This window comes from Desmodus rotundus, chromosome 8 (genome assembly GCF_022682495.2).
Source record: "Desmodus rotundus isolate HL8 chromosome 8, HLdesRot8A.1, whole genome shotgun sequence".
NCBI lineage: Eukaryota > Metazoa > Chordata > Mammalia > Chiroptera > Phyllostomidae > Desmodus > Desmodus rotundus.
In genome coordinates this window covers 69,785,443-69,929,621 of record NC_071394.1, presented here as the reverse complement: position 1 = coordinate 69,929,621, position 144,179 = coordinate 69,785,443, and the positions used below count along the sequence as shown (strand labels likewise).

Genomic DNA, 144,179 nt, shown 5'->3' with positions numbered 1-144,179 from the left:
TGGCTAGCTGGCTGGGTGATAACAATGGGCTTGGTGTTTGGTTGGTTGCCAAATTCAAACTGATGGGATAACTAGGCAACATACTGTAACTTACTATTTTGACTCCCTGACTATTGTGACTGGCTAATTTAGTGTGGCTGGTGGCTAATTCAGACTGACTGGGTGACTATGACCTCCTAATCAGTAGTCTGAAGTGATCTTGACCAAAGTAGTTGGCTGGGGAAGTAACTGTCTCTTTCAGACTGACCAGATGACTGGATGTTGGACTGTGACAACAGAGCCTTGATTGACTACCTTTATTGTACATCTGACTGAGATTCACTGACTGGCTAGCTGGTGTTTCTTTGTGCCTGTGACTGACCAGGCTACAAACTGTGGCTACCTGTGACTGTAACTGACTGTTCGACAGACAGAAATTGACTGTGCCGAAATGACTGGTCTGGCTGGGTGTACTGACTACCTGCCCTTGTCATTGAAAATGACTGTCTAGCGGCCTTGATTGCTGTACACTGCCTGAGATCAACTAGACTGCCTGATGACCCCATGGCTGACTGGCTGACTGGCTGACTGGGTGACTGTGGTAATATAACTGAGTCTGGCTGTGAGACAATGTCCTGCCAACTGACTGACTTGAATGTGGTGACTTCTGACTGATTTTGATTGGCTGTTGGTTGACAGAAGACTACTAGGTGGCAGGCTGGCTGTTTTAGATGGGCTGACTGATCCTGCCTTGACTGATTGACCAACTGACTGATTGGACAGAAGGAGATTGACTGGGTGGTAGGAGACCAGCTGACCATGGCTGTGCCTCTCACTGTGAGTGGCCATGTCTGACCGTGCAGCCCTGACTGTATATCTCAGAGTGACTGTGAGATAATGCCTGGCTGGCTGGCTGGCTTACTGGCTGACTGCAGCTGTGACTTGTGCTGTGAATGGCCCTGCCTCACAGTGTGGCCCTGATTGTGTTTTGGAGTCTGACTTTGACACAATGACAGACTTTCTGGCTAACTGCCCCTGGGTCAACCTAGGAACATATTCCTTACCTATCCAAGAAGTACTGGAGTCCCTCCTGGGACTTAGAGCAGCCTGAGGGAACAGAGCAGCCTCTGTCAAGCAGCTGGGTGAGGAGAAAGGGGCAGAGCAATCAAAGTGAGAGCAGCAATGGGCCCAGCCTGTGCAGGGTGGGAAGCTCCTCACTTCACCCTTGCACAGGCCGAGGCTGACACACGTTCTCTGAGCTGTGTTTTTGGCTCAAGTCTTATAACTGCTTTTTGGGGGCTGAGGGTGAGGGAGAGAAGCAAGGAAAACCTATAAAAATATTGAGCCGATAACTCACCAATAGGACTCGAGTTATAGGAGCTTGGTGTGGGGAAGGGGTGGGGCTGCTGACTGCTGGTTATGGGGTTTGGATTAGGGCCAAACTGCTGCCCTAGAGAATTCAGGCCTTGTAATACTGGGCTGGAGAAACCTTAGGAAGGAGCAATGTACCTGTCAAGCCCACCTGTGTTACCTCTGCCGTTTCATAGCTGAGGAAGCAGAGCTCCACGTCCCTCAGGAACCAGGGCATTTCCCCAAACCCAGCCCTCCTAGGGCCACCTCAACAGACCACAGGAGAATAGTGAACTTCACCCTCTTTTACTCTGCACAAAGGCATCATGCAGCAGGTTTTCAAGGGTAGCACTGATAACTTTTGGCTTCTCTAAGCCACAGTGTCCTCATCTGTTACACAGAGGCCACTTGGCAGAACTCATACTGGGTTCACAGATGTGTTTGTAACATACTGAACATATGGTTTCCTTACCCACAAATGGGAGTGATATTGATAACAGCTCTTACTCTGTAAGTTTGTCAAGAGAGGAAAAAAACCCAATACTTTAGCTTGGTGCTTGGCATCCAGTAAACAACCAAGAAATGTAAATTTTCATGATTATTAATACTCATCTCATGGGGAATATATTAGGATTGATTAAGGTCTTTGATGAAATTGTACTTGGGAAGCCATGAACTTCACCCCCCAAAAGTGGTGGGAAGCAGCTTCACAGCCTGGCGATGACTCCATCACTGAGCCTGGCTAGGCCCTCCCCAGCTACCCTGAAATGCCACCAGTCCCCAAAGGCTCCTACAGACTCTCTGGAGGGTATTAGGTGCTCCAAACACCACAGCCACTGGGTTCTGGCCCCCAGGAACAGGGAAGCAACAATAGGAGAAAATTCTCTGGGGTTTCTTTGGGAAGAGCGAGAGCTCAGTTGTCATGAGTAGACCCTGGTGGGGCAGAGGCCTCCTCCCGGAAGGCCCACGGTCTCAGACCCTCCAGGGACAATAGAAAAGGCCAGGATGTCCTCTGAGTCAGGGTGGGCAGAGGGGTGGAATTTCCCCAGTTGTCTGAGAACCTGAGGGTGAGCCCAAAATGAATCCCTCCCAATCTAACAGTGCTGCCCTGTTCCCAAGGGGCTGTGAGAATATGAGGTCATTTGACCTTCACAGCCACCAATAGCTGTGAATAATAACAAACCAGATACTGAAGCACCCCCAAGTTCACAGCCAAGAAAAAGAAGGTTGCCTCCTGATTTATTCCTCATTAATTCCTTTATGAGGCTTAAGACTTTAGACTCAGGAATGAGGGAGACTTACATTGAAATCACATCTCAGCTGGTTCCTAGGTCTGTGACCTTGGGCCAGTGATTTCTCCCCTCTTGAGTCTCAGTTTTCGCACTGTAAATGGATGACAACTATAGCACAAATATCACAGGATCATGGTGAGGATTTGACAAAATACTCAATAAGAGCTCAAAAAATGTAAGGCTTAGAGAGCTGAAAGTGTGTCCCTTCTGCCCCACAACTGCTTCCTCCTCTGTGAACTGGTATAAGGAACTTCCCCAGGGTCATCATAGGAGTTCATGAGAATTTGGCCTAGTTGCTGCCACCTTGCACAACTCCAGAAGGTGATACTCACATCCTACTTGATTAGTCACTACCTCAGCCCTTCTTCATAGTGTCTCTGTCTGGCACACAATAAGGGCTCAATAAATAGGAGCCATCTGTCTTACTCTTGGAGGTGAAAGCAAAGAACAAAACTAGCATTTAAATACCAAGGGTGTGCTAAGGTCTAAATTTAGGTGTGGTGAGAATGCAGAAGTGGGGCCTCCACTTGGTGGAGGAATAGTGGAGAAATGAAGAAGGAATGGAAGGGGTCAGAGACATAAAGGGCTAAGCCAAGGGACTTTTGGGGGTTGGCTGAGTCCTGGCAGACCTCATCAGCTAGGGGTTTCTGGCACAGGGGATTGCCTGTGCAAAGACCTGGAAGCTAGAGAGAGGGGAGAATGTGGAGTGCCTGGACCTGCTTGGAGGCTGGAGATAAAGTGCCAGTGGAACAAGGCAAGAAGAGGTGCCCTCAACCTGTGGTTGGGGTAGGATGGGGGAGAGTGCTCATGCCTGGCTTCCCTGGAGGCCAGGGAAGTGGTCCTTTCAGCTTTGGTCAGGTTCTCTGGTGTCTCTGAGTGGCTCTTCTGCCTGGGGCAGGGCTTCTTGGCCACCCTTACCCCACCACTAAGTCTACAGGGCCACAGGCAGAATCTATCACTGCCCCATTTTACAAATAAGCTACTTATTACATTAGTTTCCTATTACTGCTGTTAAAAATTAGCACATATTTAATAGCTTAAGACAACACAAATGTATTCTCTTACAGTTCTGGAGGTCTGAGGTCTAAAGTCAAGGACTCATCAGGTCTGTACTCCTTCTGAAGTCTGCAGCACAGAAGCTGGCTCCTTGTCTTTTCCACTTCCTAGATGGCAGTTCTGTTCCTTGGTTTGTGGTCCCTCCGTGTTTCACTTCAACCTCTTGCGTCCATTTTCACATTGCCTTCTGTTCCTTGAACCTCCTGCCTCCCTCTTAATAAGGACCCTGTGATTACATTGGACTGACCAGGATAATTTCCCCATCTCAAGAGCCTTAAACTAATCACACCTTAAATCACATCCTGCCTCAGGTCCTTTGTACTTGCTTTTTTCATTGCTTGGAATGCTCGCAGATATCCATAAGGCTTATTCTTTCACCTTTTTCAAGGGTCTGCTCAAATAAAACCTCTCACCCACATGTTGGTACTCCTCATCCCTCTGATTCTACTTTACTTTTCCCCATTTCACTCATCGCCAATTGCTATATTAGAGATACACGTATTTGTTTATAGTCTGTCTCCTCCAGCTAGAGTGTAAACTGCGCAAAGACTAGGATTTTGTCCATTTTGTCACTATGGTGTTCTAAACACCTACAAAGACAAGTGAACAAATGGGGCAACTAAAGTTCAGAGAGGTAGAGTGATTTGCTCAATGTCTCACAACTAGTAAGTGGCAAAGCTGGGTATGTGAACCCAGGCATATCTGATTCCCGTACCTTAATGGTTTGGTTCAATGATATCTGTCAGACTCTTAAAATGCGCTTATACGGGTACCAGGCATTTTGGCCTTGCCCTCTGCCTTCTCCTGGTTGATGAGGGAGTGACTGTGGTCAGCTGTGTGACTCACCCTGAGAAGTAACCAGAGGAATAAAAGTAGTTTCTTTTGGCCCAGCACATTAGATTTCACCACAGATTGAGGGCACTGTCAGAGCAGGAAACATGGCTGTTTCACTTGGCACTGAAAAATCAGTGCCAGACAAACACCTGGCATGTAGTAATGCTCATGAAATCCTTGTTGACAAATGAATGAAAGGCTCTCATTTGATGGCACAGAGAAGACCTGCTACGTATCTATGTGTATATCTATGTACCCATCCATCCATTCCTTTTTTTTTTAAGTATTTTACTTATTTATTTTTAGAGAGGGGAAAGGAGGGAGAAAGAGAGGGAGAGAAACATCAATCTGTGGTTGCCTCTTGCACACCCCCTACTATGGACCTGGCATGCAACCCAGACGTGTGCCATGACTGGGAATTGAACCTGTAACCCTTTGGTTCACAGGCTGGCACTCAGTCCACTGAGCCACACCAGTCAGTACCCATCCAAACATTTCTTCTCTCTCTCCTTCTCTCTCTGGGCTTTGGGGACTACCTATTTTCTGCCTGAGGTCCTGGACATATTCCCTGCTTTTCTGTGCATCCCACTCACCCCTGCCTCTCTGGGTTTCATAACAGGGTCCCACTCAGGAGGAAGCCCCTCACCCTCCCCTGAAATACTTGCTCTCAGATGTCACTGCGCATAACAATGACCCCAAGAACATGGTGGTGAAAAAGACTCCACATTTGCCTCCTTGCCTCCCAGCCTGAACCATACCTTCAGGATTGGCCAGAAGGTGAAGGCAAATGTGCTCCCTCATATCACCCACATTTCTGTACTTACCTGCCCCTTCCCCAACCAGGATTTTCAAGAAAAACAGACATTTCGCCTTCTGTACAATTTCCTTCCTACCAAGCTGCTGGAAAGAGAAGTGTATAAATGTCCCACATTAGAAAAGGGGGGCTAGGGAGTCAACGGAAAGATATAAACAAGGATTAATTAAATCAATATGTAGCCCTGAGGGGCAGCATAATGGTCCTGCATCAGCAAAGATATTTCCCAAAGGGGTAAAAGGATGACAGGGGGGTTAGTTGGGCTGGCCATGGTGACTGATGGGTCATTAAAGAAAAGGGAACAAGATTTGCAGAAGGAATGTTGGCCTAAGAGGAGGCCCTAACTGATGTCACTGCAGCCTTCATTCAGTTCCACACACAAGCATTTCAATCAGCAACTGGGACCAGCACTTGGTTAGCTCTACTATGTTTTAAAGCCTTTGTTTTACAAACACGATTATCTTGGCTCCATGTAACAATAGAGCTGCCACCAGTGTGTGTCCACTGCTTATCCATCACCTACCACAAGCTAGGGCTCTGTGCACACTTTATCTCCATTAATGCTCAGAAATTTTATGTTTCTGTGAGTTAAGGCATGCCCACTCCACAGATGAGAAAACTGAGGCTTGGAGAGATTAAGTCATTTGCTCAGGGCCACAGTACTCTTCTCATTTCCATTTTGTTACCCTACAACAGGACACAGTGAACCACCACCTATTGCCCTAGGCCAATCCAGCTGCTGCCAGTTTTTATAAAGTTTTATTGGAACACAGTCACACCTAGTTGCTTACAACTAGGCTGCTTTTGTGTTATATAATGGCAGAGCTGATTAGTCACAACAAAGACTGTATGGCCTCCAAAGCCAAAAATATTTACTATCTAGATTTTTATAGAGAAAGTTGCCAACCCCTGTCCTGTAATCTTCTCTGCCTGTTCCCCAAAAGGATCCTTTAAAAAGCTAACTCAAGTCAAGACACCACATTTAAAATCTCTTGAATAAAATCTATATTTCTTCCCATAGCCCACAGGGCCAGCAGGACTTCGTACTTACTAACCTCTCCCACATTTACCCCCATTGACTACATTCCTACACGCCGGACCTTTTTCACTTATCTAATGTGCTGGGCTCTTTCTAACCTCAGAACCTTTCCTTTCCCCTGTTCCAGAACTTGCTGATCCCATGTCTGAAATGCTTTTCCCCAGCTTTAAACTTAGCTCAAATACCATTTTCTCTGACAGGTCTTCCCTGTTTTTCTATTCCCATACCCAGTCTATTTCCTTTTAGCAGTGATAATAGTTTGTCATTGTTTATCTGTAGTTGACTTTTAATCTCTCTTTTGCCCTACGCTACAACCCCCACAAGGGCAGGGACTGTCACTGTGTTGCTCAACGCTATAGCCCCTGTCTGGCAAATGGTGAGGAGTCTATAAATATTTGCTGAGTGATAGGCTGTTGGCATCCAGGCCTATGGGCCTCCCAAGCCACATTCCTCATATAGACACTCCTGTCCCATCTCCCTTCCCACAGCATTCAGAAAGCAATATTCATAAAAGTCTGCAGAGCAACAAGACAACTCCATAGAGGTGGCAACCAGGCTCCTAACTTCAGGGAATTTCCCAGAGGTCAAATCCTCCCTGCTCATTCCCTTTCCTTCTTCTTCAGAAATGGCAGCCAGAGAGGGAAGCCCTCAGGTTGGCTGCCTTGGGAGCAGCCCCTTCCTCAAGAAGGAGCCTGCTGCTCCTTGCTCAGGCCCCATCAAATGTCCCCCAAGATTCCTATCCTCCAAGAGGCTTTTGGACACAGCCTAGGCTTTCCTGGAGAACATGACACTGATGGACTGGAGTTGGTGCTTAACAAGATCCAGACCCAGGTGAGGTGGGTTGAATAGTAGCTACAAAAAATATACACCGTCCAAGGACTAACCCTTGGAACCTGTGAATGTGACTGTTTTGAAAAACGGTTTTTGCAGATGTAATTAAGTTAAAGACCTCACGATGGAATAATTTTGGGTTATCCTAAGTCCTAAATCCAAAGGACGAGTGTCCTTTTAAGACACAGAAGAGAAGACATAGAGAAGAAGGCCACATGGAGACAGAGGCAGAGAATGGAGTGATGTGGCCACAGGCCCCAACATGCCTGGAACTATGGTAGAAGCTGAAAGAAGCATGGAAGGCTTTGCCTTAGGGCCACAGGGCCAGCAGGGAGTCTGGCCCTTCCTACACCCTAATTTCAGCTGTATAGCCCCACAGAACTGTGAGAAAATATATTTCTGTAGCTGCAAGACACTCAGTTTGTAGTAAATTGTTACAACAGCCACAGAAAACTAATATACCTGAGAAGGGTAGGCTCTTTTCTTGCTTCAGCCCATAAAAGACATGCTTTTGAGATAACAGAATTTTCTACTGGGAGAGACACGAGGGCAGAGTCAGCTGGCATTTCCTAAATCCTGACTGCTGTTTCCACTTCCACACACCACTCTACCTGCTTCCTCTTAATATTTCTCTTTCAACTGACCTACCTTTATCCTGCTCAAATGTATTTGAGAGTGAACTTTATCTAGAGTGGCAAGAACCAGCACTACTTGCAATTCACTTGATCCACTGTGACTCACTTATGCAGCCAACAAAACACTCGAGAATACCGACTCTGTCCTGGGCACTAGTCAAGGCTCTGGAAATACAGTCAGGAGAAAGCAGATAGGGATCCCTGTCCTTCTGAGTCTGGCATTCTCATGTGGAAGGGGCTGGAGGATAGTTGACCAAATCAATACAAAGCTGTTAGGATTAAAAATGTCCATTTCAATGTCCTCTAAAATTGCCTGTTACCAGCAGGGCAGTGGGATGGAGGCAGAGACCAGGGTTGGAATTTTGGGGTGCCAGTGTCTGGCTCTGAGAGCCTCAGTCTTCCCTCCACCAAAGCAGAAGGAATTCCCAGTCTCCTCAATCCCCTGCCTCTGAGAGCCTTGGTGCTGAGAGAGAGGGAACTCCCCCACAGGGGCACAGCTGGGGCTGGTCTGTGGGGCTGGGATAGAGGACATTTCCAAGGTGCTGAGCCCTCCAGGTACAGAGGGAGGATAGGGAGGGGAGGAGAAAGAAGAGGGAGGTCCTAAGAGAGAAAGTACAGCTGCCAGAGCTCAAAGCCCATGCCAACCTCATCTTCCTGTGGCTGACAGGAAAGGGGTGTCCTGTGGCTTATGGGATCTGTTGGCAAACAAATTGTGAAGCTGAACACTCACCCAGGGAGGACAGGAAGCCTGCTCCTGAATCATTTGGCTACACTAAACATCGGTTATTCATTAAGTATCTACAATTTGCCAAACCCAGGCGACCTGTTTTTTATGGTTTAGCAGCACAACAGTCATCAAGGTAAGTATTTCCAGTTTACAGATAAGGAGACTGAGGCTAAAAAAGGCTGCACAGCTCTAAGTGCCAAGAACAGGATTTGAACCTAGGGCTGATCTTAGCCATCTCACTCTACCACCTTTAGCTTTGTTTCTGAATTAGTAAAAAAGTGGTTTTGGTTGCAAGGAACAAATACCCAATTCAAACTGACTTAAGCCTACCTCCATCCCCAAAAAGAATTTATTGTAAATTTCAGGGCTTTCAGGCTCCGCTGGACCCAGATGTGAAACAGCATTCTCACAACTCTGTCTCACCTTGGGCCCCGTTTTCGTCAGTGTCAGCTTTATTTTATGGTACCAGACATCAAAAAAAAAAGTCACTTGTGGCTTCCACTCCACTTCACAAAATCACTGGAAACATGACCCTCTGTTCTAATAGTTCTACCACAAGTCCTGGGTATCATTTTCATTATCCTAGCTTGGGTCACATGATCAGCCCCCAACCAATAATTTGGTCAAGCGGATGTAGTATTCCCATTGGCTAGAAATGGATCAGGTGTCTACTGCTGAAGCGTGCAGGTGAGCACAGCAATCTCAACCCCCAAGTTACAGGGACTGAGAACGAGGTAAGGTGATTCATAAAAAGAAAATGGAAATCATTTACTAGCAGAATGGACTCTTGGCAAGCAGAATCTACTACAGCCTCTCTGTTTCTTCCTTCAGTCTTTGTAAATTTCCTTTGGAAAATCTCCAACCTGATCATCATGGGAAGAAGAGGCAAAGCTCTCACTCAGGGCAGCTAGGCTAGATGGCCTTGGGTAAGACACGTAGTAGAGTGAATTGTAGAGGAAGTGGATTGTACATCTCCCTACGGAGATGGTATGTTGGCCACTTGGCTACTTTTGGACAGCAGCAAGGGAGTGAGAGTGTATGCAAGCAGAGGTTTTCAGTGTGTTTGCTCCTTTTATTTATCATTATCCTCTGGGTAACCACTGGTTCTAGAATGAAGACATATATGAAACATACCTGATCATAGACCCAAAGCCTAAAGCAGACCTACCCCAGATGACCCACAAACCCAAGAGCAAGACACATAAATGGTTGGGTTTTTTGTTTTTGTTTTTGTTTTTAAGATTTTATTTATTTATTTTTAGAGAGAGGGAAAGTGTAGGAGAAAAAGAGGGAGATAAACATCAATGTGTGGTTGCCTCTCACATGCCCCCTACTGGGGACCTGGCCCGCAACTCAGGCATGTGCCCTGACTGGGAATCAAACCAGTGACCTTTTGGTTTGCGGCCCATGCTCAATCCACTGAGCTATACCAGCCAGGGCTAAATGGTTGTGTTAAGTGCCTGAGATTTGGGGGAAGTTGTTTGTCATTTGGCAAAATCTGACTATTCCACCTTGAAAGTTTTGGAGGTTTTATGTTGAGGAAGACTACTATTCTTTGAAGTAAACAGTCTTCAGTGAGTTAGTACTCTGAGCTGTAGCCAGTCTATATTTTGCCAAAATGGTCTGGTAACCCAGAAAGATGTAGCCACCATATTTTAACACAACAGCCATATTTCAACTCCCTAAAAGTCTTCACAGCCAGGAGTTTGGCATCTTTTTTGCATGCAATTGTCCTTACCCTTCATCTAGGGTCTCTCGGGGTCTTTACCAACTGTGTGGCCTTGGGCAAGTTATTTGCACTCTTACACATAGTTTCCTTACCTGCAAAAGGGAATAATACCAATCATTGGCTTTTGGGGGAATGAGTCAAGAGAATATAAAAACAGTGAACTAGCTCAATAAATGTTAGCTTTATATTTACTCATTTTTTTAAATTAGTGAAGAAGTACAGACTTATTTTAATGTTCAGTCTGCTCTTCTGTGCCTTGGGAACATAATGCAATAAAGTATGTGTCACAGTAAAGAAGCCCCACGATGCCTGAATCTGGGAGAGGAGGAATCTGACACATCAGCAAGGCAGGTTTTTACCTTCTTTCTTGTTTTTTGCTTTAGTTACTTGAAATCACACAGCCAATTTATTTATTTTGATTGTTCATTACACAAATAAAACAAAGATGTGCGAACAGTGACAGCATTTGCTACAATTTTAACACATGAGAAAGAACCAGGGCTGGAAGAAGTCACAATTCTATTAAATGAGAAAACATTGAATTCCCACACTTCATTTCCATTGGAATTTAATTGACTGTCAGTTGAGATTTTAATGCAAGTAGATAAACCATCCCCTAGTCCCGCCTTCCTCAGGCTCTGCGTTTGCTGCTTGCTCTCCCCAGATGAGCAATGAGGACCTGGGAGTACAATAGTGATCCTTGTTAAATGGTAGCATCAGGGTACTAACTAAATTGATGCTCACGGTGCCGGGCACTGTGTGACATCCTGCTGTGCAGAACCACATTTCCACAGTTTATTTCAGATGAGGAAACTGAGACTTGGAGATTTCAAATGATGTGCCCACATCCAACATCTAGTGAGGAGCAAATTCAGAACTTGAACTCAGATGTGATGACAAAGCTTGTGCCCCAAGATCCTATTTTAGGCTTCATCTCATGGTCCTGGGTACTGCCAATGTCTGGGGATGCTTGGTCAAGGAGAGGCATCACAGTCTGGTGAGGGGCCCCAGAAAGAAGCTCAGCATGGGGCCTTTCTTCTCCTCACCTACATACTTGGCTCAGTAGTTTCCAGAGTCCCAAGCAAGAACAGCACTAGTGAAAGTACATGCAGACCTCCATGTGCTGTTCCAGATGAGAATGGCCTGGGTCTTGGCACCCCTCAGTTTCCCCAGGGAGCTGGTAGAACACTGCTGGCCTAGCTCAACCTTGAGGCTCCACCCAGCTTCAATATTCTGTGACTCTTGAATTTTGATAATTGCCTCCCAGACAAGTTTTTCTTCCCAAACATGTTAATCAAGAACTTTGGTGAGAAAAACTCAATTGAAACCAAATTAATCAAAAAGGGGAATGTGCGAGCAGAGGCCCTTAAATTCCACTTTGATGTTTTGAAAGCTGGCACTCCTTGCTGAAAGTTTCCTTGAATGGTTTTTCACAGCCCCCAGAGTGTGAATGCTTCCATTAGCCTGGAAGTCCCTGCCTTACCTGAACCCTGGTTCTGTCTCCAGCCACATCCTATGCCTTGCTCTCCTTCCTTGGGGCCTTTGCACATGCTGTGACTTCCACCTGGAATATTCTTCCTCAAACTCTCTGTATTCAGCTCATTCTCATCACTCAGGCTTCAGCTCAAATGTCACTTCAGGGAGGCCTTTCTTGTCCACCCCAAACTGTCCCCTTTGCCTCATCCAGCCTTGTTTCCTTATCATTGTCTGGAACACTCTCATCAGCATGCTCCTGTGGTTGCTGTCTTTCTCCCCACAGAGTGCCCCTCACACGAGTGCTTTGCATTGTCTGCTACAGTGTTTTTGACATTGAACACTGCTCACCATGTACATGTGCTCAGAAATACTTGTCAAATGAAGGGGTAAATGACTGACAGTCACTCTGCCTCAAAGTCAACATCACTTTTGCAGATTCCCATGGGCTGTCCTGGATCTCTTTATGCCCCACTCTAACCTGATTGCCTCAGTGCCACACTGTCCATGTCACCCTATGCAACACTCAGAGGAATCCCAGCTGCCTTTCTGTGGGCCACAGGCTCTTCACAGTCTGTCCCCTGGAGCCTGTCTTTTGCCTTCTTAGCTCTCTTTCTTCCCTGGCCCCCCTGCCACCAGCTTTGTAGAGCATTTCTCATAGCTGGTTCACACACTTCTGCTGTGGCTTCCTCCACTTCACCTTACACTCTTCAGGGTAGAGACTTCACCTGGCACACTGAGCCCCAGCCCTGTTCCCAGCATTTAGTAATGCTTCTTACATATTGGCAAATGAATAGATAAATAAATATAGTTGAATACTTACTATATGCCAGATATTAAGCTAAAATTGAAAATATGTTATTGCATTTTCTCAGCCATCTTGCAAAGTAGGCACTATTATGTTTGATTGATTGAACACATGAATGACTAAATGGATGAATGAACTTAAGTGCAGGCAGAGCCACAGTCCAAAAGCATACAGAGGCCAGGAGGAATGTAATTAGTGGGAGACACCCAATGTAAGGCACTAGTGAGTGGAAGGAACCATGGCATGTTATAGGTTGAACTGTGTTCCCTCAAAATTCGTATGTTGAAGTCTTAACCCTCAGTACCTCAGAATGTAACCTTATTAGGAGACAGAGTCTTTGCAGACGGTTACATTAAGAGAAGGTCCTTAGGGTGGGCCCTAATCCAATATGACTGCTGTCCTTTAAAAAATTGGAAATTTGGACACAGAGGGAAGCTGATGTGAGGAGACACAGGGAGAAAATGGTTTTTTACAAGCCTGGAAGAGTCAGGCCTGGAACAGATCCTTCCCTTGCAGCCCCTAAGGAGAAATCCTGTTACCTCCTTGATCTTGGACTTCTGGTCCCCAGAACTGTAAGACCATATGTTTCTTTTAAGCCACTCAGTCTATGACACTTCCTTATGGCAGTCTTAGCAAACTAATACAGCATCCAAAGGCATTCATATTCCAAAATATTTTTCAACCCCAGTAAGCCAAATAAGATTCATCTAGAGGCCACATTCTGGCCAAGGGGGCACAGGTGGCAACCTGCACCTTACCAGGTTCCCAGAGCATGTTCTGTCCATCATGCTCTGTGGGAAGCCATGGTCAAACAGATTAAATGGGAATTCAATTATGGTTTGGAGACAAGTTCATGAGGTCACAGATTCAATGAGGCAGGGACTGGAGTCAGGGCCTCTGTGATGCTTGTGCCCCAGGCTCCAGAATCTTTCTCCACACAGAGCCTATTTGTCAAGGAAGAATTTAAAAGAAGAGATAGATTGAATCAGTTTAGACATGGCTGTCAACTAATACCCTTAGCATTTAGTAACCAGTACTCTGTAAAGCCCACTGGAACTACTGTTTATGAGTATCTATTAATCATTAAAGTTGAACCTATTTTTCCCACTCCATTTAGTTAAGAAATTTCACGTTACACAGGAAGGTTAATTACAAACTAACTTCCAAGAACCCTTTGTTGGAAGCTTCTGTTTCATTTTCTCCAAGAGAAAGGAATCCTCAAACTCCTATTTGGGAATGCAGACTTGGGCTGGTTTAGCAAATTTGTTTCCTCATTCTACAAGCCCCAGACAGGGTAAACCTCTGAGCTGGCCTGATGGAGTTGGGATTAACCAGAAATCACTTGAAGCCATCTCAAACTATTTAAAATGTAGGTTGTGCTAGTTTTTCCCTGTAGAATGAAGACCACCATCTTTTCAACATGGTTGTAAAAGTAAAAGGGTCTCTAGTTCTGGCACAATGAGAGACAATATTCCAGTGGCTACACCTATAAGGTCTGTTTGGTCCCGACTGTGGGGAAGGTAAATGATCTACCATCTGGTGGATAATACACACCACATGGCATTGCTCAGCCTCAAGGAAGCCTGGGAGGCCTCATTTTTGTAGTGATAACTAGAATGGCATGGTACAGAGCAGGCCCCAGTCCCATAGATAAGACCCTCCCCATCATTAGCTGCTTGCCATGGCCCATCACAGTCTTCCCAGGACTCACTTCTCCCAAGCCATGCTGGGAAATGTCCTTGTAGAAGATGGAGGCAATACTGGTTTTTATCTGCTTCCTCTGGCTCTTCAACCACATGTGATTCCTTATGGTCTCACCAGATTGTCATTATGGTACCCAGCCCCTGGGCATAATGGTTGGGCCAAGCATAGGATTATAACCCTCTGGGTCAGGAATGGGCACATGATCCTAAATCCCTGGGACTTATAGCTAGTGTGTGAAGATAGTCTTCCTCTTAGAAAAAAATTTTTAAAATTCTGTTCTATAGGGATATACACCCAACTTTTAGGAATGAACTTTCTTGCCCAATGAAGTGTTTCTGGCTGCAACTGGATAACAAAATAAATGATGATGATGATGATGATGATGATGATAGCTAAATACTTATATAGTATTTAGTGTTCTAAGCACTATTCTAAGCCCATCGCATATATTACCTCACTGAATCCCCACAACTCTCCTCTTACCACCATCGCCATTTCATATAGACTAGGCAACTGAGGCACAGAAAGGTTAAACAACTTGCCAAAGTTCCCATGATGAGCAAGACTGAAATCCAGGCAGCCTGGCTCCAGAGTCTTTCCTCTTAATCACTTTCATACAGTGAACAAGAGAAGGATGGAGAGGTGTCATCAATTAAGCCTCTGGATGCAGCCTAAAGTGAATTTCCCAGTAACTGGGTTTCCCAGTAACACAAGCCAATTCATTCCCTTTGCTTAAGCTGCTTTATTGTGTTTATCTCTTGCAACCAAAGGAGTCCTGCTTAATCCGTCCCTCCAATATATTCTTCCTGGGTAGAAAACAGGCAAAAAGCACCTTAGTGTTTCTTGTAGTCTATTGAACACAGCTCTGCCTATGAACATAAAATCCCTTCCCGTGGTTCTATTATTAATTTTATTCCACAAACTATGAAACTGAGTCCCGAAGATGTTGTCATTCAACATCCCCTCTTCATGTTGTCATTCAATAGTCCCCTCAGGTCTGCCTGACCCATTGTCTATGACCTTGACTACATTAAAATCTTCAGTGTCATTATATTGATATGAAATACATTCCCCAACTACTTCCAAAACTAATATAACAGCTTTTTGTAGACATGCAGATGCCAGGATATCAGTATTTTTTTAACAACAGATTTATATATAATTCACATAGCATACAATTCAACCCTTTAAAGGATACAATTCAATGATTTTGAGTATATTCACAGAGTTGTATAAGCATCACCAAAATAATCTGCAGAGAACATTTTTATTACCACTCCCTGAAAGAAAACCCTGTATCAGTTGTTCTCCATTTCTCTCCAACACTCTCCCCAGTCCTAGGCTACCATTAATCTACTTTCTGTGTCTAGAGATTTGCCAATTATGGACATTTTATATCAATAGAATCATACAATGTAATAGAGTTAAGGCTTCCACATATGAAACCTGGGAGACACAATTCAATCCATGACACTTAATATTCTTTGTTCATCTAGGAAATTGTTTAGACTTTGAGCATGTTGAATGGGGTACATCTGGGGAGCATGCACCATGTGTTAAAGCATCCTGTTGTAAAGCCAGGACTGAGAGTGAAGAGCTGGGCTAACCATGGACATTGTTCAACATACCCTTCTTAGGAGTCCTGTGTTTGGATCATCACAGGCAACTCCCTGTCAAGAACCACAACTATGGACCAGATCCACACAAAGATCTTCTAGAGCAGAAACAAAGAAATGTGTAACTAACATTACATCTCCCTCCTATCCAAAACTTCAGACCGCAAAAATCCCCAACTATAGTAACATTTCTCAATTTTCAGTTTACAGGTGTCTAACTGACTAGAAGCAAAGAGGTGACTGGGAACATGAAGTTGTGTTCAACTGCAGCCTGGCTCTTCTTTAGTACCAAGTGCATGCATATGGCTGGCTTCACTTTTCTTCCAATTCTAACAATGCAGCAAGAATGAAAAACCAGGTTTTTGTATTCAGAGTCTCTCCTTGGATATGGGTAGGAAGGGATGTGGGTAGTGCAATGGAGAGAGCTAGGTTATATTTAATTCTTTCTGGTTCTTGGTCAATATTCTAATAAAATGATATGGTAGACTGATTAACGCTCAAAATATGTGTTACCCTCCCTGTGGCACCTATCCTGTAGGAAAGTTATACAGCCCTTTCCCCTGTGATCATGTGATTTTTTTTAGCTTATCACGTGTGAACAGACAAAACACATGCCTTCTCTAAGCAGAAGTTCAAATAACCCCAGCACAGTTTGCTATCCTTTCTGCCTCAAGACGGACCATAGTATTCCATAGTGAGGCTGCTCCATCAATGTGGCTTCCAGAGTAAATATGACTTAAAGAAGAGCTGTAAAAGACTTGTAGCATGGGTGACAAACCAACATTTGTAGTTGTAAGCTTTGGAGATTTAAGGTCATTTCTTATGGTAGCAAAACATAGCCTGAGCTGATTGAGCTGAGGATTCTTCAGAAGCTGCCCAATAGCTCCCCATTAACTCACGTGGCCACCATATTCTCTGAATAGTATAGATTTTTTCTTTTCAGAAATGATGTAATTTACAAGAACTGAAGAGAGAGCCATGCCAAAATTATCCAGATCCCTCTTAGCCTGCAGTGGCACTTCAGTTTGGGATCATGGAACCATTCTAGAATCCAATGAAACCTCTGCACACTGAGCCCAATAAATATGTATAATCGCAATGAAAGACACACATTTTGTAAATCATTTCAAGCAATTCACCTCACAGATCCTCTGAAGCCCATTCATCAACCCTTGATTTAAGTTATAACTTCGATCTTTCTTCAAAATTTCCCAGTAGCAGAAACTAAGTTGGAGAGTTGAAACTTGATGTAGCACGTAGAAATCTTTCAACTTCCAGCCAAGATGGCGGCTTAGGTAGATACACTTTGTCTCCTTGCACAACCAAAAGAAGGACAACAACAAATGAACACAATGACAACAACAACCAGAACTGCCAGAATCAAACTGTATGGAACTCCAACAACTGAGGAATTAAGGAAGAAACATTCATTCAGACTGGTAGGAGGGATGGAGATGGGCAGATGGGACAAAGAGGACACGTGGCAAGGCAGCAGCTGGTGGGCTGGGTGGTCTTGCATTTGCATGCAGATAAACTGGGAGGAACAACTGGGGCTTGAGAATGACCATGAAACCCAGGATTCCAGTGTGGGAAAATAAAGCCTCAAAACCGCTGGCTGTAAAAATCTGTGGGGGTTTCAGCAGTGAGAGAAACTCCCAGGCTCACAGAAGAGTTCATTGGAGAGACCCACAGGATCCTAGAATGTACACAAACCCACCCACCCACCCACCCAGGAATCAGCACCATAAGGGCCCAGTTTGTTTGTGGGTAGTGGAGGAAGTGACTGAAAGCTGGAAGAGAGCTGAGCAAATGTCATTATTCCCTCTCGGACCCCTACCCCACATACGGTGCCACAATACAGCAACATGTGTTGCCCCACCTTGGCAAATACCTAAGATTCTGTCCCTTACACCATAACAGGTGGGCTGAGACAAACAAATATGCCCCAAATGAAAGAACAGATAAAAATTCAAAAAATAGAACTAAGTGATGAGGAAATAGGCAACCTATCAGATGCACAGTTCAAAACACTGGTCATCAGGATGCTCACAGAAATGGTTGAGTATGGTCGTGAGATAGAGGAAAAAGTGAAGGCTATGAAAAGTGAAATAAAGAAAAATATACAGGGAACTAACAGCGAAGGGAAGGAAACTGGGCCTCAAATCAACAATTTGGAGCAGAAGGAAGAAATAAACATTCAACCAGAACACAATGAAGAAACAAGAATTCAAAAAATGAGGAGAGGCTTAGGAACCTTCGGGACAACTTTAAACGTTCCAAGATCCGAATCACAGGGGTGCCAGAAAGGAGAAGAAGAAGAGCAAGAAACTGATAACTTCTTTGAACAGATTATGAAGAAAAACTTCCCCACTCTGGCGAAGGAAATAGACATGCAAGTCCAGGATGCTCAGAGGGTCCCAAAGAAGTTGGGCCCAAAGAAGCACACACCAAGGCACATCATAATTACATTATTCAAGATTAAAGATAAAGACAGAATCTTAAAAGCAGCAAGAGAAAAGGAGACAGTTACCTACAAAGGAGTTCCCATAAGACTATCATCTGATTTCTCAAAAGAAGGGGTTTCCCAGGTGAGGTCAAGTTAAAGTTCATCATCACCAAGCCCTTATTATATGAAATGTTAAAAGAACTTATCTAAGAAAAAGAAGATGATCAAAACTCTGAACAGTAAAATGACAAACTCACAAGTATCAACAACCAAACCTAAAAAAACAAAAACAAAAACAAACTAAGCAAACAACTAGAACAGGAACAGAAACACAGAAATGGAGATCCCATGGAGGGTTATCAGTGGGGAAGAGGAAGGGAGAGATTGGGGGCAAAGGTACAGGGAATAAGAAGCATAAATAGTAGGTACAAAATAGACAGGGGGAGGTTAAGAATAGCATAAGAAATGTAAAAGCCAAAGAACTTATTTTTATGTACAACCCATCAACATGAACTAAGGGGGTTGGGGAATGCTGGTTGGGAAGGGAGGGGGTGCAGGGTTGCAGGGAATAAAAGGGAGAATAAATGGGACAACTGTAATAGCATAATCAATAAAATACATTTTTTAAAAAAGAAATCTTCCACTAGAGGACAGGACCCTATAACTCAGTTCTAGGTCATCACAATATTTAGCACAAAGTAGGCAATCAAGAAAAGTATGTTGGATTAAACACAACCTCCATTTTGGGAGGTATTTCTTGACTAACATTGTCAGTCAAGATCACCCAACTATTAAGTGACAACTGGATCTGTACCCTAAATCTACTGACTTTAGACCTGGTGTTGTCCATAGGTCCAAGCTACTCAAACTTGGGTTACATGCTACTGCTTGGGAAACATGGCATATTTTTCTGGGATATCAGTTTTGCTAGGAATTTTTTTTTAATCATCAGCAAATAACAGAAAAAACAAAAATAATAGTGTGTGATGGTTAATCAACCTGCCTGGGCTAAGGGACACTGAGACAGCTAGTTAAACATTATTTCTGGGTGTGTTTATGAAAGTGTCTCTGGAAGAGATTAGCATTTGAATTAGTAGACTTAAGTCAAGAACATCTGCCCTCACCAGTGTTGAGGGCCCCAACAGAACAAAAAGGTGGAGGAAGGATGACTTCCCTCTCTATGTGTCTCAGCTGAGACATCCATCTTCTCATGCTCTCAGACATCAGCATTTCTGGTTCTCAAGTTATAGACTCAATGAAATTTATATCATCAGATCCCAGATTCTCAGGCCTTCACACTCAGACTGAATGAACCATTGTCCTTCTTGAGTCTCCAGCTTGAAGATGGCAGATCGTGGGACTTCTCAGACTCCATAATTACATGAGCCAATTTCTATAATCCCTCCCTCCCCTTTTCCTCCCCAACTCAGTATGTACCTTTCATCCTTAAGGTTACATCATACTCCAAGATGACTGACAGAAGTCAGTCAGCCATCATGTTCAAGTTCCAAGATGAAAGCTTGAGGAATCAGGCAAAGAAAAAAAGTCCTGTCTTCCTCCCATCATCAAGGACATTTCCTAGAAGTGATATGACAGACACTTCAGCTTGCTTGCCATTGGCTAGAATGTAGTCACATGGCCAGACTCAGCTTCAATGGAGTCTGGGGAATGTTGTCTTATCCCAGAAGGGAATCTGCCCTGCTAACAATTGGAATTCCATTACTAAAAAAGAAGGAAAGAATAGAAATTGGGTGGCAATAAAGAGTCTTTACCCGATAATTGGGAGAGGTTATTGTTCTTATATTCAAATACAGCCACTTCTAATCAGACAGACCTGATTTTCAGTCTGGCTGTGCACTGGGCAAGGGCTGTCTGGACGTAAAGCCAGTCGTGTTTGTGCACAGTCCAGGGTGCCTGTTCAGTGGGAGGTCAGCTCAGACTCTCACTTCGAGGATGGACTCCTTGTGGGCAAAGACTTAAGGGTGGGCAGTAGTGAAGGTAGATGTACTGACATCTGATAATGAAGAGAAAGGCAGCCCACAACCCAGGCAAGTGCCCTGGCCAGGAATCAAACTGGCAACCTTTTTGATGCCTAACCAAGTGAGCCATGCTGGTCTTCCTGAGACTGAACCAGAGCTGGCATTCCTGAGGGGATTGGCCTTATGTGGTTGGAGAGGGGAACTAAAAACAGAAGGAGGCTAAGGACAAGCTTTCCCATTCAGGAGTATGTGTGGGAGGGTGGCTGGCTCTGTCTGCCAACTCCTGGGGACTAGAAGATGTGCCTAGCAGGTCCTTGGAACCCATGCCTTGTTAAATATATATTTAGCCCTCCCCAAACTAGGCTCAATGTGACTGGGGGGTGGGCAGAAAAGTAAACTGGCTACCCCAAACTTTTTAACTGAAGTACCCATCAAGGCAGAAGAGTATTTGAGGTCTTGCATTTTATATCTAAAATCCATATTGAGGTTGTATTTCCCCACACTCCATGCTCCTATTATACTTTTCTTTTAGCTACTCCTATGTTCCAGGTATCATGCTACCTCCCTCACCTCCAGGGAGACATACAGCTTTTCCCAGGGTGACGGCACTGCTGGCTCCCAACCCTCTACACAACCCCAGCAACAGACTCCTCAGCAGCCTGGAGTAGGTAGGGGGTGGGGGACTTTGGAAGGTGCTGAAGTGCACATGCACCACCAAGAGGCTGCCAGTGCCTCACCTGCTTTCAGGAAGAAGGGTTTCTGGTTTTTGGGGAGTCAAGAAGGACATACCCCAGAGGAGTGTGACTGACGTGAGAGTGGGTTGGAGAGCTCTGCTGACAGCCGGAGCATGTGGTCACAGCTCCCCAGAACTGATGAAAGAGCACAGCGCCCTCATGGCACCAGGCCACGGCCATGCTGTTGGCATGAAGACAGCCGGGCATATCTTCTTGTTTGCAATTATAATGCCAGACCTTCTCTATTTTGTGGTGGGGTTTCCATTTTATGGTTCTGAGTAATCTTGTATCTGTAACCAAATAGGCACCTGAGAGTGAAATGAACTACCCCTTTGCAGAGCTACTGTGGTTCCCAGTGTGGCCTACACAATGGGAACTGGCAGGTGTGTGGGAGAGACACCCCAGCTACCCAGGGTGTGGCAGGGAACTACCATTTTGTGGGTGTCTACCAGGAGTCAGGAATTCATCGGCTCAGCAAATCCTTATGACCACCTCTCCATTCATTCCACAGGGAAAAAAACCTGAGATTCAGAGAGACTCAATAATTTTCACATGGTCACAGAGATGCAGTTAGTACCTACTATGTCTTACCTACAATCTTTTTACTCACTCTTTTCCCCAGTTATATTAGTTTGTAGAATGTAGGTCAAATTAGTTTTAAAAACACCATGTTAAAGGAAGTTAAGTGGCTTTTTTTCCCCTGCAGAACTTCTCAAAGCCTTTGCTATGACTAAAACTCTAAGAGGACTTGTATGTTAAACAGTATTTACCAAACTTATTTGGAATCTGGCCTAAATGGTGTTCCAAGGAACATATTTTGGACAAGCTACCTTTTCAACTCCATGAAAACTGAAAGCCAACACTGTGGATTAGGCAGCCCTGGTTCATTTCTGATTCCTCCACTTACTACCTGGGTAAACTTGGGCAAACTCCTTAACCTCGCCATGCTGGATTCCTCATCTGTAAAATAGGCAGGCAGTGGTTCCCTCATCGAGGCCCCTTCCAGCCACTGAGGGCTGTCAGTGCTCACCTCCTTCACAGAGCATGAGGAAATGGTAGTGCATTCCAGGGGTCAGAAATACTTTTTACTTAAGGTGCCAGATAACAAATATTTTAGGCTCTGGGGGGCCACACAGTCTCTTTTGCAAGGACCCCCCTCTGCTGTAGTAGTGGAAAGCAGCCATAAACAATAGATGAACAAGCGGGATGTGGCTGTGTGCCAATAAAACTTCACTTATAGATGCTGAAATTTGAATTTCATATAATTTTCACCTGTCACAAATATTAACTTTTTTTCAAACACGTAAAAATGCAAAGACCATTCTTACCTTATGAGCTATAGGGATGGTTTGGCTGCAGTTTGCCCCACCCCTGCCCCAGCTGTATTCAGTACTATAACTGAGGATTAAATGAGTTAATACTCTTGAAGAACGTGAAAGTGTCCATGAAGTGTGCCATTTTTTGCTAAATACATTTTGCTATGATGCCCCACCATGTTGAGAAGAACTGGTTTAGAATCAGAATGCAATGAGGAGCTGTCATCAGGCTGGGAACATAAAAGGAGGTCCTACAGTGAAGCGTTGTTCCCACCAACCCCAATCACATGTCTCCATTCCCACTTCATTCAGACTCATTTGGGCAAATGTTCCCACTTGGATTACCAGCTTCTACAGAAAAGTGGGGAGCTTGGCCAGGTACCCACCAAAGTGGTCCTCACCTTTTGCCAGCCACATGGGGAAACTGGCCCATCTGTCCACCACAACACGATTGACAGCACGATTGTTATCTGCTGATTGCTCAAGATGAACGGGAGACTCGTAATTCTCCCTCTTATTATCCCATTTGTTTGCTGCCTTGTGTGCCTAGTCAGGATGATCTCTGCAAGCAGGAGTCTCCTGGAACTTTACAGTAGAATTTATTAGAGGGTCTTGCCTCCCGGGCATACCTCAAACTTCATGTATTTTCCACTCCAGAAGATTATTGCAATCCCAGCCTATGAGATTACTGTCGGCTTGTCCAAACGGGTACAAATTCCTTTAAAAGTGAAGAGGCAATGAATACAACTTATATATCTGCCTTGCCCCCCCATACACAGAGCTCTGCGCATTCTGAGGCTGCTGCAATGGCTGAATTACTCACAATGATACAATAGTTCTCATCTAGAATTGACTCATCATGAGCATATTTATGGCTCGTCTAGTGGTTTGCAGCTCAAACTTTTCTGTTAGGAGTTTGTGCCATTTATGCCTGAATGAAAAAATCCCATCCTGAGTACTATTGGGGTGATCATTTCTTAAGTTATATAAACGTGTAACCACTAGGCTGTACACCCGAAACTAATATATTGTATGTCAACTGTAATTGAAAATTGAAAAATTAACTTTTAAAATCCCATTCTATGTTTAATGAATATTTGTTTTTTACAGTTGTCCCAATTATTTTCCCCTTTGCCCCCCTCCACCCAGCCCACCCCCTTTCCATAGTCAATCCCAACCCCATTGTCCATGTCCATGGGTCCTGCATGTATGTTCCTTGACTAATCCCTTCACCTTCTTTCAAGCAGTCACCCCTCCCTCCTTCCCTCTTTCCACTGTCAGTCTATTCCATTAATCTACGCCTTTGGTTCTATTTTGCTCATTAGTTTATTTTGTTCATTAGATTCCTCTTATAAGTGAGATCATGTGGAATACTGTGCAGCAGGAAGAAGGAATTTGTATCTTTTGTGACAGCATGGATGGAACTGGAGAGTATCAAAATCCCATTCTCAATGAATAAGAAACTCCTGTGTGTGTGTTCACGTATATATGTGTAATACAGCAACTAACGTTTACTAAGTTCCTACTGCGTGGTGGTGCCCAAGTACTCTGTAGATCTATTCTCCCACTGACTCTAAACTTCTTCTCTTTTAATAACAACAGGACAGTAAACATTTAAACAATCAAATTTTAATGAATAGCCATATTCATTGTTGACACTACTTGTAGACACAGAAACACCATGCAGCTGTCAAAAATGCCACCGCGCTTTATTTACATGTGGCCTTTCCACCAAATGCTCCTTCCTCTGGGTCAAGAAAATAAATAAGTAAATAAATCTTAAAAACAAGATAAAACAATTACAAAATAAATCCTTCTCATTCATTGCTGGTGTTGACATCTGTGAAGCATTAGAACAAATGTTCAGAAAAAAATCTTGCTCTCCATTATTAAAAACACTGTAAAATACAAGCAACCACTGGAGCACTGGCCCATGGCCCCTTGGAGCAGAGAACAGGGCACTAGAGGGTGTTTCAGAGATGAGAAAATAAGCCTACGGAGGCTGACTTCCCTAAGGTCTCCTAACCAGGTGGGGGTGTAGTCTCACTGGTTCACTCCAAAGGTATATATGCTGTTGTTTCTAGGAATCCCTTTGGTGTTGTGTCTTGTTATTTGACAGTCCTCAAGGTTGACCAAACTGTTGTAACTGCTCGGGTGGGTTCCTGTCTGGCCTACACGGCTGGCCGGCCTGTGGTCTCGCATTTAAGGCTCAATACTGGACTCTTGATCCGGTCCACTTTTGAACATGGAGCTGAGCCTTTTGAAGAGTTGAGTGTTGGATAGTGATTTCTCTTATTTCCTGACTCCTGCAAGCCTCTCTCAGTCAGCCTTTCTCTTGGAATTGCTACAGTTCCAGGGAGTGCTGCACAATTGAAGAGTTGATTAAAAACTGCCTTGTAAGGTTCCCAGATGCTTTGGGTGAGTTTTTCAAAGGCAGGAATGACAAATGAGTTCTTTACAGGAACAGGGGTCGTGATGCACATACAGACGTTTTGAAGATTCAGAGTCTGAATTCAGCTGAGAGTACTGTGATTGACTAGTGATGTCTGGCACAAGCCTAAGGAGAGGATAATAGTGCAGAGTGGCATGACTTTTTTTGCCAGGTGTAGGTTAAAAGAACCTGCAGGAGTGGGCGACGTTCACGCTGTGCCCTCCTCTCCACAAACGCTTCCTGTTGGCCATTTTTAGCACTGCACTGGATGCATAACTGGGACTCTAGCAATGCCTGAGGCCCCTCACCCTCAGCCTGGTGGTTTCACTCTGGAGAGAAGGCAGGTTTACCACACAGATCTTAACACATGGAATCTACTTTCAGTGTAGGGTCTGAGCCTCACCCCATCTTTCCAGGCTTTTCTTACAACCTTTTCTATAAACACTAGAGCCTTCAGTGGCTCCTTTCTATTGTACGAAACAGCCCAGGCTGCTGGGAAGATTGTCCCTTCTTGACAGATGCTGTCAGGAAGCCAGATTAGATCTAGCTTCTTTTGATTGGCAAACAGGATCTTGATCAAGAATTTTTAATCCTAACACAAGGATGGCTCTGAACCTTTAATGTTTCTGAGTAGCTCTTTAGACCTGCTGGGAGGCCAGGGATGAGATAGACCAAAGGACTCCCTGACATCTCTCATCTTTTCTTTGTTGCCTCAGGCAGATGCTGAAAGCAGAGTGTACGCTTGGACACTGTCTTACCCTTTGACCAAGGTTAAATCAGCAAGAGCTCCCGACCACAAAGGTGTCACACCTAGCCATGGTATTCCTCAGCAGGGGTCTGAACATGTGGTATCTACAATGGCCTTTGCCTTTGCCCAGCCTTTGCCTCCCTTCTCATCCTTACAATTGGAAAAACCCACCCTCTTCCTAAAAGGCTTGCACTTCCATTGTAGGGACCAACACCTTGATGCATGCCTCTAGCTAGTGTGGGAGGCAGCTTCTATCCTCCTCAGATGGTGAGCAGTGCGACCAGCAGCAGGGACCCTCATGGAGGACTCCTCAGGTACCATCACTTTGTGTGTATCCACAATGGGAAGTGGTAAACACCAGACACCATCTGATCCCTGCCCTTCAACCCTTCCACGTCCCCCGAAGAGTTCTGAGGAGCCAGACTTAGGTTGTGACTTGGTCCTGGAAAACAATGCCAAGGAGAATGGAGTTTGCCAAGTTTTCTTTTACCAGGACAAACCAATTTTCCAATTAGGATCCTGTACCATTTATATAATCTCTTCCTTTCAGTGTTAGTTCAACTGCTGACCCAGGACAAAGAAGAGTAACTTCGGATGGATCCTGAAGTTTTTAAGTGGTTTCTGTATTTTTTGGAAGCAGCAGCAGTTTCCCAGCAGGCTTCCAGGTTTGACACTGCTTTTCTTTACATCGAGTCACAAATTTACCTAACTGCAGTTGGCCAGAAACAGGTTGCCTTCCAAGGATTTTGTTTCACACGTTTGTTTAATTACCCACTGAGCCATCACCTCCATTCCCTTATTTAGTTCCCTGCTGCCTATTTCAAAGGATGCCCTCAAACACATTAATTCACTTTTTCAAAATTTGGCCATTCTTGTGTTCAGCTGTATTTCGTGCTGCTGCCATGTAATGAGATATGCAAACCAACTTTAGTGTTTAATAAACAACTCAAGTTTTTAGCCTCCTATTCACACTGAGAATATTTTGTAAGTTAAAAAATTTTGAGTTCAAAAAGTATTTCCCTAGAGGCTACACACACAAAAATAAGATTTCAATGTAAATTTTACTATTTTATTTGTGAAAAAACTACAAGCAGAATTCATAAATAGACATTTCTATTTAAAGCAAGAAAATAATAAAGTGGCTTCTAATAACATAGTCGTGCACATGCCAGTAACAGGAATATATTAACATCTTTTATTTGCTAGACAAAGAGCAGTGTCCAATATAAATTTCCCCAAAACATTAAGACCTGTGAATTTCTGACCAGTTCACAAAACCACCAACTGACACTTTAGCATGAAGAAAAAAAAACAAACCTAAGACTGTCAGCTCTAAGGACGTTACAGAGCAGAAACTTCCAAAGCGTTATACAAGCTGTCTTTCTGGGCAAATGAAAAATATAGCTCGTATAATACATTAACAAAAATTCACAAGATTATGTTTTGACATACTTAACAAGCATTCTCTATTTGTCTCCAACAAACAAAAAGCTAAGGAAATAATGTAACCATCTTTACACAGTAAATTAAGGTTACAAGTCATACACAAGAACAGAACTGCTTGCGCATTAAAAACTGTTCAGCTCCATTGTCATACTCTAAATGTTGGCTCTTAAACCATTTTCGGTTACATACAAGCAAAGGTTATTATATATTCAGCAATTAATAAATTTTCAATAATTTAAGATATGGTTGCTTAAAAAAGTAGACTGAGAATGGTCTTGATAAGGCAGGTGAAACATCTTAGTGGAACTAAACTCACAGAAGCTTCTGCCAATGTTTTAAAATAACTACACTGAAACTGAAAGGTTTGGATTAAAATGTTGTGTGTCAAGGTGTTTTTCTTTTTTTCTGTCACTGCATGACTCAAACAGAGCATGTCAGGTAACTGTGTGCGCATCCGTGAGCGATAGTGTGGTGTTAAAACAAATGGAAACTTGCAAGTGTAACACTGTGCTTTTGTTTTTGTTTTTATAACCTGCTTACTGTGCCACTGAATACCAAGTATTTCTGGCCCTCTTTTAATATATATTTTTCTAATCTACACTGGTGTTTTTACACACTGCCTACTAGGTGTAGGACAAAATGCAAATGCAGTATATTACATGAATTCCATTTCCAGAATAGACACCAGAATTGATGGGGGATAGCAACAATTTCAGAAATTAAAAGCCTGAAGTACCTACCACCTCACTACCTCAACAGAATACACTATGGCAGCTAAAAGACTGGCCCAATAACATCTGATTGCCAAAAAAAGTTCCGATGTCAGCTGCAGTTTCTATCAAAATGGCAATTTCATCCCACCTGTTCTAAAGCAATTCTCCCTTCCTTCACCCTTCCCTATTCTTTAATTTTATCATGGAGGCAAAACCCAAACCCAAGACATTGGCAACGAATTAGCAGCCTATGAGTAGCTGGTTAATTAGCTTTTTCCACTAATCTAGGGGTCCAATCACTTTACATGAAACTAATTTTGAAAAAGTCACAGCATTTCTGAACAAAGTGCTTACTAACACATATTGGTTCAAAAAGCAGTGCAAAAAGTATGAATTTGGTGACATTTTTTTCTTTTCAAAAAGTTAAGAAACTTAGCAATTCCTTACATCTCTGGAAAATAAATATGGCTGATTAATTTACCCTCCCTGAGACCCTTAATAAAAGGAATATTGAAACTTTAGAAGGAATGTCTTTGCAATATCCCACTAATATTAAAACGTGGATTTAAAATTCATAGTCAAATCACTATGTATTATATATTCTGATGCTTACAGAAAGCATCTGATTTCCTTTGGTTCATTAATAAATACTTGAAAAATGTATTTAAGATAATAAGTATAGCTTGCATGCCACATACAAGCATTATTTTAAAAAGAGGGGAACATTGTCCATGCATTTTAGAGTAGGACCACAGCAACAAATGGCACTGCTTTATAACCTTTGACTTTGAGAACAGAATTTAAATTATGGTACAATGGTGACTACAGAAGAGTTTTAATGTAAATGTGAAAGGAACCTTTCCTGTTGGCTACTCAAATAAAGCTGTTAATTTTTTTAACTTGTTGCCTCCAGACAGAAGTTACTTCTATACTTAAGCAAACCAGGTTTTCCATACCAAAATGTGGTGCTTCCTTACAAATCGGCTGCCCTTTTATGAGTCCCTAAAGTATGATCAAATAAGGAAGGTGACATCAAATTCCCATGCCTGAAAATGACTCTGAAGTCTATAAACTCTGGATGTGAATAGTAACAGTTAAATAGAAGGGAGACTCTAAATCCAAACAGAGCAAACATTTTAAACATGTGGGGTGTGGAATCATTAGTGGTCTTTGTTCTCTGTGTGTGTTTTGCAATACAGTGAAAAATAAACTTTAAGACAGTCTACGCGAGCTATCTTTATGTCAAGGAAGAAAAGAACCCAGGTTCTCAGGAAGTATGAGCTCTCCCTCCAATTCTGGCTGCTAGCACTTCAAACATTGACCACTTGAGCTTCTTCCCATAGCAGAGAATTTAGTAATGTCTGGACTGAATGTATGGATGATAACCATTTTTCATAAGTAAAACAAATAAGAGTAGATTTTTAAGAAAGAAAAACATGCTCACAACTGAATTGGTAGGGTAAGGGAAAGGGAAAGGAGGGGACATGAGGCAAACAAACTTCAATTCCAAAACCACCAATGCAATGTCACGTGCGAAGTGGAAATAGGGATTTGCTTCTTGTATGGACCAAAAATATAGTTTAGATAGTTTTAATCCTAAAACTAAGAGACAATTTATGGATTTACCCCAGACATGAGTACGGGGTCTGGAAAAATGGATGGAATTCGAGTTACCGAATACCATATTTTTATGAGTGCTTATGTAAGAACAGCAATTTGTTAACACATAACCGTAAATTTACTTGAATACTTGGCATTCTGGAGCTAGCTGAGTTCCTTCTGAATGATAAAACCTCCCAACAAACCACCTGTGATTTGTCAGTTATTCCATCGCAAATGCAGGCTATCTGGAGCAGTCTTCAATTTGAGATCACACTGTTTAAAAATATATATTTTCATATTGTCCAGTATTCTTTAGACAGATGAGAGAGTCAAGTTCCCACGCGGGTTGGAACACACTTCAGGTAAGACTGATTTTAATTTAGTTTCAGCTCTTTTGTAGAAGGGACTGTCCCAGATCTGTAACTGTTCAATGTTGTATTCACTTCACAGTGTATCAAGCACCAGCGTTGCCATGGATTGGTTTCAAATAACCCTTTATATATATTTTTATATTTATATATATAGTTATATCAAAACTGATAGTACATAGTATAACTGGAAGAAAGAACTAAACTTAGAAGGATATGCTGAAAGGATGGAGTTTGTGAACACAATAAATAAAAGTCCCCCCTAACCCCCGCCCCCCCCCCAAAACAAAAAAAAGTTGTAATGTACATGGAAAATTGTGCACAGCAGTTTTTTTTTTGTTTTTTTTTTATAAAAAGTAGATTCAGAAGCACATCCAATTATAAATGATTGTTAGGAAAAATCATATAAAACAATGGAATACAGAAAAGTGTCAAGAGTAATTGTCAGGGTGCGAAATTCCTTGGTGGCCAAATGCCCATGGCAAGCAGAAATTATCCTGGCAGCATCACTAACAGGTCGATGTCCACAGAAGATTCTCCAGGGGTGCAAGCAGCATGGGCAGGTGGAGGATTTGAATTTCATACCCTGATCCATAGTTTTCATAATTCCATGTGCAATGTCAGAAAGATTCATCATTTACTGCTGACATGTCGCCCTTTGGAGTGGAGGAGCGGGAGGAGCCTTTGTCTGTGCTCTCCGACCCCGAGCTGCTCTGGTTCTGTTGTTCTGACCCTGCACTGGAGGTCACTGTGGATGAGGATGTGGAGGAAGAGCGAGTCTTTTCCTTAAAGTCTGTGATAATGACGGTGACGTTGCCCACAGTTACTGCCAACTGCTGTGCAGTGCTCCTGTCCACGTTTTTCAGTCGGGGCCTGAAAGCAATACCACAGAGGAATAGCCAATTATATAAGCTATGGACTAAAAATGATTTCTGGCAGATATTATTAATACACAGATTTCATGACACTGTGGCAACGAATCTAAATTGTCACCACATATGCCAAAGCTTTAACACAAAATCTCCTGCAATCTTAGCAATAACAGAAAACACCTGCAGTTAAGCAAAGCCTTGGACGACTCCAAAATTATCATCAGTTGATCTGTCTCCTGTTTTGACCACAGTGATATAAAGTTGTGTGTGTGCGCGTGTGTGTATGAAGTTAATAGTCTCATACTCTATCCCTTCTTAGCCTACAAACCCACAAGGACAAAACCATCTGAGTTCTTGATTATGAATAAGCAAATCAGAGCAGCACTTCAGTATTTTATTCTAGTTTCAAATACCTTGAGGAGTGATTCGATTCACTGGTCTTTGTTGTAGCATTTGCAGACTGTATACTGTTTGCTTCGCTAGGAGGATCTTTCAGAATATCGGACTTTGGTCTAAAGAGGGGGAGGTACCAAGAGAGGCATTTAAACATACCTTTGATTCATCTGCAAAATCATATACTGTGCTGAGTTACCCAGGAACTTACTTTGTTTTCTTGTTGGCATTTTTCTTGGTAACACTGGGGCTAATTTCCTTATCCTTCTCAGGTTTCTCTTTGTCTTGCTTCTCCACCTTCTCCTTCTTCTCCTTCTTTGGAGGTGGAGGGGTGGCGTACTGTTGTGCCACTTGCTGTGCCACCAGCTGAGAGTTGATTCGAGGTTTTCTAAAACATTCAAGGAAAGACATATCCTTATTTGTTTTATGAATGTATCTCGTTTTTATTTTTGTCTCTTAATTTCTTAGATATTTTATTACTTTCTGTCACCTCCAAACTCAATTATACGGTGCTATTTCTACATTACTGCTTCTACGTAGCAAGGATGAGTCCATAAAACTTTTCCTCTCTCAAATTCACTTTCTGTACGACTGCCTTTAATGACATACACACATGCTCACACAAAAACAGTAAAAATGCCTTTCAGCCAACATAAAAAAAAGGACACTTTTCTAAGAGTGCTGAGGACACTACTTCTTTTGAGCTGTCAAGATTACACAGACTGACAGCTTTCAAATACTCCTGCCGCAGAGGGTTACTCTCATTTTATTAAATGGATACTGGTAATCCCTTGAGAAGAAGATAAAATCAGAAGTGTGACGATATTCACTCCTCAATCTAATTATTCCAACTTGGTCTGCTCCCCTCCAGCTCTGTGACTGGTTTGGAGAACACACATAGAGCAATAAAAGGTAACTGTGGTTCATACTAGCTCCCAAAGGGATGAAGACTGAAAGTCAATATAAAGAATCTTAGACAATACATTCATTGTGTTATCAATCATTATGTCCCCACCCACCTCCAACTGACACTGGCTCTTAACACTATCGTTTACAAATTTTAACTGGTGCTAAACACTTCTTACAATGCATGATCATTACGATTCAAAGGGGAAAGGAAGAAAAAATACCCTATCTGCTGTTTCTATATAATATTAATTTTCAAAAACAGTCACATCTAGATCAACATGTACAGCATCATAAGCTCTCCAAGTACAAGGTGGGGAAACCAACACCCAAATGGATCCATTCATGAGGTGAAACTGACTGGCTGTCACAATGTAAGGACCCCCTTCAGGCACGCCCTAGAACTCCCTTTCCTTTTCCCAGGATGGAGGACTACACAAAATGAAAAAGAAACCGAGGAAAAACAAAACAAAAACAAAGCTTCCATCTTAAGTAATTCTGGCATTTTTTGGGAAAGAAGACAGAGTTGTTAGATACATGATCCGCTGATCCATTAAGTTAAGCACTGTTACTGGGTTATTGGAGCACCTCTTGGGGGCAGGATGCTTACTCCACAACCACATGAAGGTGAGCTGAAGTGTGGAAGGCACTGGATTTGTTCTGAGTGTTTCAGTACTGGTTCGGTGGTAGTGTGGCTTTGCCAGAGAACATACCAACAAAGGTGCAATCTCAGAGCAAGCTTCCCACTGGCCTCCATCAACACACGCCTTGGTCACGGGGTGCCACACCATGAACGCCAGTCAGGTACACCTCAGCCTGGATCACAAATGGCCTCACTTGTCACTGAGCAAGGGATTCAAACACAGATGTGAAGTATCCCTAGAGAGAAAGGGAGGAATGTACTTACTCTAAAGCCTGGTCCCCAAATGTGCACAGGATCCCACATGAAAAGTAACTTTCTGTTTTTACAGTTTCTAAACAAAGGCAGCAGTAGCCATCTAACACATTCTACTCCTTCAAAGAAAAGTATTGGGTTGGCCAAAAAGTCCATTATGTTTTTTCCACATGATGGCTCTTGCAGTGCTTAGTTTGTCTTTTAACTTCATTTGAAATAATTTTATTAGATTGTATTGCGACAGCTGTCGTGTCAGCATGCATTAAAAAAACCCATCAAAATTGGTGAATTTTTGTGCAGCCATTTTAAGATATGCAACATTTTTGGTATATGATGCTTTATTATTTCAAGAAAGGTCAAAATGCAACTGAAACACAAAAAAGAAAGATTTGTGCAGTGTATGGAGAAGGTGCTGTGACCGATTGACCATGTTAAAAGTGGTTTGCAAGGTTTCTTTGTACTACTAACATTTTGGCCAAATTAATTCTTTCCTGTGGGGCTGTCTTATGCATTGGGAGATCTTTAGCAGCAACCCAGGCCTGTACCCACTAGAAGCCAATAGCAGGTAACAGCCAACATACTCAAAATGTCCAAATTAATGAAGTTATTGGTGAAAATGTGTCTCATTTTACGGGAAAAAGTCACAGACTTTTTTGTCAACCCAATATAACTAAGTTAATATTCACAAAAAAGATTAATTGCCACTAGGAACATTTCACAAGCACTTGCTGGGGACATAACAGATGAGCTGTCTGCAGGGATTACCAAACGGTTTACTAAAACTCAGCCAGGGTTAACACAGTGAATCAACCATTGTAACTACAAAAAAACTACACCTTGATGGAGAGTTTCAATGAAACCAGACGTGTATTTTCCTTCAAGGAAACCCAACACAAAAACAAGAGCACAGATGGACATCAGTCTAAGAGTATCTTCAACAGACACAGTCACAGGCATTCCAAGTGCCTGCCCCAGAAAACTCCCAGCTTAATCAAAGGCTCATCCAATCAGTTAAGAGGAGCTTGTCTGACTCTAGGACATACATTTATGATGTCACTCACCTCGTTACACTAAATAGCCAATCAAATAACTATATACTCCTCAATGGCAAGACTGCCGTCTCAATCATCTTTGTCAATAAATTCATCTATTGGATAAATAAAAAACAAACAAACACTGCAGAGAAAGACAAAGTAGGGTGAGGATTGAGAAGAGGGGCCCAAGGCGGTCAAGAATAGCTGCCAGCTTTTAGAAGAACAGGCCTAATAGGACCAGGGTTGTAAAAATGATGGAAGTAAAGACTCCAGAGGAATAACAGAGAGAAAACAGGAAGCCTTCTTTGAGAATTGTGGTTTGAGGTAAAACATGGTCCTAGCTACTACTGGAAGGGTTTGAGGGGATTTCTATATGGGAACGGGAGACAAATTGTGTTGTACACTGAAAGAGGGAGAAAAATCAAAGGTTGACAAGAGATAGGCGTTAACGCATTGGACAAAGGAGATAAAGAACACACTCAGCAAAGTCTTGGGAAAGAAATGGGGACACTTTTTTTCTGAGACAGGAGAGGGATGCTAGGTAAAAGGAGGTTGTAGGCAGAATATGGAAATGAGAAATCAGAGAAGAGATTCAGAAACCATAGACATTAGAAATGGTGCCTGGTTTGGTGAACAGGAGGCACTAACGGCAGACAGGAGAGCTGGTGATGAGCAGAGAGAAAAGAAAGTTACCGGTAACTCACAAATTGCCCTTAATGGCACGAGTGTGGCATGCCTTACAGAAGCTCTCAGCTAGCCAGACATCATGCTTATCCAGAATGGATTATTCTCTAACGAGGCCAGTTTGCCAAGGCTATGGGAATACTGTGGACAACAGGTGAGTCACCCATCTGCATGTTTCTGCTACTGGCATTCTCTAACACTCCAGCAAATATTATCCTCAGAATTCTTTGGCACATGCATCACACAATCCAGTATCTGTAGCACAGTATCTACATGTACAAAAGATAGAATGAGCTATAATTCTTAATATGTAGCATGTATGCACAACTGCATGCATGGTTTCATGTGCTAAGAAAATGAATTTGACTAGAATGGTTAGGTATTCCTCTCCTCTAATGGTCAACCAAAGCAAAATTTCACAAATGAAAAGGACCCAAGGTTACTGTTACGAAAAAATATGGGGTGTTTGCTAAATCCACCTGTGTTGTCAAAATTATTGCTGTGTTCTAAACGTGGTCCTAAGTAACAAACAACCTAACTCAGTCTTTCTCCATAAACAAACCTCAACAACAGATGAGCACTTATTACTTTAATTATTACAGCTGCTTTTTCATATTTATTCCCTCAGGGTCAGGGAATGCAGATGAGGTAGGAAAATATACCTAGTTAATTTTGAAAAGGCACACAGTGTTTCTGAACAAAGAGCATACCAACACTTATTGGTTCAAAAAGCAGTGCAAACCTCTTGGAAGGGGCAGGTAAAGAAAACTAGAAGGGCCTCCAGTGTGACCTCCCATGAGATCTCTTGTTCTTGCAAAGAAGGTGCAACCGTGTCCAAACTGTTCTGGCAGCTCTTGCCATCTGTTCCCTCCTTATTTCTAGGCTAATACACTCTTGACCATGTGACAGAATGGAAATGGCCTATCTCCAGTAATAGAGCTACACACACTTCACTCCCATTAGCCCCCAGACTAGACGTGACAAACTGCACCTAAGTCGGAGAAGTAGAGCTGACTCACAGGCGGCATGGGCCAGGCGTGCCTCCTCTAGAGGAGGAATTTTTATCGCCATTTTAAATATTAAGAAGACAGAGAAGCAGAAAGATTAAGAAACTTAAGTGGTTGAGCTGGGATTTTTAACCCAGATCCACCTAGACTCTCCATGGCCTTCTCTTATGAAGATAACAGCAAATGAGCCTCTCCACCTCCAAAGAGCCCAGACTTGTTTTTATGCATGTTTGTGCATATAGAGGGGAGAGGGTAAGTAAGGGTTATGTGACTCAAGCACAGGGTACTAGGGATGAAAAACCTAGGTCAATCCCAGGCTACACTTTAGTTAGACACCACCTGAGAGCCCCATTATCCTCATTAGTCTCACCACCTTTACTGTGGCAAGAAGAAGACTACTGGGGTATCCTTAAGGGAAGATAAAAGGGCAGGAAGGAGCCGGCAAGAATGTTTTCCACTGCCTTTGGAACAACTCCCTGTAAGGAATGAACCCTTATCATGATATTTAAAACTGCTTATCAGTGAGAAATACTTCCCACTGATTTAGGTTGCTCAATGAAGTCTTCTAAGTGACACACAACAAACTGGAAATAGCATGTTTAATAGGAAGAAATTTCAACATGTTGTATAAATTCAATTTTTTGATATGGAGCTAAGAGCCTGGATTCTCCAAAATTACCTAAGTTTCTCAACTAACACACCTTAAATAAGCAATTAACAGACTCAGATACAGAGACCAATTTGACGGTTGTCAGTTTGGAGGGAGGTTGGGGGACTGGATGAAAAAGGTGAAGGGACTAAGCAGCACAAACTGGCAGTTACAAAAGAGTCATGGGAATGTGAAGTACATCATGGAAATATACTCAATAATGTTGTAATAACTATGGTGCAAGGTGGGGTACTAGACTACTGTGGTGATCACGTCCTGAGATATATAAAATGTCCAACTGCTATGTTGTATACCTGACACTAATATAATGTTGTATGTTGACTGTAATTGAAAAATAAAAGAGTATTTTTATGGAAAAAATTGTCTTCTTAAAATTATTTTATAGACCTATTGCTAGTTTAGTAGCATTTACAAAGGGAAATCTGTTGTGAAATTGTAATAATAGACACCATCAGGAAAACATGTTTATTTATTCGCATTTAAACGGCTAATATTTCAGAAAAATCTATTCCATAAAAAGAAAAGTAAATCTTTATCGGGGGACACCTTAACTTTTAAAAAAGAAAAATTTTCAGAGTTTGAGCATACATAAATGAATGAACACAAGGGAGATCACAAAACAGTACCTTTTGGGATTGTTTTGATATGTGTACTCGTGCCACTTTGGGGAAGATAGGCAAACCGTATTTTTTTAAAGAGACATTTCTCCCATATACCCTTTGCCTTTTTTACTTGTGCACTCAGGGGAACCTGAGATCTTACCACTGGTTTCTCATGTGCTTCTCTGTCCCTCAGCTACCACAACAGCAACATGGCAAAGACATGTCCTTGTGATCCAGGCAACAAAGAGCTGGAGGCATCTCTGACAAATCCTATCTTTTCCTTGATTATGTCCAGCTCCTCTTAAATTACCATTTGTGCATTTTGCCCACTTACAGAATTCTATCTGGTATTTCACTTTTCAATTAAAATACTCCAAAGGCCCTGAAATCAGACAATTCATCCATCAAAAACAAAAGGGGGGGGGGAGGAGGTACTCGACAACTTACAAAATGTCTTCAAGTCAGCTTCCATTGCCCTGGAGTTCTTTGGACATTGCCTTCACAATTCCCCAACCCCTACCTTGGCAATCTGTTAGTTGAAGAATTAGCAACTGCAAGGTTTTAAGAACTCTGCGAATGCCTTTTCCACTCAGCTCACTCTTATCAGAAGCCTGATTCTTTAGGATAGATCACATTATGGTACTGTAATCACAAGGAGCCTCTCCATGATTCATTTTCCTGTCCCTACACTCAAAAGGTCATTCTATACATGGCATTGGGCTGGCTAAGACAGATTTTTACCCCGCCCAACAATGACTGAATTTTTTCCATTACTGATGCCCCAAACATCTATACCAGCTTGGAACAAAGCAAAGTACTCTGTTCATGCCCATTATTCAGTAACACCTGCTGACTAAATACATTTGCAAATTACTCGATGCTTGCGTTTATCTCTAAGGCAATGTAAGTGTGAAGTATCAGAGTTTGTCTATCCCAACAATACCCACCACTAATCACGAATGGCTCCTGGCTTTTATGACTAATTCAGAAAAGAGGCCCACAAGAATTTGTTTTCTGTTCATTTTACCCACCACACTCAACTCATTCTATTTTTTAAATACCAACAATAACTTAGAGGATAAAATGCTGTGAGCAAAACACAGAAGTTAAAGAGTTCTAACTCCAACATTAATAAACATGAAACCTTACATCAGATAGGTATGAGATTATTGGGATGATCACTTAGTAAGTTAACATAATATCTGATTGCAGGAGTGTATACCTGAAACTAATAATATTGTATTGTCAACTGTAACTGAAAAATAGAAAATGACATAAAAAAATCACACACAAATAACCACGACACCTTAAAACATAATATGACTTCAAAAAAATCTAGAAATATATAAAACATACTTAAACAGGCTACTAAAAGGGCTCTTTACCCTCCATCTGTAGTTTTTGTTAAATGACTAATGTGCCATTTTATCCTCAACAATTCTAAAAGATAAGTTAGGCAGCCACTAAAAAAAGAGAGGGTTAACAATCAGACCAAAGAGAATCAGAATCCCTGGGCTGTTATCAGTCTGATATTCTTTCAGCTACACCGTACTAGGCTGAGAGATTTTTAAGAAAAGGGTTTTAAGCCCTTAACATTTTCTGTACCTTTTTCATATCTGCTGTGGCATTACTAAGAATCACCAATCCAATGTATCCTAGTCCAATGAAGAATAAGTAATAGATGAGGAAATATGGTAGATCATTTGGGTTACAAGTAAATTCCCAGAGAGTTTTGGTAAGTGCTTTCTTTGTCATTATTTTAAAGGACTGATAATCTTTACAGAAATCTGCTCAGCTATGGGAAGACAAAACCACGTAACAGCTCCAACCTAATTCTTCCCTGATGGCAGGGACATAAGACCTCACACTAGTTGTTAGTCCCTGGTGTAGGCCTATGACAGACCTGCTGGCTTTGCTCCTGAAAGATCAGTACTCATGGCCAGGAGCTGCTTCTGCCACAGTGTCTGGCCACGCCACACCAGGGTTATAAGGACTCTATGTGACTTTGTGACCCTCAGTGAAGACAACCATCACCATATAATGGATAATTTAGAAAGTCAGTTGTGACTGGAGGAAGATGGTGGGGAGATAGGTGGGAGTAGAGTCCACTTCCCCCTGCACCTAACTGACCTACTGAGGAACAAAGCGAACAGCCAACAGCACCCCAGTGTTGATGAAGATAGGAGACCAAAATGTATAGAGGACACTGAAAAAATAGATGGTAAGGGGATTGCTTCAGGACAAAAAGGTCCCTGGGACCAGAGCGGGGACCAGGGTGACTGCAGTCCCAGGCTCAGTGCCTGCCGGGCCTGCCACAGGACTCCTGGGAGAGAGCGGGGTTAACAAGTTTTGAGCAGCACCGAGAGAGAGACCTGGTGGCTTAAAGTTGCAGGAAGGGGAATAAGGACAAAATGGTAAACCCACAGACACTGTGCGCGTAGGCTGGGGAAGAGTTGAGTTAGGCCGTGTAGGGCCCTGACCTGGACAGTCCCCGGTCTAGCCGGAGAGTTGGGCTGGAGGCTGGCTGAGTGCTGGTCTGACCTGAAAAGAGCTAAACTAAGCCCCCTGAGTCTGCTGCAGCGAAATAGACCAGCAAAACTGGCTTGGCCAGTTTGAAGCCATCAGGAGGCTTTTTTTTTTTTTTTTTAAAGTAATTCTTTATTAGTATTATTTTTTAAATTATTTTTTTCTTTTAACGCCTTCTTCCTCTCTTTTCTTCTTTCTTGTTCTATTCCTTCTCTCTTTCCCTTTATATCTCTTCTTCCTTCCTTCTTAATCTCCAGTAGTGAGACAATAAAACCTGAAACTGTGAAAAGACCAGAATTGGACTCAAAGAGGGGGCATCCCAACAGCTGAGACAGTGAAACAAATTTCATTTTGCTACTCCAGAGAACTAGTATATTCGTATTATTATTTTTTTCATTATTCTTACATCACTCATTTTCTTAATATTTCTCTTCTATGTTTAGTCTTCTTCACTTGACTGGTTAATTTGCATGGTTTGACTGGTTTCCCCTTGTTCGCTCTTTCATAGTGTATTCTCAATTAACTGTCTTCACTTCACTTGTGTTCCTTTAGCACACTACTGTAGGACCTATACTCCCTATTCTAGTTATCCAGATCACATAGATTGTCATATGATTGTTGCTCCATTACTATTGTAAATAACAGCTGTTCCATACATTTGTAAATACCACACAGAACCCCTCCCAGATCTCAGCCCACTTCACTGTTTCCTGAACTTTATTACTGGTATGGTTAAATCTATTCTCTCAAACTTTACACCTATTTTCTACCCTTTATTCTCACTTTACCTCATAATCTGATCTCCTACAAGCTCACAGCTTTCTAGATCCAACTCACAATCCACAACCCGCCCCTCCCCGGGCAACAAGAGTCTCATCTTCTTTCCACCCTTTCTAAAAAGTGGCTAGGTGGGTGAATTATCACGGTTAACACTATCCATATCCAAAAGATCTCCTATCTCTTCTCTAAGGGCTGGTACTTTAAATATCATAGAATACACTACTGCTGTCTTAAACCATTTTGCCTTCCCCCTCTAACCTATCACAAAAGAGAGTAGGTAGAAGCTGTGAAGACCAGGATACCTCCTGGAAGAGGAAACCCACCAACAAAGGATCCACCAACACCTAAGAACAGAAGAAGGTGAAGGAAGGGGTGGAAGCCACACTAACTCAACCCAGGACCTATAGGGAAATACAACGGAATAGTGAAGAAATTACTCAGAACAAACAACTGAACAAGAGCAAGAGAAAAGCCTCAAAACCTTGTATACATGAAGAACCACCTTCAACAGAACCTGCCCACAGATAACCAGCTGGTGGGAAAGACCCACCAAAGAAAGACCCAACAAGAACCAAAAACCAAAGACATACACAGAGCCAACAGAAACCACAACGCAAGATCAATAAGATCAGGAGATCAAGGAGACTGTACACAAAATCTCACAGGTATTCTACCACAGAAGTTTAAGCCAAAAACTCAGGGGGTCAGAACAGAGCAACTTAAGAAGCAGAGGCTAACAGAAAGAGTCTCACAAACAACGGGAAGACAAAGAAACAATCCACAAATTAAAGGAAAGGAGGAAGTCTCAGAAACAATGATAAATGAAAAAAGAGGCAAGTCAACTATCAAATGGAGTTCAAAGCATTGGTTATAAAGAAGCTTAATGAGCTCACAGAGAATTACCAAAAACTACAGGGAAACTACAATGAACTCACTGCAAACTATATCAACATGAAAAAGGAAATAGAAACTATCAACAAGGGCCAAGAGGAAATACAGAATACAATTTCTGAACTGAAGAACACAGCAGAAGGAATCAAAAGCAGGCAGAGGATCAGATCAGTGAGATGGAAGACAAGGTAGAAAAAACACCCATAATGAGCAAGAAAAGGAAAAGAGGCTCAGAAAGAATGAAGAGGGATTAAGGGAAATGCAGGACAACATGAAATGTAACAATATCCGTATAATAGGAATACCACAAGGAGAAGAAGAAGAGCAAGGGATAGAAAACCTCTTTGAAAAAGGAATGATGGAAAATTTCCCTAATCTGAGGAGAGAAAAAGTCACCCAAATCCAGGAAACACAGAGTCCCAATCAAGAGGAACCCAAACAGGCCCCCTCCAAGACACAACATAATTAAAACGGCAAATTTCCAAGATAGAAAGAGAATATTAAAGAGAGCAAGGGAGAAACAGGAAGTAACATACAAGGGAGCCCTGATAAGGTTAGCAGCTGACTTCTCAATGGAAATGCTCCAAGCCAGAAGAAAATGGCGAAAAATATTCCAAGTAACGAGATCCAGAGGCATGCAACCAAGACTACTTTTTATCCAGTAAGGCTCTCAATCAAGACAGAAGGCCAAATAAAAAGTTTTCCAGACAACAGAAGTCTAAAAGAATATACCTCCACCAAACCAGTTCTGCAAGAAATGCTAAATGGACTGCTTTATGGAAAGGAAGGAAAAGAGAGAGAGAGACACACACACACAGCGGAACACACGTATGAAAAAATGGCAATGAATAAGTACCTATCAGTTAATAACCTCAAATGTAAATGGATTAAATGCTCCAATCAAAGACATAGAATAGCTGAATGGATAAGAAAGCATGACCCACACATACGCTGTCTACAAGAGACAGGACAAAAGACCTACACAGACTGAAAGTGAAGGGTGGGAAACAAATATTCCAAGCTAACAGACAGGAAAAAAAAAGCTGGGGTAGCAATACTCATATCAGACAAAATAGACTTCAGAAAAAGGGCCATAAAGAGAGACCCAGAAGGTCACTTCATAATACTCAAAGGAATAATCCACCAAGAGGACATAAACACTGTAAATATATATGCACCCAACATAGGAGCACCCAAATACATAAAGAAAATTTTGGAGGACTTCAAGAAAAATATTGACAGCAATACAATTATAGTAGGGGATTTTAATACCCCACTGTCAAAGAAGAACAGATCTTCCAAACAAAATATCAACAAAGATATTGTGGCATCGAACAATGCAATGCCCTAGATGAAATGGACTTAACTGATATATATAGAGCCTTTCATCTCAAAGAAAAATGCACATTCTTTTCAAATGCACATGAAATATTTTCAAAGATACACCACATGATAGGACACAAAGCAAGCCTCAACAAATTCAAGAAAATTGAAATCATATCAAGCATTTTCTCTGAACAAAAAGGACTGAAACTAGAAACAAACCTCAAGGAAAAAACCCCAAACACTCAAAAACATGGAGACTGAATAGCCTGCTATTAAACATTGACTGGGTGAAGAATGAGGTTAGGAAAGAAATCAAAAAGTTTCTGGAAACAAATGAAAATGAACTCACAACAACCCAAAACCTATGGCACATGGCAAAGGCAGTCCTGAGAGGGAAGTTCATAGCGATACAGGCCTACCTAAAAAGAATAGAAACATTTCAAATAAACAACCTAATCCTACACCTACAAGAACTAGAGGAACAACAAAGACAACCCAGAGCAAGTACAAGGTAGGAAATAACCAAGATCAGAGCAGAATTAAATGACATAGAGACTAAAAGCACAATTTTAAGGATCAATGAATCCAGGAACTGGTTCTTTGAAAAGATAAACAAAATCGACAAGCCTTTAAGCAGGTTCATCAAGAAAAAAAAAGAGAGAGGACCCAAATAAACACAATTAGAAATGAAAGAGGAGAGACTACAACTGACACCACCAAAATACAAAGGATTGTAAGAAAGTACTACGAAGAATTATATGCCAAGAAATATGAAAACGTAGATCAAATGGACAAATTTCTAGAAAAATATAACCTTCCAAAACTCAATGAAGAAGCAGCAGAAAGCCTAAACAGACCAATAACACCTGATGAAATTGAAACAGTAATCAACAACCCTGCCATACACAAAAGCCCTGGACCAGACAGTTTCACATGAGAATTCTACAGAGCATTTAAAGTAGAGCTAATCCCTATCCTTCACAGACTATTCAAAAAATTCCATGAAGATGGAAGACTCCCAAACTCTTTTTATGAAGCCAGCATTATCCTAATCCCAAAACCAGATAAAGACATAACAAAGAAAGAAAACTTCAGGCCAATATTGCTGATGAACATAGATGCTAAAATCCTCAACAAAATATTAGCAAACCGCATTGAGCAATACATTAAAAACATTGTACAGCATGATCAAGTGGGATTCATTCCAGGGATGCAAGGATGGTATAATATTCGCAAATCAATAAATGTAATACACCACATAAACAAAAGCAAAGACAAAAATCACATGATGTTATCAATAGATGCAGAAAGAGCATTTTATAAGGTCCAGCACCCATTTATGATAAAAACACTCACCAAAGTGGGAATAAAGGGAGCATTCCTCAACATAATAAGCGCCATATATGAGAGACCCACAGCCAACACCATACTCAATGGACAAAAACTTAGAGCTTTCCCACTAAGATCAGGAACAAGACAAGGATGCCCTCTCTCACTACTCCTATTTAACATAGTATTGAAGTTCTGGCCACAGCAATTAGACAAGAAAAAGAAATAAAAGGCATCCAAATTGGAAAGGAGGAAACAAAACTGTCACTGTTTGCACATGACATGATAGTGTACACAGAAAATCCTAGAGACTGCACCAAAAAACTACTTGACCTAATAAATGAATTTGGCAAAACAGCTGGATACAAAGTCAATACTCAGAAATCAAAGGCATTCCTGTACACCAACAATGAAACAACAGAAACAAAAATCAGGAAAAAAATCCCATTTGATATAGCAACAAGAAAAATAAAGTACCTAGGAATAAACCTAGCCAAGGAGGTAAAAGACCTGTACTCAGAAAACTACACAACATTGAAGAAAGAAATTAAGGAAGACACAAACAAATGGAAGCATGTACCATGCTCATGGATTGGAAGAATTAACATCAAAATGGCCTTGCCACCCAAAGCAATTTATAGGTTGAATGCAATCCCTATTGAAGTACCCATGACATATTTCACAGATATAGAACAAACATTTCAGAAATTCATATGGAACCATAAACGATCCCGAAAAGCTGCAGCAATTTTGAGAAAGAAGAACAAAGCAGGAGGGATCACAATACCTGATATCAAAGTGTATTACAAGGTCACTGTAATCAAAACAGCCTGATATTGGCATAAAAACAGACACATGGACCAATGGAAAAGATTTGAAAGGCAGAAATAAACCGAAGGCTCTATGGTCAATTAATATTTGACAAAGGGGGAAGAAGCATACAATGGAGCAAAAATAGCCTCTTCAACAAATGGTGTTGGGAGATCTGGACAGCTACGTGCAAAAAAATGAAAATCACCTACTTACACCACACACAAAAATAAATTCAAAGTAGATAAAAGACTTAAATATGACACCGTAAAATTCCTTCAGGAGAACATAGGCAGGAAAATCTCAGATGTTCCATGCAGCAATATTTTTGCTGATATGTCCCTTAGAGCAAGGGACATAAAGGAAAGAATAAACAAATGGGACCTCATCAAAATAAAAAGCTTCTGCATGGCTAAAGAAAACAGCATTAAAATACAAAGAGAACCAACAATTTGGGAAAACATATTTGCCAATGATACCTCAGACAAGGGCCTGATCTCCAAAATATATAAAGAACTGACACGACTCTACTCCAGGAAGACAAAAAACCCAATTAAAAAATGGGCAAAGGACTTGAACAGACACTTCTCCAAGGAAGACATACAGAGGGCCCAGAGACATAGGAAAAGATGCTCAGCATCACTAGCATCAGAGAGATGCAAATTAAAACCACAATGAGGTCCCATCTCACACCAGTCAGAGTGGCCAACATAAACAAATCCACAAACAAATATTGGAGAGGATGCGGAGAAAAGGGAACCCTAGTACATTGTTGGTCCAGTGGAAACACTGGTGAGGCAGACTGGTTAGGCCACTGTGGAAAACAGTATGGAATTTCCTCATAAAACTAAAAATGGAACTGCTGTTTGACCCAGCTATTCCACTGCTGGGATTATACCCTACGAGCCCTGAAACACCAATCCAAAAGAACCTATGCACCCCAAAGTTCATAGCAGCACAATTTACAATAGCCAAGTACTGGCACCAACCTAAATGCCCATCAGCAAATGAGTGGATAAAAAAAAACTATGGTACATTTACACAATGGAATTCTACCCAGCAGAGAGAAAATAGCAGCTTATACAGTTTGCGACAGTATGGATGGAACTGGGAAGCTTTATGCTAAATGAAATAAGCCAGGCTGTGAGGGACAAATACCATATGATCTCAGGACATCACATGGATGTGTTTTAGTGGGGATGGGGAAGGGAGGGATGGGGGGGAGGTACAGGGAATAAGAAGTATAATTGGTAGGAATAAAATAAATGGGAAGAGGTTAAAAATGGTATAGGAAACAGAGAATTCAAAGAACTTATACGTATAGCCCATGGACATGAACGAAGGGGGGGAAGTAATGGAGAGTTGGGGGGTGCAGGGCAGAGGGGGGAGAAGGGCAAAAATTGGGAAAATTGTAATAGTACAATCAATAAAATATACTTAAACACACAGCACACACACACACCCTTCCCCACAATCAAGTCATCCCTTTTCTCCCACATATCTTTCCTCCTGTCATCTTCACAAATGATAGGGAGGGTATGGACTTTGAGTTAGGACAGCCTTTGGACTTTTATCCAGGCTCTGCTACTAAACTCAGGTAAGTTACTTGAAATGGGAACGGGGCAACACCTAATTTAACAGGTTGAAGTCAAGATTAAATTAGGTAAAGTTTACTTAACTCTTGTCATAGTATGTGTACATAAAATGTGTAGATGTTCAATAAAGTAAGTTCTCTTAAAAATAACACACACACTTCAAAACACGTTTCCAGCTCTGGATGCATACACCACCCTTTCTCAGCCACTAGGAAGTAAAGATTTTTAAGTACAAGAGGCTGGTAAGTCTTCCTTCAGGAAATGGTTCTAAAGACAGAAATCCTTCACATTAGCTTCCTGAAGGTAACCATGCTGTGTAGCAGCAATAACAGCACTAAAGATCCTCACGGACATAACTGCCAATTTTTCTGCATATTTTGGGTGACAGAATTTTGGTTTTGCAGATATTCCTTTTAAAAGAGGATGCCTTTAAAAGACCACCAGACTTCAACTGTACCATATACATGGCACTATACACACACTCACCAGATACAACTGGCTCCAACAGAACATAGCATTCTTAATTTAATAAATAGCACAATCTGAAATGTTCTACTCTAGATTCAAAATTATTTTTGAATACTCAAATGTCTCTTATGCCCTGAAATCACACTTACTTAACATATAATTGAGCACCACTAAGTGTAGGAACTGAAACTTTTCTGCAACTCAGGAACACATATTCATTAAGTAAAAGGAGCTACAAGTGGTTTATATTTTTGAAAGCAAAACATTGATTTTTATAAGCCAACTTGGCAGCAACAGATATCTTAGTACAGTGGTTCTCAAGAGAATAGTTCAGAGACTCAAAGGGTCCTCAACACCCATTCAGGAGGGGTCTACAAGGCCACACCTGCTTCCATAATAATTCTAAGACATTACTAGGCTTTTATTTTCCAAAGACTACATGATACATGACATCACTGCTCTGACAGCTAATAAAATTTATGTTTGTATATTCTTGTGTTTTAAACATTTCTCAGTTTTAATTTCTAGTATGGGACGTATTTATAGATACAACTGACATAAGCAAAAGTTTCTTGGGGTCCACAATAATTTCAAAAGAGTGTAAGGGATCCTCTGACCAAAAGCTTGAGAACTGCTAGCCTAGGTAATGCCAAGTATTTTACTGTGCAAGTTTGCTTCATCACAGGAAGAGACTTTCTTTAGAAGACTTAAATTCTTTCTCAGAAAAACTAAAAGGAAACATGAAAAGCAGCTTCACCTTCAACTGCAGGTTAAGAAAACATTCTGGGGGGAAAAAACCTTTTCAAACTTAGGAAGCACTAGAATAACTTTCAAGAAGTGGGCTTAAGGTATTTCAACCACAAACTATAGATCTTGCTTCCTTCCATTTATTGTGGTCATTCAAAGTGTCCCATAATAAATGTGCCCTTTATATCTCCCACAGCTTTTCCACAAAACCAAGCCCACTGAAAAAGAACAAACAACTCTGACCAAATCCTCGGGAAGCAAAAGACCGATGGTAAGGATTTATCTGAGTAGTGTTGTATTTTAGGGTCACTGTCTATCACCCCTACATCTTCATTGTCCATTTTCCTTCTAGTCCAGGAACTAAACACCTTCCTCCACAATGTCCTATCTGGTCATTTTTCATCTTCCCTCTAGTTATCTTACATGATACTACTGAAGTCATAGGTCCAAAAAGGAAAGTTTAACGCTTATTTCTCTGATTGAAACCTTTGCCACCACCTATGGCTTACAGAAGTAAATCTTAACTTCCTAGCTTGATCTAATAGGGATCCTCACAATTTAGTTCCACCATTCCTCACCAGCTCACCTTTCCTCCACTCACCACCCCAAGTTGCTTCTGAGTTCTAGCTCAAGCCACAACAAGACTTTATCTTTTCAAAAGATACTTTACCACTCACTTATCTGCTGATCCCTAAGCTTACTTCACCTGCAGAACCCACACCTACTTTAAAACCCAGCTCAAATGCCACCATTTTCCCAATTTTTCCTGCCAAATAACAGCTTGTGGCCAAATCTGAGGGGCTTCCCATACCACACTGACATAATTCTGCTACTTAAATGTTCCACATTATAATATCACCCTGTTTATCTGTCTCTCCCCACTCAATTATGAACATCTCTGAAGCAGTACTGACCCTTTAAATTTTATGCTATACTTCCCACACTTGCTTCAAAATAACTGCTTGTTTCCTGACAGTAGCTCACTTGATGCTGGCTGCAAGCATGTATGTCCTCTGTATAAGGTGGTGCAAGACAGCAGGTGCTGCATCAGCATGTCACATCACATTACATTATAATGCAGTACTTAACAGTCTCTCTGGGCCTCAGAGTGAGGGACTTTGTGTAACTCATCTTTTTGTCCACCATTCCCCAGCAAAAAGGCTAGGACATAAAAGGGTATCTATGAATATATCTAACACAAAGACAGAAAAGCTCCCAGTTTAAAAGAGGGGAAAGAAAGTAAAGATTCACAGGTAATAGAACACTTCCTGTAAGGAGGCACTGTGTTGAATGTTCTACATTCTCATAACTTTTTGAAGTTATTGAAGGAACCAAAGTCTAAAGGTCCAACAGTGAAAAGAAAGCTCAAGCAAGTGGAGTTTAACCCAAGTCTATGCTCTTTGCACTAATCCACACTGCCCACCCAATGAATCTTAAGAAGGGAAATGAACTGAAGCCAATGAAAGCATGGAAAACAGAAGCTGCAGCAAATGAGGACTAAAAACAGGTCTCTGAACCTGCCAGTTAAGGTGTGTTTCTCTTCTGTTCCTTCACTAGATTACACATACACCCATTACTCACCTACTTCTGCTACTACCTGAAATATCCCAACTACTTCAACATATCCCAGCTACACTCACAACCATATGGGTATGAAAAAAGCAGGCTTTGACCTTCAGCTCCACAGTGCCTTTTTTTTTTTTTTAACCAGCTAGGTCCAAGGATCTAGGACAAAATTCTTCAGAAGTCTAAGTGCTTCAGACATGCTCTTGGTCTTTTTGTTTCCCCAAAGTAAAAAAAGATCTATGGGTAGGAACAACCGACTTCTCAAAGCTTACTTTACCCTAGAAAAACCACATTGCCGCAAGAGTAAGTACTGTAGCATCAAGTGGGAGTCTCACACTATCAGCAAGCTCTCCAATTACAAAGATATACCTAAATCCTAAGTTTATACAAAGGGATATTTAGATAAATTGGGATCGTGGCATAGCACATACGTGCAAACATCTGCCATCTGCCATCGGTCCAATACCGTAAGTTTTCAAGTCGGTATCCCACTCAATTAAGTATCTATCTGCCTTTGGTATCCAACTAAGCCAATTTGCATGCCTTGTAATACATCTGCAACAAGGTAACGATCTTATTATGTTCCATAAATGACTTTGTAATGTCTTTGAAAAGGACTTTTTTCTCTTAAACTAAGTTGCTAGAAGTTTACTTTCTTCAAAGATTTCTTGAAAGTTTGACTCACTAACTTGCAAAGATAAAACAGATTTCTCTAATGCTCTTTTAGAATTCTGAAAATAAATTTTAAACATTTAATTTTAACTACAATAATTTCAGAGTTCCTTTATACCCCCTCGCCCAGTTTCTAATGTTAACATCTCATATAAACATAGCATAATTATCAAAACCAGAAAATTAACACTGGTTTAGTTTACAATACTGTTAACACTTTAAAAAAAAAACTCTCACCAGTTTCCCTATGAATGTCCTGTTTCAGCATAGTGTCTAGGCTCCCACATCACAATCTGTTCTCATTTTTTGTTTCCTGTCTACAATCGCTCCTCAGTCTGTCTTTAATAGCCCTGACACTTAAAAAAAAAATTCTCACCTGAGGACATGCTTAGAGAGGGTAAGGGATGGGGGGCAGGAGGGGGCCAACAGGGAGAGGGGGGAAAGGGAAGGAGAGAGGGAGGGAGAGGGAGAGAGGGAGAGAGATTGATTCATTTGTTGACTCTTGTTGGTGCCTCAATGGGGGACCAAACCCACAATCTAGGCATATGCCCTGACTGGGAATCGAACCCGCAACCTTACAGTTCACAGGACAGTACTCCAACCAACTAAATCAACCTAGCCACACCGGCCAGGGTATATCTGATGTTTTCTTATGGTCAGAATGAGGTTACACATTTTAACAATAACACAGCGAAGATATATGTCCTCCTAAGTATTTTTCACAAACCACATTATCACAAGAGTTAAGTGCTGTGGCATCAAGTGGGATATGATTATCAAGAGGTTCATGATGTTTCTATATCTTATTACTGGTGATGTTAACCATGATCACTTGGCCATGGTGGTGTCTGTCAGGTTTCATTTTAAAGTTACTATTCCTTAAATAAACATCTCAGAAGAGATATTTTGAGACTACGTGTATAAATATACTGTTTTCCCTCAAATGTCCACTCACTAACTTTAGCATCCAAATGTGCATTCTACAAAAATTACTGCTGTTTTGGGGGGGGGGGGGGGTTGGCCTAATGGCAATTTTCTAGTTCCTTCTTTCCATCTCCATTAGCTATTTGAAAATTCTTGTGTTAAGAGCAGCCTCTCCTATTTATTTACTCATACAAGTACTTGTATGTATAAATTCATGATTACTTTACCCTGTAAGTTAACACCCAGTGCTACTGAAATCAGTATGTCAGACCAGAGATTATTGGAGAACAGGGGAAGACCTCAGTCCAGAGGAACCCCAATCTGGCACAAGAGGCTGTTCCCCCTCCTGCCAGGAGAAGGCAGAGGGGAGGGGAGAGCTGCCCATGCAGCAGATTGAAGCTGCATGCCTTCTGCAAAGAAAGGAGCCATTGGAGCAGAAAATTTGCTGGAGGCAAACTGTAAACAAAAGCAACTCCCCCTTACTAATAAACATGGTGGCTGGAAGAGGAGAAAGGCAAATTTAGCCAACACTGGCCCTTACTGGTTGAAAAGCTGGAATTCCCCCTGGCTCCTGGAGCACATGGAATTCTGGGAGAGGACTTTTAAAAGCAGATGGGTAGAGACTCCCTATCTTGGCTTCTTGGGCTCTTGCTCTGCCCTGCAGGGGAGCACGGACAGGGATGCTCGTGGGACCAGCAGATGCTGGGCCCACATGGGGCTTAGGCCCGGCACAACTGGAAGCCAGCTCCCAGGAGGCGGGGTTCCATGCTGGGATACATGCCTCACTGGGCTTCAGCCTTTGAGATGCTACTACCCAGTGAAGCATGGCACATGGGTTCTGGACAGCGACCAAGCTGCTGCTGCAAGACAATGGCGACTCTGAAACCTACAAATGCATACCCCAGAGAGGATGAAGACCTGTCTGCATAGCTGGATTAAGCTCCAGAAGGACAGATAAACAATAATGGGGAACTTCTGGGTGTGGCTTTGGTTAGTGATCTTTTTGGGAGTAAGACAGATTCCGTGTCTTCCAGTAGAGAAGTGTTCCTTCAGAGCAGGAATGCTCCCAGGCCCCTCAAATTGGAAATCCTGTCAATAAAAACCTATTTCCTTCCACACAAATCTTAGTGTTATGTGTATACATGGCAACAAGTGGCCAGACCCCATGCTGCCTGGTTATACTACCATTATTTATTTTGTGGCTCAAGTTTCTCCACTGGAGCTGCCAACAGGAGCTCTTCCTTCAGGTTGAGGGCTTTTAATAGGCCCCAATCCTTTTTTCAGCCCTTAGAATTGAGAAGTTTTCAGGAACAAATAATGTTCTTCAGGCTATTTTACATTCCTAAGCACTGTACTAAAAGAAAGCCATTATAGACCAGCTATAAAAGGAATAAAATACTCTTAACTTGTAAGTTGTGCAGTGATAAATCCTTATATCCTATCCCAATTAGCTTTATATTCCAGACAGCATAATCAGTAACAAAAGCTGGGTGGTGTCTAAGAAAGTGGGAGCTCTGGATCTCACAAGGAGTACATTTTTTTCAGAATGTATTCACTAACCTAATGCCTCAAGAGAAAACTGCTGTGTTCTGAAGACATACTTGATCCTCACATTTTGCAATCAGAGGTAAAAATTCCAGGAGGAATGCTGAAAGATGTCAGTTACACAAAGTGGTCTTAGAATATAATATGTATTTTTCTGGTATTCTGAGGAAGGAAAGAAAAGATTTCAAACTCTGTTAACAATCTGGAGGTATTTTGCCCAGGAGAAAGAGTACCAGAGTGGAAGCATGTTCCAAAAAAGATTACAGCCCACAGTGGGGGAAAGAAAGAAACTTTCCTTCTGACTTTAGCCGTCTCCACATCTCTAAAAGAAACTAAAGGCTAGCAGTACCTCTAAAATCACTCACTGCTTGCTTACAAGCTGCAGGCTCTCCTCCATCCACACACACAAATGAACGAAGAGTGCTAGAAAGAGTAACAAATGAGCGCTGAGGTTTGCTGACTTGGCCAATTTTTGTACAGGATAAATTTTAATGAGGTACAATTTACAGAAAACCAAATGCATGTAGTTTTAAGAGTACAGTTTACATTTTGACACATGTATACAGCACTGTAATCACAATACCCAATCAAGGTTCCTTTGTGTCCCTATTCCCAGCTTCAGAAGGCCACCAATTTGTTTTGCCAATATGTATTAAATTACACTTTCCCTGGAGTTCCACATAAATGTAATTATATGGCATATGATCTTCATTTGTATATGATTACTTTCACTGAGCAAAATATTTCTGAGATTCATCTGTGTTGTTGTGTATTTTATTTACCCACTCCCCTACTGATGGACATTTGGGCTGTTTCCAGTTTTTGGCCATCGTGAATAAAGCTATTTTGAACATTCATGTAAGTCTTTGTGTGGATATGTTTTCATTTCTCTTGTCTAAAATACCTATGGCAAGTGTATATTTAACTTTAAAAGAAACTGCCAAACTCGTGATTGTACCATCTAACTTTCCTCCAGCCAAGTGTGGGATTTCCAACCATTCCACATCCTCAACAACACTTGGTAGGGTCAGTGTTTTTTATTTTGAGCCATTCCAGTGGGTATATAGTACAATCTCAATGTGTTATTTTAACTTGCAATTCCCCAATGAACAATGATGTTGATGAGCCAACTTTTTGCTGATGACTTTTACAGTATTTGTGTAGATCAACAACCTTGCCAATATGGTAACTATCAAAACTGGGTGATGGGAAGGGAGACTATTATCTCTACTTTAGTGTTTAAATTGTGTCCATTTCAAAAAGTTAAAAATACATAAACCAGAAGTCAAACCCAGGTAGTGTCTCAATGCCTTAACTGAGGTACAAGGACTCAGGAGGAAGAGAATGAAAGTAAAAAGACAATTACTTGTCTAATCCAGACACAATAATGCAATAAGGCTTTTCAGACTCTGATCTAAACAGCTTTTCAAAAACTTACTATCAACTAACTTTTAAAAATTACCCAACTGACCTGAATGATCAAGGTTTTAAAAGGTCAGTATGTAAAAGTGACAAACTGGAAAGGATAGCTGGAGGGCTATGTAGCACTACGGATGAGAGAATGAAAATCTGAAGGGGTTTAGCAAACTCTAATGAATTTGAGATCCGACTACTGGTTTATAGAGGATAGCAATATTTATGGAGATAATCTGCTTGCTGTATTTCTTTATCTGACTTTAACTGGTCTTGTGAAGAGTGACAGGTGTTAAGAAAGCGAAATTTTAGCCCTAGTTCTTATCAATTTGCAGAATGACTTAGAACAAAGAACCAGCTTCAGCTTCACTTGTCCCAACTGTTAAAAGTGAGAGAATACCTGTCCTACATATCTCTCAATATGGTTGAGGATAAAATGCTAAATAGCTGAACTAGCCAAATAAACACTTGGGGGACAAAGTCTAAAAGAGTCATTTTTGGTTTTCACATTCACACATATATTCATAAAGTGAACTCAAGTTTTAAAAACTTTCATTTTAGTAGAAACAAGAGTATTTTTCCAAGCTTTATACCAATATATGTCTCAGAGGGTTGATGGATACTACATAAATACTCTAAGAAAAAAATGACAAGCATTAATTGGCATCCTGTATTTATTGAGCATCACTGGTGATTCATGACTGAATTTCCCAAAAAAGTACATCTGGCCAGAGCCAAATAGATTTTATAAATTATTTTTAAAAAATGGTATTCCATGTTCCTCATATTACTGAATACTACGTGGACAACAGTTTGGCCTTCTGATTCATTCCTTTAGTCTGCTTTCCCAGTGAGATTCCCTGGAGAAGTATGCAGGGCTGCTCCAGCCCTCTCTAGCCATGCCATTGGCTTTATGGTATGGACTAATGACACTGTCCTATAGTCAAGCCATTTGTTACCCTAGGAGCTGCCCATTGTTCCTGCTGTTAATGTAAGAGCCATCCACACCCCAAATCAGCCCTCATTATGAGAGACTGAAATGTACTTAAAGTAATATGCTAGAATTGAGAATGTAACTGTTTCAAAAGTAAATTACAATGCATTCAATTCCTGACCACTAATTCAGCATCTCCTCCAAGTGTCCCTAAAAAAACTGTTCTTGTAATTGAGTTATTACTGTATTAAACCAATCAATCATAAAAAACACATTTAAAACTGCCTCCTACACTTGACTGTTCTTAATAAACAAGCTACAGTCTTGTTATCGCAATATGTATGCACATCCCAAACTTAAATCCAGTAAGGAAAACTTCAAGAAGACACCGATATCAGTAACTGTATTCATTCTGTAAGTATGAAATACCATGGGAATGACAATACAGTAATTCAAGACCAAAAACCTCCCCTTCAAACAGCAGCTAGGAGAAATATTTTTGGTTGATAGGGATATGTGTAAAGACATAGCAGTCTAACCATTAGTATTTTAATCACAGAAGAGGTATTTCCTACCCAACAAATGGCCCATCTTCTCCTGAAAAAATCAGTAAACTCAATTCCTAATTTTTACAAAAACACAAAACTCTAAATAATATTATTTTAATTTATTTTTTGTGAATAACAATAGAACTTGTTTCATTCAACTTTTTCAGCTACTTTAGAACCTTGATGATTAGCTGTTGGCAAAACTGAACAATTTGTCCCATAGAGTTATGAAAAACATAAGCATGTTAAAAATAGAGAACTGATTAAGGAGAGTAAGTAGTTTAACTCTGGGGGAAGTACAGCATAGAGTAATCCCCCCAATCTAATTTGTAGATTTGTTAGTAGTTATCCATGGTCCAAGATCCACAGGCTGCAATGACTAGTCTGGACAAGGGGGGCTAACAGCCAAGCTTCCATGTGGCACCTAAGCTCCTGAAAAGCCCAACTGTGGATCAACAGGATATTGCTGGATGCCCCAATTCTGTCCATGCACAGCTGTACTACTGAGGGAGGAAATCAACAGTGCTTTAGGAAAAAACAGGCTCCTCTCTCTGGCTTGTGTTCCTTACCAGGGAGGATGGCGTTTCAAATCTATACACATTTAGGGGTCTCCTAAATGCAAAAGTGACTCCCTACTAGGTGCTGTAAGAAAATGGAAATAGCTAAGACAGGGACTATAATGAACCACAGCAGGATAAACACCAAAAAAAGTACAAAGTATATCAGAGTTTCACACAAAGAGGAAAACAGGTACAGTTGGTGTGGTGAAAAATAAAGAGGGAAGAAGGCCTCCTGTCTAGGAGGCTTCAAATGGACTGTAAGGAATAAACAAGATTTTGAAACCTTTAAAGATCTAGCTTGCCCCTGTAGTCATAATACGACTTTACAGAAACCTAGAGCAGTTGTCAAGTAGTGCTTGGCAATGTGCAAATTCTTGAAGAAATAAATTTGAGAAACCTACCTACCTAACACTATTTTCTGTAAAGTTCAAAATAGGCAGTGAATATTAAAGACCTAAAGACTTATGTTGTTAAATCTGTTGAACTTTGTCTTTACCCAGTGCTTCCACATTTATTTAATCACCTAATCTTTGGTTTTGCTTGTTTTCACTATTATATGCACTGAATTCCTAACTTTTGTAGGGTTTTATTTCGGTGTTCCATCTGTTTTACCACTGAACTAAAGTATGAGGACTGGTGTTTTCTCTTTTGAGGAGAGTGGTATGAAGGTGGCATTCTGTCTGTTAACCTAAAGGAAGTTGTAGTTCATGTTTTCCTATTTTCTAGTAAAAGTTAACTCCAAAATGTGGTAAGTGATGAAAAGTCTGAGTTACTAACCAACAGGGTAATGAGTTTCACATTTTACACATTACAATTCCAAGGGCAATCTTATTGCAGCTGCATTATAAATGCTGTCCAAGAATGCTAATACTGGTATCCCTCATTTTTTGAAAAATTTTTTTTTTGTATATGCCACTTGCTTTTATGAAAGTGGCTAACCAAGATTCCTAAAATATTTTCCCCAGTTTGTAACAGAAGGGTCAGTGGATAACTAAAACTCTTACTCCTCTACTCCAGGGCCCACCTGATGTCATGTCATGTTTTTCTATTCTTACCAAGGATCAAAGAAATTTTTGTACTACCACTTTCTGACACCAAGTGAAATATCAACAATGTTAGTATGTGTCACCATTTCAGAAAGGTTAAAATATGGGAGGACTGGGCTCTGGCTGGTGTGGCTCAGTGGACTGAGTGCTAGCCTGTGAACCAGAGGGTCACCAGTTTTATTCCCAGTCAGGGCACATACCTGGGTTGCAGGACAGGTCTCCAGCAGGGGGCGCTGGATAGGCAACCACACATTGATGTTACTCTCCCTTTCTTTCTCCCTCCCTTGCCCTCTCTAAAAATAATAGTATCTTTAAAAAAAAAAAACCTAAAAAATAAAAAAAAATATATGGGAGACTGATGTACCAGAACAGGTGAAACAAGGTGTGATATGATTTACTCCTATGATCACTGAATACCTGCCTAGAGTAGTTACCACTATAATAAAAAGATAACAGTACTTAAAAATAAAACCAAAATAACTTTAAAATATACTATTATTATGAAGTAAGATTTGATATCCACCCCCTACTTATTCCAAAAACAGTTAACTTTCATTAACATTTATTTTAAAGCTTTAGGGAGGTGGCTGACATTATCTACCCATATATCTACCTTTAAAAAAATCCTTAAAAAATAAAAAATTTAGAAGTGATCCAGGGAAAGTACTATCCATAAAATGCTGTGCATCCTGTTCTGTTGTTCTGCGGCTCAAAGAGACAAAGGAAGCAAAACCAGGAATTACGGGACATCTACAATAATAAATTTTCCCACAAAAATGTTAAGACTTGTGTCCCTGAAACATATTTATTCACTGGTTAAGTGCTGAAGAAATTTAGGTAAAGAAAGTATCTGTATCTAAACTCTTCGGTAGTTCTCAACATGGGTGGGTGGGGTCTTGCTTGGAAGCTTTTATGAATGTGATAAAAACTATTAACCTAATCAGGAAAAAAGTGCGCACACAAGAATAAATGTCCGCATGCAATCTCAGAAAATTTGTAGATCCCATGGTTATGACTGGTTCAGGAAATACCAGTTCAAATAAAAACAAACCAGAACAACAGGGATGGATGGCTAAAATCCCATCTGGAACTTGCAGAATCTCAGGATGTTTCTGTTCAAGTTGTCTCATTTTTCTCTTATCAACTACAAAAACTGAAGATTCAGCATTTAAGTTTTAAGTTGGGTTATGCCTTGAATAGTATCCAAAAACTTTGTTAAATTAAAATGACTGAAAATGGCTACACACAAATGGCATTCTACTTTTCCCTCCATAAATACAGTCACCTACATTTTTTCCATTAAGGTGCAATTTAGTATCCACATCCAAGATCATTCCATCTTTCTCCATTCTAGCCTCATCAGTGCCTCTTAATTACAGAGGAATTAACACAGAATTTATACTTTTAACTTGCTTACCCATTTTAAAAAGAGTTCTGGCTTGTGTACTTTATTGGATTGGCCAAAAAAGTTTGTTAGGTTAAGCAAAACCACCTTTTTCATTTTTACCAATGACTTTATTGAACAATGTATTCACCATTTTGTTCTACTACCTTCTGCCATCTTTCAGGCAACTTCATAATTCCACTTCCCAAAACTTTTCATCTATTTAAAAAAGTTTAATCTTTATTGTATTTCCCCTCAATTATCATTTAGTCCCCTTACACACCCCATCCCCTAATTTTTTTTTGAATCTTTCTGATCAAAGAACTGTTCTGGGTGTCTTTTGCAGTCTTCCGGGGAATTGACATTTCTTCCATTAAGAGAATTTTGTAAAAACTGAAATAAATGAAAATCTGAAGGTGCAATATTTGGTGAATACAGTAGATGAATCAGAACTTGCCAGCCAAGCTGTAACAGTTTTTGCCTGGTCCTCAAAAAAAAAAAATGAGGTATTGCATTATCCTGATTCATGATTATGTGTTTTCTGTTAACTAATTCTGGGTGCTTTTTGTCAAGTCCTGCTTCCAGCTGGTCTACTTGGGAGCAATACTTGTCGAAATTCATTGTTTGGTTTCAGAAGGAACTCATAATAGATGACTCCCTTCCCATCCCACCATATACATGTCACCTCCTTTGGACAAAGACCGGCCTTCGGTGTGGTTGGTGGTGGTTCATTTTGCTTGCACCACAATCTCTTCCGTTTCACATTATTGTAAAGTATCCACTTTTCATCAGCCGTCACAATTTGTTTTAAAGACAGAATGTTTTCATTACATTTAAGTAGAGAACTGCACACAGGGATGTGGCCAAGAAGTCCACCCACCCCGCCCCACTTATGTGGAACCCAAACATCAAAGTGATTAACATAACCAAGATGATGCAAATGATTTTCCATGCTTGATTTAGCTATTTTTGAGTATGTTGGCTACCTCCCACATAGTATAACATTGATTGTTCTCAATTAATGTCTTGATTTGATCACTAACTATAACTGGCCTACCTGACCATGGAGCATCATCATCCTGTGAGACATTTCCAGCATCAAACTTCACAAACCACTTTGACATGTTCGACCAGTCACAGAACCCTCTCCATAAACTGCACAAATCTTTTTTTATGTGTTTCAGTTGTGTTTTTGCCTTTTTTGACATAATGGAGCATAGTATGTCGAAAATGCTGCTTTTTTTTTCTTCTATCTTCAATATTAAAATGGCTACACAAAAATTCACAAATTCTTCTATCTACAATATTAAAATGGCTACACAAAAATTCACCAATTTTTGTTTTTTTTTAATGTACACTGATATGACAGCTGTCACAATACAATCTAACAACTATTTCGAATGAGGTTAAAGACAACTAATTGCTACTGAAGCCATCTTACAGGAAAAAATGAACTTTTTGGCCAACCCAGTATTTTGTGATCAATAACAGTTTTTACATTCTTTTTTAAAATCTGAGCTTCTGGAAAATATTATTTCAAACCTTAAGATTACCAATGTCTAGTATTACAGGATTGAGAGACATGTTTCTTTTCTCCTGTGACGCCTTGAACAAGAGCTCTGAATTCAAAATCTGCACTTTAAAGTCCACTCAAAAACTGTTTTAAATACGTTCCAAAAGGAGGAAATAAGTCTTTTTAATACAAAGATTTGGTCAATCTCCCTCATAGCCAAATCCATTGGGCCCAACCTGAAAACATGATTGATTATTAAGAGAGTTTGGTGACTTCAAGCAGATCCCGGAGTGAACTGATGGGAGCAGACTAAAATGGGGTGGCTTGGGTAAGATGAATTTCACAAGCTTGTGTAGCACAGCCAGCCATATAAAATTCGTACATGTATATACATATGCGTGTGTCTGTGTAATGAAATAATCCCAACTGAGAGCAAAGGCAGCTCCCAAAAGCAGAGATGTAGCCTCTCCTGAAGGACTCCAAATGAGTCTCAACCTTCCTTTCATATAAAACAACACTCCAGTGTCACCCCACCTCAGCCTCATCTCAGACATACCAGCAGCACATACTCTTTTGGACAGACACATACGTGTATCTGCCCACACACCTCAAGCAGCCCTCAAGTCCACCCCACACAAGCACACACATTCCTCAAATGCATAGGTTCTTCACATACACATACTCCGACACCAATAAAATACACACACAGATACACCACCCAAATAAACCAGTACTCTTACTTCCACCTAAAAGATACACACTCATATACCTTCATTCTATCACTTAACTAGAAAAGTTGCCAACATTTAATATACTTTGTGTAACCCAATCACACAAGAATGGAATTGATTCACACCTCCTAAACCATGTGCAACCCCCTGTGCTTCTACCACTATCACCACTGAAAGAGATTATGCTCGTTTTAAAATCTGTCCAAATTCTTGGATACTTCTCACTTCAAAAAACAACAACAAAAAAACCCCCTAGGGAGCCTAAGTTTCTTCTTGACTGTGAACCACACACACTTAATAAAATACATCTAACAGAGTATGACTTAAGTGATTTCTGAGCTTATATATAAAGGCACTGTGGTTTCTTCCTTGCTCTCCTTTGGTCCACTGGAGAAGCCAGGAGTCATGTCATGAGGACACTTACAAAGCCTGAAGAGGTTCACATGGTGAGCAACTAAGACCTCCTCCCTTGCCTGCCCCAAGCCAGCAAGGAACTCCAGATCTTTGTCAAAATCATGTAAGTCACCTTGAAAAGTGCATCTTCCAGCCACAGTTAAGCCTTCAGGTGACTGCAACCCCATCCAACATCTTGCTACAACCTCATTAGGAACCCAGAGCCCAAACCACTCATAAATTCTTAACTCTTAAAGAAGAGTGAAAATTGGATAAATGTGGTCAAAAGGCACAAACTTCCAGTTGTAAAACTAAGTAATTACTGGGGATGTGATGTAAAACATGATGACTATAGATAACATCGCTGAATGATATATTTGAAAGTAAATCCTAAATGGTCTCATCACAAAGAAACATTTTTTGGCAGGGAGACTAAATGAAGTGATGGATGAATGTTAACTGAACTAAACTTACTGCAGTAATCATTTTGCAATATAGTTAAGTCATGCCATGCTATATACCTTTTAAACTTATATAGTGCTACTTGTCAATTCTCTCGCAATAAAACTGAAAGAAAAAAAGATGTGAAATATTTGTTTTAAGTTGCTATTTTGGGTATGTGTTACACAGCAATAGATAACTCATAGCAGATACAAACCTTCCACATTACCTAAACATACATTAATTTTTAAATAAAATATAGGAACGTACCTAGAAAAGAAAATGCATACTCCAGTTTATGATACACCTTCTATTTTCTACAAAACATTCTGATCAGATCTACTCTAGAGGGAATAGTAGTTAATTTGAGGAATCCAGAAGTGAAACAATTAATGCAAGCCCTGACCTCATACTCAATCCTTCAGAGATGAAATCAAATACTGTCAATATTTATTATACAGCATTCCGTTAGACCAGGGGTCAGTAAACTATTTTGGCTTTGTAGGCAGAGAGGCAAAATAAAAAACGATTATGTAGACACTTCCATTAATGACCATTTAAAAATACAAGTGGTGGGCCACAGTTTGCTGACTAGAGTCTAGACTACAAAAAGCATATGGTTTCTCATAGTAAAGCAAATTCAAAACTTTCAGTATTTTTATTTCCTTAAAAAATGTTTTTTAAATGATTTTAGAGAAAGAGGAAGGGAGAGAGAGAAGAACACATCAATTTATTGTTTCACTTGTGCATTCATTGGTTGATTCTAGTATGTGCCCTGACCAGCGATTGGACCTGCAATCTTGGCATACTGGACCAATGCACTAAACAATTGAGCTACCCCAGCCAGGGTTCAGTATCTATATCTCAAATGACTTCCCCATAGGTTGCACATTATGCAAATCTCAATAAAAGAGCAACACAGAATAACGTCTTTTTCCTATGAGAGCAAGGCTTGCCATTCCAAAGTTAACAATATCTCAACAAAGTCTTAATAACAAAGACACAGTGCTGACAAACTGGAAGAAATCCAAATTTGTTTCCATCAGAATACTAGGGGCAAGATAGTGATGGTGGTAATGTTCCAGCAACTAAATTTATTATAAACAAGTCAGGAGTTTGAGCAGCAAACACGACATACGGATTACCCAATACAGCAAAGAATCATGCAATTCACCTTTAATTACTGTCATTATCACATCCTCTGCCTTTAAAATTCCACAAGTTAAAGGTTTCCCAATTTAGTATTATTTTTTAAGTACATGCAGTTCTGTAAATACAACTTACTTGGACCAACGGATGGTTGGAATGAGGTTAATCATTAATTAGGCCCTCATAAGAGTATGATAGAAAACCTCCAATGTGTAGTCTCTCTGTGACTAGCTGCTCTACCTCTGACCAGTCATTTGTGTGCCTGGGATACAGATTCCACATGATGGAGCTAAAATTTGAATCTGATTCCTCTGAATGACAAAAACCCATGACTCACACTTAAAACAAATATGAAAAAGCCTAAAAGAATTTAATTCCATCTACTTAGCTGACATTATCTGGTAGGTACCCACTGCTCTTATACTAAAAAGGAGGCAAGGAAATGAAAAGAAATTAAGGTCTGGAAAATACTCCATTTGCTCAGGTTCTCATATTAGGAAAATTCTCTTTCTAAGAAGCCAATGAAGTATTTTCTAAAGGGAATGGCAATCTTCTTGGTTAATTTGCTTTAAGACAGTGTTTTGTCTCTAAAATTATAGACCCATTAATCTTCTCAGAATTCTTTTTCCACCTGATAAAATCTTCTTGTTGAATGTTCCCTTTTAAGTGAAAATATCACTGAAAGCACTTAAAATCAGTCTGGTGAGCCAATCAATGAGCCTGAAAACCCCCACTGGAAAAAAAATGGAATCAAGCTCCATCTGCCACACATGAATAGCTGGATACTCGCTACGAAATTATAAAGTCTTGCAACTCACCTGGATACATGGTCTCCTTCTTGGTGGTGGAGAGCATTTAGTAAAGCCCTCATTATCCTATCTTGGCATCCAGTGAAAGGTTAGGATCCAGTTTGAATCCAAGTACTGTTTAAAGTTCTCAATATTTTAGAAGTTGTGAATAAACATACTTAAGTAAAACTAAAAATATTAAATGCCTTAGGAATACTCAATGTTCTAAGAAAACTTACGTTTTCTTAAATTTATTCAATAAATTTAGTGTTGTGCTATGGCTAATCATCTTGCCAATAAAACTATTCCATATATTACTTTAATGGGATTGAAGAGAAGACTAGGAAAGGATTAAATGTTTCAAAGTAAAAAGTGGACATGAAACTAGTATTTCATGAGCTGGTTTGGTACTTAAAAATATATAACCATCATGTTATTATTCTCCTTCCATTGTGTTCCACAAAGGGTGAGAGTGTTTGCAAATTTTTTAATCTCAAATATTTATATAAAAAATCAATGCTAATGAAAAATACAGAAAATTAAGGCTAGGGAAAAAGAATATACAACACTGTTGCTATAGTTCAGCAATTTTCAACCCTTTTCATCTTGTGGCATACATAAAATTCTCTATTACTAAATTACTAAAACTCTATGGCAACCCAAAAATATATTTTTTGCCATTGACAGAAAAAGGTGTAACTTTGCTTCATTCACATGGGATGGCTATTGTGTTGGCTGCCATCATTTTTTCAGAAGAGGTACCCACCAGGATTACAGAAAGGTGTTCAGGGTGCTGCCATGTATATTCTGGTTTTGCCAATGCTTTCTTGTGTACTGAACCACTAAATAGGCTTGGGCTTCCTGCAAGGCCAGTCATTAGCAAAGAACAATGATAAATCCCAATGCACTTTATTCCCTGGACAATTCACAACAGGAATAATTAATGGGAAAAAAAAGCCAACCATGATCATCTTTTTTCCTTGGTTTATGTTTTTTGCTTTTTTCCTTGTAACGATGTTTTCTCTTCAGCTGTTAAGTCCAGACTAGGTTTTGTTGGTTCCCACTTAGAAAATATTTAGTCTAATTTCTTATGTTTTACAGATGACAAATATGAAATGCAGACAGTGATTTGCCAAAGGTTTAATGTTAGTGTCTAACTCCTGGGTACAGTAGGCTTGCTTTTTCAATTCCATAACACTGCCTTCCTTAAAAAATTCATATAAATATCCTAAGATATTCATAGATATGTGAAAATACATTCCTAAGTATTAGAAATTTGTCCTAAGATTCATTTGCTATTAGAAGCATCAAAGAATTGGTTTCCCTGTCAAGTTTGAATTTAAAAAGGTATGGATTACCCCCATCTCTTAAAAAAATAAATCTACCCGGAAAAGTCACACTACTGAAGTCAAATTTTGCTACCATTTAACAACAATTCCTTAAAAAAGCAACCACTCTTTATTCCTCTTCCACAGGTTTCTTGCGCTGACTCCTTCCTGTCTATCTGGCAAAGCTCAGGGATGACAAGAACCCAGCACAAACATTCTCCCTTCCAAACAGAGAACAAACATGATAGAGCACAAATGGGGCTCCAGAACCCTCAATCAAAATTACACTCCAGTTCCTTGACTCTTCCACTTTGGCCTCTACCCTAATGCCAAATTCATCTTTTAAAAATACTGTTTTGATCCTTCCTCTAAGATCTTTAATGTCTTTCAACTATATATGAAGTAAAAACCTAAAGTCCACAATGTAACACTAATCTAATGCCTGCCTTTTACCAGCCTGGTAACTATATCCTAAACCAGTGACTTGCAACCTTTTTCATCTCATGGCACACATAAACTAATTACTAAGATTCTTCAGCACACCCAAAAGTATAGGCATAAATTCGATTCATTCACACTGGACTGCTATTGTGTTGGCTGTTGTCTTTTTTTTTGGGGGGGGGGGGAGGACAGGCAATCTAAGGGAAAAAGAGATCAGTGCCCCTGACTAAATAGTCAGATATTACATGTTTTAAAAATTCTTGTGGCATACTGGTTGCAAATTGCTGCCCTAAACAAACAGGTCTGGCTACTGAGTCCCCTCACACCTAAACCTGACAATTCCCCTTGCTCCCTACTTCCATTATCTATTTCAAAGACTTTCCTGACTGCTCCTGTCCAACATGGTATCTACAGCCTCAGAAGTCTTTAAGTTCCTATGAGCTCTACTATTTAGTTGGTTCTATAAACACATATAGCTAATGTAATTCTTATCCAGTGCGCCTTGCATTATTTTTTCTTTCTTTTCCTTCCTTCCCTTCCTTCCTCCCTCCTTCCTTTCATTCATTCATTCATTCATTCAACATATGCTGGATCTCACACACTGTGCTAGATGCTAGAAATACAATGGTGCATAAAAACAGGCAATTCCTGCTCTTTAAGAGCTTGGTCTAAATAGGAAGACAAAGAAACAACAAAAAAATCAGACACAGAAACAGAAAATTACAACTGAGTGTTTTAAAGAACAGCAACCTCAGGAATATATTTTTAAAAAGTGGCTTGGGGTGAGGAAGTTTAGCCAGGTATGGAGGGAGGGAAGAGTTGAGGACTGGCAGTCTCACGTAGGGTAAACACGGAAAATGGGCCTGTGGTAGGAAGGGTAAGGAGGTGGCTAGATCAACATTACTACTTAGGGATCATGTATTCAGCTACTATAAATTCCATATACTATCTATCACAGTACTATATAGTTGGAAACTTAAAACTGATGTGCTTAATTAAAAGCTACATACATCGTTAGGAATGTGCTAAAATATTAAACAAAAGACATAGAAGTTGCTAAAGAAATAGCAGCTTGGTAGACAATCCTACATATCATTGATTCTCATTCATGCCTACCCTCAGATCAATGATGTTCAAATCTGACTGAATATTAGAATCAACCAGGGAGCCCTCAAAGAACAATGATGCTCTGGCCCCACCAACAGTATTATTCATTTAATGGATCTGACATGAAGCTCACCTAGGAAAAAGTTATTTTAAATGGCTCCCCAAGAGACTCTAATGTGAAATCTGGGTAAAGAACCATTTGTCTTAGCAAAAGCTCTCCTCAGAAATAGCTGTACACTCCTTTTAACCCTTCCTTAAACATAGACAATCCACCTCCTGCACCCCCCACCCCCAGTGTATCCCAACTGCTGTGGTGCCCAAACACATCTGAGTAGCTTAATCCCAGGGAAAACACTCATTCTTTCTACAGCCTTTCAAATAAGCAAATGGAATAAAAAAATGGAGTACGGGTGGAGCAAAGTGCTGAGTTGGAACAATAAAACCACTGTGACAGTAAGTAAGCAGGTCAGTCTTGAATACTCTAGTCAAAAGTCTAGTTTGTGGAAGAGGGGTAAAAACCGTAAGGTGGTTGACTTCTGTCCGAGAGAAAGAAGCTCACCCCTACCCTACCACCAGCAGAAAAAAGAGAACTACTTGACTCATGTTCACTTGTGTCCCAAGCAAAAAACTTTGACAAACTTAGCACACTAATCTACAGTATCTCAAGAAACTAGAGAGGAGTGACTGAAAATGGCTTCAGAAGTTATAAGCAGGTGACAGTTCTAACTCCTAAGCTACCAAAATTGCCTGAATATAAATAGACAGACTTTGGTTATAGCTAGTGTTTTGTTACATAAGAAAAATGCTAGTCAATGTTTTGTGTATGGACCCCTGAGAAAGAAGATACTTACCAAAGAGGGGTCCTTGTGGGTAAGTGGACTCACATTTTTTTAAAAAGTCTATCAGCCATCTCTATAACTAGGGGCCTCTCCTGTAAACAGTGCTTGAGAGAAAAGCCTACACTGAATTGCCTGTCTGCAGTGTGCTCCTGCTGACCTGAGCCATCCTTTTCAAAGGAGTTCTTGGAGTCCTACTGCAACCAACAGGATGGAGGCTTTCCCCATCCAATCAGAGCTGCACAGCTATACTCCCATCAGCTTCTTCACTGACCAATCACAGCAGCTCCACTCTGACCAATCAAGATAAGTGCATCTTGGATCAATCAGACAGTGAGAATTTGGAGCCCTAATTTGCATGAAGACAGACTAATGAGGAATCAAGAGGCAGGGACTTCTCTTTATATGAATCACCCCCCTGACTCTGAGAGCACACATTCCATAACCACAGAAGATGAAGACTCTTAGAGTCAAGACTCCCTAGATTGCAGGTGACAAACACAAGGCCCATGGGCCAAATCTGACCCTCCACCTTGTTTCTACCCTGCAGCAGCGCTGAGCTCTTGCTTAACTGTTAAGGAGTAGTTACATTTATATAGTCCTAAAATTACATTCGGCCCTTTGAAGGCAACTGTGAGTCTGGTGTGGCCATCTGTGAAAATGAGTTTGACACCCCTGCCTTACACGTTTCACTGGAGCAAACCAGTGCAGAGCAGGGCTGTCTACTAGAAAGAGGGATGTCTGGCCCCAGGGCCTCCTAAGTTCTATTTCCACCGTGTACTATTTGCACTGAATAAAGCTTCCTTCTCCACTGCATCCCAAAGTGGGGATTCCTGATGGTACTGAATTAATACCAATGACCTCAGGTGACATCTGTACTAATAATAGGATTCTACCTCTACTACTGTTTATATACTAAGATAATGTTTATTATTCCAAATTAAATTTGATATTTACTGGCTACTTTGGATTATCTGTGCACATCTCTTCTGTATTAGGTCAACATGCAAAGCATAAAGGAGATTTTAACAAAAGATGAAATGAAATTTTCACTGTCTCTATTTTAAAACTAAACCCATCCTAAGAATAATTAATTGTAAGTGACAGGGAGAAAAATTAGCTCTAAGAATTTTCAGTTCAGAAATGAAACTTGACCAGTTGTAAATCACACCATCCAGGCGCCATTAATTATTTGAAGTCACTGGCCATTGAAAGAGTTTCATGCCAATGGCAGAAGTGCCTTTCATTACCTACCCCACTTGATGCCTACAATCTCTCCCTAGTTCCACTGACCAGCGTATAGATCTGATATGAGAATGAATTATTGGGCTTCTTAATGCCTTTACTTCCTGTTAGCTAAAGGTCGAATACTTGGCATTGTGCCTTAACTATGTAACACATGTGGAATTGTCAGCTTAATATAAAGTATCTTTAAAGAGAGTCTTGAATGAATAAATGAAAGAAAAAATAATGTGTGTTCAGCAAATGCCTTTCAACTCTAAGCTTCTGTAACTTTCAAACGTACATGAAATTTTTTTCTTTAAATCCAATCCAAGAATAAGAAAAATGCATTCCACCTTCTGATGATACAATTTAAAACACATTTCATCCAGATCTTTATATTCTTCTCAAAACATAGTTACACTATGGGGGAAAGATGACTTAAAGATGTCATCTAGTCCTTTTAAACAATGGCTACATTCTTGGAAATGTGTTCTATTCCATCATCAGCCTAAGGTAACAATATATCCTCATGTTTACAAAATTAACATAATATATATCTTAGGACTGAAAAAATAATGCAGAATTATTTTATCATGCATCAGGTATCCCTTCCAAACATATTTCTCTTTGGTATTTTAAAGTTATTTCTATAAACTCAGTAATTTAGTACTCCCCAAACCATTTCCTCTACCTTTAGCATTTCACCAATTGAAGGCATTTAGAACATACAGAAAACATTAAACTAAATTACTACTTTTTAGTAAAACTTTGTTTAAAAGTAGTGAGCCTGTTTACACTGGACTAAGACCAATACTAAACAAATGAAAGATATTACGATTCCCTTTTAGAGATTATGACCTATAAGCAACACAAAATATTCAGAGCACACAAGTAAAAAACAAAAATTATCTGATGCAAGCTAAATAGTGCGTTCAATGAATTGGTGAATAAAAAGGCAAAGGATAAATGGCAGTTTATTGCAATAAATCATTACAACTCCTACAGAACAGCTGAACACTTCTTGATATTATAGAAATCTATGTAATTCAAATCTGGAGTTACTAAGGAATCTGACAAGCTGACATAAGGCATTTCAGAAATAAATGGTATTACAAAGAAGGCTGGCACACAAGAATAGAAAACTTAATGTCCTTTCTTTAGTTTATCACAAAAAAATGAAAAAATTTATTCTTCCACTGCCACTAATTAATTATACCACTCCCTTCCTCAAAAGTATCTGCACAAGTCCCCACATGCACTATGGGCCAGATCTGGCCCATAATCATTGGAACTTCACAATCCATTCCCAAGTATATCAGTGGCACCTCTAGAAGTTCTCCAGAGGTACCTTTTACCTGGGCTACTCTTTCTGCCCGCCCCCCCCCCCCATTCAACATATAGTGTCTTTCTTGTTAACTGTATCCCGAAGCCTCAATTTTTAGTTCACTCAAGAAATATTTACTAAACATCCACTATATTTACTAACATGTCTGATTGACAAAAGAAGTGGTAACTAGAAACCTAGATCTTTCTGGTTTCCCTACACTTCACAGTTCTACATTGTTGCTTTCTCCTTTCCAGTTGCTCATACATACTCAAACTATTCCCTTAAAACAATAATTTCCTAAATAAGAAAACTATGAGAGACCCAGAGATGGTATCTTCTAACTAACGACAACAAAGGCAATCTCATTTACGTCTTTTGGGTACATACCTCCTTTGAAGCTCTAACTATCCACCTTATCTATTCTAAATCCATCCATCCATTCTTTAAAAGACCTCATTGACTTTTTCTCTGCCACTAATTACAAACTTGTATTTAGTGATTATAGCCATACAGCACTGGGGACACGTTTTAATGTCATTATGCCATTAGTAGTAGTTGTGGGTTCAGCTCACTTGAGTGTTCTGTTAATGAAGCCAAAATTGTATTTTTATCTCCACATAGACCAAGGTGTTCTGCTATTTGGTGCCAAGAAACACTGCTGCTGCTACTAGTGGAAAACCTTACTAGAAATGCCTACCATTACACAAGAGTGTAAATGAATTATTCAATATTCAATCAACATACATTAGATGCCCTCTGGGGGTGGATAAGGTTAGCAGTGGTGAGAAAATTTTAAGAGCTAAAGACACTGATTAAGACACTATGTATTGTGGTACCAAAGAGGGAATACCAACTTTGCTCTAAGAGATGAATAAACAAATGACTACGGAGTCTTCAATCAGCTACTCAGGTGAACAAAAAAGGGAATATCCCCAGAGAGGAAAATCTATATAAAGGGAGAGAAAAACAAGTGTGGGGAACTCCAAAAGATTTGGGCAAAGCACACCATTGCCAGTGATAGTGAGGACTGTAGTTTTTCACTAAGTATTTGGGTTTACAGGAAAACAAAAAGTATATGGGGGGAAGGCTGATGTGTCAAGTACAAAGAACATCTTTATTGCCAGATTTGTTTTGGATTTGTAAATTCACATAAGAATGGATTATATCACTGTATTCTTCTAAGTCCACAGTCTTTCTCAACCTGAACCACAGAACACAGAAAATGAGATCACAGATTATTTTCTCAATTCTCCCAAGGATATACATAATCAGCACAATTATAAATGCAGAGGGGAGAAGGTGATTCACTATCTCCAAGGAAGTCTTCTTACAGCAGCAAAATTCAGTTATCTCAAAACCGGTTAAGAAAGGCTCATGATTTAAGAACTCTGTCTTTGCAGTTACAACACAGTACATACATATTACTGACCCCAAGAATGAATGCACCTGTTGAGAAGGCCTCTGCTGGCTAACTGGGCTCAAATTTATAAATAGAGCCTAGAGGCCACTGCTTAACTGGGGCCTCTTATGCAAACTGCACTTCAGGGAGAAACCTGCACTGAACTGCCTGCCTGCACTGTGTTCCTGCCTCTGAGCCAACCGGTTAAAAGAGTTTCTGGAATCCTATTTCAACCAATAGAACTAAAGACTTTCCCTGTCCAATTGGAGATGCACAGCTATATCCCCATTAGCATCTTCACTAACCAATCAGGACAGTGATTTTTACACCAAACTGTGAAGATCTGGAGTGTTCATTTACGTAAGGATGGGCCATTTAGGGACCAGGAGCAGGGACTTTTCTCTACATAAGTCAGCTCCCCCCTGGCTTGGAAAGCGCACTTTCTTTCCCTTTCTATCTAAGATTGAGGAGCGCATTTCCCTGGCAGCTGAACAAAAAGGAGCAAAGCAAAGCTGGCTAGCCCCAGGGCCACCTCAGAGCCATGCTGTTCCATTGTCCTGCTCTCATAATTGAGCTGTCCCCACAGCTGTGTTGTATCACAATTAATCTGTTTGCACTGAATAAAGATTCCTTCTTTTCTGCACCCCAAAGTGGGCATTCATGTTGGAGCTGAATTGGTGCCAACGCCCACGCGTTGGCAGTAAAGATAACTCAACCTGAGGTTTGTGCCCTTGTATGAAAATTAGTAAATGATTTCCATTGCCACTATATTTTTCTCTCAGAGGTGAAAAGGAGTATCAGCAAGGTACGTTATTTTCCAGTCTGTAAAATATTTGCAAATAATTCCTAAGTATCTCAGATAGTATATTTATTTAAAACACAGCTTTATAAAAAAAACTACAATCCTGCTGAGATCTAATAAGTATACGCTGTTCACTGTACAGATCAAAAAACAAAAGCCAGAGGAGGTTCAGGTGACTTGCCCGGAGTCACCTACGGTGCTCAGGCAGACGCAGCATTGAGCTCAAGATTTCCCAGACACTCTCCCTTTCAGTTTACTACTTGTCCTCTCTTCAGCCAACATACTCTACTTCAAAACAAAAGGGATTTATAATGGAGTAATAATAGCAATTGCAATGATGGAGAAGAAAAAGCATTATCTCCTTTCCGGCTCCGCGATGGGCCTGGGGCGCAGCTGCACACACTAACAGCCCCGCCCGAGAGTTATAAGCGTTTCAGGTGAATGGTTCTCCTCCAACACAGCAGTGGAGGGAGCCCCTTGCCCGGCTGCTGGCGTGTGATGGGAAGGCTGTGGGCCAAAGGAAGGACCACTGGGAAGGAGGCACCGGGACTTGGAGCTCTGCCCTCCGCCATCGCCAGGAGCATCGGGTCTCAGGCTTGGTCGGAGACAGAAGATGGCGGGGAGATAAGTGGGAGCGGAGTCCACTTCCCCTCAACGCCAGTGAAATACCTAGCTGATCTGAGGAGCAGAGCGAACAGCCAACAGTATTCCAGCATATATGAGGATCGGAGACCAAAGATGGAGGACATCGAAAAATCAGATGGTGAGACAAGAAAACCTGGAGTGCTGAAAAGACCAGAGTAAGACTGTGTTACACCCATAAACATCAGCTCAAGACCAGTGAGCACAGGAGATTAAGAAGACAGCACCACTGAATCCCATTGGCATTCTACCATAGAAGTTCATACCATAAACCCTGGAAGTCAGAATAGATCAATTTAAGAAGTAGGGGCTAACAAGAAGAGTCTCACAAACAATGGGAAGACAAAGAAGCAATTACCAAATGAAAGGAAAGGAGGAAGCCTCAGAAAGAATGCTAACTGAAAAGGACGCAAGTCAACTATCATATACTGAGTTCAAAGCAATGGTTATCAGGAAGCTCACTGAGCTCTCTGAGCTCACAGAGAACTACCAGAAACTACAGGGAAACTACAATTAACTCACTGCAAACTATATCAACATGAAAAAGGAAATAGAAACTATCAACAAGAGCCAACAGGAAATGAAGAATACAATTTCTGAATTGAAGAACACAGTAGAAGGAATGAAAAGCAGACTTGATGAAGCAGAGGATCAGATCAGTGAGCTGGAGGACAAAGTAGAAAAATACACCCAGAAAGAGCAAGAAAAGGAAAACAGGCTCAGAAAAAAAATGAAGAAGCAATAAGAGAAAAGCAGGACAACATGAAACGTAACAATATCCGTTTAATAGGAATACCAGAAGGCGAAGAAGAAGAGCAAGGGATAGAAAACTTGTTTGAAAAAGTAATGATGGAAAATATCCCTAATCTGAGGAGAGAAAAAGTCACCCAAATCCAGGAAACACAGAGAGTCCCAAGCAAGAGGAACCCAAAGAGGCCCACTGCAAGACACATCATAATTAAAATGGCAAATATCCAAGACAAAGAGAGGATCTTAAAGGCAGCAAGGGAGAAAAAGGAAGTAACATACAAGGGAGCCCCAATAAGGTTAGCACCTGACTTCTCAATGGAAATGCTCCAAACACAAGAGAATGGCAAAAAATATTCCAAGTAATGAGAACCAGAGGCCTGCAACCAAGACTACTTTACCCAGCAAGGCTCTCAATCAAGATAGAAGGCCAAATAAAGAGTTTCCCAGACAAAAGAAGTCTAAAAGAATACAGCTCCATCAAAGCAGCTCTGCAAGAGATGCTAAAGAGACTGCTTTAAGGAAAGGAAGGAAAAAAGAGAGAGAGAGAGAGAGAGAGAGAGAGAGAGATAGGAAAAAATGGCAATGAAAAACTACCTATCGATAATAACCTTAAAAGTCAATGGATTAAATGCTCCAATCAAAAGACACAGAAGAGCTGAATGGATAAGAAAACATGACCCACACATGTGCTGCCTACAAGAGACCCATTTCAGGACAAAAGACTTACACAGACTGAAAGTGAAGGGCTGGAAACAAATTTTCCAAGCAAACGGACAGGAAAAAAAAGCAGGGGTAGCAATACTCATATCAGACAAAATAGACTTCCAAAGAAGGACCATAAAGAGAGACGCAGAAGGTCACTTCATAATACTCAAAGGAAGAATCCACCAAGAAGACATAAACATTGTAAATATATATGCACCCAACATAGGAGCACCCAAATACATAAAGAAAATCTTGGAGGACTTCAAGAAAGATATTGACAGCAACACAATTATAGTAGGGGATTTTAACACCCCACTATCAAAAATGGACAGGTCTTCCAAACAAAATATCAACAAGGATATTGTGTCACTGAACAATACCCTAGAGGAAATGGACTTAACTGATATATATAGAGCTTTTCATCCCAAAGAAGCAAAAAACACATTCTTTTCAAGTGTCCATGGAACGTTTTCAAAGATAGACCACATGATAGGACACAAAGCAAGCCTCAACAAATTCAAGAAAATTGAAATCATATCAAGCATTTTCTGTGACCACAAGGGACTGAAACTAGAAACCAACCCCAAAGGAAAAAACCCAAAAACACTCAAAATCATGGAGACTGAATAGCATGCTATTAAGCAATGAATGGGTCAAGAACGAGATTAGGGAATTAAATCAAACACTTTCTGGAAACAAATGAAAATGAACTCACAACAACCCAAAACCTATGGGCCACAGCAAAGGCAGTCCTGAGAGGGAAGTTCATAGCAATACAGGCCTATCTTAAAAAGATAGAAACATTTCAAACAAACAACCTAACCCTACGCCTATAAGAACTGGAGGAACAACAACAAAGACAGTCCAGAGCAAGCAGAAGGAAGGAAATAACCAAGATCAGAGCAGAGTTCAATGACATAGAGACTAAAAGCACAATTCTAAGGATCAATGAATCCAGGAGCTGGTTCTTTCAAAAGATAAACAAAATCGACAAGCCTTTAAGTAGGCTCATCAAGAAGAAAAGAGAGAGGATCCAAATAAACACAATTAGAAATGAAAGAGGAGAGATTACAACTGATACCACAGAAATACAAAGGATTGTAAGAAATTACTACGAAGAACTGTATGCTAAGAAATTGGAAAACCTAGGTGAAATGGACACATTTCTAAAAAAATATAATCTTCCAAAACTGAATGAAGAAGCAGCAGAAAACCTGAACAGACCACTAACAGCAGACGAAATTGAAGCAGTCATCAAAAATCTCCCAACACACAAAAGACCTGGACCAGATGGTTTCACAGGAGAATTCTACAAAGCATTTAAGAAAGAGCTAATCCCTATCCTTCACAGACTATTCGAAAAAATCCAAACTGATGGAAGACTCCCAAACTCTTTCTATGAAGCCAACATCACCCTAATCCCAAAACCAGATAAAGACACAACGAAAAAGAAAACTTCAGGCCAATATTGCTGATGAACATAGACGCTAAAATTCTCAACAAAATATTAGCAAACCGCATCCAGCAATACATTAAAAAATCATCCACCGTGACCAAGTGGGATTCATCCCAGGGATCCAAATATGGTACAATATTCGCAAATCAATAAACATAATACATTACATCAATAACTGCAAAGACAACAATCACATGATCATATCAATAGATGCGGAAAAAGCATTTGATAAGATACAGCACCTATTTCTGATAAAAACACTCAGCAAAGGGGGAATAAAGAAAGCATTCCTTAACATAATAAAAGCCATATATGAGAGACCTACAGCCAACATCATACTCAATGGACAAAAACTTAGTAGAGCTTTCCCACTAAGATCAGGAACAAGACAAGGATGCCCTCTCTCACCACTCCTATTCAACATAGTATTGGAAGTCCTAGCCACAGCAAGCAGACAAGAAAAAGCAATAAAAGGCATCCAAATTGGAAAGGAAGAAATGAAACTGTCACTGTTTGCACATGACATGATAGTGTACATGGAAAATCCTATAGACACCACCAAAAAACTACTCGATCTAATAAATGAATTTGGCAAAACAGCTGGATACAAAGTCAATACTCAGAAATCAAAGGCATTCCTGTACACCAACAATGAAACTGCAGAAACAGAAATCAGGAAAAAAATCCCATTTGATATAGCAACAAGAAAAATAAAGTACCTAGGAATAAACCTAGCCAAGGAGGTAAAAGACCTGTACTCAGAAAACTACACAACACTGAAGAAAGAAATTAAGGAAGACACAAACAAATGGAAGCATGTACCATGCTCATGGATTGGAAGAATTAACATCATCAAAATGGCCATACTACCCAAAGCAATTTATAGATTCAATGCAATCCCTATTAGAGTACCCATTACATATTTCAGAGATATAGAACAAACATTTCAGAAATTTATATGGAACTATAAACGACCCTGAATAGCTGCACACTTTCGAGAAAGAAGAACAAAGCAGGAGGGATCACAATACCTGATATCAAACTGTATTACAAGGCCACTGTCATCAAAACAGCCTGGTACTGGCATAAAAACAGGCACATAGACCAATGGAACAGAACAGAGAGCCCAGAAATAAACCCAACTCTTTCCAATCAATTGATATTTGACAAAGGAGGCAGAAGCATAAAATGGAGCAAAAATAGCCTCTTCCACAGGTGGTGTTGGGAGATCTGGACAGCTACATGCAAAAAAATGAAGCTCGATCACCAACTTACGCCATACACAAAAATAAACTAAAGATGGATAAAAGACTTAAATATGAGTTGTAACACCATAAAAGTCCTTGAGGAAAACATTGGCAGGAAAAATCTCAGACATTCCACGCAGCAACATCCTCACAGACACATCCCCTAAAGCAAGGGACATAAAGGAAAGAATAAACAAATGGGACTTCATCAAAATAAAAAGCTTCTGCATGGCTAAAGAAAACAGCACCAAATTACAAAGAGAACCAACAGTATGGGAAAACATATTTGCCAATGATACCTCAGACAATGGCCTGATCTCCAAAATATATAAAGAACTCACAGGAGTCCACTCCAGGAAGACAAACAATCCAATTAAGAAATGGGCAAAGGACTTGAACAGACACTTCTCCAAGGAAGACATACAGAGGGCCCAGAGACATATGAAAAGATGCTCAGCATCAGTAGCCACCAGAGAGATGCAAATTAAAACCACAATGAGGTACCATCTCACACCAGTCAGAGTGGCCAACATAAACAAATCAACAAACAAATGTTGGAGAGGATGTGGAGAAAAGGGAACCCTAGTGCACTGATGGTGGGAATGCAGACTGGTGAGGCCACTGTGGAAAAAGTATGGAATTTCCTCAGAAAACTAAAAATGGAACTGCCCTTTGACCCCGCAATTCCGCTGCTGGGATTATACCCTAAGAACCCTGAAACACCAATCCAAAAGAACCTGTGCACCCCAACGTTCATAGCAACACAATTTACAATAGCCAAGTACTGGAAGCAACCGAAGTGCCCATCAGCAAACGAGTGGATCCAAAAACGATGGTATATTTACACAACGGAATTCTATGCAGCAGAGAGAAAGAAGGAGCTTCTAACCTTTGCAACAGCATGGATGAAACTGGAGAGCATTATGCTAAGTGAAATAAGCCAGGCGGTGAGGGACAAATACCATATGATCTCACCTTTAACTGGAACATAATCAATCGAAGAAAAAAGCAAACAAAATATAACCAGAGACATTGAAGTTAAGAACAATCTAACAATAGCGGGGGGGGGGGGGGGGGGTCAGTGGGAAGAAGGGTTTACAGGAACTACTATAAAGGACACATGGACAAAACCAAGGGGGAGGGTGGAGGTGGGGGAGGGAGGTGGGTTCAGCTGGGGTGGGGTGGAGGGATGGGCAGAAAAGGCATACAACTGTAATTGAATAACAATAAAAATTTAAATTAAAAAAAAAAGCATTATCTTATAATTCTTCCTAAAGTTAGCATTTATACTCACTTGACCGTGCATTATAATAACTAGTTCTATTTCCATATCAACTTTTAAAAGTCTGAAATACTTCAAACTCATCTTCACTGGGGGCCACATAAGCCTCGCTGTTGCCTTGAAAGGACTGAATGTAATTTCAACTCCTTAACAGTTAAGGAGTAATTACATTTATACAGTCCTAAAATTATTTTGGCCCTTTGAAGGCAATCTCGAGGCTGATGTGGCCCCCAGTGAAAATGAGTGACACCCCTGGTTCTAGTCATTGAGAAACTGGTTACATAGGAGAAAAACTCTCTAAAGAGCTAAGAACATATAACTTACAGATAGCCAATTTTGTGGCAGTTCTTAAAAAGATTTTATTTCTCCATTTGTAGAGATGGGGAAGGGAAGGAGAAGGAGAGGAAGAGAAACATCCATGTGAGACAGAAACACAACCCACAACCTAGGCATGTGCTCTGACCAGAAACTGAACCAGTGACCTTTTGCTTTGCATGATGACACCCAACCAAGCCACACCGATCAGTGTATGCCAATTTTTTAAAAATTAAAGTTTAAAATACAAATTCCATCTTTGAGGTTTCTGTAAGGAGATATTTCACAAATTCAACTTTAATTAACATCTTTGCTTTATCAGAAGGTATAAACAAAGTTTGAATTTACTTGGTTTAAGCCAAAGTAATTTATTTTCATTGTGCTAAAGGTTTTAATAGTAGTTATTAAGTTTTGCCATGGTCTATTCAGAATCTTCAAAATATATACACACCTGAGAATACAAACAAAATACAGTCCATATATTTTTTTAAAATGAGAAACCAATCAACTCTAGCCCAGATGACAAATTCTAGACCAACAAATAGCAAGAAATTAGTAAAGTGTGGCTGGTAAGAGGACTAGATCAGACTACCTATACAGCTAGGTGCTGCTTTGCCAATTGCATTGCAGCCTAACAAAAAGCTTGTGGTTAACCCAGCAGGATCCATCACCACAGAAGGCTTGAAAACTTACTTGAAATCCTTTCCGACAAACTCAAAGTTAGTAAATGTTTAAAAGATTATAGCATGCATATTACAACAGTTTTCCATTTTTTCACTTCTGTGCATCAGCTATGCTGTTTAAAAAAAAAAAAACTATAAATTTAAATGTCTGCATAAGCAGGCATTCCACCTTCAAAATCCTCTACATAATTGTGTACAAATAAAACAGAGGAGACACCTTGTAAAATGGCACAGCTAATTCTGACGGAAGTAATCTTCCACGAGAGCTTATGTTACTCCAGCAACATGCCAAATGCCACACTTTCCCTCACAGAATTCTCTCAAATAGATTTCCAGTGAAGCAACACCTAAATTCCTATTATCTTCCCCTCCCCCAATCTTACCACCAAATTTAGCTATGTCCTTTTACTTCTTAGTAAGAAAAATTTGTAGCTTTTGCAGGACACAATATATAAATTAGCAAGTGTGTACTACTTAGTTCATACTATTGCGTTCTGAGAGGTGATCTCAGGCCCCCCTAGTTTCTGATCTTCATTATCAGTCACTTACATGGCTTGCAGTCTATACATATTTACACAGTGCCCCAAAGCCAAGACTGTTCTGCACAGGGAAGAGTCTTAAAATTGATGCAAGGTATTGTTAGGCATATGAAAAAAAGCACTCAATCTCCTTAATTTCTATCCTCATTGTGAAATTCACCTGAGAAAGTTCACTTTCAATTAAGTGTTATCATTGTGTTGCCTTCTGCTTATTAAGATGACTCGGTAAGAAGTCTAACTACAATTAAGTGTACGGTTTCCATTTCTGCCTTTATCAAAGTTCCTCCTTTACAAAAAAGAAAAAAAAAGAAAAAAGAATCTACCCAAGATCTAGCTTGCACGTTGATAATTTATTACTAGTGAACCAATGGCAAATGAAGAAAAAAATTGATGTATATAGGCATGAAGGGAGGAAAAAAAATGAGAAAAATTTGATGTCTCTCCAGCTAGAATTATACTGTTGCAATAAACCTCCAGATGGCAATTTTTAAAAAGCTTGCAACAATAAAGTCTACATTAAAAAGTTACACACAATGTAAAGTTGAAGAGCATTTTATTTCTTCTGCTTGAGTTTTAAACGAAATGATGACAGCAAACAGATATACAAACACACAAATACACAAAGGTAGGGGAGGGTGGTTATTATTTGCTCTTCAAGAAAATTCCTTAACAGGTCTAAGGTGAAAATATCTTGTCTTTTCAGTATGAAGTACCGTATTTTTCTGACTACAAGACACACTTTCCCCCCAAATTTGAGTGTATCTTATAGTCCGAATGTAGCTTACATTTACATTGGTGAAATGTTATTTGTGTTACTAAATATTTTACCACATTTTTTGCTTTAAAAATGTCCCCCCATTTTCCTCTTCTAAAACCTAGGTGCGTCCTATGATCCGAAAAACACGGTAGTATGACAAGCCCAAACACAGGTTCATAATACATTCAAGAGGTTATGGGGCAAAAATATAGATACCAGAACCAGTACCAGTTCTTTTCTTTTTTGGTGGGTGGGCGGAAGAAAACTAAATAAAACCCAAGAAAACAATCAAGACAGTAACCCAATAATGTTTTATAAACAAGACTAATGAAGTCAACTCATAACGCATATACATCATTCTTTCACTGGTAAAACTGTCTTCTTAAAGAATGTCTTCTATAAGAAAAAAAAACAGGATAAATTAAAGTTCATCAAATTTAAAAATGTTTCCTCTGCAAAAACACCAGTAAGAAAATAAAAAGGCCATAACCAGGATATAGTAAGAACTCTTACAATTCTAAAAAGGCTTATAACCCAATTATAAAAATGGGTATAAGAGAGGTTCATCATTAGTTCTTTGAGAAATGCAAATTAAAACTACAGTGAGGTAGACTTCCAATCAAGATGGCACCGTAGGCAGACATGGCTCGCCTCTGCACAATCACGTCAAAATTACAACTAAAATATAGAAAAACCACCATTCAGACCCGTCAGAAATCCAGTTGAATGGAAGTCTGACAACTGCAGAATTAGAGACATGACATCTATCCAGACTGGCAGGAGGGGTGCCAACGCGGAATGGGGTGGTCCCTCATTCACATATGGTAGATAAAAATTCAGGAGGGATATCTCAGGAGCAAAGAATCCCACCCCACACCAGGCCCACCAGCCCAGGGTTCCAGTGTCAGGAATTGAAATCCCCATAACTTTTGGCTGCAAAGACCAGCAGGGACTGAGTTGGTGGAATACTGCTGAAGCCCCAAGCAGTTCCTTTTTAAAGACCCCACACATGGACTCACCTACTCGGATTCACTTGCTTTGAGATCCAGCCCCCACGTTAGCAGCTTGAAAGGCATACAGGGAGGAACTATGTGTCAGGCATCAAGGCGGGCAGAGGCCACTGTCCCTTTTCTAAACCCTCCCCCCACAGACCTGACAACCTAGAGCCATATCTGAGACTCCATCAACCTGGCTAACAATGTTTGACCTGCCAGTGGAGATCTCTAGAGACTCTGCCCCACCCAAGCTGCTTTTCCATTTGACTGGCTGGTCTAACTCAGGCTTTACAACTTTCTAAATCCTCTCAAACAAGCACAGCTGGCCTCCGTGAGCCCCAGGGTCAGCACTTGAAGCAACCAGCCTAGATTCACAGCTTGGCTTCACCTGGGAAGTCTCCAAACCCAGCAAAAGTAGCAGCCATCTCAGATTGCTTTATAGCTGAGGCAGGGTGGCCCCAGGCAAAACACTGACCTCAGGGCCAACCGACCCAGCGGACAGCTACAGGTCACATCAGAGCACCACTACCCTGTGCCTGTACAACTGATCCTCAACGGAGGGTGGAGGCTGGTGGTCACAGTCAATTCTTGCAGCTGACTGGCCTGGGTAAACCCCTCCCATTGATCTGCCAACAACTACCAAGGTTCAACTACAAGAGGAGGGTGTACTCAGCCCACACAAAGGGCACACATTGATTACCCGGTATGGGTGATAGGGGAAGCTGTGCCACTGGATCCTAAAGGACACCTACTACACTAGGCCACACTGAGTCAAAGCAGTTCTACCTAATACATAGAAACAAACACAGAGAGGCTGCCAAAATGAGGAGACAAGAAACATGGCCCAAATGAAAGAACAGATCAAAACTCCAAAAAGAGAGCTAAGTGAAATGGAGATAAGCAATCTATCAGATGCAGAGTTCAAAATACTGGTGGTAAGGATGCTCAAAGAACTTAGTGAGGACCTCAACAACAGTAAAAAAATCCAGTCAGAAATGAAGGATACATTAACTGAAAGAACAATTTACAGGGAAACAACGGTCAAGTGGATGAAAACGGAAATCAAATCAATGATTTGGAACATAAGGAAGCAAATAACAACCAATCAGAACAACAAGAAGAAAAAAGAATCCAGAAGATAGAGGACAGTATAAGCAGCCTCTGGGACAACTTTAATAGGTCCAACATTCGCATCACAGGGGTGCCAGACGGAGAGGAGAAAGAGCAAGAAATTCGAAATCTATTTGAAAAAATAATGAAAGAAACTTCCCTAATTTGGTGAAGGAAATAGACACGCAAGTCCAGGAAGCAGAGACTCCCAAACAAGATGCATGCAGAGAGGCCCACTCCATGACATATAATTAAAATGCCAACAGTTAAAAGATTGAGAGAGAATCTTAAAAGCAGCAAGAGAAAAGCATAGAGTTACCTATAGGGAAGTTCCCATAGAACTGTCAGCTGACTTCTCAAAAGAATCTTTGCAGGCTAGAAGGGATTGGCAAGAAACATTCAAAGTCATGAAGAGCACAGCCAACATTGCTCTACCCAGCAAAGTTATCATGTAGAATCGAAGGGCAGATAAAGAGCTTCCAAGACAAGAAAAGACTAAAGGAGTTCATCATCACCAAATTATTATTATATGAAATGTTAAAGGGACTCAAATAGTATCACAACTATGAACAATAAATACATATCTAGCAACAATTCAATCTAATAAAAAAACTAAGCACATAAGAACAGAGACAGAATCATGGATTACAGAGAGCATTTTGATGGTTGCCAAATGAGAGAGGGGTGTAGGAGAATGGGTGAAGAGGTGAGGGGATTAAGAAATACAAACAAGTATACAGAATAGCCATAGAGATGTAAAATACAGTACAGGAAATGGAGTAACCAAAGAATTTACACTCATGACCTGTGGACATGAACAATGGTGTGGGGACTGCCTGAGGGAGAGTGGGTGGTGCTGGGTGTAGGGGGAAAAGGGGAAAAAAATCAGGACAACTGAAATAGTATAACCAATAAAATATAATTAAAAAAAACTACAGTGAGATACAAAAATATAACCACTAACAAGGCTTTATCAAAAAGGCAGTATCAAGTGTTAGTGATTAACATGGGAGAAACTGGAACTCTCACATATTTCTGGAACTCTCACATATTTCATAAAATAGCACAACCACTTGGAAACAGTTTGACATTTTCTTAAATGGTTAAACACACAATTACCATGTTAAGTCAGCAATCTACTCCTAAGGTTACCTGAAGAGAAATAACAATGCATCTACACACACAAATTGGAAACAACCCTAATGCATTAACTGGTAAATACAGAAAAAGTAGTTTACCTATACCAGGTGAACTGTAGTAATGTAACACGGTAGACAGACCTCAAAAACAGTATGCTGACTAAAAGAAGCCTGACACAGAAGACTATACTAAATGATCCCACTGACATGAAATTTCTGGATATGGAAAGTGAGGACTGACTGCAAACAGGCACAAAGGAATTTTTTGAAGTGCTTTAAAGTGTTCTCAAATTGGGCTATGGTAATAGCTGTACAACTGTATAAGCTGTGTAAGTTCAAAAAACTCACAGAATTATTTGATAGGTGAATTTACAGTAAGTTATAATGTCAGAAAACTGTTAAAAGTGACTACTTTAACAACCCAATTCTCTCAAAACTTTTAATATTGAAGTTAATTTACTTTTCAAAATATTCTCATATCTTATTCTTTATTTACCAATTAACAATTATGTTTTCAAACTTAAACTGTTAGGATTAAAGTAAACTAGAGATGGTCAAAGTTTCCCATGTTAAGTCATGTTGTTTAGAAATTTCTAACACAGCACCCATACTGCGGTCTCAGTGCACTGCCCAGTCACTGTACTCTTGGGCATTTATTCTACAGAAATAAAACTTATGCACAGGATTGGGCAAAGGTAGGTTTATAGATGTGAGTATGCAAAACAGTTTATTCTTGTATTATTATTTAATTATTGTATTATTTTCTATATGAACGATAAACCTACTTTTGCTCCACTTTGTGTTCACACAAAAATCTGTACACAAGTGTTTATAGCAGCTTTATTCATTCATAGCCAAAACCGGGAAATGATCCAAATGTCCTTTTATGGGTGAATGTCAAAAGTGTAGTACATCCATACCATGGGATACCAACCACTAAGCAATAATAAAGAAGAATGAACAGTTCATACACACAATTAGAATGGATTTCAAAGGAATTATGGTGAGTGAAAAAATTTCAAAAGGTTGTATATGTGATTCCATTTACACAACATTCTTGAAACGAAGAAATTACAGAGATGGAGATAATTTTGTCGTTTCCAAGGAAGTTGGTGGTGGGGGAGGTGACTGTGGCTATAAAACAGTACCAAGAGGAATTTTTGTGATGGGACTCTTCTAAATCTTGACTGTGATGGTATTACACAAACCACACATGCGATAGATAACATTACGTAAACGTAGATGTGCATTCTCATATTCTCTACCACTGCCCTCACAACTCCACACACAGATCCAAGTAAAAGGAGAGGAATCTTAATCAGTTTGTAGATTGTATCAGTGTTAATTTACTGGGTGTGATACTGCACTACAGCTAAGGGAAGATGTTACCATTATGAAAAACAGGATAAAGGGTATATGAGATTTCCTTGCACTATTTCTCATGTATGAATCTACAATTATTTCAAGAGTTAAAAAACTCCCAACGTATTATATATGCACTACTTCTATGGAATACCAATATATCACAACATGTGTGGCTAAATTATGTTGAAGTCTTGCAATATATTATTATTCTTATGAGGCACAAAACTTTTCCTAAAAATACAAACCTAACAAAAACTGTGATTAAACTCATTAACTAGAAGTAAAAAAAGTAGAATAGAGATTGAGCCCTTGAAACTTCTATAAGAAGCCACATACAACAATCTCTGGAGGTGGATTATAAATTTTCACAGAACTAAGAAACAATCTCATCAATCAGAAAAGTATTTTCTCTGGTGTGATATGGATGGGGCATTCAAGACTGTAAGACACACAAACAGGCACATCTTTCGTTAAAAATTCCAGGTTTAGCCCTGGCTGGTGTGGCTCAGTGGACTGAGTGCAAGCTTGTGAAGCAAAGGGTAGCAGGCTCAACTTCCAGTCACGGCACATGCCCGGGTATGGGGCCATGCCCCTAGAAAGGGGTGTGTGAGAGGCAACCATACACTGGTGCTTTCCTCCCTCTCTTTCTCCCTCCCTTCCCCTCTGCCTAAAAAGAAATAAATATAATCTTCAAAAAAAAATTCCACGTTCATCAAGCAAGCTCAAATCACTACCCTGTGTTCTTAGCATTTTGACACATAAACTACATTTGACAGGATACCTGAGCATTTAGTTAGTGGAAAGAACTATCACAATAAACTGTCATTCTCCTTATACTTCAGTCTTTTGGGAGCAGGATTTCATCTTCACCCACTATCCCCACTTAAAGAGTGCAAAGTTCAGTCTCTTGAATATGGAGACTTACTGATGGTACCCAGAAAGTCTTCAAATGGAATGAATAGCTAGTTGCCAGGAAAAGGAGGGCTGAGTGTCAAGGTGAAATGGAGGGTCTCTATTTCAAAAAAAGTAGCAGCTGTAAAGGCCCCATTTGAAAAATCTTAACACTGCCTGATAGTTTTAACCGTACAAAGAAAAGCAAAACAGACACATACTATTGTATGGGCACAAAACAGGCACAGACCTCTGGCACCCAGAACCAGACAGACAACTGAAAGACAAAGAATAGAAAACATGAGAAGAGACTATAAAAAAAACCAAAGGAAAGGACTTAAGGACTTTTGCCCTGGCAGGGTGACTCAGTTGGTAGGACTGAGTCCTGTATACACACACTCTCAAAAAAGGTTGCAGGTTCTATTCCAGGTAGTGGCACATACCGGAAGCAACTGATAGATATTTCTGTTTCACACCGATGTTTCTCTCTCCCTCTCTAATCAACAAACATATCCCAGAGTGAGAAAGGAAGGTAGGCAGGAAAAGAGGGGGAAGGTAGGGGAGCAGAAGGAAGGGCTGACTTTGCCAAAGTTCCAATTATAACTCAAGGAAGTATGTCCAAAAGATTAAACCTTCTCAACAGTCTAACATCATAGTTAACAAATACAGAAGGATTTAAAACAGCACATATAAAGATATACCGTGTTTGAGGACTGGAAGACTCTACTGTTAAGAAATCAATTCTTCAAAAAGCAAATTAAAATCAAATAAAATTTAAAATTGATTTCCAGTCTCACTATCCACACTTTAAGTAGTCAATAGTCAAATGTTGTTAGTAACTACCATATATTGAACAGTACAGATACAAAACATAACCATCATTACAGCAAGTTATATTGCTACCAAACAGTTCTGATCTATAGATTTACTGCAATCCCATCAAAATCCCAGCAAGTTTCATAGAAATTGACAAGTTAATTCTAAAATTTACATAAAAAACTAGAGGACCTAGTATAGTAAAAAACAATTTTGAAAAATACCAAGTTGAAGGACTGGTGCTACCTTAGTTCATGATTTACGTTGACTACTTATAGTAGTCAATGACAATGTGGTTTTGGCAGCTGCCAAAGGGCAGACACAGAGACTCAATGGAACAACAGTACAGAAACATATCCACACATACGGTCATTTGATTTTCAACAAAAATTCCAATGCCATTAGATAGATTTAGAAGAGTTTTTCAACAAATAGGAATATCCATATGTAAGAATTAAGAACCTCAATCCATACCTATTATCCATAAAATAATGATTAACTCAAAATAGATCACACATCTAATTGTAAAACCTCACACTTAGAAAACTTCTAAGCCCTGGCTAGTGTGGCTCAGCTATTTGGAGTATCATCTGGTAAACCAAAAAGTCACGGTTTCGACTCACAGTCAAGGAACATACTTGGGTTACAGGTTAGATCCTTGGTCTGGATGCCTACAAGTGGCAACCAATCTGTGTTTCCCTCTCACATTGATGTTTCCCTCCCTCTTTCTCTCTCCCTAAGAATGTCCTCAGGTGAGGATAAAAATAAAAATAAAAGTAAAATTAAAAAAAAAGAAAACCTTCTAAAAAAACATAAAAGAAAATCTTTATGATCCAGGTTTCCTTAGATAAAACATAAACCATAAAAGAAAAGCACTGATACGGGCTGTGTTCATACAAACTGCACATTTCTGCTGTTTAAAAGACATTATTTTTTCCAGTTTTATTGAGAAATAATTGACATATATAGCTGTTTAAGTTTAAGGTGTACAGCATGATGGTTGACTTATATATACTGTAAGCGATTACAATGTCTAGTTAACATCTATCATATACCTTTTTTGTGTATGTATGTATTCTCCTTGTGGCCACAGCTTTTAGGATCTACTCTCATAACTGCCCTTTATGTCATACAGCAGGGTTAACTATAATCATGTTGTACACTAATTCCCTAGTAGTCTTTTTATTTTATAACTGGAAGGTTATACCTTTTGACCACCTTCCTCCAATTCCCCCTCCCCCTAAAGAACTATTAAGAAAATGAGAAGCCACAGACTAGTAGGAACCATTTACAAAACACATTATCTGATAAAGAACTGTTATCCAACAAAATTTTAAAGTGGGCCAATTTGAAGTCACATCAAAAGAGGCTTATGGTCAGTTATTAGAGAAATGTAAATTAAAACAGCAATGAGATGCCACCTACTATACTGGCTATATTAAAGACAAAACAACTGGCAATACCAAGTGGTGAGGAGGATGCAGAGAAACTGGAATTCCTAAACTGCTGATAAGCAAAATGGCATTTTTTAGGACAACAAAAAGTATTTTTTTTCTTGATTGTAATTACAAGACTTAGTTCAACAAAATTCATAGACCTGCATATGAAAGGGTCAATTTTACTATAATAGCTCAATAAATCTGACTTTGAAAAAATTGTCAAATTTTTAGTATTTTCTCTGAAATATTTTAATATTTCAGTTTTCCATTCTGAAACTCTGCTCATCATATACTTCTAATAGCCTTCTGAGGACCTCATATAGCCAGTTTCATCAAACCTCAACACTGCAAGACAAGATGACCTCATTTCCTGCATTATTAGACTAGACGATCTGTTTCAAATGCATAAGAATGTACAACCAATTGGATATGCTTCAAAAAGGATAAAGACATGTAAGGTATTCCACCACTGCAAAAATACTGCAAGGGCAAGAAAGTCATCAAAAAGAATACTCAATATGGAAGGATTCTAAAAACAAAGGGAAAGGGAGTGCTATGAATGTGATACGGATGGTAACTTAAAAAAAAAAAAAATTCAACCCACACACATACTTCCCACTCAGGGAAATTAGGTGAGAAGAAAACAAACATGTCAAGAGAAAGTACGTTCATACCCTAAAGCCCCCTTGTATCAAATAAGAAGTTACCTTATCAAGCAAACCAAATAAGACACTTTCTAAGACAACATTTTGAAAGTCTAAGACAGTTATAATTACAAAAGAAAATACTTCACATAAGTATTTGTATGAGGGAAAATGGGAGCTGCAAATTGAGAAGAATTATTTCATTATGAAACACACATGTACCTGCCATAGTTCTGAATCTTAGAGGTAAATAAATACTGAAATACAGAGCACAGCAGCAATCTTACTGCATTAGAGTTCAAAGCTATTCCTCTAGCCATCTTCCTAATGTTTGGTCTATCGGAGGTGGTGTAAATGATGGGAAGAGGACAAGGCTAGCTCAGAAGTCCAGTCCAAATTCTAATATTACTAATCTTCTCCATGACATTGGGCCAGTAAACCTCAACTGAATTCTAGTTTTCTTGGATATAATGTTGGATAAAATTATTACTAAAGTGCAATCTGAAGAAATTTTTTTCTGGAATAAGAAAGAGTAGAGAAGGGCAATTCAAAACACTCTAGCTTTTCTATGATATTATTTCTTACCAGTAGCAGGTTTACCAATACCTCACTTTATATGGCTATATTATTTATTGCCCAATATAATTTGAGCTTTAAGTAGAAAGCAAAATACTGCTCAACAAACACCACGCACAACAAACTTGAAAACTACATCAAGTCCTTTCATAAACAAACTGCCACAAACCAGTGATAAAGAGAAATCTTTAAAAGCAGACAGAAAAAAGATGCATTTTATAGAGGAATGAAGAATAAGAATGGTAGCATACTGTTCATCAGAAATGACATAATGTAGAAGACAATGAAATATCTTTAAAGGTTCTAAAATCAAAACTGAGCCTAGACTTCTACACCCATTGAAAACATCTTCCAAAACAAGGGGAAAAAATTGAAAGCCTCACACACCATTGTTGGGAATGTAAAATGGTGCAGCTACTTTGAGAAACAGTATGGTAAACCGCAAAATGTTCCCATTTGGTCCAGCAATTCTAATCCTACTTATATATTCAAGAGAAATCAAAACATCTGTCTACTTAAAAAAGTGTACACAAATTTCATGACGTTATTCGAAATAGTGAAAAGACGGTAAAATTCAAAACACCCATCAACTGATAGATGAATGGATAAACAAAATGTAGTGTATCTATACAATGGGGTATTATTTGGCTATAAAGAGGAATGAAGCATTGATACATACAACAATGTATACATTTCCAAGGTGAGCCTTGGAAACCTTATACTAGTGAAAGGATCCAGTCACAAAAGACCATATACTCTATGATTCCATTTATATGAAATAACCAGAATAGGCAAATGTTCAGAGACAGAAAGTGTATTAGTGGTTCTGTAGGACTGGGGATGGGTGTGTGGGGAAGGGGTTGGAGCACCCTAAAGGGTAAGAGCTATAAAGCGTGGATCTGGGGGGAGGAGGGAGGTATTGATGGAATCACAATTCTGTGAATATAAAAAAACCACTAAATTACACATTCTAAATATGGATGTACCATATAATATGTGAATTGTATCTTAATAAATCTGTTAACTGATGGCAAAATTAAATTTTTAAGACATAAAAAACAAAACAAAAAAATCAACCACCAGCAGACCTGCACTATAAGAAATGTTAAAGGAAGCCCTTTAGGCAGAAGGAAAATACTACCACATGGAAATCTGGATCTACAAAGAGGAATGAAGAACACCAAAAATGGTAAATATGTGGGAAAATAAAAAAGAATTTTCATTGTATTTTGAAATCTCTTTAAAAGATCACTGACTATGGAAAGCAAAAATTAACTTGTGGGGGATTACAACATATGTAGAAGTAAATACAGGCCTATAAAAGCACAAAGGCTAGTAGTGTGCTGTACCCTTCAGTGAAAGGTGCAGCACACTACTACTGGAAATATACTATCACTTGAAGGTAAACTGTGATGAGTTAAAGATGTATAGAAAAGCAGCAACTAAAACAACCAAAGAGGTATAGCTAAGAAGTTAAGAAACACATATATGGGGTTAAAAAAAGATCCAAAAAAAGGCAAAAAAGGGGGAACAAAGAATGATTGGGAAAAACAGAAAAGTAGCAAGACAAGTAGATTTAAATCCAGTCATATCAATAATCGCACGAAATGTAAATAGTCTTACCATCACAAGTTAAACACAAAGATTAGAATATTTGATTAGAAAAACAAAACCCAACTATATATAGCTTAAACTATCTGTTAGAAACCCATTTAAAATACACACACACACAAATGTAAAAATGCATGCCATGCTAACCCTAGTCAAAAAAAAGGGAGTAGCTATATTAATACATGACTAAGTAGGTATCAGAGCAATAAAATTACCAGGGATAAAGGTCATTTCATAATAACATAGGGCTCAATCTACAACTATTCTAGAGACTTCGGGCAAACATGAAGTGTAGGTGGATTCCCTTTGCCTCACTGCACAACCAAAAAAGAAGGACAACAAATTTAAAGACAAAAAATAACCAGAATTGCCAGAAAGTTGAACTGTATCGAACTCTGACAACCAAGGAGTTAAAGAAGAAACGTTCATCCAGACTGGTAGGAGGGGCAGAGATGGGCAGCTAGGGTGGAGAGGACTCGGGGCAAGGCTGCGGCTGGAGGACTGGGGCGGGCAAGGTGATGGCTAGTGGAGTGGGAGGTCCCACATTTGTGTGCAGATAAACCGGGAGGAACAACAGGGGAGCGAGACAGGGCAACACAGGGCTCCAGCACACGGAAATAAAGCCTCAAAGCCTCTGGCTGAAAACACCTGTGGGGACCAAGGCAGCAGGAGAAACTCCCAGCTTCACGGGACAGTTCTTTGGAGAGATCCATAGGGTCCTAGAATGTACACAAAACCACCCACCCAGGAATCAGCACCAGAAGGGCCCAATTTGCTTGTGGGTAGCAGGAGTGACTGAAAGCTGGCAGAGGGCTGAACAAGCAGCACTTCTCCTTCTCAGACCTCCCCCACACAGAGCTACAATGCAGCAAAGTGGGTTGCCAGGCCAGTGAATACCTAAGGCTCCGCCCCTTACAACATAACAGGTCCACTGAGACAAAGTAAGGCCCAAATGAAAGAACAGATCAAAGGTCCAGAAGAAAAAAAAAACAAAACAAAAAAACAAAAAACTAAGTGATAAAGAGATAGCCAACCTATCAGATGCACAGTTCAAAACACTGGTAATCAGGATGCTCATAGAAATAGTTGAGTATGGTCTCAAAACAGAGGAAACAATGAAGGCTATGCAAACTGAAATAAGGGAAAATATATGGGGAACCAACAGTGCAGGGAAGGACACTGGGAATTAAATCAACAGTTTGGAGCAGAAGGAAGAAATAAACATTCAACCAGAACACACAATGAAGAAACAATTTTAAAAAATTAGAAGCTCAGCAACCTCTGGGACAATGTTAAATGTCCCAACGTCCGAATCATAGGGGTGTCAGAAGGAGAACAGGAAGAGCAAGAAATTGAAAACTTATTTGAAAACATAATGAAGGTGAACTTCCACAATATGGCAAAGGAAATAGACTTCCAGGAAGTCCAGGAAGCTCAGAATGTCCCAAAGAAGTTGGACCAAAGGAAGCACACACCAAGGCACATTATAATTACATTACCCAAAGTTTAAGATAAGGAGAGAATCTTAAAAGCAGCAAGAGAAAATCAGACAGTTACCTACCAAGGAGTTCCCATAAGACTATCAGCTGACTTCTCAAAAGAAGCCTTACAGGCAAGAAGGGGCTGGAAAGAAGTATTTGAAGTCATGGAAAGGCAAGGACCTACATCCAAGATTACTGTATCCAGCAAATCATTGCTCTATCCTACACCATCATTTAGAATGGAAGGGCAGATAAAGTGCTTCCCAGATAAGGTCAAGTTAAAGGAGATCACCACCACCAAGCCCTTATTATATGAAATGTTCAAGGGACTAAGAAAAAGAAGATGACCAAAACTCTGAACAGTAAGACGACAACAAACTCACAACTATCAACAAATAACCCTAATAAAACAAAACCAAAAACATACACTAAGCAAAGAACTAGAACAGGAACAGATTCACGGAAATAGAGATCACATGGAGGGTTATCAGCAGGGAGGGGTGGAGGTAGAATAGGGCAAAAGGTACAGGGAATAAGCAGCATAAATGGTAGGTACAAAATACACAGGGGAAGGTTAAGAATAGCATGGGAAGTGGAGAAACTGAAGAACTTATATGTATGACCCATAAATATGAACTAAGGTGGGGGGAATGATGGTAGGAGATGGGTACAGGGCAGAGGGGAAAAAAAGGGAGAAAAATAATGGGACAACTGTAACAGCATAATCAATAAAATAGTTTTTTAAAAAAACTAATTCTAAAATATTTATACATCTAATGACAACATTGTTATAAATTAAATTATATGTCAAAACAATGGTTATCTGGAAAATCCTCATATTCAGAAACTAAATAACATAATTCTAAACAAAACAAAAACAAACCAAAAAGGAAGCTAAACAACATAATTCTAAATAGAGTTATGTACCACATACCAACATCTTGGTCAACATCAGGCCACATATCTGATGTTGGTCTCTTAAGATTGTAATAGAGCTGAAAATTAATATCGCCTAGTGACATCACAGCTGTCTTAACGCTGAAGCACAATACATTATTCACATTGTCTGTCTGTGGTGATGCTGTTATAAACACACCTACCGAGCTGCCAGTTGTAGAAAAGTCTAGTACATACAAGTACAGTAGCTATACCAATTAGGTTTGTGTAAGTGCACTCTATGATGCTTGCATAATGATGAAATTACTAGACATATTTCTCAGAATATATCTTGGTCATGAGTCAGCACATGACTATAATGTATCACTTAAAAAAATTAAAGAGAAAAGCCGAAGTATTTTGAGCTAAATGAAAATGAAAGCACATTATTAAATTTTATGGGGTGTAATTAAAGTAATACTTGAGAAATTTTCAGCACCAAATGCCTGTACTTGAAAATCAAAGTTCTCAAAAAATGACCTCAATCTATACCTTATATAACTAGATAGAAGTACAAATAAAACTTAAAATAAGCAAAAGAAAATCAATAGTAAAGATGGGACCAGAAATAAGTAAAATACAAAAGTGAAACAAAGAAAAATCAGTGAAATCAAGAAGTTGTAAATGTGAACATCCTTGCACTGTTCCTAATTTTTAAGGGAGTAAGGCGTTATACTATTCTATAAATGAGCTACAACCAACCAGAAATTGTGAAACTTAAAGCAGTTAACATTTATATAAGCATCAAAAATGTTATGCGCTCTGTGATAAATTTTACTAAAGATATGTCAGACTTGTACACTTGACAACCCAAAAACACTGCTGAGAGAAGACAAATAAATGGAGAGTTGTATCATGTTCAGGGATTAGAACACTGAATCCAATATGGTTAAGATGTGAGTTTTTCCTAAGTTTATCTATAAATTCAATGCATTCCAATAAAAATTCCAGCAGGCTTTTTTTGGTAGAAATTGACTAGATGATTTTAAAATTTATACAGAAATGCAAAGGATCAAGATTGCCAAAATACACTAACTTTGAGAACGAACAAAGTTAAAAGGCTTATACTCTCTGATTACAAGGCATTATAAAGCTACATTAAGACAGTAGTGCCCATGCTAAAAACAAACAAACAAAAAACCCAAATAGGTCGATGGAACAAAATAGGAGTCCAGAAACAGACTGCACAAATATACAGCTAACTGATTTTCAACAAAGATGCCAAGGCAACTTAATGAGGAAAGAATCATCTTTTCAATAAATGGTGCTGGAAAAACTATATAGCCATAAATAATAAAAACTTATCTCATCCTTACAAATTTGTACACAAATAGTAACTCAAAAGACTAAAAACCTAAGTGTAGAAGATAAAACTAAAAAATTGGAAATAAATATCTGAGAAAACCTTAGTAATGTTGGATTTGGCAAAGATTTCTTAAATGGCACAGAAAGTAAAAAGTATAAAAAATAATAAATTGGGCCTCAGCAAAATTAATTAATCAGCTATTCAAAAGACTTTGAAAACATGTATGAATACAGAAAAAGAAAATGTATACAGATGGCAAATAAGCACATGAAAACTCTCTCAACATAGTTATTAAGGAAACACAAATTAAAACTGTAATGAGATACCCTTTCTCAGTCTAAAATTAAAAAGACTAACCACATCAAATTTGGCAAGGATGTGGAACAATCACAACTCTTATACAGTGCTTTGGGAATTTAAAATGATAAAAGCATTTTAAAAAACAGTTTGGCAGTTAAGTTAAACATAACCACTCATCCACTCCTAGGTATTTACTCCGGAGAAGTGTGAAAGTATATGTCCACACAAAGACTTGTTCAGGAATGTACAAAGCAGCTTTATTTCTAACAGTCAGAACATGGAAACCCAGAGGCCTGTCAAACAGCTGAATGGGTAAAACAAGCAGAATACGCATACAATGAAATATTACTCAGCAACGAAAACGAGAATGGGCATGGATAATCAACATAAGCATGAAAGAAGAAAGAACAAAGAAGCAAGAGTACATATGACTCCATTTACATACAATTCAAGACATTGCAAACTAATCAATAGTGACAGAAAGCAGATTAGTGGTTGCCTCAGGGACAGAAAAGGGCAAAAGGATATTACTAAGAGGCAAGAGAAAAATTTTTAGGGGTGACAGATATTATCATTATCTTGTTTTTGGTGGTTATTCTGGTTAGTCTTTAAAGTTTCTTATCTGCCAATTCTACTTTAATAAAGCTGAATTAAATACAAATATTATGCTTTTTCTCCTGATTGCAGTACAATACTTTTGTTTTGCTTTTTAAAATAGAGGATTAATTAATACACAGATGAAGTAATACAAAAACTATGCATTAGTGTACAAAATTCATTTTATATAAGAATCACTGTTTATCATATTTTAATATCAGGAGATAAAAATCTAGTTTATTACTATTTGATGATATATTCTAGAAGTGCTACAAATAGAGCAAGTTTTTATAGTGCAAAGTATTTTCTCACTAGCTTGTATTTTCAAAATGTTCTATCTTCATTCCTAGTAATTTTAATTGTCAATAGAGCCTAACTCTTTAGCTGTAAATTTAGTATCAATACCATTATTATGCACACACACCCTAGAAATTATAACATGAATCTCTTCAGAAACAATCTGTATGTCAGGGTTTTATCACGGCATGAAGTGGTTTTCCTGACTGGAAGACATCATAAATCTAGCTTGTTTACAACTTCACATAACTGAGGTCACTATGCTATTTCTCATATTCCTTACAGTACAGGAACCCTACTCTTCTTCCTTATCTCCATATACCAGTATCTGGTCTAAACATTTTTATGTCCAACAAAAGAAAAAATGTGAAAGAAAAGAAACACAACCAGGCTGAGTTTACTCAAAAGTCAATTATCTACTTGGTTAGCTCTTTCCTGCTTCATGTCATCTAGAAGTTTTCATGCAGCTGGACAAGGGGAGAAGTGGGACTTCTTTCCCTACTTTTGAATCTCTAAGTCTTAAAACACAAAAGGTAAAGAAAAAAACAGTAAATCAATTTTTATTTGCCAGAAGCCTTTTTTGTTCATTTCCAGGGTTTGGTGTCTACCCCCCACCCCCGGCCAGAGTGGGGGAAGATGGTAGTGGTGGTAATGAAAAAGTTGAAACTAATGACCGAAATGAATTTTAAGGTTAGATGAGGAAATTCTCAATCATGTAAGGGAACTGGAAACTGGGGCTAATTGCTCTGCATTTACCATTCTTATGTTGCTTTCTAATATAAAGCAAAAGAGAGGCCAACAAGATTGCTGTTTCTGATCCTAAATAGCCAGTGTTAAGAATTAAAAATGTGTTCATTCATGTACAGTTAAAAAGTATTCCACAACTTCATGCGAATATCTGCTAAATTGAAGGTCAAATTATATACTCAAGAACAGAACTATGAGAATTCTGATATATCTGCTACACACATTCTAACTCCTAAAGAACAATCCATCAGTCCAAGTCTAATCTTTAAAGGAAGGAACATAAAGAACACAAGAAAACCACATACTGTATCTTACTTTCTAAAATTCAGATACATGTACTCAATGACACAGCGATAAAAGAGTTTTAAAATAAAAAACTAAGTAGTAGATATCACCATAAAATCAAAGTTAGAAGCTTTAAGCTCTTTCATACCTCTTTCCTCGAAAATCTGGTTCATTACCACTAGGGGTAGAAAAGTTAAAAAGACACAAAAACATCCAAAATATTGGACACTGCCTATTACTAAGAAGTCAGAGAACAATAAAAACTACTGTAAATTTGAATTCCACTTTATAGACAAGACAGTAGTACTGAAGAGTTATAAATAAAAATCTCATTTCTAAAGCAGTACTTCATATAAAACTATAGAGCCTAGATAAAGGAAAGGAGAACTAGAAAAAGATAATTAGGACACATTTATTTATTTTTAGAGAGACAGGAAGGGAAGGAGAAAGACAGGGAGAAAAACATCAATGTGTGGTTGATACCGAATTAATAAAGCTGAATTAAGTACAACTGAACCCTGTACTTGAGGACCTGGCTTGCAACCCAAGCATGTGCCCTGACTGGGATGCCAACCAGTGACCCTTAGGTCTGCAGGCTATATAGGGCTCAATGCACTGAGCCACACCAGCCACAGTAATTAGGGCATTTTTACTTGACAAAATCACAAGTGGAAATAAAATAAACTTCCGGTGATAACAAAACAAAAAAGTATACTTTAAAGATTATATTGGTCACTGAGACAAACTTACATCCTTATAACAATTTTCTGTGATCCTGATATCAATAAAACTAATTCAAATTCTGAAAATAAGGTACAACTTTCAAAATCACTCATCAAGTTACCATTAATGGATTTAACTATTGGGATTAGGTCTAACACTAAATTTTGTGGAAGATCATCATTTAGGGAACAACCCGGTTGCTATGTACTGAATTTATTCATTTTTGTATAGTACATTTCCAGTTTGTAAATACTTTTTAAAAACTAGGTATTACTCAACAAAAGTCTCCATATAGTATCTATTTAGAAACCAACTCGAGGTTCAACATTAATCTCTATTTTCATTGATAATTTATTCTCAAAGTTCATACTCCAGTAAATAATACCTAATAGGTTAATTTAAAAGGTAACAAAATCCTCTTTTTAAGAAAACATCCAATTTATCATGAGAAATATATTCTTTCATGATATTCATGATTAGGACAAAGAGTTCTAAAAATACTAACATACAGTTCTAAGGCTTCGTTTATAAAACAGTACCAGCTTAAAGGGAAAGATCATCTAGGACTTCACTCCTGAGAAATAATAGATAAAATTTCAGTATCTAAATTATTAATCAGCTAAAAATCTTCTGCAGTTAACCTCTTGGAAAATCCTTTACTAAGAGAATTAGTACCATTCTAAGTCCTAAATCAGCTGCAAAATTTCAAAGAAAAATACAGACTTCAGGATCTTGCCAATTTTAATCCACCTTTACCCCCTTTCAAGCTATATTCGTAGTCTAGAAAGGTCTTAAGTCTCTACAGTCACTGTTTTACAAACCTTTTGAGATAGCTCTGTTTCTACAACCTTAAGCCAGCAAGCACAGAACAGAATGGAATTTAAGAGGAAGGCATTTTTTAAGAGTTCTCCTGAGAGGGATCACTTTCTAAAACAGTGCTTCTGAAGAATTCTATTTTGTAATTCATTCTTGTCTCGGATGTGAGCAGAAAAGCAGGTATGAACTTGACAGGGAGAACTGGGGGACCTATCTTAAGAGTACAACAAACTATGCAAAGAGTAAAATTAGAAACTAAAGGGAGGAAGTAAATCAGTGTGGAATTATTTCCAAGTCATTTACCAAGTGTGTTTTTTTAAAAAAAATTTTATACTGCATAAATATAATTATTATTATATTAGTTTCAGGTGTACAACATAATGATTCACTATTTGTACATATTGGGAAACAATCACCACAGTAAGTCTAGTTAACATCCGTCATAATACATAAATTTTTTTCTTGTGATGAGAATGTTTAAGATCTACTCTCTTAACATAAATATACAAGGGTACCCGTTCCCCTTTCTGTCTGGTTGCTACGGATGAATGTCTAAAGTGAAGTCTATAGATTGGGCGGCTATACCGATCATAATGCCATTATCGGAGGGGGGGAAAAAACCCTAAAGTGAAACAATAAACAGGCAATCCTGTGAAGCTAGAAAGGATATGAGTCAAAGGCAACTCTGCTACTTAACTTGGGTTAGGAATGTAAGCTCTAGGTCAGGGGTATCCAGCATTTTCGCATCTCTGGGCCACACATTAAATACACAAACACTAACGAAAACTGATGATCAAAAACATGTTTTTAGTAATTAACGATTTTGTGTTAGGCTGCATTACTATCATAGCCATCCTGGGTCCATGGGTTGGACACCCCTGCTTATAATGCTTTGGTCAGTCTGTAATGAATTTAATTTCTTAGACTGGGAAAGTCAGACAGAAGGATTTGTTACTTATAGGTGTAGGATTTCAAAATGAAAACATTAACTATAACATTTTAAGAAAACTGTTCAGCTAGTCGTGAACTCTATAATGCCAAAACATTTTGAAAGATGAAGCTTTCCTACTTAGAGACTCTGAAATGTTTAAATACCTACTGATACATTTTGGGGGTAGAAGAGGTGAGAAATTACAAATAAATTATTTTCTATATATTTTTGGCAAGTAATTTGGCATTGTGATAGTTAACAGTCATTTTATTATTAATATTTATTATGAATTGCCAGAACTGATACAAATCACAGTATTTTAGAACTGAAGAGGACACAGAAATCACCTAGTTCTGAAAATTTCAAAACATTTCAAATATTAATTGTAACCCAGATTTTAAAATCCAAACTTTGTACACATCTATCTGTACATACATAGTATCTTACAATGAGATTATTTTAAAGTTTTTATTCACAATAATTGCAGTAACAGAGGTTGTTTGCAGTCAGACCTTTATGAAATCCTAGCATTTGAGATTCCCCCTGCCAAAAGAGATATCTTTGAAACATGACTGCATTAGATAAAATTTCATCCCAAAATTCAATCAGGATAGCTACATTCCACAATCCTCACAACAGCCCTTCAATAAAACACCAATGCAGAATTTTATGTGGCCAAGATTCACAAAGATTAGAAATGATGAATACTTAGTACAGGATTCTGATGTGTTCTTTGTGTAAGATTTATAGTCCTAAACCTACAGTTAAAGTTGGGAAGAAAGGAAGAGAGACATTGTCAGGCAAATCATGCTGAGGTGAAGGTGAAAAAAACAATCCAAAAATGTAGAGAACTACAGGGCAAAGAACACGCTACCTACCTACTTCCCCCTGTCACTCTGGTTATGAACACCAAAATATAATTCCTGTTATAAATACAGATCACTGATGCACACCAAAAGTACTTGTAAAAATGAGCTGATACTCTGACCAGTGTGGATTGGTTGGGCATGGTCCTGCTAACCTAACTGTCCCACCAATTAGATTCCAGGTCAGGGCACATGCCTGGGTAGGGGCTTTGGTACCTGGTTGGAGCATGTATGAGAGGCAACTGATCGATGTTTCTCTCTTCAAAAATATATAAATTAAAAAAATCTTTAAAAAATAGAGCTGATAGTTTACTATCATACATTTTTGTCCCAGAGTACTCAGAGTACTCATTCAAACTGAATGTCATGTCCTCAAGTTTCCTAATTGGAGAAGTAACTGGAAGTAAAGCCAACAATGTATACCTGTGAAAGGAGAACCTACATATTAGAACTTGAACAATGAACACCTAATGACATATGCTACATCTGACTCTGCCCAGGAGACAAGTGCCTTCCACTGAACCCCCATCTTGGGAGAGTCACTGATTCACTACCTCACTATCTCTCACCATTGACAGTGATGGTGACATGCAATGTTCTTTCAAAGAATTGTGTAAGTTTCTGAATAAGTCAAGTGATGAACAGCACTTCAAAGAATCTGATTTTAAGGCAGTTAGCATATATTACATATTCTCAGCCCATTTTTGTGGATATATTTAACCAAGAAATAGAATGATTAACACTATAAACAGAAACATCTCAACAAGCCAAATAAATCAACTAATAATCTATACAGGCTTATGTTAACTTTTTACACCATACCTGATCTGATTAAGCTAATAATCTCAGGATAATTCTGAGGTAGCTATTCAACTGACATATTATCTCCCTCTTCTAATTCAAATGGCCCTGGACAAGGCAAAGGCGCAAAGGAAAGAATCAAAAGAATGCAGTTTTGACACTTGAGGTGCCATACTAATTTGTCCACTTAGTTAAGTCACCTTTCTATTTCTTCTAATTTATGGAGTATGAAATCAACTAAGTCACTTCACTTTTCTAAGTCCCAGCTTCTTCAACTATCAAAGCTGGACTAATGACTACTTATCAGGATTGCTTTGGGTATTACATTGGAAAATACATATAAAGGTGGCATGCAAAATGTAAAGTACTATGCAAGTACACAGTTTTTAAGGGTATTATTTTGAGACTTACAGTCAGAAAGTTCAAGCGACTGGTGCAGTATTTTGCACATGAGTGCTCAGGTGCTTGTCTATTCATCAGTCATAAAGATTACCTCATGTACTATTTATATATTTATCTACTGGTAATATTATAAAGAAATCAGTCATGACTTTAGAATGATTAGTCATTCAATCCAAGACATACTTTACTGGAATAATAACAACATTAGCAGCAGTTGTATATTGTTTACAGTATGTATTCTGTGCCAAGTCCTGTGCCTAGTATACTACACACATTCACTCATTTAATCCTTACAATACCCACCACCTGTGAAGAAATTATTATCCATAAATGAAAAACTAAAGCACAAGTTCAAGTAACACGCCCAAGGTCACAAGGATAGCAAATGGCTGAACTGGCGTTACCGCTCTGCACAGCTGGCAGACCAGGTCTGACACCGAAGACCTGGCTCTCAAATACTCTCCACTACAGTAGCCGCTAACCACATGTGGCTACTGAATCGTGGCTACTGTGGAGTTGAGCTGTAATTGCAAAACACACACCAGATTTTGAAGACCTAGAATGAAATAAAAATTGCAAGACATCTTGCTGTAAATTTATAATGATTACATGCTGAAATGATAGTATTTTTGATATAGTGGGATTAAATATAAAATGTATTCTTAGAATACATTTCACCTGCTTTTTTTTTATATTCTTACTGTGGCTACTAGAAAGTTTTAAATTCACATGTGGCTTGCAATGCATATATTTATACTGGACAGCACTGATTTAGAACATCATACAGGGTATCTTGTAAATACAAAGAACATAAAACAATTTTAAATTTACAAAACATGTTTTAGAGTATAGATGCTTTCCAATCTTAATAGCTGTTACAATACCAAGTAAGTGTAATCAATATTAATAAGCTTTAAAATCCCACAATAAAAATATAATTCCACTTATTTAGATTTCAATATTCCACAATTAGATCATTTTTTAAAATGCCCTCGTATGAAAACTGACCTTCTGGGCTACAAAAACGATACCAACTCATCCACCCTGTAGAAATTACAGAAAAGTGCACACACAAAAAAGAATCCATCACCCCAGGCTATTATAAACGAAGCTGCCACAAACAGTTTTTACTTCCCTGTGGTTAGTACCTGTGAGTTCAATTGCTAGGTCATATGGTAAGTAAATGTTTTGTTTTATAAGAAACTGCCGAACTCTTTTCCAGAGTTGTCCATTTTACATTCCCATCCCCAACATGAGAGAGCTACAAAATATTCACGACTATCCCACATTTTTTAACAACTCCCTGCTGATTATTATGTGGGCAATTTTTATTTTTGGTTACAGTAACAATGCAATTAATATACCTGTATTTACACAGAAATTTTTACATACAGATCACACAAATTCCTAGAAATTAAATTATTGGGATCAGGGCACAAATATTTTAAAGAAATTTGATAACCACCACCATAATGGACTTCAGAAAATTTAAATCAACTTACCCACCCATCAAGCATCGATGAGAGAATGCTCATTTCCCAGGCTTACTAAAATTTTTTTTTTTAATATTTAGTATTTGACTTACCAAAATATGCTATATTGTTTTATATTTACTTGAGAAATGGAAGATTATATATTTCTTATCTTTCCTAACTTAACTTGTATTCTCTTATGAATTACCTATTCATGTGCTTTGCCAACATGCTATTGGGATGTTGATTTACTGATTATAAAGATCAGTTTGTCTCTCTAACATATGATGAAAAATAGGATTTTAAAATACATATACCTGAAATCCAATTCAAGTGTCAGCAATAAAGTAACAGCTGATTTTAGAATGTAAAAAAGATACAAGTTTAGCTGATATAGTAACCCAATTTATAAACATTTACACACTTCACATGATATATTGATAGTTAAGGCATCAGATTTCGTGCCAGCTTCAGAATGGCCCCTACAATGCTGATCACTTTCTTGTAAGTTCACTTTGACAAGTCATAAGTTTGAAATGCCAAGACATCATTTTCCAGAAGCAACATCAAAAACTGTCATCAGCTTCATTAGGAAGCCTGGTTGGCTTCTGTTAAGGAGAATGTAAGGTCATCTAAACCAGCCGTTCTCAAAGTGTGATTCCCAGACAAACAGCATCACCTAAGAACTTGTAAGAAATGCAAATTCTCACGCCCCACCCCAGACGTACTTAATCAAAAATTCTCGAAGCTGGACCCCAGAATCAACAAGCTTTTGTATTTCAACAAAACTTCCAGGTGATTCTGACACATACTGAAGTTTGAGAACCACCAATCTAAACAAACTTAGCATAAAAACATTGAACTGAGGTTGCCTTGTATACATAATTGTTCTTTAATCAAAAATTTGGGAAAGTTAATTATGCTACAGATATTAAGAATTCCTCAACATTTTCATTATTCCTCAAATGGAAACAATCCGAAAAGAAAACTGTAACCTGTATTTTAGCCTTATTTTCTACAAATACAAATCCTAAAACCATTAAGTGTTCACAAATAGTCTTCCTTAGAAGAATCCAAAATGAACCATGTAAACAGATCAGAATACATATTTTTTTAAATCAAGAGACTCTATTCGTTTCATATCATATACTGCCTGATTACCCAACTCTCACATGGAACTACCACCTACATCACTTGGAAAATTCAATGAACTAGTATATTAAAGCAAAACACATGGAAAACCATATAGTTTCTTAAATTTATCTGTAGTTCAGTGACAAATAAATTGCTCAATAAGTAAAAATAATTATGGATGGCAGGATTATGAGTGACCTACCGTATGCTTCCTCCCCTCCCCACAATTCTCTGCAATAAGAAAGTATTACCTTCATAACTTAAATAAAGGACAAAGAATCACTACCCATGTATAATGATACAGGAAATTAACCTATAGAACATCAGCATTTTAAAAATTACACCACTGCTCATCGACAATCTTTCTTTTTTCTTTGTGATAAAAATTAACAAGGTGCTAGAATAAGAAATTAATTATAGTTCGAATTTAGAATTCAGCCTATCATGAGTATTAATCCAGTAACAAAACCAAAAAGTACTACTAAGCTATATTGCAGCTACTTTCTATCCATCTAGTTAAGCATCCCATATCCCTTCAAGTAACAGATTCTGCAGATGTGTTAGGTTTGGACAATCAGAGTACCCCAACCTGCAGGCAACCAAAAATGGTCCAGGAATTGGGCAAGTGACAGAGGTCCTCATTCCTGCAGTTACTCATTTGATTCTGAGTTCAAATGGTAATTTCGCTGGCTATGTGGGCCAGTAAATTCATTTTTTAAATTTGTTTTTACTTAATGTAGTTTGAGTTAAATTCCTATCTCTTGCAACCTTGAATAGTCTTGCAGCACTTAAAGCATTAAACAACTTTTAGTTTTGTAAAAGAATGAAGAACAGTGCATAAACTTCATAACCTACATATGAAATCTGATCTGTTCTTAGAAAGCAGTCACCAGGTTTGTTTTCTCCCTTTGACAAATCCCCATGTATTTGATGTGTTTTAAACCCAGTATGATAATGAAACTGGCATCCTCTACCATCCTTAATTTCCTGTCCCTCCCAAAGACTATCCAAGTTTCACCTTAAATTGTATTCCTAATGCTCTTACAGAAAAATGTTTTGAACAAGTTTAAGATGCACTTTACATATCTCTTCCACTAGTTTCTTTTCCCAAATAAAAGAAAAATTAAGTATATTTTTCTAAATTGACAGAGAGGGGAAATACTAATCCTATTAAAAAATAAAAATTTCACCGTTTACCCTATGGTTTCAACTATTCGCGATTTCTCAGTAACAGAGTTTATTTGTGTTGCCTTTATGGAGAATTCACCTTTGACACCACAGTCTGTGTCAATTACTACATAGAAGTGAAATTATAGCTAAATAAATGAAAAACGAGAATAAGTCAAGATTTCAACCTAACATAAGTAATTCATCCAAATTACTCAACAAAATAGAAATGTACACCATGTACAAGGTACAACTATCAAGTTATGGGTATATTGACACAAAAGAGCTTATACAAGTAGAGAGCATGACATTTTTAACACCCCAAAATGTTCTGGAGCCACTAGGTGCCAGCTTACAAGCATATCCATCTAGCTCCTTAGCACACCTCAAAATTGGTTTTGCACAACAAAATGGGCCTCTGCTTTATTACCAGACTTTTCAGTATGACTTTTGGTGGCTTAAACCAGCTAATGGGCAAACAGAAAGGATTAAGAAGCATTACAGTTACTGTTATTTAGGTGAGTGTGCTAAAAGTTCTAAAGCTGAAACCACTCCAGGAAGTGCTGAAATGCATTGCGTACACAGGGGTGTCAAACTCATTTTCACTGGGGGCCACATCAGCCATGCAGTTGCCTTCAAAGGGCCAATTATAATTTTAGTACTGTATAAATGTAACTACCCCTTAACTACGGGCAAGGAGCTCAGTGATGCCACCAGGTAGAAACAAGGTGGAGGGCCAGATTCAGCCCACAGGCCTGTGTTTGCCACCTGTGGCTTACAGCCTCCAAGGCTCTAGTTCTGTGTTTAATTTCTAGTACATGTTTAGAAAACAAAACCAGAAAAAGAGGAATACTACTTGGTGGGGGGGGGGGGGGGCAGGTAGAGAGAGGGGAAAGGAGAGAGAAGGAGGAGGAAAAAAAACATCGATGTAAGAGAGAAACATTGATTGGTGGCCTTTGGTAGGCACCCCAAACAGGGAAGGAACCTGCATCCTAGGCATGTGCCTTGACCAGGAATCAAACCCACGACCTTTTGGTTTGCAGGACGAAGCCCAACAGAGCCATTCCAGCCAGGAAAGGAATACTACTTTTAAGGACATACTTCATAAAGACAATTTTTCTCTAACCCAGTAATATTTACATACACAAGACACAAGCCCTAATATGAAAAAATATTTATTAGAACTCTTAACTAGTACAGTTTTAAAGGAGACGCCACTGAACCCTCCCCAGTCTTCATTTATTTTATATATATTTACTAACCCACTGCCAAGTGCCAGCCATGGTAACAGACATAGGAAAATAAAGCTATGAAAGGAAAGGTCCTGCCCTCAACAGCAAAGGTGATCCAGTGAATATACAGTTCAACTGTCATGAGAAGGTATAGATCAAGGGTGATAATGGAAAGGCTCCCTGAGATACCCATAAGGACAAACAGGAGTCATCCAGGACACAAAAGGAAAGAAAAAGCATTTCAGAAAAAAAATCCAGAGAACAAAATATGTAAAGGTATGGAAACAATACATCATCGTCAGTGGTTCGAAAGCACCAAGCAGTTTGGTATAAAAGACACATATACTGTGTATGGAGGACAGATGGGGTGATAGCAGCATGCTACCAGAAATTCCAAAGAAAGAAACAGTGAAGGACCAAATCAGAAGTCCATTGTGATGATCAGGCTTTGGACTGTATCCTAATGGCAATCAGAACCAAGAGATAACTTAAGTTGTCCAAGAGGAGAGGCCCAAGAGCCAATTAGATTTTTGTCATGTGTATGTGTGCATGCAGTGGTGACAGGTGGTTAATAAACAATATTTGGGAATTGCCAGCCTGTGGAGATAAGTGTGGATGACATCTGAAGAGAGTATAGTTAATAAGTAAGAGGAAGCAAAGAACTAATTAACTTGCACCAGCTTGTAGTAGGGTTGTCCAACCTTTTGGTGTCTCTGGGCCACACTAGAAGAAGAAGAGCTGTCTTGGGCCACACATTAAATACACAAACACTGATGAAAACTGATGAGCAAAAAGAAAGGTTTTAAGTAAATTTATGATTCTGTGTTGGGCCATATTCACAGCCATCCTGGGATGCAGACTGGACACCCATTAGACTAGAGCAAACCCTACATCCGAGAACCATAAAGGCCTAGTTTAAATCCTACATTGAGTGAGGCATTCCTCAATGCACCCCCACAGACTGACTGTCTCTACCTCTTCTAAAAGGCTCTTATGTTCTCTACCATGTACTCATTCACTCCATGGGTACTGTGAAGTTCATTCATATCACTGAGTGCTTTACATCATTAGTTATCTTTTTATGGTCTTATCTTTTCAAGTTTGTTAGGTTCTTTGAAAGTGGGAATTTTGTGTCTATTTAACCAACACACCTTGAAATAAAAATGACTAATGAACAATACTACTAATGAGAAACAAAGTTTACTCCATGTATGCACTCTAGAAAAAAGTTCTACACATCAGGTTTTGCTCCTTTGTGTTCAAGCATGAAGGTGATGAAGAGACATTGAAAAGAGACCCTATTTCTAGAATGTACTCCTGTAAGGATTTGCATGAAAAGACTTGAGCTCTAAAATATTCTTAAGATTAAGCAGACCTGGTAAAATAAGCAAAAACCACAATGCGATTGGGTCTCACAACCCGAAGTGTACATGCTACATGACTCTATTTACATAATGTTCAAAAACAAGCAAAACTCGTCTCTGGTGTTAGAAGTCAGGAGAGCGGCTGTGGTAGGGGGAATGACTGCAGAATACAACACAAGGGGCTCCTCCTGGGGTTCTCATAATGTTCTGCTTCTTAATCTGGGTGCTGGTTACACACAAGGGCTCACTTTGTGAAAGTCCAAGCCTTACGATTTATTTGCACACTTCTCTGTAAGTATGCTACATTTCAAAGCATTTACTTAAATATCACCAGGCAAAAAAGAGGAGGGAAGCACCAGTGATGAGGACTATAAAGAAGATGCCACCAAGTGAAAAGGCCCTGGCAATAGGGCAAGAGAGAAAATAAGAGCCAAGAAGACTGCAAAATGGTTTAGTAGTTCAAGTTGGAAAGCAGACATTTAGAGACCTACAGTCACCTAAAGTACTAATGAACTGAATTAGCGCTGGTAACTATTTTGGTAAACTATAGCTACTTAAGGAAGTTTTTAATTCACCTTAAAATTTCTTCAGCATCTACAGAAGCACATAGTAAATGTATGTCACATTAAAAAATACATAACTGAATCCATTCCTAATAAGATAAACTAATAAGATATACTGGCAAGTTAGCTGGCCTGGGTTTAGTCAGTGACAAGCAACTAACAACAGTTGAGTCACCTGTGCACAAAGGCTCCATCTAACTCCAAACTGTCCCCAACCAAATAAGCTAAGTGGTACAGGTAAAAACCCTACAGAAATAACTATCCTCTTGTTCCAAAAGGAAGCAGCATTAGTGTTTCCTAAAAAGGCAAACGTGTATCTCCACAATCTATAAAGCAGTCACTCCATCCAGTTCTCATTACTCTAAAGTTCCCTATGCTGCTCTAAATTCTTTGTAGCACTTTTCAGTAGCTGAAATTATTGTTTTTGTTTACTCGTTTATTTTCTCTTTCTCTCTATAGCATTTCAAGCTCTGTGAGAACAAGACCTGATCTGTCTTTATACCACTGCAGCCAGACCCAGATGGCTGTGTGCTCAATAAAAATTTGTCAAATAATCACAACTACTCAGGTAATTTACTCTAAGGTCACCAAGTATACATAAGATCAAGTCAGTACCAATAAATCAGAAGGTTCAATGTAATAGCAAATACAAAATAAATTATCACCCTGTTTCTGGATAAGAGTAATTGATCCAGCTTTTGTAACAGCTTTGAGGCTAAAGGGTTTGATACTTTGCAAGACAGGTAATTTTCTATGTATTTTATAAAGAAATTGTATGAAAGACAAACACTGTAACAAAACCAATATGGCCCTGAATGTGTGGCTAGGTGACTCGGTTGGAGCATCATTCCCTACACCAAAAGAAAAGGTTATGGGTTCAATCCCCAGTCAGGGCACAACCAGGAAACACCCAATTGATGTTCCTATCTCACATCAATATCCCTCACGTCCTCTCAAAAAAAAAAAAAAAAAATCTACAAACATCTCTCTGGGTGAGGATTAAAAAAAAAAAAAAAAAAAACCCACTATGACCTAAGGAGCAAAAAGCACAGTGGTGGGTGACCGAGGACCTTGAAGAGAGGCCTGGCTCTGCTGCAGGTTAGGTGCCTACTCCCTCTGCTTTCTGGGAGTTTGCCTATGTAAAAAGTATTACAGCAAGATGTGCTTTTGAAGCTTCCAGCAAAGATCCAAACTTTCCAAACTTTCACATTATTGCTAATTATGTGTGTCTTCCCATATAACTTCCAAAGTACTTCATGACTAAAGAGACTTTAAGTTGTCAGTAAGGTATGTGAATTTAAGAGGAGAAAAAGTCCAAAGTTTCAACTGCAAAGAATCAGGGAAGAAGGAAAATATTTTCCACACAAAACAACTGAGTATCAACTTCTAGTTCAACATCCTAGGTACCAACTTTTTGATCAAGCTACACTTATTACACATGTAAAGTAAATTCTTCATTCTTACTTGTCTGGAAAATCTCTAAAAAAAGAACACTTTTCAGAAGAATAGTATTCAAATCATCAGGGATTAAATAAAACATGATTTCAACTCAACACCATAACATCTAGAGTTGAAAATTAATCAACTTCTAAATCTATGGTAATTACCCAAAGCAAAGTATCTCCAATTTCTCAAGTGAGTGTGATTCAAGCAGTAGCTGAAGGTCAAGATGCAGTACCATTACCAAAGAACCATCAATCAGCAACATCTTGGTAATTTTATCAAGACATCACTGCATTCAAAGGAATTACAAGACCAAAAGTAAAATATATTTATCACCACATCTAAAAGTTATTCTGCCCAACACTCAGAACTTCACCTTAACAATGGTAAACTGATGAATTTGTGGGTTGTTTTTCTTTCAAAAGCTGGTGTCCTCTTTCGTGAAAATGGCAAAGTAGGCTGGGAAATACTACTAGCTATTACCTAGGAAGGGATAGTGTTTCTTCCCCACCTACCACCACCCTACAAACTTCCTTTATTTTTTTAGCTTGAAAGGTGTAGAGTACAGCAACATGGTGGGTGTAGAGGCAACTTCCCAATTGCAGGTGACTCCTCCATGTGCTAGTGTTAAAAATACTTAAAAGTATATCACACAACAGGCAAGAGGAAACCCCTGATGAGATGGAAATGTTCTAAACTGGTTTGTAGGGATGGTTGCACAACTCTTTAAAATTACTAAAAACCATTGAATTATACATTTACAATTGGTTAATTTTTTATGGTATATAAATTACACCTTAATAAAACTATAAAAATATAACCAGCAAGAGGTAGAGAACTAACATATGATTGACATAATACATCCAAAACATAAGATCTCTACTTCCCCCTGAACCTCCAAGTAGCCTATTAAGTATTCCCTCCTTCTTCCTTTAACACGTTGTTTAAGGGTTTCTGACCTTCCTTTCTTTTTACTATGCTGCTCCAAAAAGAAGAATAAATGCCTCCTGAATCACTTTCATGATTCCACCTACAGAATTAAAAGTATTTGATACACTTGACAATAGTACCAAGTTGGCAGGTTATTCTGTAGAAATCAATTGTCCTGCCCAGAAGAAACAGGGGGAGGGGGACTCCTAACTGATCCCCAAGCCAGATTGTGCTGGCCTCCCACATCTCTTCATACCTCTCTTAGGGACTTTGTAACTTGGAGTATGGTCATTCTGGTACATTTCTTACCAACCTTTAACACCCTCTTTCTCTGACCAATGTCTTGAGCAGTGGCTTTCACATCTTGGGAACTTACAAGTGTTCTTTGGATAGGTGGCAGTATTTTCCTAAACAAATTAAGGAATATTAATTCCTACCAGGCTACCACTAATTCAACGCTGACGTCTTTGGTTGACTGGTAAATGATAGCAAAATTATGACAAGAATGATGAACTACCTCAAAAATGATCACTGGCTAGCCAACCAGCTATGCTTTCTAATACCAAACACCAGCTTAGAAAAACAAAATCCAATTCCTATGCCAGTCAACAGGTTAGAAAAACCCCTTCAGTATTTAGAAATTATTCTAAAAATCACAAATTTTTGTATATTACCCACCACCTAAAACCCAGCAACAAGCTTTCTACTGCCATCAGTACCATGTCTCATTAAAACATTAAACAAGGCAGAAAATGTCAAACCTTTGAGGTAGGGAAAATTATAAAAGGGCCCAGGAAAAGAGCACAGCAGTAAACTAGGAACAGAGAAATTAACCAATAGACTGGATAAGACAAGTGGAAACCTGTGAAAGTAACCTTTCTGCATGAAGTACAAATGTTTGCCTTCCAATTAGTGATGACTTGTAGAATCGCTCTAAAATACCAAAATATTGGCAATAACCAAAATAAAACTAATTTAGGTTGATACAAATTTAGTCTAGGTATCATAAGTTGAAAAAAGAGTTTAAGTCGTCAGAGCTCTGAAATCTGTGTTCAAAGCCTACTCAACAACAAACATCAAAAAATTACAAAAAGATCCTTAAAGATCCTGTGAGTATCCTGTTTCTGAATAGGTTTTAAAATATTTTCATTAACCATTTAATGTTTGCTTAAAAAACAATTTCACTATCATCGTAACTCAAAAAACTTTAAACATCATAATGGTTTTTGCAGTCAAAATCTACCACATGCCTACAAAAAGCCGACGTGTCAGATTTTTAATACATTTAGAAACTGAAATGCATTTCATTATCTGACATAATTGTTCCCAGCAATACATCATGTGTAACTTTTGAATTTGACATAAGTTTCCTTTCACCAGTAAAGTTTTCAAGTTCTTAGGTGTTTCATAGCCATTTACTTGAACATTATCTACGATAACACTCAAGGCAAAACCACAATAAAGAGTTATGGCCTCTGAGGGATTCTACATGTAAAAACAAAAAATTACTCATAAATAAAATATAACTGCTATTGCTTTAAATAACATACATTTCTAAACTTTCATGACATTTGATGGAATTCCCTGTTTTGGAGAGCAAAACAGAATCAATTAAGCCACAATGAGTGTTATTTTAACTAAATAAATCTACCCTATTTAGTTATTTTTAACTAAATAAGTCTAAATACAGTTCAAAAAGTTGACATGAATTTACTTTAAAAATTATTTATGGTGAAATATCTTCACTTTTTGAGTATTTTTATTCAAAGGTCTCATTACTTACAGAGGTAGTGGAATTTACAGAATTGTTCCATCAGTAACTGAACCAATTCATATCTGAGTTATATTCTTTAGGCTGCCCAATATCATATTTAATCTCAGGTATGAATAAAGCAATGACATCCTAACAGGCACATTCATTTAGTCAAAGAACAATACCCAGTTAAAACTAACAGCCATGCTGAAATGCCACCAATTCAAATAGAAGTACCTGACGAAATGAGACTTTTGGCAATCAAAATTAAGTATTCAAGGATAAACCAAGGAATTTACTCATTCTGTCTCTTTCACACACATATACCAATATCTGAACATTATATGACATCAAGAATAGCTTAACTTCAAACTCTATCATCGCTGAAACAAATTCAAGATATGTTAAAAGAATTGGAAGACTACAAAATGAACTTTGACATGTTATTCTAGTACATCTACTCATTTTGATACCAAATGCAGTTTAATTCCTTCACCAAAATGGAATGTTCACTCTTTTCATTATAATAAAGTTTTAAACACAAACTTCAATAGTCACACTATTCATTTCACGGTTTTGCAAAATCGTCTTCTATAAGCTAACCAGGAAAAACAAACAGCTCAGCCTTCCAAAAATTTCATTTTAAAATCAAAGCTCAACCTTTATTTTCAAGTTCAAGAAAATAACGAACATTTGGAACTCAAGACAGGAAAAACACAACCAGCATTACTATACAACCATCACTAAATTTCTCAAAGAGAAAAATAATTCAGGACAGGCAGATTAAACACATTCTGCGCATGGCAAAAAGGTCTTCTGTCCTACTATCCATAGCAAAAGCACTGCTTCCTCTCTTTATGAGCCAATAGCGAGGAGCCGACGGATACAAGTATAAAATAAATTCAGTGTCTGTTTGAAATAAGACGAAAATCCGAAAAAATTCCCTCCCACATGTATTCAACATGAGGCTTTGCACCCGACACAAAACACAACAAAAAGCACACATCACCCACCCCAGAAATGCAGAAAAAGCCATAATCAACAAGTGGGAAAGAGGGCAAAATGAATGGCCCGCTACCCTCTCTCCCACTTTAAGGAAAAAAAAAAATGTCCTGTAACAAAAGGTAACACATATCTTCAGGTACCTGGTGGAGGTGCCTTTTCTGACATCACAGATGCTGCATTTAAAGGCTTCCGCGCTGTTTCTGAAGGTGCATACGCTACAATCCCAAAAGCCTTCATCTGCGGCAGGTTTCGCTTGTCTTTTTGGCCTTCGGAGGAGTGGGGAGTGAGCAGAGGGAGAAACGGGAAGGGAAGAGACAGGAGCAGGAAAAACGGGGAGACAGCAAATCACAAGCGCTGGTGAGCCGTCTTAATTTCGCAGGGCTGGAAACTTCGCTCAGGTGACCACCCACCCACCCCCTTCTGTAACTGGATGAGGGACTGGGGCCACGACCAGCCCCTCGAAACCTCTGGGCCGCGTGGCCTCCGGTGGCGGCTTCTGCAGAAGGGCCGCGGCAGGCGCAGGAAGCGGGCGGACTTGTGGACTTGAGCGTGGGCCTTGTGGGGGGTTGGGGGGGCCGGGAAGGAGCCGCAGCCGGATCCGGAGGGGGCGCGCAGGGGCCGCCGAGGCCGGCGGGGGTGACTGGGCCGGTCCCTTCTCTTCCCTTCCCCTCCCAGGCTCGCGCCCGCCCTCCCTCCCTCCCCACCTGGTTAAATCTCCCTTTGTCTGGGAGGAGTGGCGGCGGCCGCGGCGGCGGCGGCGGAGGGCCGCGGAGGAGAGCCGCCATGGCTGCGGCGAGCACGGGCGCCGGCCCCGAGCCGAAGCGACGCCGCCTCCCGCCGCAGCGGTGGCCGCCTACCCCCGCCCCCAGATCTCCATCTTAGCAGCGCCTCCCCCCACCCCGCCCCGGGTGGCTCCGGGGCCTAGTCGTCGTTGGCCCCCGCCCGCCCCGAGTCCACCCTCCCCTTCCGCCCCTTGGCTCAGAGCAGGTACCTGGTCGGGCTCTTCTTGTCGCCCATGGTCATGGATGGGCTGGACCCCCGCCCCCACAAAGTCGAAACCGGCGCCGCTCCGAAGAGAAACGCCGTCCGGGGAAGTCGTCGCCGACCGACCCCCCCCCTCCCTCCCCCGCGCGCACCCGCCCTCAGCCGCTGGGGCTCAAGCTCCAGCCGCCGCCGCCGCCGCCGCCGCCGCCGCCGCCAGTCCGCCGCCAGACTCGTCGCCGACAGCGCCGCCAGTCCGCCGAGGACTAGACTAGTCGCCGGACAGCGCCGCCTCCGCCGAGTGACTGACGAGGGGCGGGGCCGGGTGCCGCGCGTCACGCTCCGTGCGACCAATGAGAGGGCGGCAGCTTGAGCCGCCGGGACAAGGGAGGGGCGCGGGTGCGGGCGGGGCGTGGTGGACCTGGGCTGGGCTGTGTTTTTGCGTGCCCCGGAGTGTGTGCACGCCGTGGGCGCGCGTTCCTGCTGGCAGCCCCGCAGTCCGGCGCGGCGGAGCGTGCGAGCGTGGCTGGGCGCACGTGGCCGTGCCCGGGAGTCGGCGGTGGGCTTCGGAACCCGCAGGGTGGCCTAGTGTGGCTGCCCTCTGGGCCGCGGCCCCGAGTCGCCTGGGGGAAGTAGGTCCCAGCAGTTTGCGTGCTCTTCTAGGGCTTGCAACAATCGCGCCGTTTACCTACGCCTCGAGGCTGGCAGTGCCAGGCGAGCCAGCAGGGCCCCTTTAGCCTGGGCTCGCATGCGCCCTTAAGCTCCTCTGCCATGCCCAGCTTTGTATCTGCTTTTCCTTAAGTCCCCGCCTCCAGCCCAAAGCCCCCACCCGAGCCCCTGACGCTACTGGGAACTGTGCAGAGGGGCGTAGCACTAGTAAAGGTTTCCCAACGCTGGACCGTGAGCTCCCGCACGCCAGCTCCCAGTGTAGCCCGCCCAGAGCCGAAATAGGGCGTTTCTGTAGGGAAGTAGTTGTTGGATTCCTGGCAGCCACGTGCCAGCAGTCAAACCTTGGGCCTCAGCTCCTTCACCTCCTAAACAATTCTCCTAGGACTGGAAAATTTGGAGACACAATGCACGAAAAGCATGCCGGTCAGTGCCCGATACTTTGGAAGGACCAATGCAAAATACTGGGTTGAGAACTGCCATAAATGGGCTTGGGTTGTGCACCATTTCCCCGACTTTAGAAGATTCTTGACGGCAAGGAATGTGCAGCTTCCTTTACTTTATGCCCTGCTCCAAGAATGCTTGCTAAATTGGCTTGAATGTGGCTCAGGCCCCTTTGCCTTTAGGCACTGGGGAGTCTTGATAAGGGCAGGACCCCAGGTGATAAGATAAAAGGCCTGGCTGGGGTGAAGCCCTGGGTGAGGGTAGGTACAGAGTCAAAGAATGCTTCCTGAGGTTGGGGGTGGGGAGAGAAGGGTGTAGAGGGAAGATAAGACTGGTCCTCAGCATTCACTGTGATAAGCCTGGTTTATCTGCAAACACAAAGTGGGAAGCTTACTGAGACTGAGTGCCCAAGGAGCAGAAAGTCCTAGGATCAGTCCCAGGAAGCCAGAGAATAAAAAGAGGGAGGGAATGTGTCAACTCTAAGCTTGATCAACACATGCTGACCTTTCTAGGCAGATACACCCTAGAGGGCCAGAAGGGACAGCACTGTTTAGCCCCCCTGGGCACAAGCCCCCCTGGACATTCTCTCTGCCACTTGTCTTCTCAGAAAGGGAGGGAGGAAAGGAGGAAGAGGAGGAGGCAGACATGGGGCAGAGGGCCAAAGGGGCCAGAGAAAGCCAAGGGGCATGCACACAAGCCATGGCCCCATCGCCCACAGCCTTGGCTTCTGGTGTCTGCATGGCATGCTCCCAGGATATCACCCCTAATGTGAAGGTACTGAGATAAAAGGGGTGGTAAAAAAAATCCCAGCTGTAGGAGTGGCCTCTGGGGAGAGAAACTGTGAAGCTGGGAGACACAGGTAGTGGGAAGAAGATTGACTTTATTATTATTTATGTAGAATAAAATGCACAAATTATTTGCAGCTCTGAATTTTTTTTATCCTCACTCAAGGATATGTTTAATGATTTTAGAGAGAGAGAAACATCAATCAGTTGCCTCCCAGATGCACCAGGGGTAGAGGGGAGATCGAACCCACATCCTAGGTATGTCCCATGACCAGGGATCAAACCTCAACCTTTTTGGTGTACGGAACAAGTGAGCCACCCGCCAAGGCCCATGATTTTTTAAAAAATTTTTATTTATTGATTTGAGACAGAGAAACATCAATTCAGTGTTCCACTTATTTATGCACTCATTGGTTAATTCTTGTATGTGTCGTGACCAGGGATCAAACCTGCAACCTTGGCGTAACAGGAATGCTCTAACTAACTGAGCTACTCAGCCAGGGCTTATATACAGGATCTGGCAGAACTAACACCCATGTGAATGTGGTTGGTAGGGTAATAATGTGGGTAAAACAATTTATAGTTTTAATTTGAACATTTCACCTAAAATGTCATGGTGTGCTCGAGTGTGATATTGTTATGTTACAGAATTACATGCTTATAATTTTGTAATAAAAATGGGGCATTATGTGTGCTGGGCCCATGTATAGCTACTACACCTTGGTACCCACAACCCAGATCAAAATGTAGAACATTTTCATTCTTTTATCCCCTCCTTGCAGGTAACCACTATTTTAACTTCTGTTACCAAAGACTAGCATTATCTGCTTGTATGTCATATACACAGGTCATATAACATGTACTTATAAGGCTGGCAATTTTTTCTCAATGTAATAATTGTGATATTCATCCATATTGTTGTTCACATCAGTAGTTCATATTTGTTTGCTTAAGTGTCTGGAATTCCATTTCAAATACAAGCTAATTTACTCATTTAGAGGAGGTCGACTTTTCTAGTGTGTCTTTAAATCTTTGACCTGCTTTACCTTTTCAAAGAAAGACATAGTTTAAACAATGTTTTTAAGGAAAAAAGAAGTTCCTTAGTATAGAGAACTATGCTAGAAGTATATCCTCAGAATTATAGAGAACTAATTTCTAGGAACATATTGGACCCACACATTGTAACTATAGAGGCTTTAATTTCATTTGCATGTTGGAGATAAATCATCTACTGAAAGTCTCCTTGTAGTGACAGGAGCCAGACAAGACTACTTCTGAAGCAGTGTGATACAGAATAGCACGACTCTAAGCAGAAGAGCAGACTATGATCTTAGAGTCATGGTTTCAACCTGAGCTGGGGGAGGAGGGCAAACCTTCCTCTACAGTGTTGCCTTGAACCAGTGTGTTGTGCAGAGATGAGTGGGAGTTGACAGAGAGCCCCTCCCCTGCTCCTCTGAAGCCTGTCTTGGACTTCTACTTCATGTTTCATTTGAAGGCAGGTTTCTACTGCTTTAAAAGTTATCTGAAACCCATGGTTTAAAAACAGATGCTGGTTAGAAGTGCTACCCAATAAGTGTCTCGTGTGAATGATTCCACCAATACATACCACAGATTAAAAGACCACATTCTGCCCTGGCTGGTATTGCTCAGTGGATTGAGTGCAGGCCTGCAAACCAAAGGGTCATTGGTTTGGTTCCCAATCAGGGCACATACCTGGGTTTCGAGGGAGGTCCCCAGTAGGGGGCATGGGAGAGGCAACCATACATTGATGATTCTCTCCCTCTCTTTCTCCCTCCCTTCCCCTCTGTCTAAAAATAAATAAGTAAAATCTTTTTTTTTTTTAAGACCATATTCTGTCCAAGTCCCTCTACTTTAGTCACAGTGGCTTCTTTGCTGTTCTTCAAACTGTTGTTCTCCCACCTCAGGGCCTTTACACTTGGCTGTTCTGTCTGCCTGAAATGCTCTTTTCCCCCAGATAACCACATTTTCACCTGCCTCAGTTCCTTCAGGTCTTTGTCCAAAAGCCTCATTTTCAGTGTGGTTGCCCTGATCAACCAGTATAAAAATTTCATACATCAGCCCATAGCCTAATGCCTCATGTCCCCCTTCACTACTTTACTTTTTTCTCCTTACTAGTTATCACCATCTAACATACCATGTAGTTTACTTACGTTGTTTAGCAGATCTTGTCCCAGTAGAATATAAGCTCCATAAATGGCAGGGATTTTATTCTTTTTTCATTCCACCCCCAAAATGAAATATTTTCATTTCACAATAGCAGTGTAGGAACATCCAGTCAAGATGGCAGCATAGATAAACATGGCTCAAATCCTCGCACAACTACACCAAAATTACAACTAAAATGTAGAACAACCATCACCAGGAACCATCAGAAATCAAGTTGAATGGAAGTCCAAAAACTACAGAGTTAAAGAAACCACATCCATCCAGACTGGTAAAAGGGTCAGAGATGCGGAACAGGCTGGACCCACAACCACATGTGGTGGATAAAAATTCAGGAGGGATATCTCAGGAATGCAGAGTCCCAGCTCCACATCAGGCACCCCAGCCCCGGGTTTCAAGTTCCAGGAAGATAAGTCCCCAAACTCCTGGCTGCAAAAACCAACAGGGACTGAGTCAGAGGAAGAAACTTCTGGAGTCCCAAGTAGTTCCTCTTAAAGTACTCACCCATGGACTTACTGAGACTTATTCCCTCTGAGCTCCAGCACCAGGATAGCAGCTTGAAAGGCACCAGTGACACTTCAGTTCATCCCTGATGCACCAGGGGTAGAACTGAAGTGTCAGGCATTTCAGGGATGAACTGAAGTGTCTAGCATCAAGGCAAGAGCTGGGGGACAGCTTTCTCATAGACAGAAAGGTGGGCAGAGGCCATTGTCCTCTATTGAACACTCCCCCCACGAAGCCAAGGAACAGGCAGGTAGGTGCCATAGCTGAGACTCCGTCAACCTGGCTAACACTGTTTACCCTACCTTGAGACTCCATCCCATCCTACTTACTAGCACAGCCAAACTGTTAACAGTGACTTTTCCATATGAATAGCGGGTCTTGGCTCATGCTTCACAACTTCCTAAATCCTCTCAAATAACCAACAGCTGGCCTCAGTGAGCCCCCAGATCCCCGTACTGCTTGCTAAGTGTAGTAGCCAGGCAGTAGAGCAGCTACCCTAGATTCACAGCTTAACCTCACTTGGGAATCTCCAAGCCCAGCACAAGTAGCAGCAATCTCAGATTGCTTTATAGCTGAGGCAGGGTGGCCCCAGGCAGAACACAGATGGGGTGCTGTCCTTGGCCTGCACTACTTAGGAAACCCCAGAGTCAGCAAAACCGGTGGAAAGCTACAGACCACATTGGAGCACCACTACCCTGCCCCTGCATAACTGATCCTCCATGAAGGGTGGAGGTTAGTGCTCAGTGGCCACAGGTAGTCTTTATAGCTGACCAGCCTGGGTGAATCTCTCCCATTGACCTGTCAACAGCAATCAACGCTCAAGACAAGAGAAGGGTGAACCCAGCCCACATGAAGGGTGTACCTTGAGTACTCAGCTTGGGTTATAGGGGAGGTTGTGCCACTGTACCCTACAGGACACTTACTACATTAGGGCACACTACAAAGACAGGGAGTCAAAGCAGCTTGACTTGATACATAGAAACAAACATAGGAGGCTGCCAAAATGATGAGACAAAGAAACATGGTCAAAATGAAAGAACAGAGCAAAACTCAAAGAAACAAGAACTAAGCAAAATGTAAACAAGCAATCTATCAGACACAGAGTTCAAAACATTGGTTATAAGGATGCTCAAGGAATTTAGTGAGGACCTCAACAGCATAAAAAAGATCCAATCAGAAATGAAGGGTACACTAATTGAAATAAAGAACAATTTACAAGGAAACAACAGTAGAGTGGATGAAGCCAAGAGTCAAATCAGCAATTTGGAATGTAAGGAAGCAAATAACAACCACGCAGAACAACAATAAGAAAAAAGAATCCAAAAAAACAAGGATGGTGTAAGCAGCCTCTGGGACAACTTGCCTCAAGCATTCCAATATTTGCGTGATAAGGATGCCAGAAGAAGAAGGGAGAGAGCAAGAACTTCGAAATGTATTTGAAAAAATAATGAAAGAAGATTTCCCTAATTTGGTGAAGGAAGTAGACACGCAAGTCCAGGAAGCACAGAGAATCCCAAACAAGATAGATGTAAAGAGGCCCACTCCAAGACACATCATAATTAAAATGCCAAACGTTAAAGATAGAGAATCTTAAAAGCAGCAATAGAAAAGAACTCACCTACAGGGAAGTTCCCCTAAGACTATCACCTGATTTCTCAAAAGAAATGTTGCAAGTTAGAAGGAATTGGCAAGAAATAGTCAAAGTCATGAAGAGCAGGGATCTACAGCCAACATTCCTCTACCCAGCAAAGATATAATTTAGAATTGATGGGCAGATAAGGAGCTAGAGAGACAAGAAAAAACTAAAGGAGTTCATCATCACCAAACCATTATTATATGAAATGTTAAAGGCAGTTATTTGAGAAAAAGAAGATCAAAACTATGAACAATAAAATGGCAATAAATACATATCTAGCAACAATTGAATCTAAAAAAACAAATTAAGCAAACAAGAAGAACAGAGACAGAATCACGGATTCAGAGAGCGTTTTGATGGTTGCCAGATGAGAGGGAGGTGTGGGGGAATGGGTGAAGAGGTTAGGGGATTAAGAAGTATGAATTCATAGTTACAGAATAGCCATGGGGTTGTAAAGTACATTATAGGAAATGGAGTAGCCAAAGAACTTATATGTATGATCCATGGACATAAATAATGGTCTGAAGATTGCCTTAGGGAGTTGGGGGAAGCTGGGGGAAGGGTAGATAAAGGGGAAAAATTGGGACACTTATAATAGCATAATCAATAAAATATAATTTAAAAATACAATAGCCTGTCACTGTTTGCAGATGACATGATAGTGTACATGGAAGATCCTATAGACTCCACCAAAAAACTACTTGACCTAATAAATGAATTTGGCAAAACAGCTGGATACAAAGTCAATACTCAGAAATCAAAGGCATTCCTGTATACCAACAATGAAACTGCTGAAATAGAAATTAGGAAAAAAATCCCATTTGATATAGCAACAAGAAAAATAAAGTACCTAGGAATAAACCTAACTAAGGAGGTAAAAGACCTGTACTCAGAAAACTACGCAACACTGAAGAAAGAAATTAAGGAAGACACAAACAAATGGAGGCATGTACCATGCTCATGGATTGGAAGTATTAACATCATCAAAATGACCATACTACCCAAAGCAATCTATAGATTCAATGCAATCCCTATTAAAGTACCTATGACATATTTCACAGATATAGAACAAACATTTCAGAAATTTATATGGAACCATAAACAACCCTGAATAGCTGCAGCAATTTTGAGAAAGAAGAACAAAGCAGGAGGGATCACAATACCTGATATCAAACTGTATTACAAGGCCACTGTAATCAAAAGAGCCTGGTACTGGCATAAAAACAGACCAATGGAACAGAACAGAGAGCCCAGAAATAAACCCAAGTCTTTACGGTCAATTAATATTTGACAAAGGAGTCAGGAGCATAAAATAGAGCAAAAACATCCTCTTCAACAGATGGTGTTGGAAGATCTGGACAGCTACGTGCAAAAAAAATGAAACTCGATCACCAATTTACGCCTTACACAAAAATAAATTCAAGGTGGGTAAAAGACTTAAATATAAGTCATAACATCATAAAAGTCCTAGAGGAAAACATTGGCAGGAAGATCTCAGACATTCCATGCAGCAACATCCTCACAGACACGTCCCCTAGAGCAAGGGACATAAAGGAAAGAATAAACAAATGGGACCTCATCAAAATAAAAAGCTTCTGCATGGCTAAAGAAAACAGCACCAAATTACAAAGAGAGCTAACAGTATGGGAAAACATATTTGCCAATGATACCTCAGACAATGGCCTGATCTCGAAAATATATAAAGAACTCACACAACTCCACTCCAGGAAGACCAACAACCCAATTAAAAAATGGGCAAAGGACTTGAACAGACACTTCTCCAAGGAAGACATACAGAGGTCCCAGAGACATATGAAAAGATGCTCAGCATCACTAGCCATCAGAGAGATGCAAATGAAAACCACAATGAGGTACCATCTCACACCAGTCAGAGTGGCCAACATAAACAAATCAACAAACAAATGTTGGAGAGGATGTGGAGAAAAGGGAACCCTAGTGCACTGTTGGTGGGAATGCAGACTGGTGAGGCCACTGTGGAGAACAGTATGGAATTTCCTCAGAAAACTAAAAATGGAACTGCCCTTTGACCCAGCAATTCCACTGCTGGGATTATACCCTATGAACCCTGAAACACCAATCCAAAAGAACCTATGCACCCCAATGTTCATAGCAGCACAATTTACAATAGCCAAGTACTGGAAGCAACTGAAGTGCCCATCAGCAAACGAGTGGATCAAAAAATTATGGTACATTTACACAGTGGAATTCTATGCAGCAGAGAGAAAGAAGGAGCTTATACCCTTTGCAATGGCATGGATGGAACTGGAGAGCATTATGCTAAGTGAAATAAACCGGGTGGTGAGGGACAAACACCATATGATCTCACCTTTAACTGGAACATAATCAACAAAAGAAAAAAGCAAACAAAATATAACCAGAGACATTGAAATTAAGAACTTTGTAACAATAGCCACAGGGGAGTGGGGAGGGGATAGTGGAGAGAAGGGTCTATAGGAGCTACTATAAAGGACACAAGGACAAAATCAAGGGGGAGGGTAGAGGTGGGGGAGGGAGGTGGGACTGGCTGGAGTGGGGTGGAGGGAAGGGGAGAAAATGCAGACAATTGTAACTGAATAAAAATAAATAAATAAATTTTAAAAAATAAAATTAAATTAAAATACAATAGCATTTTATTGAGTAGCATTTAGGTACAATGCCCTGTTTTAGGTACTATAAGATCAGATAAACAAGATAGACTTGATTCCTAATCTTTGGAAGTCAACATTCTAACTGAGAAGCCAAACTTTATACAATTAATTAATTATGATTGTGACAACTGCTGCAAAGTCAAGAGGGTTGTAAGGGATGGAGAGATCCCTGGAAAAGTTAAGGTTGCATAGGAGAAAGGAAGGGAAGATTGCTTCCGGATGTGGTGTTTTGGGAAGAGCTGAAGGCAAGTAGCTGTGACCAGAGCCCTGAGGGATTAGAGAGATAAAGCTGAAGAGATAGATTCTGACTAGATCCTGTATGGCAGGGTAGGCTTAGCTGGGACTTCGGTCTTGATCGTGAATGCACGGAAGCCATTGTCTCAGTAAGAAACATCTAAACCTGTAGAGAATTTTTATGACTTTATTTGAGCCCAAAATGACAGTAGTTGCTGGAAGCAAGATCTCAAATGCTCTGGAGAATAACAGTTTACAGTTTCTTTTATGCATTTGGAATTAAGGTGAGAACATAAGAAAGATTACATGAAAGTGAGAGAAAGCAAGATGGGGATTGGATTACAAGATGAAAGGTTTTCTTAGGCTCCGCTGAGGAAGAAATTCCAATCAGCCACAAATTTAGGCAGTACAGAGCTTTATTGGGGTTTGCACACCCAGCCGAGGTTCTCAGGTCTGCAGAGCAGGGCCAACGAAGTCTCGCACAAGCAGGGAATATGGCGGGGTTTTATGCATCACATTCTGGTTGGCTGTCTTCGTGGGGGCTAGGGATTGGTCTCTTTGAACCAGGTGGCAATCTATCATTGGTGGTTCTCTTCAGGCTCAGGTTGCCATGTGGATATCCGCCTTGGCAAAGCCTGCCGTTTTGATTTCCTGGTTTGAGGTCAGCGGTCTTTTCCAGGTTATAGTTTGGCTGCCATTTTGTCCTACCCCGCCCATCCTGACACAAGATAATTTAAATTATATATTCTTGAGGGGTATTTTGACATTTCAAAGGTGTGTTAACCTAGTGCTCAAGAACAATGGATAGGGCTGGTTTAAAAACTTTTCACTTAAGAAATTATAGGCCTGGGGTATGACTGCCCAGTTAGAAATTTATGATTTATTACAACACCACTTTTTCCTTCACACCACTGATGAGTTTCCCAAGAATATTTGCCTACCTTGGACTATCTGTGGTCTGCCTTAATGAATGAGATGCTGGGAGAATGCAGACCCCTTGCAGTGAGGAGGTCTTGAGAGGACCTTTATAGTGGCCAGAGAAATGGACCAGGAAGTGCAGCTTGTGTGGGCTTCCCTCTTTTCTTTTACTCAAGAAAGCAAAACCTACTGGTGCCTGCCAAAATAAGGATGTGGATCATTATCAACTCAGCTTCCTCCTGACTTTAAATTTGCAAGTACTACTCCCAGGCAGAAAACATAAATGCTCTCTAAGACCTGGATTTGAACTTTAGGAAAACTCAATAAAGTTATTAAGTAAAAAGCCTTTCTCCAAATAGCTCAGGGCTTACCCAACGCACCTGTTACATCTTCTTTTGGTCTGAGCACCAAAATGTAGTTTGGGGTGGGCTTTTTACCAATCTGCATGAATTGAGAAAAGTAATGGATAAGCGTATAAATACTTTCCTACATACAAGTAAATTACCCACAGTTGATTCTTGGGAAATACTTTTATTTGGAGACTATGTCCTTCCATATTTTTTCTTTTCTTCAAAGGTTGGGTAATTTATTTTTAAAAATTATATATATATTTCTTATTTTTTCAAATATAAGTTAAAGTTTATTTAGAAAGTTGCAGAGGTAGAAGAAGTGAGCCATAGAAGAAAGGAGCCAGCTGAGCTGTGTGAACTCAGGAAACAAGTTGTAGAGGTGAAAGAAGGGCTCTTGGAACTTAGGAGAAAGGAAGGCAAAGAACCAGCCTGGAGCAAGGAAATTGGGAAAGGCGCAGGTGCTCCAGAGAGAATGTGTCTGGGGAAAGAAGGGGCTGGGGAAATGCACAGGCATAAGGGGGTGGGAGAGAGAGCGAGCACGCCCCAAAATGGTTGGGTAATTTAAATGCCATGTTTTTAATGGAGTGATGGCAATAGTAGATGGTAGTTGCCTTTCTTAAGATGTACTCAATTAGCCAAATCACACATTGATAATTCTGTGTTGACTTCCTCACATTCTCTCTCCTCACCAATTTTATTCTTCAAGTTTTAAGTAACTAAGATATAAATGATTTTAATTAAATATTAGAGCCAGTGTTATTGAGGGGAAGAGGAAGGTGAAAATATTATCATTTGGTGGCTAAAAAAGCCACCCAAGAAGGACAGTAACTAGGAATCTTTAAGATTTTGATTCTAATTGCTAAGATTTAATGCCCTGCTTTGCACTGAATGTTAATCCAGTGGTTTAAGAGAGAAAATTGTTTTTTGAAGCAACTATCTACCTGGAGTATCTAAGGAACTGGGGAGAACCTAGGTCATTTCACTTAAAGAATCAGGCTTGTCCCTACCCAACTTATGGCCCCTTCCAAGCTGTTTCCAATGGCTTTTCCATACAAATGGTCTGTCTTGGCTCATGCTTCCAATTTTCCTAAAATCTCACAAACAAGTAGCATCTGGCCTCGAAGTGCCCCAGATCTCTCACTAAGTGACCCTGGGTCCAGTGCTAGTAGCAGCTGACCTTGGCTTGGAGTTTGGCCTTGCCTGGGCACGTTTAAGCCCAGCACAAGTAGCAGCCATCTGCATACCACTTTGTAGCTCATGCTGGGTGGTCCCGGGCAGAATACAGGTAGCAGCTGACCTTGATCTGTACCTCCTGGGAGGCCCCAGAGCCAGCATACCCTGTGGACAGCTTCACACCACATTGAAGCATCACCACCCAACCACCTCCACAAGAGACACATTGAAGGGGTGAACTCAGCAGGTGCCAGAGCCTCACTGAAATAAGCCCTGCTCCATGGGCTGGGCTTCTGCATAACTGATCCTCTAGGGTGGTCAGAGTTCAATGGTCCATGGTAGCAGCCAGTCCTTGCAGCCAATCAGCCTCGGGGTAAATCTTCTCATTGACATGCCAATAGCAATCAAGGCTGAACTGTAAGAGGAGGTTGTACATAACCCACATGGTGGACGCAACTAGAGTGCCCGGCTTTGATGATTGGGGAGGCTGTGCCATGGACCCTACAGAACACCTACTATATTAGGCCACTCTGCCAAGCCAGGGAGACACAGCAGCTCTACCTAATACACACATAGGGAGGCTGTGAAAATGAGGAGACAAAGAAGCATGGCCCAAATAAAAGAACAGAACAAACCTCCAGAAAAAGCAATCTCCTAGATGCAGGGTTCAGAACAATGTTTACAAGGATGCTCAGGGAGCATAGTGAGAACCTCAAAAGCATAACAAAGGACTAGTTAGAAGTGAAGGATACGCTAACTAAAATGAAGAATAATTTACAGGGGATCAATAGTAGAGTAGATAAAGCCGAGAATCAAATAGTGATTTGGAATATAAGAAAGCAAAAAACACCCCATCAGAATAGCAAAAAGAAAAAAATAATCCAAAGAAATGAGGATAGTGTAAGGAGCCTTTGGGACAACTTCAAGCATACTAACATTCACATCATGGGGCTGCCAGAAGGAGAAGAGAAAGAGCAAGAAATTGAAAACCTATTTGAAAAAATAACGACAGAAAACTTTCCTAACCTGGTGAAGGAAATAGGCACATAATAAGTCTAGGAAGCATAGACAGCCCCAACAAGATGAACCCAAAGAGGCCTATACAAAAAACATCATAATAAAAATGCAAAAGGTTAAAGGCAAAAAGGGAATCTTAAAAGCAGCAAGAAAAATGTAATTAGTTACCTACAAGGGAACTTCCATAAGACTGTCAGCTTATTTCTCAACAGAAACTTTGCAAGCCAGAAGGGAGTGGCAAGAAACATTCAATGTGATGAAAAGCAAAGACCTACAATCAAGATTAGTCTACCTAGCAAGCTATCATTTAGAATCAAAAGACATATAAAGAGCTTCCCAGACAAGAAAAAGTTAAGAGTTCATTACCACCAAACCAGTATTCTATGAAATGTTAAATGTTCTTCTTGAAGAAGAAGAAAAAGAAGAAGAAGAAGAAGAAAACAGTGGAGGAGGAGGAAGAGGAGGAGAAAATATGAACAATAAAATGGCAACAAATATATATCTATCAACAAATCTAAAATACAAAATAAACAAACAAGGGAATAGACTCATAGATACAGAGAACATTTTGAGGGGTGCCAGGTGGGAGGGGGGTTGGGAAGTGGGTGAAAAGGTGAAGGGATTAAGAAGTATAAGTTGGTTGTTACAGAATAGTCATGGGGATGTGAAGTACAGCATAGGGAATATAGTCAATAATGCCATAGTTACATATGATGTCAGATGGGTGGGAGATTTATCAGGATGATCACTTGGTAAGTTATGTAATGTCTAATCACTGGGGTGTATTTTCGAAACTAATATAATAATGTATGTTAATTGTAACTGAAAAATAAAAATGATTTAAAAATAAAAAAGAAGATTCTGGCTTGTGCTAGTATCACTGAGACTCAGGTTTGTGTTAGTGTCACTGGAGACTTCGGCAGAGAGATAGTAAAGGTAGAAGTCACTTGTAAAGAAGCAGCCCTGGAGTCAAAGAGAGGTGGAGCTTCCTTGACCATCTGGGTTTGAACCTTAACCAGGTTTTGCAAACAGCTGCAAAACCACTTGTGTGCGTGCTTATCAGAGATGTGAAGTTTTATTGATCTGCTTCTTGCCCAGTGGGAAATATCACCACTCAAAATTGTCCTGGGTTATACCTCACACCATTTACAAAAGTTAATTCAAAATAGAGATCACAGACCTAAATGTAAAGCCTAAAACTGTAAAACTTCTAGAAAAAAAAAATATAGAAGAAAACCTCTGTGGCCTTGGGTAGACAAAAATTTAAACAATCAAAACCATAGTCTATAAAAGAAAAAGTTGGTAACTTGGACTTTATCAAAATGAGAAACTTCTGCTCTTTGGAGGACACTGTTAAGAAAATGAAAAAGAGAAGTGAAAGACTGAGAGAAAATATTTGCAAAATATTTATGCAAATCTGATAAAGGAATCATATCTAGAATATAAGAAGACAAGCAATCTAAGGAAAACATGACCAAAAGATTTAAGTAGACTGTTAAAAAAATATATATATATATCAATAGTTAATAAGCACATGAAAAGATGCTCAACATCATTATTCATTAAGGAAATACAGATTAAGACCACAATGAGATATCACTGTACTTTGGAATGGCTTAAATTAAAAAATCCTGCCTTGCCTGGTGTGGCTTATTGCACTGAGTGCCGTCTGTGAACTGAAAGTTTTCTGGTTTGATTCCCAGTCAGGGCACATGCCTGGGTTGTGAGCCAGGTCCCCAGGTGCGGGTATGCCAGAGGCAACTGAGCCATGTGTCTCTTGCACGTTGATGTTTCTCTCCTTCTCTTCTCCCTCCCTTTGCCTCTCTCTGAAAGTAAATACATAAAATATTTTTTAAAAATCCTGACAATCCCAGGTACTGGGAAGAATGTGGAGTCACCCTCCCACAATGCTGGTGGGAATGCAGTATCATACAGTTCCTCTGGGAAAATGGTTTGGCTATTTCTTATAAAGTTAAACATACACTTATCACATGAGCCAGCAATCCCACTTCTAGAAGTTTACAAAGAGAAATAAAGACATATGTTCACAGAAAAATCTGTATTCAGATATTTGTAATCACGAAAGGCTGGAAACAACCCACATGGCCTTCAGCTGATGAATGATAGACAACAATTGAGCCATCCACCCCATGGAAGAAAAAGGAAGAAACTATTGACATGTGCAACACACATTAGTCTCAAATTCATTATCCTAAGAGAGAGAAGCCACTCTCAAAAGGTCACAGAGTTTGTGATTCTACTTATGTGACATTCTAGAAAAGGCACAACTATAGAGATGGAGAACAGATCAGTGGTTTCTAGGGATGAAGGGTGGTGGAGAGAGGCTTTGACTACAAAGGAAGGAGCAGCAGAAGGGACTTTGGGGAGATGATAGAAGAATTTACATGTTGATTTTGGAGGTGGTTACAAGACAAAATGCATTTGTGAAAACTTGGACCTATACACCATAAAGAGTAAACTTTACTGTATATAAATCACACTTTAATAAATCTGGCTTTTAATCACTCTGGATGAAGAGGTCCCCAAGCCTCTACATTCCATATTGCCTACTCTCTTAATAGTAATAACAACAAGAACTAGCATTTTGTAGTTTCCAGCACTGTGGGTAATTCTGTGCTTTTCTAAGTGTTCTTTTCAGAACTCAGGTCATAAATCTTGGAGTCCATGACTCTTCACTTTCCCTTATACCCTACGTCTAGTTCATCAGCAAGTCTTTTGTTTTTGACCTTCACTATATATACGTATACTGAATTTGACCTCTTCTTTTCATCTCTGTTGCTGTCACTCCATTCCAGGTGAGGATTATCTTTCAGGCTCCTAATTGGCCTCCCTGCTTCTCCTGCTCCTTGAACTTGTTAGGAGATTTTAGATTATGTTATGATTATGACTCCCAAATCTTCATGATTTTCCTTGCAGAGGTTGAATTCTCACTGAAGTGATATGTTCAGTGCAGGCCAACTACAGCTCTCTCCTATATCTCCTCCCCGTGACACCCAGGCTAAAGGAACGGCCTCCACCGGAACATTGTTGGTAACCGGGACACAAGAAGCAGGAGCTTGGGATGGCTTCACATTGACAATTAACTGCTTAGCTTGGAAGTGACACTTATGACTTCTGCTCATAGATTGTTGGTCAAAGTTACATGTCCCCACTCAGCAACAGAATGTGTAGCCCATCATATGCCCTGGAGTTGGAGAGCTAGAAATATTTGGCCATTAATTTTGTTATTACTATGATTCTTTAAAATCTCTTCTTCATACAGTCACAGGGTCCTTTTAAGATGTATATGACAAAGTCACTCCCCTGGTTGAAATCCTCTAATGACTTCTCATGACACTTAGATTTAAATTCAGAATCTTGACCCTCAGTTTCAAGACCCACTGGTCAGCTCCAGGCACACTGACCTTGGGTGGTGTTCTGCCAAGCCTGGCCATTTCTAGGGCCTTTCCACTTGTTCTCCCACAGAAATTCTCATGACCACATCTCTCTCCTCATCCAAGTATCTGTTAACCTGCCCCCTCTTCAGGGAAGAACCTCCTGACTAAGACATTTTACTTTGCATCACCCATAATCAGTGCCATCCCTTATCCTACTTTATTTTTCTTTATGTTCTTATCATGGCCTGGCATTTCATGATATATTACTATTATTACTACTTTTGTCTGACTTTTCCACTAGAATTTAATTTCTATCAGGACAGTGATTTTGTTTTGTTCCATTCTATATCTCTAGTAAACAGAGCAGTATAGTAAATATTCTACTCGTAGCAGGAACACAAAAATTATTTATAGAATGAATGAAGCACTTTTACATATGTTACCCCAAATGACTCTGACTAAAACCTATTGTTACCCTACTCTATTTGATAGATGAGGAAACTGAGTCAGTGAAGTGATTTGCCCAGAATCAGGGTCAAAATCTGAATACATTCTTATCATCTGACTTCCCAACTTCATCCCTAACCTCTCCACTATGCTGCTTCTAAATCACACTGTTATTGAAAAGGAATCAGCCAGTTTTGGAGAGTGCCTGAGAAAGGTGAGCAGACAGGGAAGTTCAAAGGGTCCTTTCTGACACAGTATTCCAGGGTCCTCTTAAAGATAGGGAGGTTTGCTGGCTCTCACACACCTAGTTTGTAAGTCCATAGTACTGTGAGTTCTTACCAAAGTAGACATGCCACATATGCCAGAATATAAGGAATGAATGATACACTTGGGCATTGCTCCAGTTTGGGCCTTAGGAATATACAGAGTTCGGGGGCAGGGGGAGCAGTTCCTATAATGGCATGATTTCTTTCATCGACTCAATAATACCTATTGATGCCTTGAGCCCAGAAATTCCTTACCTAGTAGCTGGTTTTAGATACTTGAACTTCCACCCTTAGAATCAGAGTCATAGACTTGCAAAGGATGGGAAGGAGAGGCAAGACAATTCATCTAGTTTTATCCTTTGAGTTCAGAGGCAAAAGCCCGGGGAAGTGGAGATTATGGAATGCTTTTACACACATTGTTGCCCTTGACCCTCACAGCCACAGTTGCTTTAAGTGACCATGTCCTCCTCAGGAAGAGGACAATTTCTGAGGCTCCGGCAGGGCACATGACTGGCCCAAGGTCATAGAACTCTGAGCAGGTTTGAAGCTTGGGCTTAAAAACTGAGCTCAAAACCTGCTTTTCTGATTCCAGATTCTTTCTACTATTACCACAAATAGAATCTCTAGAACCCAAACATCCTGGGATTCATTAAGAATTAGATTAAGGAAGATGCTTACCCATAGGAACATCTAATGTTGTTATGGACTGAATTGTGTTCCCCTTAAATTGGTTAAGGCCTAACCCCCAGTTACTCAGAATGTGACTCTATTTGGAGATAGAGCCTGTAAAGTGGTGACTAAGCTAAAATTAGGCCGCTAAGGTGGGCCCTAATCCAATCTGACTGTGGCTTTATAAGAAGAGGAAGAGAAACCAGGGCTATATATGCATAGAGGAAAGGCCATGTGAGGACACAGCAAGGAGGTGGCCATCTGCATGCCAAAAAGAGAGGCCTTGGGAGAAAATGACCCTGCTGACGCTTTGATCTTAGACTTCCGGCCTTTACAACCATGAGACTATAGATTTCTGTTGTTTAAGCCATCTAGTCTGTGGTATTTTGTTATGGCAGCCCAAGCAAACTAATACACATATCTCAAATTTGTGTGTAGCTAAAGAGACATTGTCTGTGGAATAATAATCAATATATGTGGAGTATTTACTTTGGCAAAGTGCTAAACACTTTAGGTGTTTAACTCAATGAATGCTAATAATAACCAACCCTGTGAGGTAGGTTCTATGATGAGGTCTCTTTGATAAATAAGGAAAGTAGGACAAAAAAAGTTACTTGCCCTGAGCTACACATTTTGAAAGTGACAGGTTTGGGATTCGAACCCAGGGGACCTGGGCTCCTGAGCCCATTCTCTAAGGAATGTAATAAAGTTAGTTTTTCCAATTTTTCACATAAGGAAACTGAGACTCAGATAGTTGTCCAACATCCCACAGTCAGGGTGGGGTGGAATCATAATTTCAAGTTCTTTGTACTTAATCACATACTGAATCTCTGGAATTCAAGAATCCTAAAAAAATATTAATTGAAGGGAAGGAGGGGGTTCACCTGGAGGGGTAAGAGCAAAAATCTGTGTACATGCAAAATGAATTTGCAGGGGCATCTGATACAGAAGGTTGGGCCACTTGAAGAGTGAGGGGAGATGGTAAAATTGAGCCAGAAGCTGGGAAGGCTAGGAAGAGGGGAATGGACAAATGACAGAATTCTGAGGAGCACTGTGTCCCTCCCCTCATCTTGGGATCTTCTCCTCCTATTGCCCCAGGTCATACAACTAAGAAGGCAGGGGGTTTTTTAAATCTTTTTTTTTACATTTTATTTATTTATTTTTAGAGAGAGAGGAAGGGAAAGAGAAAGAGAGAGAAACATCAAAGTGTGGTTACCTCTGGTGTGCCCCATACTGGGTACCTAGCCTGCAACCCAGTCATGTGCCCTGACTGGGAATCGAACCAGTAACCCTTTGGTTCACAGGCCAGTACTCAATCCACTGAGCCACACAAGGCAGGGCAGGAAGGTAGTTTTGGCAGTACTCAGGTCTCCCTGAATTAAGATCAAAGTCCACTATTTTCTTACTTTTATTTTTAATTTTGACAGCTATTTGTGAGGCACTGACTATGTGCCAGATACCAGGTGCTGACAATACTAAGATAACACAGCAGGCCTTGGTCCCTAGAATGCAGTCTGGGAGAAATGGGCACATAAGCAGATAATGACAGCAGGGTGGAGAGGGCCTTGAAGGTCAGGGGATGGCAATCATCACTCTATGTTCTTTTGTGTCCTGGTATTGTTCCTTTTCGCAAGCAGTTTACTGGGCCTGTGTTCTCTGTCTTAAGGAAGAAACATTTTAGAATGGAATCAAAACGTCCTGTCAGTCTTTGCCTCTTGGGTTCCAGCATCCTAACCTCTCCTTAGGGAAGGTGGAGGACAGACAAATGTTTGGAAGAAGGAAGTAGAAGGGAGTACTTTTTCCAAACAAGAAAAGTCTTCCCAGCTGCTGGGGGTTGCGTTGAGAAGGCAAGGAGGTACTGAGAAGGAGGGGCTGAGGAACAGAGAGCAGAGTGGTCTGTCAGCAAATAGAGCCCGAGGAGGGTGGCAAGACCTCAAAGCAAGAGCAATGAGATACCCTGGCTGGTGTAGCTAAGTGGATTAAGCGCAGGCCTGCCAACCAAAGGGTCACTGGTTTGATTCCCAGTCAGGGCACATGCCTGGGTTGTGGGCCAGGACCCCAGTAGAGGGGCGCAAGATGCAACCACACATTGATGTTTCACTCCCTCTCTTTCTCCTTCCCTTCCCCTCTCTCTAAAAATAAATAAAATCTCTAAAAAAAAGAGCGATGGGGGTTATATTTATGCAAAGACACATCTGACACAGCTGTCTTGCAGAGATTCCAGGGACCCAGCATGGAATGGGCATTGTCAAGACAATATCTGGACTTGAAGGAGCCATGAAAAGGAAATTAGGCCTATGGCAACCTGTGATGAAGAGATGCTCTGACGCTAGACAGACACTGCCCTCAGCAAACTGACAGTAGAGAGTCTAGAACTTAGATACAATGCTGGAGAAATGGGAAGCACCAAACTGACTGAGAGGGAGTTGAGAAGGGGGTTCAAAATAAAAATCAAGGGGAGTGAGACAAAAATAAGGAAAGATTTCTGACATGCCTGAAATTTACACCTGCTATGTTGTACCAGAGGCAAACCAAGGTGCATTGGAAAGTACTGGCCAGCCAGGATTGTCCAGGAAGACTAGTCAGACAGGGCATCCCAGGCACAGGGCACCACACCTGCAGTAACATTAAGGAGCAGTGGCTGGTGGACCACAAGGATATCAGTGTGCTGGAACTTAGTGTATATGTGGAGTGGTGGAAGGCAGAGGCTGGAGAGGCAAACTCCGTCTTAAAGCAGCTTACAAACCATGTGGATCCATTTGATTTTATCTTGAAGATAAGGGTAGCTTATGGACACATTTTAATCAGGGTAGTTGCAGGATTAGTATTGAGTTTTTAAAATATCTTTGGGAGCAATGTAGATAGTGGTGGCTGGGGTCAGAATGAGAATAGGGACCAAACACCAATAAAAGTGGCAAAGAACTGCAAAGAACAAGGAGAGTGTTCATGGAAAAAAAAGAACAAGAGATTTTCAACAATAGAATCGCTTGGATTTAATTCATGTTTGGACCCTGGGTGGTGGGGAGGCAAAGGAGAGTCAAGAATAATGCCCAGGTTTCTGAGTCAATCACGGTAACAATAACAGATACAGAATCGTAGGAGGGGAGGCTTTTTGGAAGAGGAGATATTGAGTTGAGGTGTGGATATGATGAATTTGATGTGTCACTTAGGAGGCTTTTGACCGAAAGGAAGAACAACAACTATAAAATAAAAACCCATAAGACAATGAAAAAATGTATTATTTAACATAGTATGAAGGCCCTGTTCCAGATAAGATACAACTAGCTTGTCATTAGGGATCCAAGTTCTTTCACTTATTACGTTCAACTTAACCCTCAGTGGTGCAAATGGTTGTCACCGCTCCAATATCACAACATCTGGAGGATGAAAAAAAACTACCTTTAATGTATCTTTTTAAGAAGGAGAAAAAGCTCTTCTAGACATTCCTAGCAATCTCCCCCCATCGTTGTCTGACTGGCAGAATTGGGCCACATGCCCACTCCTTAAGCACTCATGGTTTTGGTCAATCATCAGGAATGGACTGACAGTGAGGGAGTTGACAAGGTGATGGTGATACATACAAATAGAGGTAACTTGAAAACATGGATATGAGTATCAGATGATAGATTTTGGCTGAAGGTGTCAGAGATGTGCATGGGAGGAGGGACGAGAACTTACAGGGACAGGGGCAGAAAGAAGAAAAAGGGGCCACACAGAACTCCAGAGATCACTCTTATTTAAGGGGCTACCTGAGGAAGAGAAATTACAATGAAATAGCTGAGAACCTGACTCTAAATTCAAATGGATCTGGATGGGAATTCCAGTTCTGCTACTTGCTAGCAGTATGACCTGGGTGAGGATCCCTTCATCATTCAGAGCGTCACTTTCCTTGTTTGTAAAGTGGAACCACTAAGTCTTACTTCCCAGGGCTGCTGGAAAGAGTTGATAAGAAAATACTCACAAAGCCTCCCCTGACTTCAGCCCACAGCAGCTTCTCGTAGCTGTTGGCGAGAAAGAGAGCCGCCTAGTGAGGGTGTGAGAAGGAGTGAGGGGGAAAACTGGGAGTAGCCCTGAGGGTCTGGTGTTATTGGAAGCACAGGTGAAAAGATTTCTAGGAGGAAAGAGTGGGCAAGTATGTCTTCTGCTGAAGACAGGTTAGGTCGGAAGTAGACCGAAAAGTGCCCTTTGGATTTAGCAATTAGAAGGTCACTAGTACCTTTGACAAGAACACTTTGAATGACACTGAGGCTGGAAGTCAGGAAACTAGGGGTCACCAGTCAAGATGGGAATTCAAGTTGCCAACAACATCCTCTTCACTATGCCAGGAGCTGCTTCATTTTGAAATCTCCTGTCTTAAGAGATGCCTCAAAAATACTCAGTTGTAGAGCAGTAAACAATAGTATTCTACAATATGTGAATGTACCAGCTCCTCTGCATCATTTTTATTTTGTGGATAAACCAAAGGTGGATATTTCCTTTCATTAGAAATATGTTATATCCTTTTGGAGGGTTTGTGTTTACATTATCATTTTATTGCTATGTGAATCTTCTTTATATTACATATTTTGCAACCATAAAAACAAACAAAACCCAAACAACATATGTGCTTTGCATTAAATTCAAAAAGTTCAAATCCCTTATTCTGTGCACGCTTTTGAGGCAAAGTGTAGGACTAGGAAAATCCTAGAAGAACCAGGCAATTTGGCAAATCCTCCATTAATAAATGATAGCAGTTGCTTTTGAGACAGTTTTGGTCATACAGATCATGTTTGTCAGGACTGTCATTAAAAGCCTAATATTTTTTTCTGTTGCAGAATCCCTAATTGAAATGTAGGTAGGGGCTAAGCATGGTCAGTGTCATGACCTCCTTCCTGCTCCTCACTTCCCCTCCTGGCTGGCTCAACTCCCCAGTGGATGATCCCTCAGCACTAGCAAGGCTGCAGCTGCTACTGTTTCTTGACTCTGGCAAGGAAAGTGGGCTTGGGGCCAAGTCTGTTGTCCAGAACTCCCCATGGAAGATGGTAGAAGAGAGCACCAAACATCTGGATTGCAACACACAGAGTTCAAAGGTCCAGCATGTGTGTCTGCACCTGGCCTAGCTGTTTAAACGGAGTCAGAGTCAACCTCAAACCAAACACTGGGGCTTATTTATGTGGAGAGTTGGATACCAAATATAAATATTAACTTCAGCATCTCCCCACAGGCCTTTGTGACTACAGGATGCGTGTGAACCACCTACTGGGCATAAACAGCTACCCAGCTCTTCTCTGAGTGCTGAGCTCTTCTTCCAAAAACCAGTTTGAATGTTTGTTCACTTTAATAGTATCACATCTCCACCTGAAACTAATACAAAAATAATACTGGATGTAAACTGTAATTGAAAAATAAAATTTAAAGTTATTTTTTTCTTTTTAATCCTCATCCAAGGATTTTTTTTATTATTATTGATTTTAGAGAGATAGAAACATGGATGTGAGACAGAAACATTGATTGGTTGCCTCCTGTGCACGCCTGACTGAGAATCGAACTCTCAGCCTTTTGGTGTATGGGATGATGTTCCAACCAACTAAGCCACCCAGCCAGGGCAAATTTAAAGTTGTTTTTTTTTTTAATAAAAAAAAGTAGTGTCACAGCTCTTTTCTACTGTGGAGACTACTGTAGCCTCTTGTACTTCAAATCATCAGGTGCTGGGCACGCTGCCAATGTGGGTCTCCCATTCCTGGGAGATGCTGTGAGTGACATCACATTGTGCTATTAAGATGCTATTAAGACCTCACAGAATTCAGTGCCAGGGCTGGGTGCACAGTCAGGGAAGAGCAAGGCAACATGGCAGCATGCAGTGAAAGTGGATTCTTAGTTCTCAGCAGCTCTGAGACATTTCTCCTCTGTGAAGTCAGCTGAGGAAATTGGATGGGTATGCATGTGTGGCAGGTGTGGCTGAGAGAAGCCAGGGCCAGTACAAGGAAAAGGTAGACCATGAAATTCCTGGGCACAAGACCGGATCTAGTTTTTCTGTTTCTAGAGAGAGGCCTGAAGATAGAGCATGATTTAATTTCCACAAACATTTATTAACAAATTGTAATTACTATCCAATGTAATTATGCTGGAAGAAAGGGCTATGTGCAAAATATTATAGGGTAAGGAGAAGAAAAGACTAACCTTGACTAAGATAATAAAAGTTTCACTGAGAAAGAAGTGTTTGAATGGGATCAATCTTTCTTTCATTGAACAAATATTTATGGAGCCCTATTACACGCTAGTACTGGACTGGGCACTATGCAGATGTCAGACATTGTTTCTACCATGGATCTCACTATTTTGTGACACTAGGATGCATGCATACTGGGTGCCAGACCTGGGGAGATGCCCTATTGGAGATAATAGTCTGTTGAAACACATGCAATTATTAGACAAGTCACTTAAAAAATGTGCCATGGCCTGGCTGGTGTGGCTCAGTCAATTGAGTGCGGGCCTGTGAACCAAAGGGTTCGGGGACATGCCTGGGTTGCAGGCCGCGTCCCCAGTTGGGGGCACTCGAGAGGCAACCAATCTATGTATATCTCGCACATCAATGTTTCTTTCCCTCTCTTTCTCCCTCCCTTCCCCTCTCTCTAAAAAATAAGTAAATAGAATCTAAAAAATGTGGAAAAAATGTGCCGTGTGTGTTGTCATCAGAGAAGAACAAGAAGCTGTGAGATGATCAGAAGAGGACTTTGTCTACTTCAATGGTTTTCAACTAGAGACAATTCTGTTGGCTCCAGGAGACATTTGGCAACATCTGGACACATTTTTGGTTGTTGCAACTGGGGAAGGAGGGTGACTGGTAGATGCTTCTAAACATCCTGCAATGCCCATCCTGCAATTATCCAGCCCCAAATATCAATAGTGCCCAGATTGAGAAACTTTGGTCTAGTGCTAGACTCAGGGAATGCTTTGGGGAAGAAGTGCATTTTGATTTGAGGAATGGAGGATGCTGGGAGTTCAGAATACTGGGGAGTAGGAGGTGAAGCATCTAATCAGATAGAGTAGTTGAGGGAAAGAGGAGTTCTGAGGAACTTGAGCTCAGGATGCAGGGAAGGTGGAAGGAAGATGGTAGGACATGAAGCACAAATTCTAGCCTGTAATTAAAGTGACTAGAGAGTCTTCTATGCCATGTTAGGAAGCGTGGACTTTATTTGGAGGGCAAGACAGGTTAATACAACCTCCCCCCACCACACACACATCTACCCCCTTGGAAAATTTTAAATCCAGTGATACAATTCAATTTGTTTTTAAAAAATTCACCCTAATAGCAATGCATATAATTAAAAAAGGGAGAGATGGAAGGCACATGAGAGCCTTTTGCACTACAGAGATGACGAATGCAGGCAGTGGCTGTGAATGTGGGGAAGCTGCAGCAGACTCATGAGAATAGAGACAATTTATACTTGTTGATTAATTGGAGGTTCAGAAAGGAATTGTTTAGGATAACTCTGAGGTTTCCAGCTGAGGGCTAGTGTGAGTGGTGATGAGTATTACAGAAGAGAAGTAATTTGCAGGGGACATGGTTCACTTTAGAAATGGTATTGATGGTCCTGTGGGGATATACAAGTAGACATGCCCTGTTCACAGAAAAGATGGATCTGGTGCTGAGGGAAGATTTGCACTGGAGATGTGGATATGGGAATCACTGGGACCCATGGGTAATAATCAGTCTTGGAAGTGGAGAAGCATTCAGGAAAAATGTTTAATGTGAGATGAGAAGACAAAGGACAGAAAGTTAGGGATCATATGCAAGAAGGGGCAGAAAGAGAAGAGACCACAGAGGAGGGAACAGAGTGGTAGAAAGAGCAGTACTCCCACCAAGAGAGGGACTCAGTTTAAGAATAAGAAAGAACTGTCCAGTGAAGTAGAGGTTGAGCAGGATGCAAAATTAGAAGAATCTCTTAGACACATCAATCAAGAGGTCAATGGTGACCTTTTCAAGAGCAGTTTCACTATAATGGTGAGTGTGGAATTTATTTAAAGATGTTTGATTACCCAAATGTGGAGGAAGAAAACAGGGATTGAATGTCTTTATATCTGGGCAGAATTTGAATAGCAGTCATTCTCCAAACAGAAAAAGAGCATATCAATAAAGTACAGAAAACCAGATTAATTGTAAGTCAAACTGTAAGAGTTTCTGTGTACTGAAAAAAAAAAGTTTTGGAGGCAAGCGGCCCACATTCAATTTAGCAGCTTAGCAATGTCATTATAAATGTGGACTCATTCTATCTTCCTGCTCTGCCATCTTATACATATTGACTTTTGTCCTCATCCTGGTAACAACACGGTCACAAAATATCAGTTGCAGCTCCGACCATCACATCCTCACATGACACTAGACAGTACCTAAAGTAGAAAGAAAGAGGTCAGGAACCAAAAGGAGGCTCACCTCATACTCCTCTCTCATTTAGAAGACTTACCCTTTATATATCATTGGCCAGAGCTCAATCACATGCCTTCCCCTAAAACAGTTAAAGGTAAATGGAACTGCCATAATTGGCATGCACCAATCATGATTCCTCTTCTGGGGCTAAGCACAAGGAAGAAGGAGGACAAGCAGTTGGGGTGGTAGCCAGCAGTGTCTGCCGTAGGAAACCATCCTTTCCTCTCCTTTCATAGCCATGGGGTGGGGAACGGGGAGGAAACCAAGACATTACAGCGTGGGACAAACTCTTGGAGAGCTTTGAAAAGCAGGATTAGATTTTAGAGTTAATATTTACAACAGAGACATGATAACATCCACCATTTACTGAGTGCCAATTTTGGGCAAAAGGCTGATGCTTTATGGATCTTATATCGTACTCTCAGCAACACCAAGAATTATGATGATGATGATGCTGGTGATAAAGTATACTTATTGAGTGCTTACTTTGTTCCAGGCACTTTACATTCATTGTCTCAATTAATCCTTAAACCAAGAGAGATAGATGCTATTGATATGTCTGTTTTGTAGAAGAGAAAATTGAAGTGTGTGGAGAGTCAATAACTTGCCTGGAACCCCTCAGCTAGTAGCAACCAACCCTGGGCTGCCTCATCCCAAAGTCTGTGCACACACTGACTACACTCTACTACCTTTTCAGATAAGAAGAAGCCACCAGGAAGTTTTATTATGCCCAGAGGTAGAAGCAATTGCATGTAAGAATGAAAAACTTGCTGCCATGACCATTCTGTATACCAGTGTCCTGAGTTTTCAGCATTTCATATTCCACACAACTTTGCAACTAAAGCACATCCAACAGACAGCTGGTTCCTTCCAGCTTTGCACTCTTGTTTAACAAGCTCACTGGTCTTGCATTGCACCTCTGAGACCTGAAGAACAAGGTGGTTAAGTGTGCTTATGGGCCAAGTGCCCATTTTGGTTACCAGAACTTCTTTCTGGTGAGAGTAGTGACACAGATGACATTTTGGGCACAAAGATCACATTCTAACGGCACTCATGTGGAGGGAAGAGGGAGCCTCCCACAAGAGGTAACAAAAACTGTCATGAAATTTCAACAAGTTCTCCACCACAATTTAGGTTCACATCCTGAGACATGAGAAGAAGTGCTAGCATTATGGGTGCTATGCTCTCAGCTCTGTGCTCAGCAATTCACATGCATCATCTCACTGAACCTTACAATGAAGCTGTGGAGAAGAAACTTTTATTATCTCTGTTTTACAGGTGAGGAAAGTAAGGTTTAGAATGTTTAAGAAATTTGTTTAAGATTATATAGCTACTGAGAGGCAGAGATAAAATCTGAACCCACCCATATCTGTCCCTCCAGACTGATTGTTTTTAACCTATGTTTTACTGCCTAGGTACTTCCATTCAGTAATCTCTCCAGGTATTGAATGAACCTGGGATAAGGGATAAGGCAGAAGAGAGATCCTGAGACTCATAACTCTTCTGTTTCTTTTTCAAATCCCGATTCTGTTCCAAATATATTCCAATGTGTGTATATTTTAGGATGAGCAAACATACATAATTAAAATCATGGCAGCAGCAGGTGAGAGTACTTAACAATACTTAGAAACAAAAGTAAAGAGATCATACATACATTGTAACACCTAAGCTACACCCATAGTGTCCTACGGTTTTGGGTGAAGGGTCTTTCAGTTTCTTCGGAAGGGAAGAGCTCTAATGCAAGCCCGCCTTTCTTGGAATAATATTGGCCTGCTCTAGGCTGGATTTTCATATAGTCATTTTGCTAAGTTCCAGTTTCTTTCTTCACCATTTCCCCAAACTGTTAAGATTGCCTTCTGGGGCTAGGATTAAGGGATATGGGTAGAAAGGTGGGAGACAAGGTAGGAAGTGACAAGGAGGAGACCCCACCCTTCCACCAACATGTGTAAACACAGTTCCAGTCACTGATATCAACCCCTCTCTCCCTTCAGAATGACTTACAGAATTTGAATTCCTCTTGCCAGCAGGGGTGTCCAAACTTTTGGCATCTCTGGACCACAATGGAAGAAGACTTGTCTTGGGCCGCACATTAAATACATTGTGACATGTGATTACAAAAAAATCTCATAATATTTTAGGTAAATTTACGATTTTGTGTTGGGCTGCATTCACAGCCATCCTGGGTTGCATGTGGTCTGTGGGCCACAGGTTGGACACCCCTGGTAGAGGCATTACCCAGAAATGACATTATCACAAGTCACAATAAAAACCTAAGGCAGGGGAATCTGAGATGATGTTATATCTATCCTAGGCTGCCTCTAGCCTACAGTGACCCCACTGGGTGCCCTAGGATATGAGTTGAATATGGCTCATCTTCCTCTGGGGCCAGGCCTTGGTGAGTGGAAGGCAGCCTTTATTTCAGTCCTCACTGTGCAAAGCACAATAAAGAATGGCAGCTCTGACCGAGGTCTTGTCCCAGAATGTTTTCCAGGACTTCAAAGCAGAAAGCTGCAGGATACATTCTGACCCAGCTTAAAGAGAAAGGAGTGAAATTCTGAGGACTTTTTCTCTGTTGTTGAATTACTTAAATCCTGCAGCTAAGCCTGGAATGACTCAGGTAAGAAGAGGTTTAGAAAAATGTCAGAGCCATGAAAGAAAGGCCCAAGGTCACGGTCAAAAAGATTTCAAAAATTGTTAGCACAGAACAATTTTGTTTAGTTCACAAAATTGGCATTGACCCAACCAACATTTCTCCTCTTAGCCTCATCTCTCAGCCTCATTCCCAACCCTTCATAGCACAGGAGGAAGTATAATGCTTAAGAGGGCTGGGCTACAGATTTAGGGTTAGAATTGTCAACAGTACTTTGGAGCTTTTTGACCATGGGCAAGTTACTTACCTTCTCTGAGTTCCCGTTTCATCACGGGGTTATCATGGTGGATAAATGGGATAATGATGTATGAAGCATTTTACATTATGATTGCTCCTTGGAAAATGGACAAAGCCTGAAAGCTATCATTAACCCAAGCAGTGCTGGAAGGAAGCACTCAGGAGTGCTGGCTCCTCTGATTCACCCTCTTCTTCCTGCATCAACCCTGAGATGGGTTATAGCCATCATGGTAGGAACCATAGAGGTATGTATAACTAGACATGGACATGACCAGCTTTATGTTTTTACTTGTTGAACATCTTCTATATATGAGGCACTGAGGTAAGAATGGTGTAGAGATAAACATGAGAAGAAGTCCCCTACCCTTAAGGAATTTGCATATTGGTTAAAAAGAAAAAACAGGTAGCAAAGAGCCATCTGCTATTATCAGTTAAGAAAATATTCTGGAAATATGTATCATTTTCTCTCTGTCCCATCTGTCCCCTGCAAGGGCCAGCCCTCTATGTCTTCTGATCCCTGATTCATCCTGGGTACAGCTAATTGGACCTTACCATACCAATCCAATCAAATTCTCCCATGGGGATTTAAAATGGAATGAATTAAAATTCAGACTTACCTGTCAGTGGGCATTTGGGTGCTTCTACCAGTTGGCTATTGGGAATAGTGTTGCTGTGAACACAGATGGGCAAATATCTTTTCAAGATATTGCTTCTAATTCTCTTGAATATATATACCCAGGAGTGGGACTGCTGGATCATATGAAAATTCTATTTTTAATTTTTGGGGACCCTCCATATCGTTTTCCATAGCAGCTGCACTATTTTACATTCCCACCAACAGTGCACATGGGTTACAATTTCTCCACGTTCTCACCATCACTGTTATTTTCTGTTTTTATTGTAATAGTGGCCATGTAATGGGTACAAGCCTGTACACAAATATACTATCAGGATTTTAGGTTAGTCCTGGATGTTGCGAATGCTAGCTGGCTAACGTTAGCCGGCTAACATGAAAGAATTAATGATGAATGAAATGGTCATTACCAAGGTAATACCACTTGGAACCAGCAGCCATTAATATTTCAATTCAGGCTATATCTACTGATAGTTTGATTATAATTAAGATCTAGAAATTAGAAAATTTGGGCTTTAGCCATATCATAAATATGGATAAAATAGTCACTGACAAGTATATATATATATATATGTCCAAATTTAAAAAATATATATAAACACATATTTATATAAATATATAAATTATAATATAAATTTAACACACAATAATATATTAATAATATAAATACAATATTTATAATATGTAAAATATTTTATATATTTAAATATATAAATATATGAACATATGTGTGTAATGTTTATATATATTTATATATATTTAAATATGGACATATTGATATGACAGTGACCATTTTATCCATATTTAGCCATATGATATCGTTAAAGCCCAAATTATCTAATCGGAAGTAACAACTTTCCAGCTTAGCAGTTCTACAGTTTCACTGTGTATTAGAATCACTTGGGAGTGTTTAAAAATATACCCTTGCCCAACCCTCAAAAACCTCAAGGCATAGACTCTATGGCCAGAGGTAAGGCTCATGTATTTTAAAATAAAGCTCCCCAAGTTATTTTAATGTATAGTCATGTTCATAACCACTATTTTATCTCCTTAGAATCTAATAAAATTAGAATAATTTAAAAACGTTGAGTTTTGCATCATATTTCTGAGAAAAATTTTTA

At 40.0% G+C, this 144,179-nt stretch overlaps 1 protein-coding gene across 1 annotated transcript; it reads right to left on the bottom strand.

The window, feature by feature from the left end:
- Window positions 1–23,975: 23,975 nt before the first annotated feature.
- RYBP (RING1 and YY1 binding protein) lies at window positions 23,976–113,979 on the bottom strand. Its single transcript, XM_053929379.2, has 5 exons — window positions 113,781–113,979; window positions 112,930–113,055; window positions 31,147–31,323; window positions 30,956–31,054; window positions 23,976–30,543 (listed from the first exon to the last, which is right to left on the bottom strand). Exons 1-5 carry the CDS (start codon window positions 113,810–113,812, stop codon window positions 30,291–30,293), a joined length of 687 nt encoding a protein of 228 aa, XP_053785354.1. The 5' UTR covers window positions 113,813–113,979; the 3' UTR covers window positions 23,976–30,290.
- Between the last annotated feature and the right edge of the window lie 30,200 nt (window positions 113,980–144,179).

Bases quoted from the DNA above. Each gene is read 5' to 3' on its own strand.
- RYBP (XM_053929379.2), bottom strand. From the start codon at position 113,812: ATGACCATGGGCGACAAGAAGAGCCCGACCAG. The intron at 31,055-31,146 runs GTAAGTTCCTGG...CCCCCTCTTTAG, and splicing joins AATGCCAACAAGAAAACAAA to ACCAAAGTCCGATATTCTGA. The intron at 30,544-30,955 runs GTATTTGAAACT...TATTGCTTTCAG, and splicing joins GAATCGAATCACTCCTCAAG to GCCCCGACTGAAAAACGTGG.